At 36.3% G+C, this 121,896-nt stretch overlaps 1 protein-coding gene across 2 annotated transcripts; it reads right to left on the reverse strand.

Annotated features, from left to right (window-relative positions):
• Positions 1–55,422: 55,422 nt before the first annotated feature.
• Positions 55,423–99,963, reverse strand: ZBBX (zinc finger B-box domain containing). 2 transcript variants are annotated; one of them, XM_026705697.2, is made up of 20 exons: positions 99,886–99,963; positions 96,919–97,040; positions 96,347–96,460; positions 90,385–90,472; positions 89,202–89,250; positions 86,767–86,882; positions 85,450–85,545; positions 80,248–80,427; positions 78,851–79,031; positions 77,192–77,312; positions 75,555–75,727; positions 73,336–73,439; positions 70,685–70,764; positions 69,684–69,832; positions 67,533–67,804; positions 64,549–64,708; positions 62,368–62,520; positions 61,079–61,327; positions 59,182–59,302; positions 55,423–55,615 (listed from the first exon to the last, which is right to left on the reverse strand). In XM_026705697.2, the coding sequence occupies exons 2-20, from the start codon at positions 96,984–96,986 to the stop codon at positions 55,543–55,545; spliced, it is 2,547 nt and encodes an 848-aa protein (XP_026561482.2). In that variant the 5' UTR covers positions 96,987–97,040; positions 99,886–99,963; the 3' UTR covers positions 55,423–55,542. The 2 variants fall into 2 exon arrangements, with proteins under 2 accessions (XP_026561482.2, XP_087789521.1); XM_087933395.1 differs by lacking the exon at positions 99,886–99,963 and adding an exon at positions 99,308–99,433.
• Positions 99,964–121,896: the final 21,933 nt, after the last annotated feature.

Genomic DNA, 121,896 nt, shown 5'->3' on the forward strand with positions numbered 1-121,896 from the left:
TTCTCGCGGGTATTTGTATGTGGATCTTTGGTTGTTCGGGTTTTCTCCTGCGTAAGATTCAAAGTATCTAGGCAGCGTTTCGATGAAATCTCATTCATCATCATCAGGCCTCTGTCTTCGGCTCTTGCTTCTCAGAGAAGAACTCTGAGAAGCAAGAGCCGAAGACAGAGGCCTGATGATGATGAATGAGACTTCATTGAAACATTGCCTAGATACTTTGAATCTTACACGGGAGAAAACCCGAACAACCAAAGATCCATATATATAACTTATATTCTTAAGTTTTCGCGGGTACTTACATGTATGGCATTCGGCTTTGTTCAGAAGTCTGATGATGGCATATGAGATTCTGCTGAAACGTCGCTACAACTTTAAAAGCACAACTAAAATAACGTGGGAAAATACCCGAACAAAGCTGAATGCCATACATACATACATACATACATACATACATACATACATACATACATACATACATATATTCTTTTTCTTACTTTCTCTGTGGCAGCCATGAGGGGAAGGGTTTTGGGCTTGTCACATTTCTAAGGGGGGGGGGAGTGGAGATAAAGAGAGTGTTTTAGCTAGGTGATCTTTCTTCCCATGGGAAATGAGCTGTCCTTGCTTGGGCCCCTTGAGGTGGAGATTCATGACATCAAGCAACTTTGAATTACTTCTACTGGAGATTGTGACTTTTGGGGGTTTCTAACTTGTAATATTTTGAGGTAATTCTGGGTTGAGTCAGATCCGGAATTACCATGGACTTTGCCAATTTGATGCTTTCCTAAATAGAAGACATTTTTTTGAAGTTGGACTTTGTATTTTTCTTTCTAAATGCATTTCATCACTTGGAAACACATGGTCTCTTGATAAGCAGCCAATTTGTTTGATTGTTCTTTTCATTCAAGTTTGGGGTCATCTCTCAGTGGAAACAGATATGGAGATAAATGAGATGATCTAAACTTTTTTTTTCCCATTTTTGATTGACAGGGAGCTCGACTGCTTGTTAGTCATCCATTAATGTTCTTTGACCTGCAAATCATTTTGTATGCAGCCTGAGAGAAAGATAGGGAACAAAAAGGATAATAAAATTACTGAAAGCTGCTTCACCATATAGAAGCTCTTCAAAATATTGTGATCTTTTCTTTTCTTTACAAACTGATGCCCTTCAAGTCATTAACACAAAACTGAGCCCAAAATCACTGCAATTGTGAAATCAGTAACACGGTCCTTAAGTGAATCTGACCTCCCCACTTTGCTTGTCAGAAAGTAAAAAAATGGGAGTCTGGGCTACTGCAACCATCATAAATATGTGCCAATTTCCAAGCATCCAAATTGTGATCGGGATACTGCAACATTCATAAGTGTGAAAAATGGTCACAAACCACTTTTTCAGTGCTGTGTAACTTCAAATGGTCACTAAACAAATTATTGTGAGTTGAGGACAACATGTACCATTTTTTTCAGAATCTTTTTTAATCTCATAGCCAACAGGTCTATAAAGACATCTCTTTTAAGTACTTACAAGACCTAATGTTTTGATAGAAGTACATGGGGACAACAGCAACAAGTAAATTGGATATTTTGTAGTGTAGAGTAGTTTTGGCTGGCTGGGGAATTCTGGGAGTTGAGGTCCACAAGTCTTAAAGTTGCCAAGGTTGTACAACCTCACCCCTCTAGTCTAGAGTATCAATGTATTGGAAAACATAAGCTTTCTCATTAATTACTGCAAGTAGATGGAGAAGCATATATCGGCAGTGAAACCCGACATGAGGGTGGTAGTATTAACATCTCAAAGAATTGTTGGATATTACAAGGGAATGCATTGATAAGCCTCTCTGAGTTCAATTTCATATGCAAATTCATCACTTAAAATATATGTTCGATTTGCTTTAAATTTAGCATAAAAGCATACATTTACATGAAGGTGTTATGTACTTCTCTTTTGAATTTTCTGCTGTCTTGTCTGCTCATCCATCTTGCTGTCCTTTCTATCAAGTTGCCTTCTGAAATACTAATCCATCTCTAACCTCCTTTATTATTAGACTCTTGGTTTGCTTCTGATATGAAATTGTCATTTTCAATCTGCCTCGTTCAACATTGTTTAATAAATACAGAACATGCTTTGTGTTTAGGGGTTGATCCCTACAGTCAACTTTAATTTAGACAATATTTTGGTTCTATTTTTGACTTAGCCTTTTATTCCTTTTTTATTTTCTTAGCAACAAATATCCTTATGATATTTACAAGAGAAGTAATATTTGAATAGTTCACTTGCTTGGTATTTCCCCTGAAAATACCACAAGAGACAGGTTTCCATGCTATTTCTACTGACATTAATAACACAGCAGAGAGAAGATTTTAGGTCTTGTGAAATTCCAATTTTGAAATTCTAATTTTACTGGTTGATTTAGAAAGCCTGGAAAGAAAATGAAGGGAATATAAAAAAAACAAACTGCTATTCTTCTTGGAGTATGGCTTTAGAACCATCTCATAAAACATTATCATTACTATATTTCAATTTGGCTCTTAAAGTCAGAATTTGTAGCAATCTTCAATTCATTCTGCCTTCAGTTCAAAATCTTCCAAGGACATCTCACTTTGATACAAAGTTTGAAAGTTTAGCCAACTGGAATTTACAGTGCAATGCAATAACAAGGATTTTTTTATGGATCTTTTAGAATTTGTTTGCATAGCAGTAAAGCAAAAAGAGGATATATCAAACAGTTGTTAAGAATTTTGGGGGAGTCAGGTGGGAGGGAGGGAGGGAAGGAGAAGGGCAAAATTCACATTCTCCCCATTCCCATCTCTCACTTCTTTCACACCTTAATATATAATATTCCAATTTGTTCCAACATTGTTCATTCTTCAACCACATTGCTTTTTAGTCAGTCCTTCTTTCCAATGTATGTATTCTTTCCTTAAATCATTTATTAGTTTGTTTATACATTGCACTAATACAATTTAATATACCAATTTTGTTTTCTTTTCCCCATATAAATATTATGGGGCTCCATAAAATTGTATTGACGTAAGATTACTGAGACTTTATGTTGCAACATTGGTAAAAGCAAACACTTGCTACAATCAAATCATTATGGACTTTGAATTCTGTTGAACTTATTTCTATTAGCAATCTTCACTTCTTCTTACTAGTCTTAACTTTACTGCAAATGCTTTTCTTGATAAAGTTTCCAGAATCAGAACCAGATGGAATGACTATTATCTGGACTACCACAACAGCAATCTGAATAGATTCTTCAAAGACAGGACGAATCAAATGATTTGTCCTGTCTTTGAAGACCCTTTAATAATAAGACTTTAATTGGATTTCCCCCTATTGTACAAGGGCTTCACGGATGTCTAAAATAACTTTATCCAGTTTCACGGACATAGTTTAGTTACAAATAGTCAATAATGCAAAGAATATTCTTTGACTCCCTGTGATATATCAGATGCATAGCAGCTGGGGGAAAAGAGATATTGCATAAATGGCATTCTATGGATTCAGAACTTTTCTCCCAACTTAGAAGTTATTCTAAGTTATTTCTCCCAGCTGCCTCTACATTCAGAACATCATACAAATTTTGATTGATCTATTCTACAGCTGAATATTGTGGCCTGTCTAGATGAACAACAGCTGCCATATAAACAACCTAGATGCCAGATTGAATGATACAACGCAGATAATAAATGGGTTCATCAAGACCACACTGTCCTGGCCGAAAATGAGCCCCTTTGCCCCATCAGCTTTACAACAACAAGATTCTCAGAATGTACAAAAATACTGTCAGTGACCCACAACTGCCAATGCACTCCGATATTAACCCACAATGATATTTGTATAGCAGCTATATATAACTATAACTTTGATGTAAAATTCTAGTGAAAAATAATCTAGATATTGCACATTCAGATTCCAGAAAAAATATATCTAACCCGACACAAAAATGAGCAGGTTTTGATGCTACCTGCCAGTGCTGGAAATCCACACTTTGTATGGCATCTTTCAAGACTCTCTGTTTACATGAATGTGATGGTACTGCTCCTCATTGACACTGGATCATATAGTGACTAGCTGCCATTTAGGAGCTTATACAGGAAGAAAAAAAGATTTTTTTTCCCAACTAATACTAACAGACTAGGAAGGGAGAGAGGGAGGGAGGGAGGGAGGGAGGGAGGGAGGGAGGGAGGAAGGAAGGAAGGAAGGAAGGAAGGAAGGAAGGAAGGAAGGAAGGAAGGAAGGAAGGAAGGAAAGAAAGAAAGAAAGAAAGAAAGAAAGAAAGAAAGAAAGAAAGAAAGAAAGAAAGAAAGAAAGAAAGAAAGAAAGAAAGAAAGAAAGAAAATTAAAAAAGCTTGTTCAGAAGTCCGGTTGTTCCAGCACTGAAAGTTTTTAAGAAGAGATTTGACAAGCATTTGTCTAAATTGACTGCATACTTCCATCAAAAGTGTACCATAGTATTATTATGGTAGACTTTAAGGTGGTAGATTTTAGGAGAAACCCTCCCATACTGCCACCTCTTACAATACTAGACAACACAGTATCAACAGTAGACACCTTCAAATTTCTAGGTTTTATCATATCACAAGACCTAAAATGGACACCAAACATCACAAACGTCATCAAAAAAGCACAACAAAGAATGTTCTTTCTGTGCCAACTCAGAAAGCTCAAACTGCCCAAGGAACTGCTGATACAGTTCTACAGAGAAATTATTGAGTCTGTCATCTGCACCTCTATAACTGTCTGGTTTGGATCTGCAACCCAACAGGACAGACACAGACTTCAGAAGATAATTAAGACTGCAGAAAAAACAATTACTACCAACCTGCCTTCCACTGAGGACCTGTATACTGCACAAGTCAAAAAGAGGGCTGTGAAAATATTTACAGACCCCTCACATCCCAGACATAAACTATTTCAACTCCTTTCCTCAAAATTATGCTATAAAGCACTGCACACCATAACAACTAGACATTATTGGTTTAGCAGAGTGACTGCATTCAGGAAAAAACTGTAAAGGACAGTTTTTTCCTGAATGCAGTCACTCTGCTAAACCAATAATTCCCTCAAAACTGTCCAACTATTTACAAAGTCTGCTGTACTATTACTATTAATCTTCTCATCACTCCTTATCACCCATCCCCTCCCACTTGTGACTGTATGACTATAACTTTGTCACTCGTATCCTTACAACTTATATTGACTGTTTCCTAGTATGATTTGATTGCTTATTGTACCCTATGACTATTACCAAGCGTTGTACCTTATGATTCTTGATTCTTGATGAATGTATCTTTTCTTTTATGTACACTGAGAGCATTTTCACCAAAACAAATTCCTTGTGTGTCCAGTCACACTTGGCCAATAAAGAATTCTATGTCCTTCTTTTATATATATTTTACTACTGTTATCCATGTACTCTATGTCAGGGATCGGTTCTGAGGAGACTGGTTTTTCCATAGTATGGGGACGTGGTTTTGCATGCTGCCAGGATGGGATTTTGCTTGTTGTTGTGTGGCCCAGTTTCTGCATGCAGTGGACCGATGCCAGTCCACGGACCAGGGGTTGGCAACCTTTACTCTATGCCGTACACTAAATAAATAAATAAATACCAATTTATAGAGTTATTATATGTTTAAAAATGGTTTTATAGGACTGGAGACACACTGCCAGTAACTAATTAGAACAGAACATACGGGAGAAATCTCAACAACTGTGGCATTAAAAAGATTGTTGTTGCTTTTTCCTAGTCGTAGAAACATGTGAAAAACATCCTTGTGCCCTGATGATTTTCCCACTCTTCAATTCTCTGAGACTTACAGGCCAGTGTGGAAATTCTGCTCTCTTTCTGCACTCTTAATTTCAAAGGATTACACACAGAGACACTTTTTTCTTTTAATTTTTACATCCTTAGCTCAGAAAAAAAAAATGGGAGCAACAAAGCTGTTAAAGATTGTGTGGAATCATTATAAGCCTCTGGCAGCTAAGAAAGCCATATTATTAAACCCATTTGATATTCAGAACTGTATATCCTGTCGTTCATGCTTGTGTTCCAAACTTTAATTCTATAATAACATTCTCAATCACCTAATAATGAATTTTCATGGTGTCTCCTGAAATTTCAAGTGAGGGTTTTAGGTATTATATATTAGATTCTAAAGATTTTGCTCCTTTGCCAAACTCTTAGCCCAGATGCTGCATAAATAAAAGAAAAACACTGCATAACAGTATTAATTTAAGACTTTTGCTATGATTAATGGTGTGGAATATTTCCATGCATACCGAGAGTTCCTATGCCCTCTCAGCCCCCACTTCATACAATTAAAGCTCTCATGTTCCACAATTCTGCATGATAGATAATTTACATAAGCTACTTTTCGGTTCTGTCGGCCTTTATTAATTCTCTGCTAAAGGTTATTAGTATCTTTGTTTTCGCATAACTTGCATTTGGATCTTTCTCTAAAGGAATATTAATTATCATGATATGCTTGTTTAATAAACTCCACTATCAACTTCACCATTCTCACTCCATATAAAAGAAAGACTAAAATATTAAGTTCTACAGGAAACCTTTCTTAATTATAAATGTAACAGCATGCACAATTATTTTATTGTCTTCAATTTACGTTGTTTTGTTAAAAATTAGTATCTGTTGTGGGAGCTCTTTTTTTTAAAGAATTACACAGATATATTTGGAAACTCTATACTTAGTTTGCTAATCAGTGGGTCTTGTTCATTTGCTCAGAATTGATGTTCATTTGTTTTTTTAGCTCCTGTGAAATATTTGATAATTTCTCTACTTTTCATGGATATTTAAGGGGAAAAAATAGCAAAAATCAAGACATTTTCTTAAACATGTGTTCATGATATTCCAGCATACCTTCTAATAATAATTATGTACTTTCCCTGCCCAAAGGTAGCCATTCAATATATTAAGAGATAACAAGGCTGACTTCCAGTTGAACTTCCTTGAAGATGGACTGGGGACCGCAGTCATCCGTGGCTTCGGTCCATGCTTTTTTGTCAGAGAGCCTTGATTGTTCTGATCTGGGGCTGAAGCTGCCTTGTAGGGGTGGTGGAGAAAGGAGAGACTGCCCGCCAGGTTGAGGGGAGCCACATCTCCTCTCCACTTGCCTTGGTAAACACTCCCCTCTGAAGACAACTGTAGCGGTGGTCTAAAATGGCCACCCTGAAGAGGAAGAGTCAGCTGGGATAAGGTCATGCAGGAGTGGAGAAGGAGCGGACAGCAAGAGAACCGGGACAATTGGGTGCAATAACTAAATAAAAGGTACCCTGGGTCTAATTTTTAAGAAAGGAACTAAAGCGGCGGAGATACAGAGGAAAGAAAAAAAAAGGAAAAATGCTTTTGACAGCTGAGTGAGGCTTTGAACCATGAAAGGAAGAAGCCGGAATAAGATATTTAGTTAAACTTGATAAATATATTTTTGGCACTAAATAGACATAATTAAAGCTGGATTCAAGAGTGTCAAAGAAAAAATAAAAATACTAATTGGAGATTTGATTTATTTATTTTTTAATATTGAGGTTTGAAAAGCCCTGTATAGAGAAAAATGGAAAAAAGTGTGAAGATTTGACATAACAAAGAGTGCCATCTTGTGGCCAAAATTTTAATTTTCTTTCTTTAAAGGACCTTGTTTTTTTAAGAACTGGACTTGTTACAAGTAAATGAAATATTGATAGAATAAAACAAGAACCCTGGAAAGTGAAAGTAGAATTTGAAACATTGAAATGAAGAAAGAAGAGGGGGCAGAGCTGGCGTCGCGGCAGTTGGACAGGCAATCTTGATCTTCCAAGATCGCCGTCGATATCTCAGCTGCTGATCAGTCCCCACAGACCTAAACCATCCCGTAGAGATGGTGATTGACAAGGGCATGTCCTGGGATCAAGGTCCCTGGTTGATCCAGGGAAAGCCCTTTTTGCCAGTGGCGGAGAGGCAGCCTTCCAAGCTGCTGAAGCTGGGACAGCTCCAGAATGGAAGAGATTGGAAGAAAATGTGCCAGTTTGGTGAGATGAACTTTTACTTATTATTTCTTGCAGAGAACACCCTGAAAAAAATAAAGTGGACTAAAAGTGAAGAGAAAAGAGTTTAAGCGGCATGATTAATTGTCAAAGAGAAAGGTTTTTTTCTTTTTTCCCCCTTTTTATTGGAATTTTGAACTTGGCAAAGCTGTTTAACTTTAAGTTGGACTGGTACTTTTTAATCTTTTTATTTCTGTTTGTATTTCTTTCTCCTTTTTTTAACAATCCTTTTGAAAATTCTTTTTTGATCAAGACTCTTCTGCTTGATTTAAGATTTATTTTTCTCCCTTTAGAAAAAAGAGGGGGAGATTTTACTTTTTTTCTTTTAGTTTCTGGCTGTAGATTGAGGAGGGGGAAGTGAAAGTGAAGGAAAGTAAGCAGCACTGCTGCCCAGAGGCTTAGGTACATTGTTTCTTTTTTCTTTCACTAGTTTGTGTTACAATCAAGGACTCTGAGCTGTGTATTAGAAAAGATAGAGATGAGCATGGCAGTTTGTTTATTCAGGTGCTCATTTGTGAACAGATAGCTGGAGTCTGGAGTTGAAGTTGAAAGAAAGAAGATTGAAGTGACCTTGAAAAACTCTGAATTGATTTATCAAAGACCCTTGGATATTTGGCGGCAGAGGCTTGTTTTATATTAGAATTGCTTTTTACCTTTTGCCTCCCTTTCTAACTCCCCCCCCCCCCACTAGTTGGGCTTTTTTTCTCTTTAATTGGATTTTGATTTTTTAAACCAGGAACCAGAATGTAAAACTTTTCTTTTTGTTTTCTTTTTGTTTATTAAGAGGACTATATAGAATATTTCTCTTTCTCTTTTTTTCCCTTTTTTCTCGTTGATTTTTTTACTTTTTACATTTACCATTGTAACTAATTGGATTAAAGTATACAAGTGCCTGAAGACTTTCTTTTTCCTTTTTTTCTTTGGAGTGGCAACTGTTTGCCTTCATCTTTTTTTCCTTTTTTCCTCTTTTTTTCTTTTTTACCTCTCTCTCTTTCTTTACAGATAAGCATTATCAGATGAGTAGAAAGACAACAGCTCCAGCTTCTTCTAGCTTCAACCCCCTCACCATCTGGAGGACAACGATCTATATAGACAATATTACAACAGGAAAAAGAGAAAGAGAAGGAAGTGACATTACAGATGATTATGCAAGGAATCCAGAAGACTGAGCAAAAAATTGAAAAGATAGATGAGAAAGGGGAAATATTCAACAGATGATGAAATATGAAGACAGATTTTAAAAAATTGAACAAGATATACAAAGAGATAAGAAAATTGGAGACAATGATATTCGATTGAGCGATGTCGAGAAGGGCAGATGTGAATCATTAGGATGGGAAATAAATAAATCAGAATTTTATCTAAAATTTCAAAATATAGAAGAAAAAAAAGGTGAAAACCTTGCTAAAATAATGGCAGAAATATTCGCAGAAGCACTGGAAATAACCAAAGAAAAGATGATGGATGGAATGGATGAAGTGTTTCGCGTCTATACAAAATATGCAACAAGGAATAGACTACTAAGAGAAGTTCACATTAGATTTACTAAGAAGACATAGATTTACTTATTAAGACAATGATACTCCAGGTGGTGAGAGAGAAAACACTAAAATATAAAGGCAAAAAAATTGTGGTGCTGAAACAGATACCAAGAAGAGTAAGAGAGATGAGAAGAGAATATTTATTCTTGACTAAAGAGTTATTTAAAAGAGGAGTAAACTACAGATGGTTGATGCCAGAAGGCCTCTTGTTCACTTGGCAGGAACATAGACACAGAATTGACACAGTTGAAAAAACTGAGCTATTCTACTTAGAATACTTTAGAGGAAAGGAGGAAGAAGAACAAAAGAAAGAGTCACTGATTGAATTTCAAGAGGAGTGTATAGCAGTAATTGAAAAAGAAAAAGAAGAAGGTTCAGTAGGAGACCCAGAGAACAATGAGAATTGAGATCTACTAGAGCAATAAAACCCTCTTATAAAGCTTAACATGGATAAAAGAAAATTGATTTCGATTAACATAAATGGATTTAATTTGGCTACTAAAAGAAGGAAAGTATTTCACAAATTAGAAAAAATAAAATTTGACATAATCTGCTTACAAGAGGTACATATTAAAAAACAACATGAATATATACTAAAACAAGGTAAAGTAGGGAAATTATTTACATCGCTGGCACAATCCAAAAAAAGGAGGCGTGGTATATATTAAATAAACAATTTTGGCAGAACTAATCTACACAGATGATGATGGAAGGATTCTGATGGCGGAAATAATGGATAACAGTGTTAAAATACTTCTAATTGCAATTTATGTCCCGAATGATAAACAAGAAGAATTCTACAGAAAATTACATATGAAAATAATTGAATTGGACTATGTTAATATTTGTATGATGGAAGATTTTAATGGAATAATTAATGACCGGTTGGATTATAAAACACAGAAAACAACAAAGAAAGTTAGAAAGATGCTACCAAAATCCTTCCTTCAACTAATAGAAGAATTTAACTTAAAAGATGCTTGGAGAGAGAGAAATGAGGAAAGTAAGCAATATACTTCTTATTCAAACAGGGATACATCCTGGTCTAGAATAGATATGATATGGATGCCAGCAGAATTATTTACTAATGCATGACAGTTTGAAATAGAAACAAGCACTTGGGCAGATCATAATCCAGTGTCAGTTATTTGGAAGGATACAAGAGGAGATCTAGATGGACTCTAAATAATATGATATTAAAAGAAAAAGACTTTAAACAGAAAATAGAGAAAGAACTTGTTTTCTTCCTCAAAGAAAATAGAAAAGAGGATACATCTTTACAGAATCTCTGGGACACGATGAAGGCCTACATAAGAGGCTTGATAATAGATTATACTAGGAGAAGAAACAGAAAACAGAAAAAGACATTTAAGACATTAGAGGATGACTACAAAAGATTGGAAAAATATTTACAGAAGTCCCCACAAAAAAGATATTAAAAGTAAAATGGATATAATTAAACATAAAATGGGACTAATGGAAAAAGAGGAATTAGCACAAAAAATTAAAAATGCCAAACAGAATTACTTTGAAGATGCAAACAAACCAGGCAGATGGCTAGCTTATAAACTGAGAAAGGAAAGAGAAGCAAGAAAGATTAGTTAATTAATAAATAAAGGACAGGTTTTCTATGGAAATGAGGAGAAGAAAAAAATTATACAAGACTACTACAGAAAACTGTACTTTCAAGAGAATATTCAGGAAGAAAAAAATTAAGCAATATCTGGATGGTGGTGAGTTCAGTCATAAACTTCCTTTCACTTGATAGCTTACATCTCTCCCATATTTATTACTGAGTTCAAGCATTCCTGTTAGGAATGATAGTCATCTAACAGTTGGGTTGGCAATATATAAACCAGGATAGTTATTTAATACTGTTGTATCTTTAAGAGAGTTCTGTAATTGTGATTGGCTGAGGTTCCTCCGAAGGCCATAAGATGGAGCCAGAAACCTGGTTTGCTCTCTTACATTTCCTTTTTGCCTTTTGCCTGAACATCACTTGGATTGCTGTGAGTCTTGCAAACTGTTAGCAAACTCCATTTACTGAACTTTGCTTATGATACTGGACTTTGTTTTTGGATTATTCCTGGACTGATTGAATACTACCTGCTTTAACTATGTATGATTTGGACTGTTTGTTGGACTTTGTTTACCCATTTACAGGAAGTAAAAACTACATTTTACTGTTCAGTGTATCTGTATGCTGGTTGTGTGTTATTCAATACCACTCTCACTACGTTTCCCTGAGAATGACTCATTCTCCTAATGGGGAATACCTCAACAATTCCATATATAACCCCATCTGCTATTCCAATATTTTAAAGTCCAACTTCTTCAAAGTTTGCAATGTGCTGAGCATAGATATCAATAACATTGCCATATCATAGAGAATGAAACCAAACTTCTGAATGATATAGCTGTTTTTTTTGGGAGGGGGGGGATAAATGGAACAGGCTAAAGCATGTAGAAATAATAAGCCCATCCCTGGAACGTTGAATATCTTCTGGTCTCATTCCTCATATCCAGATATTGGATATTGACATATTTAGCAATAACAATAGCACTTAGATTTATATACCACTCTGCAATGCTTTACAGTACTCTTTGGGTGGTTTACAGTCAGCATATTTTCCCGATCAATCTAGATCCTCATTTTACCAATCTCTGAAGGATAGAAGGCTGAGTCAACCTTGACCCTGGCAGAATTGAAATGCAGGCTGTAGGCAGAGTTAGCTTGCAATACTACATTCTAACCAGTTCACCACCACAGTTCCATATTTTCCATATTTGGTATGGTAAAGAATCTATTTATTGAAATTGATGTGCCAGAATTTTCCTGTATTCTGAAAATTGTTCACTTTGTGTGATAGAAAGTAGAGAAAGTAGGTAACTATGTAAAGTGTTCCTTATCCCATAGAATAGGGACTAGATTGGGGGAAGATTTTATGAGAGCCCCAAGGACTCTCTTTCTTTCTTTCTTTCTTTCTTTCTTTCTTTCTTTCTTTCTTTCTTTCTTTCCTTCCTTCCTTCCTTCCTTCCTTCCTTCCTTCCTTCCTTCCTTCCTTCCTTTCCTTTCTTTTCTTTCTTTCCTTTCCTTTCTTTGTTTTATTTCTTTCTTTTCCTTTCCTTTCTTTTCTTTCTTTCTTTCTTTCTTTCTTTCTTTCTTTCTTTCTTTCTTTCTTTCTTTCTTTCTTTCTTTCTTTCTTTCTTCTTTCTTTCTTTCTTATTTCATTGTCAGCCTTATCGGGGTAAACCAGATAGTAATCACAACCAGATGAGCTTATTATAACAATAGCTACTTAGACTTATATACTACTCCATCATGCTTAAAACTGCAATGACAGAATCTTGCAAGTCTGAAATTACAATTCTTCACCCCCTCCAAGAAATAAGGGAGGCTGACTTTGGAGCCTTTTGCCTAAACTGTCTCATATCTGTTTCCTTCACAATGTCTCTTTATCCAGTTCCCCAAGGACTTTTTCTCATAACATTGCATTCATTCAGTCAAGTACCCTTGTATGTACCTTAATAGCTGCTTAACATCTTACACATCAAAATGATGTGTTAGTTCTACAAAGTATAATGTTATTTCCACCTTAAATATTGAGTATATATTTCAGCTTAAATTAACATCACTCAGTGTTCATCTCCTGTCCGGGGAGATGGAGCTCTTGTAACATGAACTCTTATTTTTAACACAGGGATGCTACAGGTCATGAACTTGAACTTGCTGCTTGCACGTGTCATCTAAAGCTATGACATTCCTATTTTAGGCAAGTTAAAGACTGCTGTCTCAGGTGCCAATACATAAGTTCATAGAATGGCAGATTAATTTAGTTCCTTTCAGTTCCCCAAGAAATCAAAAAGATTTAAGCTGTGACTCACTTGTCCAATAAATTTTCATGGGTTCTAAATGCAGTTGGATGCAATTTTAGGCTTTCAAGACTCAGTGCTGAGATGGGCAGCCTAAACTTTTCAATTATAAACAAACAAATAAATATACACATTGGATGTTCAAAACAGATGTATTTATGCAAGTAACCTAGTCTGAATTCAAAACGATGTATTTAAATACAAAGGAACAATCAACATCTTTTGTAATATGATTTCATTTTATCTGGCAGTGAAACATCAAGTCCATGCAGGACATGCAAGGAACACAGGAAAGTATGGAATATTGAGACATTCACAGTGTTTCTCTGATACTGAGAAGTCAAGTGAAATAATTCTGAATCCAGAAACAGTTGTCAAAACAGGCAGATATTAGACTATCTAGATTTTCTACTCTTGTCATTATGAGACATAACTCCATCAATCAAATGGTGCAAGGTTGTAGATGTTGAAATGCTTTTCCTCAGTTCCTAAATTAGCTTAACTGGGCTCATAATGCCTAGACTTGTGAAGACTATAATATCTAGACACCAAATTCTACGGTGACTTCAATTGTGGAGTTCCTGTGCCTTGATGAAGTTGGACACACCTGAAGGGCATTGGTTTGGGGTTGATTACTTTAGATATTGCTGTTTTAGATATTTCATTTGTCTCCAATCTATTTAAAGGATCCTGAATATGTTTTATATAAGGCAGAAAAAAATAATAAGCCATGTTCAAATTGGAGATCTAAGCTGAAATTAACACCAAACCAGGGAATTCTACAGAATATTTAGGGTTAGTCATTATATATCCCAGAATTGCATTGAGGATAAAATGAATATTCCTACCTTATTTGCCAAAGTAAGATGGCCATGGCATATTAAACATAAATATATATGCAATTACCTGTTCCAACAATACAATCATTATTTTTCCAGTTCTGAATGAGTTCTCCAACACATGTAAAACAGCCTTAAATACAGATATATAAACAAAGAGATAACACTCTTGGAGAACCAGAAGGAAAAAAAGGGAGAGGAACATGATTAATCTAGAACAAACCTTGAAGACCAAAATGATATACTGTAGATACCATATCTCAGCATTTACTGTCTCTCAACTGTGCCTGGGCTACATCAAATTACTGTAAATGCTTAACTGAGCAAACCAATATGCTGCAATATATTTAATGTAGCTTCTCAGAATGTGTGAATTAATAACCACCTGTCTTGTGTCATTTCCTTATCACTGAGCAATTGCATACTGGAACATTCCAAGGAACAGAACAAAAATCACCATAACACATTAATAAATTGCCCTCCATTTTGCATAACTTGATGAACATCCACAAAAGAGTCTTAAAAGAAGATGGATCTATGACATCAGCAAGTATTGTGGGCCCAATTGGCAGCACTGTATTGATTAGAAACATGTGGAAGAGGCCTTCATCCTGCAATGGATTGACAATGGTAAGAATGACATAATGAATGATGATGAATATTAGCTGTACAATCCTGACAATATAAATCCAAGCAATTATAATGCACTGAACAACAAAAAAGATGAAAACGTATGTTATATTAATATGCTTGATGTAAATGATAATTGAAGGAAATCTTTTGATGCACACTCATTCATAGTGTCTTGAGAAATTAGATGCCTAGATTAGAGAAGTGCTTTACAGTGTGAAATTTTTTAATTGTTTTCTTTGTAAACATACTGTATATTTGGGCTATGGAGCAGGGGTGGGATTCTACCAGTTCTATCCGGTTCTACAGAACTCCTTGTTAACTTTCTAAGCAGTTTGGAGAACTGGTAGTTAGAAGCAGTCTCCTTTTGTTTTTTCCACCCTTATTACGTTCTTGGCAGACAGCCTAGACTCCTGTCTCTGGGACTGTCTCTGTCTTGCTTAAAGGGGAAGGGTTGTTTTAAGATTTTTACACTGCTGTTGGGAGGGAATATTTCCCTGAACAATCAGCATTTTGAAGAAATAATTGAATAATAAAGCAAAGCTTTTAGTGACAGGGAACCAAGAAGAGTGACATTCAGCAAAGCTTCTTGGCTAGATAGAAAGATTGACATTCAAATGTGAGTTTACATAGTCTTTCTGAGTTTTGGTCTAAAACTGTTTTTTGGTGAAGGTTAATTCTGTGCTTGGTGAAGTTTAATCCTGTCTTTATTGATGGGATAATTTTCCCTATTCAGCTTTAACAAGCAACAGCTACTGTTGTGATTTAATCATTTGTATTGGGTTTGAATTTTTTCCTGCCTCATGGTTTCTTTTTCTATCTGGGGTCTTCCTCACTGCTTTAGTACTATCTGGCACTGTCCTTTTGGGGTATACTTCCAAGAGGCAGGAAGCAAGCTTGGCACTGATTTTTTTTATTGCCTTTCTGGGGGGCATGTGACCTTTCCTTAAATCTGGATGATTTCCTTAGGATATTTTGTGAGGTGAGTGAGTCCAGCTTTAAGTTGTGCAAATGGATCTAAAGATTGCTTTTCCTAGGTGTGCTTTTTCTGGAGAGCTTAAATGACCTCTCTGCTAAAGGGTTTCACTTTATGAGCAAGAGTTGTCTGCTTGATAGTTATCACTGCATTTTAACTATTTTCATTCCTCAAGGTGCCCTGGCACCCTGCCTGATTGTAACTCTGGCTTGCAGGAATTTTTAATCTAACGATTGGTACTTGGGGCAGCTTTTTGCAAGCAAAGAAGCTTTTTGTATTTTTGTACAGGTAATCCTTGACTTACAACAGTTCATTTGGTGACCATTCAAAGGTACAATGGCACTGAAAAAAATTACTTATTACCATTTTCATACTTATGACCATTGCAGCATCCCCACTGCCATGAGAAGCCAGGTGAGGAGGAGCGCCCCTTGACATGTGTGATGTTGAATTGGCCACGTCCACCCAGTCACATGTCCACCAAGCCACACCCACCAACTAAGCCATCCCCATAGAACCGTCTATTAAAAAAAACTGAACCCACCCCTGCTATGGAGACTTTGCAAACAATTCAGAAGAAATATTTTTCCTGTCATTCTGCTATTTAAGAAAACAATCATTTTTTTCAGGCATTTGAAATGGGTTGAAAAAAAATATACTGCTTTAATGAATCAATTCACTAAACTATCTTTAATACAAATCTGAAAGCAGTCATAACTTCAATTCAGGTTCACAAGTGCCTGAAAAAAAGATTTTATAAATGAAATGAATATTGGAGATGTGCTTTACTTGCTTTGGTAATGCCCAAAGTGCTTATTCCAAATCATTTTAAAGAATGCCAGGGCACCATGTATTTCTTCGCCTCCTGAATCTAAAATAAATATAGTAATAAAACAGCAGCAAAAAGCAGATATTTTGTATGTATCTTTTAAAAAATGGTACATTTGTTAACATTAAATTTTCTTTCATGTTAGCATTTAAATAAGATGAGTGGATCATGAGCCAAGCCTGTTAATTTTTTGGGTGGGTGGGTTTGCTACATTAAAAACATGCAAGTAAACATATAGAAAACAATAGCATAAATTAGCAGATCCAGGGAACTATGTTATCTTTCTTTGCAATCTGTACTTCATTTTCCCCTTGAATATGCTTTCATATATAATTTTGATTACATTTAGAAATAAAAGGTTTAATTTTTGAAACACTCTACATGTCATACTACTTCAGAATCATAGATAGAAACACTAGCTTTGCTAAATTCTGAAGAATGGGAAACGAATTCCCTTTCCTGGATTGTAGGCCTGATTTTCTTTCTGTACTGGGTCAGGATCCTGAAGAAAGCAGCAGACTGAAAAGGGCATAGGAAATGCTTTTGAAGGACAGGAAGAAGACCCACTACAGAGCAACAGTGAGATAAGAGATTCTGTGCCAAGAAAATAATTTAAGAAACTATCTCAAACAAGTTACTCCCTATTTCAAATGAAGATAAAGTGAGGGAGGAAAGAAGCACATTCAGATTTACAAGATTCTTCTACTATTACAATGAAAGTAGTCCAGACCTACTGGCAACTTGAAGCTTCTGAGTAAAATATGGCTTCCACCTACCTCTGACACCTACTATATTTGACATTGATTTCTTAATCTGCTCTACTTTTTTGGGCTGACAGAAACTCCTTTCAAAGAGGTTTGAAGTTAAGAGACACACTAAATTACTTCCCATTTAGCTTTTGTCTCTTAGATATCAATTGTTTTAATAAAATGTTCAAAATGTTCAAATGTTCAAAAAATCCTGAGTCATGACGAGAGAAACATGTTTATGAAGTTAACAGTTAACATCAGAGACACAACTAGCACACGGATAATCTTGTACTCTTTTCTATTTTTCATAACCAACCACCTCTGAAAAAAGATTGACTAGCAGGCCATGGCTTAGTTGCAAAATCTGCAGTTCTCTTCTTCAAATGATGTGTCAACTGCTGCTTAAAAAGCAGTTTATAAATATATATTTTAGTGTACTTGATAAATATTGTATATAAACTATAGGTTTATAACAGTTTATAATAGTATATATAGGTTTATATATACTATAGGTTTATAACAGTCCTCGATTTATAATAGTTCATTTAGTGACCATTGAAAGTTACAAAGGCACTGAAAAAAGTGACACATGATTGTTTTTCAGTTACAAATTTTGTAGCATCCCCAGAATCATGTGATCAAAATTCAGATGCTCAGCATCTGGTTCATACTTATGATCATTGCTGTGTCCCAAGGTCGCCTTTTGCGACCTAAATTCAATAGTCCAATAGCAAGTTGGTGATGGAAGAAGAGTCACTCAAGGCAAGGAAGAGACATGGCACACAAAGATCACTCTTGTTTAAAAAAAAAAAGGGTGGGGTGAGAACCAGGGAGAATGAAATCATAAAAAATTGCATTCAGACTGGATACAGAGATTAAAAGACATTACCCTTCAGGTCAGACACACAAAAACTAAACAGCAAAAAGCACTCTTAATTTGACCTATTTGTCAATATAAATAACTGAGTAGTTTTCAAATTGCTGTAAATTTGTTACTTGAGAATCATGGCTGATACATTACAGTATAATTTATAGAAAGGTACAAGCATGATAGTAATTAAATTTTCTTTAAAAGTTCTTGGAACTCTAAAAGTGGCGATCTTGACATACTGGTAAGGTATAAGTTGTGGAAGGCTATTTAAAGCATAGAAAAAAAATAGAGAAATACATTATATATTATTATGTTCTAGTTCTTCCACCCCTTCATATAAACAATGTTGGTTGTTATTTCTACCAATATTCTACTGGAATACTCAATATCTTACAACTTTTTTTGATGCAAAATTATATTGAAACATTTGAAGAAGTTCTTCCCTTTTTTCCCTTCTCCTATTCTATTAGGATCCAGGACAATGAATCGGAATCTAGCATTCCTACCCAAAGAAGCTGTTTTAAACCAGAAGAAAAAAAGTAAAAGCTAACTGAAAGCTCATCTTGTTTTCTTCTGATTCATTTAATAAAACAGGTGGTACATGAGCCAACTTCTATGCACTTTAAATGCATGATGCATTCTGTTTGGATTCAGTATTACCCTTCTCTGTAGGGCTACAATTAAACCTGCAGTAAAGTGGGTACCTAGTATTCTCTAATCAAATGTAGTTTATTCATGAATTTCTCTGACTACACTAATTCACATTTTGCAGTGCTTGTGAAGTTTGTCAAATCTATTTAATGCTTTACTTCATTTATGATAAATTGGTAATTTTTGTTCTTTGTGCATTGCTAAGATACATCCATATTTGAAAATCCCTAAGGAACTACATTCTACAACATTTTATTGATAGCTTGTTGCTTTTATGAACTCATATAATTAGGAGTTGATCTATAGCAGTAAGGTTTAAAAATACTTCATGTTTATCTTCATGAAATGGAGAGTGCAGATGTGTGAAAATTTCCCAAGAGATAGCATTAGCCTCACTGAATTTTGTTTGAGTTTCCTTGAAATTTCTCAGTTTTTTGTCTTTTGAGGGAAATACCTCAACTGTTACTTCACCAATATATTTCAGTTAAAATGTGCAGACCCAGTAGAAAAAACTCTCAGAGTTTTTTTCAGGGGTGTGGGGAGATAGCGGGGAGGGGGACTCAGGCATATACACAGAGAGAAATACAAGCAGGCCTGAAATTACAACAGTTCATTTAGTGACTGTTCAAAGCTAAAAAGGCACTGAAAAAAGGAACTTATGACTTTTGCAATATCCCCATAATCATGTGATCAAAATTCAGATGCTTGACAACTGGTTCATATTTATGACAGTTGCCATATCCTGGGGTCATGTGATCACCTTTTGCGACCGCAACCAAAATCAATGGAGAAAACAGATTCACTTAACAAGCAGGTTACTAATTGATCAACTGCAGTGATTCACTTAACAACTACAGCAAGAAAGGTCATAAACTGGGACACAACTCACTTAACAAATGTCTCACTTAACAACAGAAATTTTGAGCTCAATTCCAGTCATACATTGAGAACTACCTGTATACACACTTCAAATTTTCAGATATTATATCAAAAAATGTTTTAAACCAGAAACAAAATCTTAATAATACGTCATTCAATTCCATCCTACTTATCAAATGCACCCAGAATTGAGACACAGTTAAAGTTACAATTCAGTATTTGGAGGATTAGAAACTGCCTGTTCCAGTCTTTTAAAAAAGAAAAAAAGGTAGCTCTTTTACTTTGATAGTTGCTACTGAAAGGAAGAAGTTAGTTGCTTCATTTTGGTAGAATCTCATAGTACTTTTTAGTAGAAGAAAGCCCACTTCAGCAGTTACTCTCTTACAAGATAGCACACAAGGCAAAATAATTATAGATAAGGTCAAGCTCTATCTTCTCCCTGTTTACAAATTTCCATGCATGGGTCCCTCTGAAGGAAAAACCAGATTCCGCCTCATTAGTGTGAAGTGTGGGAATGCTAGCAGACAAGGAAAATCTCTTAGATAATGCAGGGAGATTTCAGATGAGCTGCTGAAATGTATAGAATGGCTAATTGACAGTATTTTTTTTTTTTTTGAAAGACTAATCCAGCCATGTCTGAATTAATGAGAAGACCACAAAGAGGGAAATCGCTTTTCTTGAAATTAGGACATAGAAAGAAGTCTGGGCAGGCACACAGGGTATGTGCTTAGTCTTCCTTATTATGACATAATAACATTTCTACATGAATACTTTGATATCTGTATCTATGGCTTATGCCATTTTAATTCAAATCAATAACTATATATTCGCTCCTCCATTAGAGGGGTACATAAATTGATAGTCAAGAAATACACGGATGAAGCAGAAAGACAGCATCTCACAAGTGGTGGTATGCTACAAATCAAAGAATTTCCTGGATTTTATTTCTGCTCAACAAAATGCTGATTATACCAACAGATGCTGATTATTTAAAGTCAGTTGAAATATGCATTGCTATAGCAATTGCCTATTAGTCATACTTTGATGCTTCAGTAAATATTCAAATTGTGTATTTCATGTGATTGAGAGATGGTTTTCATTTCCCCATTATCTTTAATATCTCATCCTTTGAGAAATTGCATGTTTTTTTAAAATTCTACTTTCTAAGATCTTTTCATTCAATCTGAACAGTTTAATGCTGGCTGGTATTCTGGTATTATTCTGGTAATGTTGGCTGGTATTATTTTGCTAGGTTTAGTATGTTTGATGCCATTATTTTATTTATTGTTTATGACTTAAAATGTTTAAAAACCTGTCCACTCCTAAAGATCTTGCAAGGAATTTTCTTGTTTACTAAGCTACCATTAAAAGGTTATCATAAGATACTGTGGAATAACAGTTATCTTCAGCTTTCAATATTTATGAAGTACTTTTTAATTTCCTGAATTACTATCTCTGAACTAAAACTCCTTAAATGTATGAAGTAAGGAGTCTAAATCAAATACATAAAGGGTTTATAGATGGAAATATGAAACATATTTTTAAAATCCTAAAAGACTGCCCAAATTCTATTCTCCTGAGAGAATAAAGAAAAGTCGGTTTCATTTAGTGACTCCAATTATGACCAGTAATTTAATCATTAAACAAAAGACTCACTAAATGAAACTTACTTCAGCTTTCCTTTGCTGCAAGGCCTGCAAAGATCATAAGTACAAGAACCAGTCACAAAATTACTTTTTCATCATTATTGTAATTGCAAATGGTCACTAAATAAGGCAGTTAATAAACAAGTACTAACATGTAGTCACTTAGCGGTTAAAAATCCCAAGTAACTGCCAGTGGATAAACCTGTGTGATTATTTGAAGAAGTATTTCCAACAGGTCAGTGCAGTGGGTGTAAGTCAAATGCCTTGCTTGCTACCAACCCTCCCACACTTATAGAATAACTGGATTGGAAGGGACCTTAGAGGTCTTCCAATCCAACCCCCTGCTTAGGCAGGAAATCCTATACCATTTCAGACAAATTGTTGTCCAATCTCTTCGTAAAAACTTCCAGTGTTGGATCATTCATGAGTTCTGGAAGCAAGTTGTTCCACTGATTAATTGTTCTGTCAGGAAATTTCTCCTTAGTTCTAGGTTGCTTCTTTCCTTGATTAGGTTCCACCACTGGTTCTCGTCTTGCCCTCAGGTGCTTTGGACAATAGCTTGACCCCCTCTTCTTTGTGGAAGCCCTGAGATATTGGAACACTGCTATCATGTTGTGCACCAGTTACGCCCTTTCCTGGACCAGCAGTCCCTACTCACAGACACTCATGCCCTAGTCGCTTCCCATCTTGATTATTGCAATGAAGTCTACATTGGGCTTCCCTTGAAGAATATCCGGAAGCTCCAGTTGGTGCAAAATGCAGTGGCCCGCATGGGTTTGTGCAGACCCCAGTGTGCACATGTATCACCTCTCCTGCAAGAGCTGCATTGGTTGCCAATTTGCTTCCAGGTGCAATTCAAGGTGCTGGTTGTCACCTTTAAAGCCCTTCATAGCTTGGGACTAGACTATCTGAAGGAACGCCTCTTGCCAGTCACTTCTACCCAACCCACTAGGCAGGGAAAGCTGTGGGTCCCATCCCTGAGGGAGATATACTTGGTGGGATCCAGAAGAAGGGCATTCTCTGTGGTGGCTCCCTCCATCTGGAACATCATTCCCCCAGAGATTAGAATGGACCCACGCTAATACTCTTCTAGAAGGCACTGAAGACCTGGTTCTGCCAGTGGACCCGGAGAACCCAGAGTGGGATGGAGCCCATCAAATGGCTTGTGTGATATGCTGTTATCAAGGCGGGGGGTGGGAGCTGGGGATGATTTTTTTATGTTTTTTTTCCAGATTTTGTTCTATTGTACTTTATTAATTGATTTGATTCTTTTTATTAGTTTTTATTGTTTTTTATTTAAAATATGGTTTTACATTGTGTAAGTCGCCTTGAGTCGCCATGGGCGAATAGGTGGCAATATAAATTAATTAATTAAATAAATAAATAAATAATGTCACCTCTAGATCAAGGATCATCATTATCAATCAAGGATGGGTTTGGAAAGAGCATTCTACAAGGGGAAAGTTCTATGAGATCTTCAATATGCAGCCAAATGTATGGAAGATAAACCTTGAGATACAAATATTTTTTAAGGTAAAGAACAGTAATTTTAACTGTGTTCAAATATGAAGTGGAAACATATTAGAATTGTGTAAGCAATACACACCAAGATACACAGATACACACACACATTTTTGTGCCTTCAAATCAACCTTGACTCCTGGAAACAGCTTGGACAAGCCCCTGCAGTTTTCTTGGCAGTTTTGGGAAGTGTCTATAGAGATTCTCAATCATCTGGGTCATGGTTGTCCCAAATATACTTTTTCCAAAAGGCAACTGAACTTTTTTTTTCTTTGAAAACATTTCGCTTCTCATTTAAGAAGCTTCTTTCATTCTTTTTAAGAAATGGTTTGCCATTTTGTTTTGATGTGAATCGTAGCTGATTCATGGCTAACTCACTTTCTGTTAAGTAAACAAGACCAGTCCTTCAAGTGTCTCTAGAGGTGGGAATGGAAAATTGCCCCAAAGGGCTTTTATTGGCACCTTGTTTACAGTATTCTGTAAAATAGCAATCTCCTGTTATGTTGAGAGACAGGAACTGAGGGAGTTGACATCTTTCCTCTCAACTGTGGTAAAGGTCACTAAGCCAGCAGAACTCAGTTTTTAATCAAATTTGGAAATGTTCAATAGAATTTAATATCCATAAAGTGGTTCAATTGAATTATGAACACCTTCCAAATGGTGACCTTAATTTGACACTTGGTGAGTTTTTCCTTTAGGTTTAAGAAGTTCTAAAAAGAAATAAATATTTAGTTTCTTACCTCATCTAAGTCAATGTCTCCATTTTAGGGTTCAAGCCAATATATTTTTTCAAACCAATCTTTTATTTCAATGCATAAATTCTATAAAAATTTTTAATGCCAGGCCAAAAACTGCTTTCTCATCTCTGAAGAGTTTTCTGCTGCTATGAAAATTGTTTCCTTTTCTTTCCCTGTTCTCACGTTACTTAAGAAGGTCTGTAATTATGTTTTGTGGCTTTTTTGTTATTATGATGGTGGATGTTATTGTGTGTAGTGGAGTTTTCTTGTGCAACACCTATTTTTATCATTCTGAAGGATCCTGGCTGTCTACTTTTCCCATATTCAAAAAACGCAGTGGGAGTTTTTCCTGTATTATGTATTCACATGGGATCCATCAGAAGCAAAGTATGCCAGGGATGTGACAAACCAGTGAAAAGATATAGTATTTTAATAATTGTTCCACCCCAAATTAAATATATGTTAGAATAATCTACATTCTTCATGTGAAAATTTCAGTCATGTTTACTTTTAAAGCAAATACTTAAAGCAAATACTTTTATCAACGAGAATACAACTTGTAGAAAGAATAATGCTGATAGTTGTCTTTTTCTAATATACAAGAATTTTTATTTATTTTCTTTTTAAAAAATGAAGCTTGTATAATTAGTCTGTTCATTATTTTATGAAAGCTGAAGTAATATCATTGTCCTACAAAGCAAATATTCTACCTTCATTTTTAAAATTCCCCCAGCTCTCTGCAAAGCTAACAAGACAAAATAATTAGCTGACTTACTTGTTTTGCCATCAAGTATGTATGTATGTATGTATGTATGTATGTATACAATATATATTGTATATATATTGAGAGAAGCACAAATGTGATTACTTTTTGCTCTTGCACATTTCAGGAAAATTACATTACTTTAATAAATTACTTCAACATAAGAACAGAACAGAGCTATTTTTAACCAGTTTCTTCTTTTAAATCTTCAGTTGAGTGCAACTGAAATTTTCAACTTTAGGATATCCCCAAAGAATCTATAAAAAGGAAGAACATTCCACATGAATTCTAATAATGGGCAAACTCTAGACAGTTTATTCAGGAAAAAAAAAGTATATTTGCCTTCATGTTTTGGGAGAATGTTTTCAAAACAACCTTGAGATTTTTTTAAAACATAAATTTTTGCCCTCAAAAACAAATATTTCCTAGACTGAAAAAGGTAGCAAGGGAAATAGCAGATGAAAACAGAAACAAAAGAGCAAGCTAAAGCATGAAGAAGCTCTTATGGTACTACTTGTACACATGCATACTTACTTTCATGGAACTCGTCTTTTCCCCCATTTTATAAATGTAAAAGGTTGACCTTTAAGCAGCTGATTTTCATCAGTCTTGGTTTTTACAATGTAGAAGTTTAGCATGACAGGGGCTTACTTATCCTTAGGCAATTCATGATCATGGATTTTTAGGTCCTGACTTTTGATACTTTTATCTGTAGTGTCCATCATGTAGCATCACTAAAAACATTTCATTATCTGATCTAATCCTTCAGAAATCACAGATTAAAAGATCTTTACATCTCACTGTTTGAGGAAGTTGCACAACATTCTCAGAGACTTTTCCAATCCTACTTACAATCTTTGTGAACTGTTGCCTTCTGGCAGAAGATACAGAACAATTAAAAAGTGGACAACACATTTTCTGAACAGTTTTTATCCCGGAGCTATAATTGCACTTAACAATGAACTTAAGGACCACCATCAGTCAGCTGTTGGACAGTATTACTTGGTCTGTTATGTGGATGCTTGTGTGTTTTTAGGGGACAGGGAATTTTGGCAGGTGGGGGGAGTGTTTGAGAATTGTCATTTGTGTGTGCATGTTGGATCTGATCTCTGGGTGTTATGTGAATTTTGTTGTATGTATATATACATAAAATGACAATAAAGAATTCAATTCAATTCACATTAAGGCTGTATCTAGTCTTCCCTTCCAAGATACGTTAGAAATATACAAAAACTAAAAAATCATTTCAGGCATCACGGATAGCTTTCATCAAAGCATTTGGCTTGGAAGCCAGTTGGGAAGATGCTGTCCAAACTCTTGAAAAAAAAGTATTGAGCTAATTTAGAAATGACAGGTAGTTATTAAATCGATAGCCCAATTTATTTATTTATTTATTTATTTTCCTAAAGCGGAATGTAATGTGGAATTGCAAAGATAAAAGTTAATGACATTCAATAAGAATGCCCTTTTCAGAAATGAAAGTAAAATAATTTTTCATCCAATCTTTTAAATTGGAACAGAATTGAGCAATGTAGCTAGGTTGCCTTCTCCTTGAAAAGAATTTCCCAGCAGCCCAAAGGATTAATAGACTCATATTACATTAGGATAACAGCCCCTATTAACATAAGCCAGAATAAGTCCCTCTGTTAAAAAAGAGAGCACTTGCATGCCCACAGTTTACAAATGGAAATAAAAATGAATCCAGTGTATGCTATCAGGATGATAGAACGTAATGCATAAGCTTAAATGCATGCTTTCAGAAACCCATTACAATTAATGCTACTTAAATTACTCATTTACATCCCACTGATTTCAATGGATGAATTCTAAGCATGATATAATTAAGGCCCATCCCTCTGTATATTATATCATTTATGATCATGAGCACAGAATCTATTTCTGTTCGCATATTAAACTCCAAGTAGGTAGATATCTTCTATTTTGGTGATTTCCATCCTAGTGACTTTTAGTGTCTTCAAAACATCACCCATCCACTGCTGAAGTAATTTAAAGCCTGTCTATATTATAGTTATGATGGCACAATGATGTTTGGATGACTCTAGAAGATGCTGTAAATCACTTGTGCAGAAATAACCTTTGTCGGGGATGAGCCTCTGCATACAATACAATTCTGTGTCATTGGCTATATAGGAAAATGGAGAATTTTTACATAGGCACCAATTTCTTTTTTAAAAAAATGTCACCTGGTACAGCTTTACATAATTTGAATGCCTTTAATATAATGATCTTCTATTAAAGTTTCTATGATGTATTCCTAGAACATGCCATATAATATTATATATATTTTTGGAATTGAGAGGGTTCAGAGAATTTGGGACCATTTGAGTGGGAAGAAAGGAGGAGAAAGTCTCCTTGTATAAAAACGTAATGTTTGTAAAGTAGGGATGATGTTGTACGGTTTTTAAGTAAATAGCATTGAAAAAGATAATAACTTTTATCTAAACATGGATGTAATGTTTTTATTTTGTCCCTTGTCAAAGTATCCCAATGATATGCATTGACACATAGACACCACCCATAATATTTTCAATGATTAGTTAAAACTCATATGGTGAGAAATAAAATTTTTTGTTACCTTGCATCTAAGCAAGGGTTTAAACTAGTTCCTCCAAAGGTCAACGAGATATCTAAAAACACTTGCAATTATGTATACATTGATTAGAACTAAGGAGTTAATTTGAAATTTCTCCAAGGACTTTTACTATTAATTATATTGTATGAAAAATATCCAAATCAAACTTCAGGTATTTTCGACTAAAAGGTAATCTGCTAGCAACTAAGATTACAAATATATTAAACTATGTATTCCTGAGATGTACTGTGGACATATTTAGGGTAGCTAAAACCACATAGTGAGTTCTTGAGATTTTAAAACATAGAACATAGAATAATAGAGTTGGAAGAAATCTAGGAGATCTTCTAGTCCAACTCAAGTAGGAGACCTTATACTGTTTCAGACAAATTTTCAGATATTACATTTTCAGGTATCTATTTTCAGATTGCTCAGAATGATAAAACTGGAAACCAAAGTTTAGAAGCTATTAAGTTCATGTCATACATCTTTTCTTCATAGTAACATTTAAAGGTCTAATATTGAGTACAGGAGTGGAAAGAAAGAGTCCAGGCATAAAAGTATATTTCTAATCTCTATTTTCTCTTTTATGCAAAGCAGAATAGGGGGGTTGTTTGCCCTTGAACTAAGTGAAGGATATTAGAGAGGTAAGGTATAGTACTTCTATCCCACAGAGCAATCTGTTCCCCTGTCTTTACTCCCAGGCTGCAAGTCATAAGAAACCCAGTCTTCCTTTCTCTGTTCATTGCTTCTCCTAATAAACAGGTAAGTAAAGTGGCAGGTGAGGAAAGAAAAGCAGGTGAGTCTTCTCTTACACCTACAAAGCCCACAATCCACAGAAGTTGGAAAAGTGCAGAAGTACGAGGGCTATCCACAAAATAGATTACATTTTCATCTGTAGCAAGAAGGGGCGGAGCTAGCGTGGCCATCTTTGGTCTGTGCATCCACTGCTCAGTCTGCATCTAGTCATGCTAGTGGGAGGTTCGTATCGCTGCCTGTTATTTCACAGCAAACATTTGAAATGTGTGCTGCAATTGAAAATCCCTCGAGTTGTGAGGTGCGATCAGTGATAAGGTTTTTGTTGGCAAAAAACCATAAACTGATTGAAATTTTTTGGCAACTGTGTGAAGTGTATGGGGACAACATCATCACTGAAAGTGGAATGCACCAAACGACTACCACTTGTTTCCGAGGATGAAGACCTGGCTTGGAACACAGCGCTTTGACGATGACGTGGAACTGCGGGTGGGCGTGACTGACTGACTCAAATCTCAGGTGTCAAAGCGCTGTGTTCCAAGCCAGGTCTTCATCCTCGGAAACAAGTGGTAATCACTTGGTGCAAGATCGGGGCTGTAGGGCGGATGAGGAAAAATCTCCCACTTAAAAGCATTCAGGACTTCTCGAGTGCCGTAGTTCGGCCATTTTTAAACTTAATGCACCATTGGCGCATTCCACCTTCAGTGATGATGTTGTCCCCATACACTTCACACAGTTGCCAAAAAATTTCAATCAGTTTGTGGTTTTTTGTCAACAAAAACCTTATCACTGATCGCACCTCACAACTCGAGGGATTTTTAATTGCAGCACACATTTCAAACGTTTGCTGTGAAATAACGGGCAATGATATGAACCTCCCACTAGCACGACTAGATGCAGACTGAGCGGCGGACGCACAGACCAAAGATGGCCACTTTAGCTCTGCCCCTTCTTGCTACAGATGAAAACGTAATCTATTTTGTGGATAGCCCTTGTAGTTCTTTAGCACCACTGTCTATTTGGTGTTGGAAAAACAGGCACAAAAATATCTTCTTCCCCTCCTTTTCTTCCCCACTTCACTAACTATCCATGCAGCGCAGAGAGGAAACAGAAGGAATTGGTTATCTTTGTATTACATAGCTCCATAGGAAGACAGTTTTAACACATGACAATTATGGAAAGTGGGGGGAGTATGAACAGGAGCATCTTAGGAAGAAATGGCACCTAGCCCACCTTGTCCTAATTCTCAGGGATGCCTGTTCTCCAATATCCCAGAGTGATAATTCTGCTGCATGAAATAATTGGCAGTAAAAGATCAGCTTTCCTTTCTTCTTACCCGAAAAGTAGTTCTTGTATCAATGGATTAGACCTTAATATTCAAGATTAAGACTGGTGGGCACTTGTTAAAATTTCTTAAACTACAGAGCATTGATGATTTGACACTGCTGTGCTGTTCTGCCAATTTTACCTTGGGGTGGGGGGGTAAAGAGCTATTTCAAGAGCTAGTCCACTTAACATATACAGCCATTCCTTTAAGACCTGTGGCAGCCTAAGCAACTGTTGCCAAATCTATAGGGTTAACAAAAGAAGAGAGAAAGACCGAGATTGTTCCCCTGCTCAGACAACTTTGGCCAAATTGAAAACAGTAGACATTTGTGTCTGTTTTATTCTCAGGTGGCCAAGAGGAACACAGCAAGTTCCCATCATTAATCTTACATGGATTTAAGATGTCAAAGACAATTTAATGTTTTGGAAGAAGCTAAGAAATACCCCTTTAAATGTGATCAGGACAGATATATTCACGCCACCTTGATGATGGGTAGAAATAAAAATACATAATAACAGCATTTGAGGCCTTCTAGTTCAACCTCCTAACCAAGCAGGAGACTCTATATCAGGGGTGTCAAACTCCTGGCCCATGGGCCAGATGTGTCATATGCTGGCCCTGCCCCCACCCAGTTTAGTGAAGGAGAAAAAAGTCCCAATATGTCACACGATGCTGCCATAATGCTGTAGAGTTTGACACCCCTACCCTATATCATTCCAGACAAATGACTATCTAATCTCTTCTTTAAAAGCTCCAGTACAACACCCACAATTTCTGAAGGCAATCTGAAGGTGACATTATCAATTCATGACCTCTAAATGTATTCACTGAAGTATCATTGTGGGCCATGCAAATGAGAAGCTTTTGAAGATTATTATAAGTTTCTAAAAAGCATACATATAATTCACTTTTTTTCACATGTACTTAGTCAATGAAAATCTATAAGCTATACAGGACAGGGTATGTATGAAATGCATAGAGTATTTCAAGTACCATCAAATATAAGTAACATCAGCTACAATGTCAGGTCTAAAACAGATTTACATTTATTAAAGCAAGGGCTCTTTTTTTAGTCAAACTTCTTAAGAATTGAAATATCAGGAAGTTGATGACTGAGCTATTTGTGACTAAGAAATCTGTGCTATTTCACAGTAGAACTTTATTTTTCTCTTTCTAAAGCTTTTAAGAAAATAAAAATGGGGCTGTATTTGATTTTTTTTAAATGATCATTTGCATGTGTTCTACTTTCATCTTGAGCAAGAAAATTGTAAAATTTCTATGACAGGCCATTTTAATGAGTTAAAGAGAAGTGTTTCCTTATAAATTATTCATCCTTTAGCCCATCTATTTTCAAATTTCTTCCTTTTGCTATTTGTCATGAATGCAATATTTCTTAAAGACAGAGACAGATAGAGATGGAAATAAAGAAATGGAGATTAAGCTGGAGTTGGAGGTAGAAGCCAAGGTAGAAAATATATGGGTCTAAATTATAAAAGGTAAATTCTGGTTAAACTATAAGAGAAACTTTTTAGAAAAGATCCAGATAAACAACTTAACCACCCAAAGCTAGGCTCACTCTGTAGTAAAGTAAATCTACTTACGTAAAAGAAATTATTGGGAAGCCAACCAGGTGTATTATTATCATGTCTCTTTAGTGAGGATAACAATGGAATATCTGTGCATGACAATGTTGATGATGTTATCCATTCACTCGTGTCTAACTCTTGACAATCTTGATTTTGGGGTACACAAGACATTAGTAAGAGCACTTACATGTGTATAACATTAATATTATTACTCCTTTAGGAAGATTTGTGATGACCCAGGGTGGGATACAAAACATACACAGTCACAGAAAACAGGTGAAGCCCCTTTTATTCCTTCACTTTGCTTCCAAGCTCTAAATATCCTTGACTGGAGACAAAAAACCCCACACAAGCAGTTACAAGAAGGAGGAAATGCCATTTAAATTATAAAGAGTAAAAAACAACACAAACCAGACAAGATAAGGGTTGGAAGACTTCCACAGATATCAGAACACATACTGGGAAGGACGCCAAACTCAGAGAGAAACAATAAACTAGAGATATTTCCACGCTTTGTTTCCAGCACTCACCTGTTTGCATGTTTGTCCTCTTATCCAGTTGTCACAGCTGCAGCCCATGAAAATGATCAAGGCCCTCTCCACCCGAGGAGACCGTGTTGCTCCCTTATCCTTTCCTCCCTGTGTGCCCTAGGATGGGTAGGGAATGGGCCTGGGTCCTCTGACTACTCAGCTGGCCTCTGCCCTTCCCCAGCCTCCTCCACAACCTCCAGAGCCACACTTCCACTCCCTGTGGGCTATTCCTCCTCTCCCTCAGAGTCAGTCTCCACCAGGGGCATGACAAGTTTTTCACAAAACCTTGTCAGAATCCGACAAACCCTACCCCTTAGAAAAGGAGGAACGGTCCCATTGAATTTCCATCTATACTACACTATCCAGGTTTTCTTTTATCCTGGGCAAACATCTACACATTCCAACACAATAGGATTGTCTCTTAAAATTAGTATTAAACTTAAACTGAAGAGCAAATTACCAACAATATATGAAATGTCTTTCATCTTTTTCTGTTATTGATTGACAATTAATAAAAAGTTATCTAGTGTGACAATTCAAACTTATTAAGATTTTTTCTTTCTACTTAACTCACTCAAAGTTTATTGCAAGGCAAAATTCAAAATGGGTATAAGCTTAATAATAAAGCTAAAATTCAAACAATTTGGGTTCAAAACATATTATCATCTTTTTTAAAGAATTCATTAATGGGGCTCTCCAAGGGATGGGATTCTACCATTTCACACCTATTCACTAGAACCAGTTGTTAACATTCTATGCAGTTCAGAGAACTGGTTGTTAAAAGAAATTACTGGCCTAATCCTATAAGGAAGGCAGGAAGGAAACATTCTGGTGTTGCTTACAGAAACTGCCTCTCCATTAACCCTTATTACATTCTTGACAGGACTAGACTTCCTGTCTCAGGAACTTCTCTGGAGTTATTTCCCCTCCTTTGCTGGTATTTTGCTTGTGTGGAGTGACCATTCAAAGTTACAATAGCACTGAAAAAAGTAAGTTATGACCATTTTTCACACTTACGACTATTGCAGCATCCCCTCAGTCATGAGAGGCCAGGCGAGGAGATGGTGCCTTGATGTGAGTGATGTTGAGTTGGTCACGCCCAGCCAATAACATGACCACCAAACCATGTCCACCCAGTCACATGAACACCATGCCATGCCCACCACCTAAGCCACCCCCACAGAACTTATTAAAATTTTGAATCCCACCCCTGGCTCTCCTAAGGGGGTTACATTTTAATCTGATGCAGAGAATATGTTAGAGGTGGAGGAGGGGGAGGAAGTATACTACACAAGGCAATGTTATTTCAGACATACTTACTTTGATTGGGGTAGTAGTAAAGTGTAATATATTGTAGTGTAGTTTAGTGTAGTTTAGTGTAACAAAGTGTAGCATAATACAATACAGTATAGGGGTCCTTGCTGCTCTCTGAGCTTGGTTGTTTCTTCCAGACATTTCATTACCCAAACTGGGTAACATTATCAATGCTATACAGTACAGTACAGTATAATATAGTACAGCCTAAGGAATAGGAAATGATACAAAAAATGTCAGAGATGAGGTTGGCCATATTTTAATTTATTTTTATGTCTGCATGGAAGGATTTGAAGAATAACACATTAAAATGCTGTTTATTCAGTCAATGACCAGCAAAATTTTATAATATGCAGCACAAAACTAACATCAAATGGATGAGATAAAATATTAGCATAACAAAGGTGCTCTATAATAAAAATACACTACTAAAATAGCATATTTATTACCTGTGGAGATGTACATCCAAAATATTACAATCTATAAAGTAAAAATACATATCATCTAAAACAAGATAGCTAACACATAATGGAGCGGTGAATAAAACACAATTGATAAATTTGGTGACTATGCTTTGCTCAAATGAGTTATCAGGCACTGAAAGAATTACTCAAGAGCCAATAATGCATTTAATTGTGCCAATTCATTCATTCATTCATTCATTCATTCATTCATTCATTCATTCATTCATTCCTTTTCCTCTATTTTTTCAGAGGAACCAAGGAATAGCCTAATCTAAACTACCTTGGAACACCCTATTAGACCCTCCCTCTCGATTATCTTATTTAACAATGCATCTTGTGTACATTATCTTTCAACAACATTGATCTTACCTACATGCCAGTTTTTAAACACAATGTCCACTAGCTTTAATGGAACTCTAAAAAACAAAAATAAAAGTTACCTATGGAGGAAGAAATTGATTTTATTAAACAGAGGGGAGTCAATTAGTTTTCTCCACATGCATTGTAATGTTAATCCAAATACTTACTTTAGAATATGACAAAGTTATCTGGGGTAGGAGAGATATTTACACCCAACTGTTTTAAAATGTAGGCTGGTCTGGCTCTGATAAGGCATTCCTAATAGCCACCCTCACTTTTCTAAAAAAAAAGAGGAGGAGGAGGAGGAGGAGGAGGGTAAAACACAGTGGCTAATTAATGGCTTATCAAGGATTTTGTGGTACTAAAACTAGTGTGATTATGTTTGGGGGGGACATTTAGAATTCTGGTACAGCATTCCAAAGATGGTGGAATGAATCTTTTTATATGGAAAAAAAACATTCAAAGCAACCCAGCTACTTCTTGCAAGCAAAACAGGATGCTATATTAATTAACAAAGATTATAATTAATTGGACAAATGGATTCTTTTAGCTGGAAAGAGTTTAACTCATAAAATTCATTTCTATCAGTAATGGTGAATAGAATCAAGTACAAGCAATCAAATCCACTCATGATTCAAGTCTGCTACTTTACTGCAATTTGCTATATTACAAGAATCTCCCCAGTCTGTTTGCTTTCCCTTGAGAACAAACAGATAAGGTCCCAGGGAACCTAAGGGATGTCAGATTTATGCCTCTTGCAGATGCACAAAAACACAAGGCTACTTCCCTATTTGATCCCTTCTCCTTTCCTAGCTAGGAATTTTCCAACCATTATTAGCTTAGCATATTACATAAACCAGGGGTGTCAAATGCTCCTGTTGTCACAGTGACATCACAAGACTTTTTGCCTTTCGCAAACTGGGCAAGCATGTGGCCAGTGCATGATGCATCTGGCCCACAGCCCATGAGTTTTGACAGCCCTGACATAGACTCTAGCTCTACCAATTTTAAGTGCTTTATTCTTCAATGAAATCTAGATGCACACTTGTGAATGTTAGGTACTAGCTAATGAAAGCAAGCCATTGCTTTCATACTATTTTTGTGCATTTTGATTGGCAGGCTGAAGGCAGAATACTGACTAAGCATTATAGATGGGCTAAGATTAACATGTTACTGCCTTATGTTCCAAATAAATATGACACTCTTTCTGCTTACAATATGATGTGACAAAACTGTTTTGGTGAAAAAAAGTGAGCTGATCTAAGAGGAAGTCAATCCACCCTAAGATCACGTGCCTGCTTTAGAACAACATAAAATGCAACAGAACTGACAATCTCATTTCTGAAAGCAGGCTAAGCAATGGAATAGTGCACAAGCTTCTTTTTCCTCTGATAACAATGATCTGAAATGCAAAATCCTTCAATTTTGTAGAGTATGCTAAATTGATGCACATGACAAGAGTCTATGCATATTTTTAACAAGTTTCCAAATAGTACCAAATTTCTTAAACCCTTGAAGAAAATCAGATAATCAACTATTTGATTACAATGATAATGAAATGTAGTGTATATATAACAGTAAAATGATGCGTAAATGAGCAATCCTGTTTTGCATTCACATTTTTTGCTTAACAGAGTATTGTTGTGCACTTGGAAGGTTTTGTGTTTTATCAATTTCTAATTTGACTATCTAACAAGACAAATCCAGAGGAAAAAATGGATAAAATTATATATTCAAGAGCCGGTTAGTAAGATTGGTCTTTTGGAATGAGGAGAAAAAGTATAATCTAAATCAGTGATGGCTAACCCACGACACGCGTGTCACTCGTGACACGCCGAGGCACTTTGACTGACATGCCTGTTGGTGTGGGGAAAACCTGCACATTTAGAGGCTGCCTGTGCTCTGCTCCAATCCCTGCTCCCTGCTTGTTGCGTGGAGGCTGCCGCGAGATCTTTGCAGCAGAGAACCAGTTTTAACTGCCATAAACTGAGGTTTGTCAGTTTCATTACCTCAGGAACGCTACAGGAGGAAAGGAGATCCATGAGGTTCACAGCCCTGTAAGGTGGCCTCCCGATCCCCACATCCTGCACCTGCAGCCCTGAGACCAGGGAGACGAGTTCCACAGCCCTGTGTGATCACCCCAGCCCAGTCTGTCATAAACATCGCAGGAGGACTGCACCACAACAACCAGACACAGTGCTCACGATAAGCAGCATCAGGTGGCTGTCCTGTAAGTGCAATTAATACTAAAATCTGCATTTCTGTCTTTGTGGCTCTCCCTTCTTCTCTCCCACTGTAAAACGCTTGGATGTCTAGTCTGCAGCATTCAGCCCCTCTCCAGCTCCTCTAAGCTTTAATTGCCTCCATAGCAGCTCTTGCAGTTCTTGCTTCTCACCATCCTCACAGAGCACCATGCAAACCCTCCAAAACAAATCTCCAAAACTTTTAGCTTTTTGAACTAATAAATATAATAAATATATTAAAAATATAACTCTTTCTTTATTAGGGCTGCAAATATTACCAAATTATTGATATTTCTTGAAGTGACACACGACCCGAGGAAGGCTACACTTTTTCCCAATTTTCGACACACCAAGCTGAAAAGGTTAGCCATCACTGATCTAAATCATGAAGTATACTGTACCTCCCATACGGGCAGAAACATTGGGAAGTAATATGATGGGCAACCACATTTGTGTGTAGCCACCTTCCACATCAAATACACACACACCATCTACAACAAATGGAATTCATTGAATGGAGTCAAACATCCAGCTTTCCAGAGGACAGGTTACAATCTGACTTGATGTTAGCCTTTATTTGAGGGATAAGCAATGTGGTAACCACTGTCACCACAGTGATCATAAATATTTTTGTTTGCCTGGTCAGTTACAAAGTAGCTTCCTAGAAGGCAGGCTAATGAGTTTTTTCTCTGAAATTGCAGAATGTTCTTCATCATCCAGTTACTCTTGTCTTTTTTCCTGAACTGATGGGCATACTTCCAAACAATGTGTTGGGTAGCAGCCAAACACTATTTTTTCCCCTAAGAATATCCATGGGACCTTGAGCTGCACATACTGTACCTGTGGAAATAATATGATACATTTTTTTCTTTTTAATAAAACCTTATTTTAGAAAAAGCAGGTCAGATGAAACAGATATCTTGAGATGTTAGCCTCAGTTGGTGGGAATCAAGAGAGAGATTCATGGGATCTGCAGCAATTTGCAAAGATGACACGTGCTAGCCCTGATTAACTAAACCTAACTAAATATTGGTCTCATCTGCAGGTCTTTTTGAGGTGAAAATCCAATGATCCAATTTTACCCATGGCCATGAAACTGCCATTACTTCAAGGATGCAAATTAGATCATTGTGGAAACTCAGTCAACAGTTTCAGATTTAAGATCAAAATAATTTCAAAATGGGCTTTGATACATTTAGCATCCCCTGTTCAGAAAATCCTGTTCCAGCCCTGAGTGAGAAATAGATTAAATTTAGTCATGGTGAAATTTGCATATATAATCCACTCAATGCAGTGCTGAAGGTTTATCCTGTCAAATAAACATACAGTAATAATTTATGTGCTCTGTATCTCCCTCTCTCAGCAATCAAGTTAACACTTTAGGAATATGTAAATCGTTGGGATATAAAATGGCAACACTTTGGAGTAAGTAGCAAATCTTAATTAATTCCATTGCCGTCAATTACACTAACAAAACTAATTTTGAATCATTAGTATTAACATAAAAATGGCAGTAGAAGCTGCTTTTAATTACTCTTTTAACCATATGGAGAAAAGAGTATTGATTTTCTGTAATGTCCATTTTTACAAATGATATGTAAATAAACCTTTAAAATAATTCCTTCCATCAGTTGCTGGGGAAACCTTATTGTTGATATGACAACCATGGCCAACTAAATCAGTTTGCTGCTTGCTTTCTGTTCACATAAATTGCACATTTTCATTCTGGCAACTATTTTCTATCAGCTGTACAAGAGTGACATCTAGAGAAAAGGAAGCTAGCAAGAAGATATAAAGAAGAAAAGGCTATAGCAAGAAAATCACATAAGAGCTAGTGTTATGCCTACATAACCTTGATCCATCAAGCCTGTGTCATGTTTTAATGATAGTATGGGTAGACTTCATTCAGGATGAAACTGGGCCCTTCAGATGTTCCAACATGGTACTCATCACTCATGTAACAGGCAGTAGTGGGATTCATTATTTTTTTTTACTACTGTGGGCGTGGCTTGGTGGGCATGACAGGGGAAGGGTACTGTAAAATCTCCAGTCAGTGGTGGTATTTGCTGGTTCTCTGAACTACTCAAAATTTCTGCTACAGGTTCTCCAGAACTTCTCAGAACCTGCTAAATACCATATCTGGGAACAGGTCTATCTACCTTACCTATGATCATCCTCTTTTCAACCTAGACATAATTAGATATGTCTAGTTTAATTAAAAGGGGGGCTGATAGCAGTGTTGTGGTATTTGAGAGTCTACCACAAAGAAGGGTCAACCTATTTTCCAAAGCACCTGAAGGCAGGACAAGGAGCAGGGCATAGGATTAGAAGATCTCCAAAGTACCTTCCAACTCTGCTATTCTGCCATACCACCATAAGTAACTTTTCAAGAGAGCTAAATATTTTCTTAAGCAAAAATTCTGGATTTATTTTGTTCTATGGACTTTTTGTTTTCTTGGCTATTTATGGAAGGAAACATTCTGGTGTTGCTTACAGAAACTCCCTCTCCGTTAACCCTTATTACATTCTTAGCAGGACTAGACTTCCTGTCTCTGAAACTTCTGTGGAGATTTTTTCTCCTCCTTTGCTGGTACTTTGCTTGTGTGGAGGGACCATTCAAAGTTACAATGGCACTGAAAAAAGTGACTTATGACCATTTTTTATACTTACGACTGTTGCAGAATCCCCACAGTCATGAGAGGCTAGGGGAGGAGATGTGTGCCTCGATGTGACTGATATTGAGTTGGCCACACCCAGCCAATAACATGACCACCAAGCCATGTCCACCCAGTCACATGACCACCAAGCCATGCCCACCACCTAAGCCACGCCCACAGGACTGGTTGTTAAAAATTTGAATCCCACCCCTGAGTCTGTCCTGTCTGCATCTCTAACTAAAGCACCATTTTTTTCTGAAATCTGTTCATACACCCTCACCATCTGAAGGGCATCCATCCCAAATTGTATAGCTAAACGTGTGTGGAGATTCTCAGTCATTCAGGTCATGGTTGTCCCAAAGATGCTTTTTCAAGAGGCAACTGGACTTCCAGAAAGACTCATCCCCAACCTTTGGGACTATCTTACCATTGATGTATCTAACTGACAAGAATCAAGATCAAAACTGATTTTATATTCCCACCTTGTCTTTGAGATCCTTCAATTGGAGATTTAAATGATTAAAACAGGGATCTTCTGTCTATAAAACATACTTGAGAAATTAAGATTTTTTGACAACTTTTGGTGAGTGCTACAGTGAGCTAGACATCCCTACTGAAGCAGGATGGCATTTACAGTGGAGATCAGTGGCTGGATCCTGGCTGAGATTGCCCATGATAAGCACACTGGATAGCCTCTCTTTGTGAACCAATATTTTGCACTAGCCTTATGAATTGAGTGGCTGTGTTAAATATGTTTTATATATAATGTTAATGAACATTATAGTTATTGTTAATGAACACAGAAAAAATATTTTTGGAATAAACAGCAAAAGGAGGTTTGGGAAGTTAAAAATGAAAATTAAAAGTCTAGATGGATTTGGAATAAAAATTTGAAATTATAAAAAACCCTTCCCAGGGGAAATTGTGTGTTAATATCACAGAATAAGAACCAGATAACTGGATAAGACTGAAAATGATATGACTGTAGATTTAAGTATGACAAGTTATAAGAACAATATAAGAACAGGATAATATACAAATGTCTTAACACTTGATGTAGATGTCTTTATTCTTAAAGAGGACATATAAGTACTGTATCAAACCAGAATAATGATTTGGATAATTTTTCTTACTGGATGTACAAAGCAGTACAGTAAAAGTCTTGAAACAATCTTCTGAGGAGGGACAAAAAATTGAGGGACCCTATTGCAAAAGAAAGAGATGGGAATTTTTCCAGACACATTAAAGGACGTATCTGATTGATTCATGCAATGGCAAGAGCACTTCCAGTAACTCTACTTGCCAGTCAAACTAGGAAATATTTAACAAATGCAGCAAAGGAAACTTTTGAATAATCCATTGTCTTCTACGATCTAATTTACAATCTACATTTGTTCTTCTCTCACTTTGTCTAATAATCCTGCTAATAGCACATTACCAGACAATGTTATTTATTCTAATTGTTGAATCTACCTTATTAAGAGTTCTTCAGAGGCACTAATGCTACAAATTTGAGATCAGCACTCTGGTTCCAATGTTACAATCAAAACCACAAAAGAGGCAATCATCCATAAAGTTTATATTCAGTGTGATTATGCCTGTGCTTATAAGAGAGAAAGAAGGGAAGAAACCACTTAAAGAGCATTCAGCTTTAGTCTTCTTTAATAGGCAGAAATTGTTATTAATTCTTCCACCTTTCTTCACAGTATCTAAATTTCCACTTAAATCCAAATTCATTAGATAACATCAGTTATTGAATAGATTAGAAACAAACAAACAATATTTTGGACAGTATCATTTCAAAAGTGAAATTATATATGCATTGCATGTATAAAGTATTTTGCCCTTTTTTGACATGTTACCTGCAATTGCCCAATGTAACTGAAAGATTCCTATATCAGCAGTCTGAATCAGTCTGTAGTAACCTGGGAATTTACTATAACATTATATCTTTTTTTGCGCCTGCAAATTCCCACAGGAGAATTTGTTTTCAAAAATTTGGCATTTCTAGAACTGGTTTGGATATCCAAAATTCCAAGATCGATCACCAAGGTCCTAATCCAGTAAAGATCCATTCAAAAGATTTTAGTTAGACACCTGAAACATCAAGGCTCATTCAAAGCATGGACTTAGCCTACAGAAGGTCCCGAATTCAATCCTTACTGTGTCTGGAGCAGTCAAATAGGGCCAGACCAACGATCAGCTTGAAACCTTAAACAGGAATCATGGTCAGTCAGAGTCAATTAAACTGAACTATATGGGTCAATGGGCCAACTGATAGATAATTGTTTCTGTTATTTCTGAAGATTTATTATCAGAACTTGGTACAAAATACTTTCCTAGAATAGCAACATCAAGCATTCCTCAGTTACATATAATTAGGACAAAGTTACTAGAGGAGGTTATGAAAGAAAGAAAGAAAAAGAAAGAGAGAGAGAGAGAGAGAGAGAGAGAAAGAGAGAGAGAGAGAGAGAGAAAGAAAGAAAGAAAGAAAGAAAGAAAGAAAGAAAGAAAGAAAGAAAGAAAGAAAGAAAGAAAGAAAGAAAGAAAAAAAAAAGAAAGAATTAATTAATTCTGTCAACCTCCCAGATCTTCTTCCTGACATCTTTTCCTGCTTTTCTCTTGTTGGCTACCATAATTGGGATAATTGGGGCTTTTGGGGAAAAGGTGCTGGAGGTTGAAGTTGTGTGAACTGTAAAAGTTGGGTTGCTTTCCTGCTTACTGCGCAAATGCAACTATTTACCTTCTGTAGGCCAAGGTCAACCATCTCGGCATACCAGATGTGTGAGATGCCACCTGAAGATGTACCCCACATGACATTATACACACCTCAGGTTGGATGTCCAGTTTAAATTGTTGGGGGTGGGGACGTGGGATAACTTTCTACAGTATATGTAATTTCTGCGCCTTTTGCCTCAGATCTTGTATTTCCTTTGTGGCTACCATTTCTTATCCGGTAAAAGTACTTTTCTCTATAAAAATGGGGTAAAGGTTTTCTTTCTTGGATTTTGAATGGAGGCACAGCTAACAAATTCATTAATTAATTATTTAGAAAGGAAATTGACCTTTCCTTCTGTATTAGCTGGTTAGCAGCAACGAAAGATCATGTAGAGCAGGGGTGTCAAACTCACGACATCACAGCGGCATCACGTGATGTATTGGGACTTTTTTCCCCTTTGCTAAACTGGGCATGGGTGTGGCCATCGCATGACACATCCAGCTATGGGCCAGGAGTTTGACAGCCCTGATGTAGAGTAACCAAGTGAACCTTACTTCAATGCTAACAAGAAGAGTCCTTCATAGATGAAGAATGTAGGCTACTTAGGAGTTACTTTCAGTAGTTTAGTGCAAAGGAGGAGTTCGTGACTGAAGGTTAGAGAAGAGAAATTATACGGTGTCTTGACAGAAGCATTTAGTTTTATGACAAATGCAAATTGCTGGTGTGAAAGCCTCTTTTCAGAACTTCCATTTTCTGTCCTATTCCATTCACAACCTTTCCCATCCCCGCTGGGATGCATTTACCTACTCATATGTTAATGGGCAGATTAAATAGCATGACTTCAAAGACTCCACATCTGTGAGAAAGAATCTGTCTTCCAAAGATTTGAAGTAGACCAAAAAAAAAACCCACAAAAAAACCCATATCTTCAGTGAAATGAATACAAGACGCATTTTGACCAGATAAATAGAGTGGCAGACTGATAAATAGGAAAAGGGTAAAAAGAGACTGGAAGCCAAACATGGCAGGTAAATCTAGAAATCCCTTTTTTACACAAATGCAAGGAATTAGGAATATTGAACAATCTAGACTTTCCCATGTCAAAAGGATCTGTTTGTACTCACATAAAAAAAAAACCTCTACCTCATAATAGTCAAAGATGACTATTAAATGACTATAATAGCTAAGAATTATGGGACTTTGCCTCATTTAAAATGAGATCAAACTATTAGATAATACACATAATTTGAGCTAACCTTGACTCATTATATATTATATAACATCCTGTGTCGATCTCTGACTTTGCAGATATATTGTTGGGGGAAAAGGAAGGTTATATCTGTTCTTTTCTGATGTTGACATTGTATTTTTTTTTCCTATTCTGTTCTCTATCAGTTTTTCACTTGCATTATTGAAAATTCTATTTCTGTATTTTTTCTGCTATGCTACTTATCTTTTCCCCATTCCCCCGTTTTTTTTTATTTCTATCATTAGTGTTGTGAAAAACCTAGAGCTGTATTTTACAAGATAGGTAACCATATATATCAAATAAATATATTCGTATTTTCTAGTTGGCCAATATGGGTGGAAGGAGTGTAGTAGCTTTTGAGTTGAAAATTAATGCTGGATTTTATGTGAAAAAGAATATGCCAGGAGTAAATAAACATTGTTTACTGAGACCATGGAACCAGAGATGGTTGCATAAGATTACTTTGGACTTTGGGCTTTAAAGTCTCTCATAGATCTGTGACCTTAGGATAAACAAGTCCAAATTATCCAAAATACAAAGTTCATTCAAATTGGAAGAAATTATTTACCAAAAAAATGCACATTTGCATCATATGCATTCTCATGCAGCATCTGATCATTAACAGTACAACTCTTTTCATGCATGTGTTTTTCATGCAAGGATTTTAAATCTCAGTCAAAGTCAGTCTCTTTTTAGACATAAATGTTTTCTGTCCCCTGGGCATATTGGTACATGTTCCTTCACCCAACCTTGGTGCCAGTGGTGGGATTCAAATATTTTTACCACCGGTTCAGTGGGTGTAGCTTGGTGGGCACGCTTTGCGTGCATGCACACACTTTGCATACATGCATGTGCCAAATGCACACTTTGCACAGGCATAGAGGTGTTTGCACAGGCGCAGAGGCATTCTAACTCACCTCCTGCAAGCCTGCACGATCCTGGTTGCTTCAGCAGCTGCCGCGTGGCATGCTTCTGTGCCATGCAAAGCAGTTGCGCTTCAAATTCAGAGGATAAAGGTGAGTATGGGAGCCAGATGGGCAGGTGGGCCCAACAGCAGAGTGGCGGAAAGAACCGATTCAATCTCTGCTGTTCATCGCTGCTACTGGCTTGGCTGAACCAGGCCAAACCAGTAATACCACCACTGCTTGTTGCCACTTTTTAAGTTATTCTCAAACTCTCAGCTGTTTTCCTTCTGTGCAGGGCTAACCTTGGTTGGCATGTTGTGAAGTTTTTCAGTTTCCTAATCATCTTCGATATCCAGCAGAAGTAATCTTGATAGTTTTTAAGTAATTCTGTTTGATCAGGATATAAAAGAGGAGGGAAAACACCTATTTCCTGCTAAGGATATTATCTCTTCTTTGCAAATTAAACTCACCTGGACTTTTAGCCTTTTGGCAAAATCCTGTCTTTGCTGCATAGTAAGCAAAAAGTTAAAGTCAATCTCCACTGAGTTGTATTCAATCCTACTATACAGTATGCAAACTGGTTTTCCCAGTTGCAATGTACGGCTGTGAAAGTTGGTCCATAAGAAAGGCTGAGTGGCAAAGAATTGAGACCTTTGAACTATGGTGTTGGAGAATACTCCTGCGAGCCCCTTGGACTGCAAGACGATCAAACAAGTCAGTCCTACAGGAGATCAACTCTGACAGCTCTTTAGAAGGCCAGATCCTGAAGATGAAACTCAAATACTCTGGCCACCTAATGAGAAGGAAGGACTCACTGGAGAAGAGCCTAATGTTCAGGAAGACCTGGAGGAACATTGTCCATGGGGTCGCGATGGGTTGGATATGACTTCGCAATTAACAACAAATACAGCATGCAAAAGTTAGACAGTTGCATTTTTGTGTTTAATTTTGGAATGTTTTTAATGTAGCAATCCCAGTATTGAACAGCTAAAAATACAAAGATTCCAAAAAACGGTTGTGCTAGTTTGCTACAAAAGAATAACAAAAAGCTTTGTAGAAACCATAGGAGATAAATCAAATCCTCCCTGCCATTCAATCATTCAAATCTTCTTGCTGTTTCCAAGGCTAGAAATTGACATTAACAAACTTGACAAAGAGGTTAAAATTGCCCAAAGATGGCAACTTATCCTGTCCTCCATGAGACTGCCACTTCTATCTATAATGCAGGAAATGAAGAGGGAGAGCTACAACTTTGCAGGATACCTGACCTTAGAATGCCCCCTTTTGGAGAACTGGTCAATTACACTTTCTAAGGATTCTTAAAGGACCACACCTTAGGGAATAAACAAAATTTTCCTAAAAATGCTTTTACAAAAGACAACTGGACTTTGTTTTTCCTTGAAGACGTTCTGCTTTTCATTCAAGAAGAACCTTGTTGGATGAGAAGTGAAACTTCTTCTGAAGAAAAAACAAAGAAAGTCCAATCGCCTCTTGTAAAAGCATCTTTGGGATAACCATGGATGACTGAGAATCTCCACAGACATAAGGTTTTTCTATATACTCGGCTTGCAGAGGAAGGCTAGGGTGGCCACCTCTGGTCAGTTTGTTTTGTGCTTTTCATCTCTGCTTGCAGTAACTTTTTCTTATCTTGGCTTGGGATGAACCATCTAACAAAATGTAAGAGTAAACTTAATTCTTGACAAGGTCTATTGACAGTCTGCAGCCTAGTAATTGAACTGTTGGTCTAAGACTTGAAAATCCTGGGTCCAAATCTATCCTCGATCAAGAAAGGTCACTGGGTAGCTTTGGATTAGTCATTCTCTCAGCCCAGCTGAGGAAGTTATTGTTATGAGAATAGAAAGAAGGGAGAGGCTGATCTAAGCCTAAGGTTCCTGGAAGAAAAATCAGGCTATAAATCTAGTATCTAAACTATACTTTAAAGACATTTCATAATAACGTTGTTAGTTTTTAACATGCCAAGAGGTTCCATTGCTTTTCGTTGTCGGAAATTACTGATTTGTTTTGCCTGAAGCTGACTTTCAAGGCTTCTGCAGGGACCTGAAGTACAAGATATATCACAATGTGAGGATATTATGTGTTCGAGGGGACACATGACTTCTCATGGGAAGTTTTAATTCTCAAATACCTCCATAGCTTGAAGCTTATTTACAAGGTCCTTTTTCACTATGTCATCCATACATGCTCTCTTGGCAGCCTTCTATTCTTCTAATCTTTTCTTTTGAAACTAGAGCAAAATCCCAGTGGAACCACCAATGTGAGATTATACATTTTTTACTTGTAAAGCTTGATCTGAAAACCCTAGCTAGGAGAGGCTTTCCTCTGAAGCATGCTTTCAGTTTTCCATTAATAATAAGGTATTAATCAAACAAACGACCAAGAGAGTGAATTAAAAGAAATCCCACGAAACTACTACTTACACATCCACTTGTGAGCCAAAATACTATACAAATACTGTTTGACTATATGAGTTTATGGTTGTGTTTATATTTGTGTGTGTGTACAGGTAATCCTTGACTTACAACCATTTGTTTAGCAATCATTCAAAGTTAAAAAAAGTGACATGACCAACACAATTGTTGCTGAATATTCATGTGATCAAAGGTTAAGTGGAACTGGCATGTATTTATGATGGTCACAGCATCCTGTGATCATCATTTGTGACCTTTTCAGCCAGTTTCCAATAAGGAAAGTCAATGGGGGAAAGTCTGATTTGCTTAATGACTATGTGATTCATTTAATAACTTCAGTGATTTGCTTAACAACTGTGGCAAAAATTTCATAAAATCAGCCAAGATTCACTTAACGATGACCTTAATTAGCAACATAAATTCTGGTCCTTATTGTGGTGGTAAGTCTAGGACTACCTATATCCATGTGGATGTGTGTGGATGTATATGCAGTATGTCTATGTGTTGTGTTGTATTGCCTTGTACTGTGTTGTATTATATTATATTATGTTACATTTCATACCAAGTCCTGCTACTGACACCTGTTTCATTACTACTTATCCTAAGACATAGCAACAATTTCCTCTAAGCTTCTTAAAACATGATGGAAATTTGCTTAGCTACTTTCATAAATGAGAGGATGGTAAGATAGAAATGAAGGCTCCATTCTGGAATCTTCCACCATGCAATCATGTGAGCAAAATTATTCTATTTCAGTGAATGGTGCCCTATTAGGTGAACCCAGATACTAGTTTCTCATCACTGTTGTATTAAACAGAAGGCCAAAAACAATATTGTTAATTGTGGAGAAATTTAAATGGGGATAACTCCAGATGGTCACCATATATAAGGTAAATATACCAACACAGTCAATGTTTCCACCAGGAAATCTGGAGGATTGCTAAATTTGTTTAAAAAATGGAGATGGAGAAGTTTTAGGTAGAAGAAAGTATTAATGAAATCATTTTGATATACTGAAACATGTGTCTGTTTCATAGGTATGTTATATAGAAGTTTTTCTAAACCTTAACAATTTTAAAATGCATTTAATGACTGGGGAACGCTGGGAGCTGAAGTCCACATATCTTAAAGTTGTTAAGAAACATTGGTATGTAGTATAAAATCACCATAAGCTATCAAAATAGTATTTCGAACGTTTTCAACAGGACCAAATTTTAGCATGCAAAATATGCTATGTGAAAATTATTTTGACTTGCAAAACAGACTCCATCTCTTCCAGCACATGAAATGTAAGTTGGTGATGCTTTATCTTAAGACAGTTAAGAAAATTTTAATTTGCACTGCAGAATGAATTGCATAAAGTTGGCTTTTAAATCTCTGCACTGCTACATTGTCAAAGGTATTGCACATCAATACAAATATAATATGTAATCATGACTTGTATATTTTGCTTTAATGAAGTGAATAAAATTTTATTATATTTTTTCTTTTGACAATAACCTTGTATTTTTTAGAAAAGTAGAAATTGTCCTATTACCCTATCTTAGTATTTAGACATGAAAGGAGTATTTTTTTAAAAAATGTACTAGCCTGAACAAAACCATTTTATAGTATTCTAAAGACTTTCTAAAGATGGACAGCATTAAGCATTCCTGTCCTGAGACATCCATTCTGATATTTGTGGTCAAAAGGAGGAAAAAAATTCTCATTCTATTCAATTCCTATCTATTGTAACAGATAGAAGTCCCTATTCATCCTACTCCATTGGCTTCTAGCATGATCCAAGAGGAAAAAAGATGTATTACTTTACTATGTAAGATAGTTATAGGATGAATTGTGGCAATTCCCACAGCACCGGGTAGGGTGACACTAAACAGAAGTTTTTTTTTTTCCTTTTGCTATGGTTGACCTGATTTAACCCTTCCAAATGAAAAAGATGAGACAAGGATAATTTCAACATTTCTAGAGGAAAGGAAGGTGTGCAAAGCCAATCAAAGTAATCAGCAGCTTACTTTACAGGAATGGCAGCATTCTTATTTTGAGTTTGGATCTCTCTCTATAAAGCCCCTACCTGTTGGCTGTTTTCTTATTCTCAGGTGAAATAATTTATTACATAGCCTTCTTCCTGTGTTGGAAGCTTGCTACCATGTTTTCTGTTATCCTTCTTTTATTGCCATTGGCCATCTTCTCTTCTCTGCACAGTATAGTGAGTGATTTTTCTAGTATAGTGACCAAAACTGGACACAAAATTCGAGGTACAATCTGATCTATGCAACCTACAGTGGAATTATCACTTATTATTTTCGCAGCACTGTTCCTGTGTTGAGGCAACCTAAGATCGCCCTTTCTTTTGGCAGCTGCAACATGCTGCTGGCTGATATTCAATCCGTGAATATCAGACACCCACTTAATCAGCTAATGTAGTCCCTGACAAAAGCAGCAATAAGATCTGTTTGGCTGACCTATTTCAAACAAACTTGTACAATTGATGATAGTACAAGTGTGCACCCCTATCAAAATGGCTGGCAACATTGAAGTAATCAAATCCTATCTTTTTAACATGCATGATACACTTTGCACACACGCAATAGGAGAAGGATTTCATCGACAACTGCCATTTAGATGCCTTTTTTTTTTTTTTTTGGTCTCCTGCAGATGCCAATTATAAGGCTACCGAGAGGCAGGAACTACATTCCACATTGTTTCAAGGACTGTTCTGATAGAGTAGCTCCCCTGAAATGGCTTTAAATAACCAAGGATAGCTGGGGCTGCATTCTATCATACTCAGTTGTAGCTGAAAATTAATACTCCAGACTTTGTGATCTTTCAGTTTTGCCTTGCAAATGATTTTTTTAAAACTTTGTTCATTTTTACTTATCCCTTACTGCCTCATGGATTCATAATTCTCTACACCAAGACTGGGTGTAGTAAGGCTACTTTTGTGTTTTCTTGTGTTTGGACTCACATCTGTCTATGGAGATCCCAAAAGTGCTTTTTTTCAAGGCAACTGGACTTCGTTTTTTTTCCTTGAAGACATTTTGCTTCTCATCCAAGAAGCTTCTTCAGTTCTGAACTGAACTGTTTGATTTCTGTTTGCTCATTTTCCAAGGAAGATGATGTAGCCAACTGGGCACTATCTTCATCAGTCAACATAACACACAAACTTATTACTTTCATTTTTGCAGAGAACTGTGCTCGATTTTTCTAAGTGATAGCCCTTTATAGATAGCCTTCATCCAGAACTGAATCTTTCTAAAAAATTTTTAGTATCACCCAGGTAGGACTGTGTTAAATATAACATTGAAATTAATTGATGGAAAGAATGGGCAGAAATCATTCATTTTTGTCATCATTTTAAATATTAGATGTTAGATGTTAATTTGTGTTTCTGTATATTGTAGATGGATTTCATTTTATTGGAATTTGTTACATTGCTACCTATCCTGGGATATGTTATGTAGTTTTAGTAGAGTTAGATTACTGTAATGATTCTAATGTGGTTATTTCCTTCTGAAAAAGTTGAAGAATTATAGCTAACATATAACATAATGACCAGATTATTATCTGATGCGCATTTTGCAAATGATTCCGCACCCATCTTGGCATAGATTATTTGGTTCTAGTTTGTTTCAAAATTCAATTCAGAATGCTGCTTATTATTAAACACCGGGAGAGCTTGAAGATATGTCTCAAGAATTGTTTCTTCCCTCCTGAGCATTTTGCATTCCTTGGCAAATTCTATTCAAGTAGTCCCTCTATGGGCCAACTTGCATGTTCATTGGCAGTGGAGCCTGATTATAGAATTCTTTCACTTGTTTTTTTTTAATACTTTTTAAAACAATCTTATTTCATGGAGCTTCTGGTACTTAATGCTGTGCTCAGTTTGATTGTAGCAAGATCCAATCTGAGTCAGTCACTGAGACTAGAGGTTTAGTCTTCTGAGCTTCAGACTCATGCTGGAGTCCATTTTCAGGAAACTTCTCTCTAGCAGAGTTCTAGAGAGAAGTTCTCTGAGGATGAGTTCCAGCACAAGTCCAAAAGCTAAGAAGAAGGCTAAACCTCTGGTCCCAGTGACTGACCCAAATTGGATCCTGCAAACATTATCCTGAAATACATATATTTGCCTTGATTTGTGAGTTTGATTGTAACTGAAGCTTTAATCTCTGCCTTGTGTTAACGTTTCCTTTTACTTTCGTTGCAAATCCCTGCAAGCATAGAGTAGAATGGCCATTTATAAAATGTCAAGTAAACAAATAAAATACCTTAAATAATAAATGAAAATAAATACGTGATGTAACATAAAACTTTTACTGAAAAACACCCCAGATTTTACAGATTTCTTCTATTATCAGCTTGGTTAGAAACTTTTATGTTATTAAGGAGTTAAGGGCTGGTGGAACATTAATTTAAGGAGCAAACATTCCTGTATACTGCTAGTGCTGTTATTAAATTATTTGCATCGACACACCTGTGATCATATTGTGTTTATTTTAACAAGCAAATGCCTCGTTATATGAAAGCCATTTTATTTCTATGGAAAGCTTTGTCTCACATGCCTCAGTGAATATAACTGAACTTTTTCTGGAAGGCAAGGCAAGAAGCACTTTAGTAATTAACATACTTAATCTCCACACATAGTTAATAGTTTTCTGCCATGTCTAATCAGAACAGAAAGTGGGTTTTATGATTACAAAGAAGTAAATGTCATTCTGTGTGTTTTCAAACACCAAACAAAAACAAATTGTAACTATCTAAACATTATCTAGAATTGTCTCATTCCTGTTCTTGGCAATAATAACAAAGCATGCTACTTCCAAAATTTGCTAATTCAGGTAAATTTCAAAATGCTCCTCTCTTATCTTCAGGAGAGGGGAAGATGGTCAATGGTTAACAAGAAAACCTGTAATATATATATACCCAACTCATTTGTTATTATTTCACATTAATATTGCACAGCGGGAAAAAAAACCCAAAGAATTAAACTGGTATTGGGGGGAGGGGGAAAACAGGAGTTACTAACACAGTGTTTTTCAACCTTGGCAACTTTAAAGTGTCTGGCTTTCAATTCCCAGAATTCCTCTGCCAGCATGCTGGAGAATTCTGGGAGTTGAAATCTACACTTTAAAGTTGTAAAGGTTGAGAAATATGCTAATGTCTTCCAAGATGTTTGTTTCAACCTCCATTTACAGCTCTTGAGACACCCATTGTCTTCCTACTCAAGCACTCATTAGATGCAGGATCAAGTACTCAGCTTTTTCAACAATAGCTAAAATCAACTTGAGAAATAGGAAAATGCCCAATTCAAGTCTCCTATCTCATGCAGTCACCAAGTAGGCTTAAGTATCCCCAGAGATTCCTCCTGCATTTAAAAAAAAAAAAATTGACCATGTAAGCCTTAACACATCTAAGATTGCAATCCTAACCTTGCTTTTCCAGAATTAACTCAGGTTTTTTTTATCTGAGCTGAGACACATGGAATTGTACTATGCTCAGCACAACCATTACCCAAGTTAATTTTGTTTTATAGTAAAATCCTGTAAACTAGATGTGCCGTGGTGGTTCAATGAATAGAATGCAGTATTGCAGGCTGCCCACTCTGCCCACTTCCTGGAGTTTGATCCTGACAAGTTGAAGGTTGATTCAGCTTTCCTTTCTTCCAAGGTCAGTAAAATGAGGACCCAGACTGTTGGACACAATATACTGCCTCTGTAAACTGCTTAGAGAGGGCTGTAAAGCACCATTAAGGTTGCTGCTATTGCTATTAGGATTGCTGCTTTCATTGCCCTTTTCAAAGGCAATGTTGAAATCAAGGAAACATTTGGAATTAGGTTATTATGTTCCAGATATTTTGGACTATAAATTCAAGAATTCCAGAACTACAAATTCAATATAAGAGCGGGGTTTGGAAAAAGATAGTCTAAACCTTCACCTTCACACCTTGTGTGATATGATAATTCTCATCAGGATCTAATAATCTGCTTATCCCTGATATTGTTCAAATGTTAATAATGTGCTATAACTGTGCGTAGGAAACTAACAATGTATGCCTGCTTATAAAACAAATGATGAATATTAAGCAAGACTAGGAAATATGGTATAATATAAGGCTGAAGTTACTGGAGAAACATTAGGTAACTTTTCAAAGAAAACAATTTAGTAGGCACTGAGGAACTGATTGCAACAAGCATTAAGACCAACAATAAAAAGTGTATCTTAAAATATATTTGAAACTGAAGCCAAGCAAGGAGGCTAGAGACATGATGTATAACTCAATGAAAGTAACAACCAGTGTGTTATAGCAGCAAAAAAAAGTGAATTTTATGTGAGGTGCCAATATAATAATGCAGTTATATAAATATGTGGTGTAAAATCAGATGCGGAATTATTTCACAAAGGCTACTGTAAAACTGAAAAACATGCTGCAAAAGGAGTAAACATAATTAGAAGACTGCAATGACCTAAAGATGATAATTATTTGAAAGGTTTAATATTTGGAACTTCTTGATTCGAAGCGAAGAAGGGAAAAAAAATCTCTTTATTGTCGTAAAAAAAGCCTTATTCTCCTCTTATGTTAGAATGTGAGGTTATTAAAGTAAAATATAGAAAAAATATGGGGCCAATATTTTTTCTCTCAGTATAACACATAGGTATTTTATTAAGTTCATTGCCATCCTGTATGATGATGGCCATGAATTTAAATAGCCATCAAGGGGGGCTTATCTATGAGATTAGACAAATTTAAGCAACATTTGACTATTAGTGTTTACTAAGTGGATATTTTGATGGCTGCATATAATTACTAGAATCAATGGCAGTATGGCTTACATACTCATTCTTATTGTGTATGTGGCTGAAGAGATTAATACGCTTACATCCCACTTAAACTTCTGGTATGCACTAAATGCTGCACTACATTGGTCTTTGGTCTGATCCACAAGAAATTGTTTTTCTGTTGCTTAAATTTCATTCTCAAAGTGTGCACAGGTCTGAGGGATGTTTGCATAAGGAGCAATAATGAATTTCCAATGAAGGTGGAAAAATACAGTAAAGCCAAGGAAAGTAATCTGAGAAAGGTTAACACTATAAAAAAAGGAGAACAGTTTTTTCCTGTACCCATTTCACAAAGTAGTTGAGAGTGTTATTTGTTCTCATTTAGGTTCTGTAAACATTCTAATTGTGATAATAAAAGTTGCTTTTTTATTGCAAGAGATAAACATTTGTCAATAGAAACTGCATGTCAGACTGTGTGACACCAATGATTAATTTCTTTAATGATCCATCTAAATGAAGTCAGCCTCTAATGAAAGGAATACAAGAAACCTGACAACAGTAAGATAGTTGAAGTTAGTCGTGATCTAAATAGTACAGCTAAACCACAAAAAGTAAAAATAGTGTTGGTTAAAAACATTAAGCAGTACCTAGTTCTGTAGTGGGTATATAAAATCCAACCAGCAATTAATTTTTCACCTTTTCATCCTAATGGCATTGTCAACAAAAGTGCAATTTAAGACACAGCTGCAGTTTTATTTAACTGATAGAGTGAAGGTCTTAAGATAACATACATTGCAAATTAGAGGTAAAAGAAAGAACAATACACTTTAAAAAGATTTGGAAGTTAAAAATGTGGGCGAGGCTCTTAGATTGGATAAAGGCAGCTTCTTAATAGGTCACATTTTTGTAGGGATTTTAATCCATGAATTTTTAAAGATGTAGAAGATGCAGCTTTTAAAATACACATGAATGTGTAGAACTGTGGAAATTTGTTAATCTCTCATTTCACTAGTGGGAATTCTCAGCAAACTCTAACTCCAGTAACTATAAAGATGCAGCAATTGAAACCACACAATGGTTGACTGCTTGCATACCAATAGCCTATATGTAGTGTGTAAAGACTAATTCCATCTGAAAATAAGAATCCACTTGCACACAGACTACAATCTCTCTGTAATTTATGACTTTTAAAATCCTATTGTATTGCTTCACAAATAGCAAAATGTAGTTGTCACAAATAAAATGCTTAATGAGCAATAATAAAAATGTGAGAAAAGAGTTATCTTAGATATATAGTTCTAACAGGTGGTCCTCGACTTACAACCACAACTGAAATTTCTGTTGCTAAGTGAGACAGTTGTTAAGTGAATTTTGCCCCATTTTTCAACATTTCTTGCCACAGTTGTTAAGTGAACCACTGCAATTGTTAAGTTAGTAACACAGCTGATAAGTAAACCTGGCTTCCCCATTGACATTACTTGTCCAAAGGTCACAAAAAGTGATTATATGACCCGGGGACATTGCAACATAAATATGAGTCAGTTGTCAAGTGTCTAAATTTTGATCACATGACTATGGGGCTGCTGCAACAGTTGTAAATATGAAAAATGGTCATTCAAGTGACACTGTAACTTTGAACAGTCACTAAATGGACCATTGTAAGTCGAGGACTACCTGTATTATTTTTGGAAATATGAACATAGAACAAAAATTGGTTGAACCCAGTGCATTTGCATATTCTCCACCCTTCAATTGTGTCAAATGTGAGAAGTTTGGCAAGATTCTAGAACATTTTAAAACAATCATAGTTACCGACTTAAGAGGGTGGAAGTTGTTGTGTAGTTACTATGATTTTACTTTAGCTAAATAACGATTTAAATTAGGATTTTCTCATGCAAGACAAATACACCATATTGGTTAGAATTATACCGATTTTTATATCAGCTCACTTCCATACCACTAATTGTTTTAAAAAAGCAAAATCAATCTTCCCAGCCACCAACCTTAAAATGTATAGAACACAATGAGAAAAATAATTCAGAAAGCAAGATGAAGTATTTCCATTAATGTGAGACAAAACTGCCCAGAATCGTTACAGAGGCTTCAGGAGAAGAGACTATTTTATTGTATTTTCACAATACATCAAAACTGGTAATAAATTAATTCAGTTCTTATATCAGTGATGGCAAACCTTTTGGGCTTAGTGTGTCAAAAATTTGGAAAATGCATAACATGACTAGCATGTTACACACACCTTTCTCCAGACAAAGAGAGAAAACATTTCTTTATATATTCATTTATTTTTTTAAAAACCCAGATCAATCATGTTTGTGATCCCCAGAATCTACTGCATGCCACTTACCTTCAGACAGTGTTCTCTCTGTTGACAGGCCTCTTCAGCCTATCAGAGATGGCCCTGAGTTACATGAGGCCTTCGTCCCTGGAGCAGAAAGTTCCTTTCTTATGTAATTTTTGAAAACTCCAGAGGCCATGTGAGAGCATACTCAATTTTTGCCTGACCTTTGTGATCTCCAAAAATCATGCGAGAACAGGCCGTGGTTTTGAGAATATCTGTTGGTGGACACTGGCATGTCACCCCAAATGTCATGATATGACACCGTTGACCCATGTGCCTTAGGTTCACCATCACTGTCCTAGATTCTGCCAGTCTCCAGAATAGGCAGAACTATGGCAAATCCTGAGTTTCCCTAAGAGAAGTATTCATAATGTCCTTTCCTTTGTGGATATCCAGGTAATCATTAGTCAAGATGTGCACTAGTTAATAGTTCTGTTTGGAGGACTAGGTCACTCACCCTTAAATTGAGTTTTGAAGAAAAAAAACATTTTATAAACAACATTTCTGAATGAAACTGACATAAGGCAAATGTAAATTAAATTCTTTTACAGAAAAAGACAGGAAGAAAACCCCAACTATATTGTTCTTCATTTATCTTTTAATATCAATGCAGCATTTAATTTATTTATTTACTTCCTTATGAGTTTAGTTGATCCACCATACCTGGGACAAGCATTTTGGATTGGTTAGAAGGCTGAACTAGATGATCGTATGAGGTTGGATTCTTTTCTTTTTTTTCATTGCAGTTCTACCACCTGCTGTCTGTCTATCTTGTCTTCCTCATCATCTGTATAATGTTCATCACAAAGGCTAAAAAATAAAAAAGAAATTACATTTTTTCTAAATAGGTGAATATCTTCTATTGGGCAGTTATGTAGGAACACTTATTTCTTACCAAGAAAACTTGAAATATTCCATATTGCCACGGGAAAAATATTTGGTCTACACTATGTATAAAGCTCAGAAGACAGTAGGTCTAGCAAATTATCTTTGTTTGCTCCCTCTTTGAATGGTAGCTCAGTTCCAACTATATTATATTACAATTCTATGAACTGTGAAACAGATAAAACTACAAATAGTCCTCCATGTACAAGCACAATTGAGTTCCAATTCCACTGCCAAGCAAGACAGTTGTTAAGTGAGCTTTGCTCCGTTTTTTTACCATTCTTGCCACAGTTTTTAAGTGACTCACTGAAGCAACATGGTTATTAAGTGAATCTAGCTTTCCATTGACTTTGCTTGTCAAAAGGTTGCAAAAGGTGATGACATGACCCACTAATGCAACCTTCACAAGTACATGTCAGTTGCATGTTCAGCATCTGAACATTGATCAAATGACCATGGGGATATGCTGCAACAATCTTAAATGTGAAACACAGTCATTAAGTCTTTCAGTGCCGCTGTTAACTTCAAACAGCCACTACATGAATGGTTGTAAATCAAGTAAATCTATTACTGTTTTTTTCTTAAAGTTCAAAATAGCAATAGCAGATGGGGATGGAATTATAAAGATGAGAGCCACAATGAACATGAGAGTCAAGTTACGGCTACCCCAATACTTAGGCATTCCTAATTAAATTGCCTGTTTCACTGAATCTCCAAGTGAACAGAAAATGGTATAAAGATAGTATATTTTTTGAAACTTTAAATATACTTTTACCATGCATGTGCTGTTGTGTACAGATTTACAATAAAGACATTGAATATTGCAGACATTTAGTCATCCTTCCAGTTATATTTATATACTGCAAATCTAAACATAAAGCCTGCAAAAGTGATTGACTCATTAGGCCTAGTGTACAATTAACCAGTTGAAGAAAATGCCACATGTTGTTCTGCCTCCTTTCAACAACCACAGATGATCCAAACTGCCATATTTGCATGTAGAAATGAAGACAATTTGCTTATAAAACAGAAGGCATAAAAAATATCCAAATGCTTTCAGCTAGCAAATTAAATCTTGAACAAATAAAATTATTACTTCAGAGAATTATATAATCAGAACTACTGAAGTCAAAACAAGATCTGGAACACCTAATATCTCCTAGAACTATTCAAAACCTTGGTTGGATTTAAAAAGAATACCCAGAAATCATCGCAAGTAACCAGCTGAAAGACTCAGCTGACATCAGAGAAGATGCCCAATATCTACAATACTGTGTACTTATGTATCAGTTGTCAGCCCTGGCTCCATCTTGATTCTGATCTAGGGCTGCCACAGCGGGGGATGGGCATGCTGTGGGAACGAGAGAATAGTGAGGAGGGAGAATAGCCACAACAGTAAGGTTGAGTTGCTGGAGTTTGGTGGGGAGTGACTGGACTTGGTGGGAATTCAGAATTAAGGTGGATTGAAGAATGCGACTAAAGAATCATCAATAGGAGTTGGGTGCGAGTTTTAGTGTAGTAGGGGGGAAATGCAGGAAATCAGATTCAGGTTTTCCCCAGATGTGCCAATATGACTTCTCTAATAAATTCTTACTTGGATGGACTTTGTCTCTGAGTGCTGAATTTGGGATGGAGAGTTTGGTTGGAATGCTGACATCAGTGGTGTGCCCAGTATAGTTTCCTTTGCATTTATTTCATCTGAAGTATGCAAAAGAAAACCTTGTAAAGCTTTAAATATTTTCGAACAGAGTTTTCTGTATTTATGAAATGACAACTGAGCTGTTCAGCCACAATTACACAAGATATGGAAAAAAGAGATTACAGCATTTGAACAAGAACAGCAAAAAAATCTTGACTGCCGTTAAGTGTAGCATGGGCGGCACGCTGCCATCACATGACATTTCACATTTTTCCCCATTCGCAGAATTGAGGTGGGAGTGGTCTGCGCGTGATGCATAAAGCCCACAGGCCACCAATTTAATACCCCTGAAGTATAGGTTAGCTGTGTTGTAATGGTCTGTGACAATTGTCATTAGGAGACAGGAGCAGTAGCAGAACAGCAACCACATTTGAAAAGCAGGTTAGGCAACAGTTAGATAAGAGGCAGTATAGGCCACAGAAGCAATGGAGGTTTAACCAACATCTCAGAAGGGACCCTCCTTAGTTTCTTGGACAGTAAAGGTGAAGAGGGACAGAAGGGACAGCAAAGGGAGTATTAGTACTCATAGTTGGTTTCTTGCCTGGACTACTTCTAAAGGCTTAGTTATGGTTTGGGTTTGTGTGGTAGCCAGTGGGACAGGAAATATTCCCATACACTATCACTCACCCTTCAAATAGTCCTATGCCTTATTTTAATCAGCATAAAATGTAATATGCCAACTTTGCTGTATTTGGGAATTTCTTCCAATTCTCTTGATTAGGTTCTGAACTTTTGTTCATAGATTTTGCCTCAATGGCCTGACTGTATATCATCATTGACCTCTCTACTATTTCCCATTAAAAAACCAAATAAATTGAACTTTAAATGGCATTTATAAAACCTGAAACAGTTTTCTGAAGGAATATTAAACAATACCATCCAGCCACAGAAAAATCAAATCCAAAGAAACAGAATTTATAAGGGTTTTTTTTAATTTTGAGGCAATGAACAAAGAAGTAATACGTTTAAGAGAGCTGATGGATGCGCTCAAAATGGTCAGACTGATGATGTTATTAAAGAACAAGGAAGAGAGAGAATATTACAAGATATGGGAAATTTGGTACGAATGGATAAAGAAAAGACGCAAAGGCGTCAAATGATAATGAATGAGAAATCACAAATCTGTAAATGCATATATATACATGTTTAGAACAAGGAAGAATTTAATATAGCTATGGATAACATACTTATGGATGTTACTAACCAATGTCAACACTGTTACAATATCGTTGCAAAATATGGACATCTGTTTTTAATTGTTGAAATGTTGAATCAATAAATTAATAAAAAAAAGAGAGAGCTTATATAATCTTCTGAAAGTTATGGGGCATTATTACTATGCAAATAGGCAGTAAAGAAAGCTTTGGGCTTTCATGCAGATGTAAGACTGAGCTTAAAATCTCTGATGAGATCCTATTAGAAGAGGCTAACATAGGTAGGGAATAGGAGGAAAAAATGAAAAAAAAAAACCTTGAAGACTTCTTACTTGAGGAAAGATGCCATTATTATTAGAAACAGAGAAAATCTAATGCTTTCAAAGCATGTATAATTAAACATTTTTTCAAATGAGCTAATAATTGGGAAGGAAATTATATTAGCAAATAATTAGGAAAAACATATTAAGCTACATGAAGGTCCCATTCTTCTAACAATCACGAAGACCTACATTGTTTACAGAAAATAATTCAAAGAACTGTAAGGAATATTTTATATAAGAAAATTGCTTTTGTTCAAAAAGCAAAGGATACTGAGATGTACAGAGAAAGCTTAATAAAAGTCAGGATTAACTAACCTTACAGCATCACCTTGACTACAGTCTTTTATTTCATAGTTATTATGCAAATCCCGACATATGATTTTTGAATGTCTGTTGAAGTCTCCACAGTTTAAATTGTTGAGATTTTCCCAGGAATCTGAAATGTTCGATATGTAAGTATATATTTAAATTACAGGCAATGGAAATTCTTAATATCTGAAATATTTACAAAGCATAAGGAAAAACAACCAGCTCTGACAATGTTTTTCTTACATACAAAATATACAGTATTACACATTTTGAAAAAAGAAAATACTCGTGTTCAAAATATTGCTGAAAAATCTTCAGTATAATCATCGATATGTACTTATTTAGTAAAATCTACCATAATCTTATAGAACTATCACACCGTGCCAGGTCAGGACTATTATGCTCTACTGGAAGCATTCTTAAGTCAAAAGAAAACATATCATATCACACATGATTTCTCCAAAGGATTCAACACATCTTACATTCTCTCAATATGCCATACTAATTAACAGGGAAGTTAATTAAATTGGAAAAGTTGCTGTGCTATTGTTAAGGATCGCATATTCTGAAGGCTGTTGGAGATGCACCCCCAACTTGATGCAAAAATAGTTTATTTCTTTTGATTTAGACATTGACGATGTCTTGGACAAATGAATTGCTCAAAACATCATGTCTTAGGTTTACAACTCTACTGAAAATTTATAATCTAAATTATGTGCTTGTAACATCTACTGTTACAGGACCTGCCACCTAACAGTTAAGATGCTGGGCTTGTCGACTAGAAGGTTGGCAGCTTGAAACCTAAATACTGTGTGATGGAGTGAGCTCACATTTTTTCCCAGCTCCTGTCAACTAGCAGTTCAAAAGCATGCCAATGCAAGTAGATAAAATGTACCAATTTGGTGGGAAGCTAACAGTGTTCCTTGAGCCTCAACATACAGTCATGCCAGCGACATGATCACAGAAGCATCTTCGGGCAAAGTTGGCTTCCTCTGCTAGCAAATAGAGATGAGCACCATTCCCTAGAGTCAGACATGACCGAACAGGGGAAACTTTCCCTTTTACTTCTTTAACATCTACTATAGTTTGACTTCCTAATAAATAAACACAAGTTCCGTTTGTTAAAAGCAATTCATACTGCAGACAGGAACCAAAAACTAGTATACTGAACAATGAATTATTTATTTATGCCTATTATGTAAATTGATCTCTTTGCTTGCTAATCCATCCTTCCTCAGTTCTTTGTACTCCAACTCATTTAATTAAACCCAAACTTTGCTTTCTGCTCTCTGCTCTTCTAAACCTTTGACAAGCAGTGTTCCCACAGATTATTTCTTCTGTTTTTCAGTATACTTATGGCTCTTCAGTATACTTATTCTAGTCAGATAGCTTGAGTTTCTCCTGTGTGGAAGGAAATGAGACTCACCATATGACCATCTGACCCATTAAAAAAATCTACTGTTTAGCCGATCCTTCTATACCCAAACGTCTATCAATGGGTTTCTAATCCAACCTTTCCCCTTTAAAATCGCTTCTCTTCTTTTCAAACAACAAAAAATAGAAAATGATCCCTAGGATAAATTCATTCAAGCTGAACTATAATTTGATCAATAACTCTTTGTATTTATAACCAAAGGAATATTACAAGTATTAGAAGCAGAAACTGCAGACGAATGCTACACTTTGACTACTTATTTACATCTTCTATTTTTTAGCCAATAGTAGGGCAGAATAAATAAAACCATGAATGTTTTCATTTTCTGGACATTTCATTGCGAGTAATCCAAAAATTTAGAACACTTAACACATAAATAGGTGCAAAAAATACATACTGCACAAGAATGCTTAAGCTATCAAAATTACATTGTTTTGCTAAGCAACTTTGATGAACTGGTACAATTACCTGAAATACTCTTTAATTCATGGCCTAAATCTGTTAGGGTTTGTTGACTGGTAGAATACTCTAAAGAAGGATCATCATTCTCAGTGATATCAATGCCTGAAATTTCTGAAATTTCAAAAGCAGCTTGAGATAAATGTTGTGTATTCAAATGTTTGGATGCTGTCTCAATGACTGAAGATGGTCGAGGATGGTATTTAACAGTTTTGCAAAGGGGAATATTTGCAGAAAAAGGTCTTGAGGAAGCCTTATCTGAAACAAAAAAAGAGGAATACATCTGTTTTGAGCACTAGATTTAGAGAACTGACATGTTTAAGAATAAAATATCATATTGTCGATCATGATTGCTTAAGTTTCCTAATCTTGGCAGCTTAAAGATGTGCAGAAGTTCAAGGAGACAAGGCTGAGAAATACTGGTTTAAACTAACAACACAGTGGAAAAGTATGATTTCTTATTGTATAATATTTTCCTTTCATGATAACATTTCAACTGTAATTGATATTAGAAAACGTACATGGGACATGATTGTTGTAATGTGGATTGTACGCCTTTTTCCCAGGATATGGTAGTTTATTCCCTTTTTTATTTTCCAGTCTCTCCTCCACAGTAGTCAATCTGATTTCTGTAATTATTAATCTATTCTTTGAGCAATTTTATTTATACTGTATTTCTGCAAACCTTTATGAGTCTGCTAATACTATCCCTCTTCTTTCTGAATAGGAGGTTCTGTCTTGCATGAAGATCAACACTTTGAGGATGGGTTTGCTATTAGTATACATTTCTTTTATCATTTTGTAAGTCCTGAATAACAAAGAATGAAAAATATTGCTGCTTCTCCCTGATTCACAAATGAACTACTTGTTTATATAGTAAGCCAGGCCAATAAAATATTTATTAAACCCTAGCTCTACACATGCTACATTAAGCAGAAGGCCAGAAGGGGGAATGAGTATGCAGAAATGTAATTATGGAGATTACTATTACAGGAATTTTTTTTATTATTTTTTTAAAAAAGACAATGCAGCAGCAGTTCTATTACCAACAAAATTGTTTTTGGGAAAATGACATAAGACTGTCCATCATAAATGCAGTACATAAAAAATCTCAACTGCCGACTTTAATTATTCACACTATATCTAACATCAGTCAATGAGTAAAACACATAATAACGTTCTATGAATTGGAAGTACTGCAACTGATTTTCATTTGCTGGTTACAGTATTGGAAAGGAATTATGCAGGGAGGTTAAATTATTGCTGTCAGTGCCCAATTAGTTTTGGAAAGCACTCACCAATGGATAAGTTTGGCTGAGGAAGTCTAGTATGTGGACTTTGCCTTCCCAGTCTACTTAACGGTCTACCAAGCTCATTGTTAATTATGTCTTGTACTACACATTCATCAGCACATTCCCCTAGACTCAAGTCCCTTGTCCACTGCTCAGGTGCTGAAAATGAAAAAAAATAGCTCCAATTAAGACAATCAGACATTTTACATTTTAAAAAAGTTATACTGGTCAACAGCCATTGCTTTAAATGCATGCACCATTAGGTAACTACTTAAATCTTCAACTACACTTTCTCAGAACTTGAGGAATATTCTAATAGAATTCTGTCTCTCTTTCTTCATCTTGCATTTTCAAAAGCAACTTGACCTGGAGAAATTAAGCAGGTGAACATTTTTCAGTTTCTTACTTCCTACTCAACTGCTGTTAAAAGCATGCAAGCAGTAAATCTGTAGTCTATTCTGTGAGAAAGCAAAGATGGAAACTTATGTACCAAACAACAGAAAAAAAAACTAGTTATAAGATCAAGCTTGCATTCATTAAATCATTCATCTAGATCTTCAAGTTGATTAATTGGTAGCAGCCAGTTTAAACTAGCAAGGACAAATTTTAATAAAACAAACTATTAAAGGCAATGTCTTGAATCAGGCTCATTTTATTTTTGTAAATAAACACTGAAAAAGGAAGAGCGGAAGGCGTTATAGGTTTATTAAATTAAATACAGACTTACATCCATCAATTTGTCTAAAAAACTATAATGAGCAGTTGCTAATATGGAGATCTAATTAAAAATAATCAATGTATAGATATATTACATAGTAAAAATAGCCAAATCAAATAAAAGTTCTCATCAGCTAATGGCTGCAAAATAAAGTGAATGCAAATATTTACATCATTACTTTCTTTGCCTATGTTTTATTTTCTCTGGCAACTATTGAACATTTAATTCTGAAGTTAGGTAGTTTTCTAGAACAATAGCCATTAGTACATGGAACTACAAGAAGAAAAAAGGTTTGACAGAGTTAAGGAAAAGCCTTTATGGATTCATATGCTATGCTATGCTACATTAGTTCTGTACCTCTTCTGTACAAAAAAAAGTGTTGGAAATAATGTCTAAATCGGACTCTATTTACTTTGGCCTGAAGTGGGGAATAAGTAACATAGATAAATAAGTGTCCCATATGAAAGGTAAATTTGTTTCTATTCAGACTTTCACATGTGCCACTAAAATATCCATTGTACACCCAATGGCAATCATGTTTATATTGTTACTAATTCTAATGGCAATTGCAACCAGGAGGCGGTCTTCTCTCTGATGGCCATTTTTCAGAAACCTCTAAAAAAATCTTATAGATTACTATAGATATTAGAAAATACCCGGATTCTCCATCGTGCTATTAAATGTTAGTTGCCAAAAGCTTTATGATTTTCTTGATTTAAAAACATATTTTTACACTTATATTACTATGTGACTACCTCTTACTGTGTTTCACCACTGAATTTCAGTGAAAGCTCTTGAGACTTGAACTGACACTGTCTTGCTGTCAAAATGTGTCACTAACTACAACCTTTGAAAGACCTTTAGTTCATAGCCTTTTCTCTGGACAGATTTGGTAGAAAGTAAGCTTGACCCCAGCTGCAACCCCTAGATGATAAACATTCCAAGGTTAAAACTTGAACGATTTGGGAAGATGAACTCAAAAACATTTGTTTTATAAGCTAACAAAAGTAAAATGGAAAACTGTTTTAAAACAATATGTGACTTTTTCATTAATGACTAGGTTGTTTATTAAGCAACTGAGTTATCTCTACATGATTAATGATTTCCCAAAGAACTATCTTGATAAAGAAGTAATCATGTTCCCTCAACTGTAGCTTGAAAAAATTTAAAAAGTTCTAATACTTACATAATTATATTTCCCACAATAAGTGTAATGTGACATTGCTTAGTAGTTAGGTATGACATTAGAGAATGCCATTTTTTAAAAAAATGTTGCAATGTTTCTGTATGTCTTTTAGGTATAACATTTATATCAATTAAAGCCAAAATTCACTTGTGCATAATGCTATGGTTTTGACACATAGAGATAAAAATTGTTTATTTGAAAAATGAAAACAAAACCACCATGCATTGAAAATGTTCTCAATAAGCAGAAACATCAATAGAAAAATGTTCTTATGCATGACTACCTGAAAATGAAATGATATTCTTTGGAGAATCTCGAGCCTTGTATGATGAAGGAATGGATTCCATCTTAAGTTGCAGACAATTTGTACCCATTGTAAAAAATTCTTCAAGTCCTTGATATGGGTTACAAACAGGTTTCTCTCTTAGGGCTACCTGCGACAACTAGAATGACAAAAAAAAAGACTAGTACGAAGTGTTGTCTTGAATTCCTCCACATGAGCTCATGTACAGAATAATCCATTTAAAACATCTAAAATCCAGAGTAACTTGACATAGGAAGAATAATTAGGACTATCATCAGTGGTGGGATTCAAAAACTTTTACCACTGGTTCAGTGGGCGTGGTTTGGTTGGCACGCGCCAAACACGCACTTTGCGCAGGTGGAGAGGCATCCCAATTCACCTCCTACAAGCCTGCACTCTCCCGGTCGCTTCAGCAGCTGCCACGTAGCACTCTGCTGTGCTGCGCAAAGCAGCTGCCTTTCAAAAGCACAGGATAAAGGTGAGTATGGGACCCTGGGCAGGCGGGTGGGCCCAACAGCAGAGCGGCGGAGAGAACCAGTTCAGTCTCCGCTGCTCATCGCCGCTACTGGCTCAGCAGAACTGGACCAAACTGGTAGAATATCACCATCGGCTATCACTATTCATTGTCTCTCCTTAAAGTTCCAGGTAAGCAATGAAATTATAGGTTGAATGTTGCTGCTGGTATTAGGTCTTTTTTTTGGGGGGGGGGAGCGTTTAATGGTGATGGTGGTGGTTGTTTTTTTTTTTTAATTAAGCTACGTCCTATACCTAGACATACCCAAAAGTACCAGGACGGCCTACTCATCACCTTGCCCAGAAGAGAAAGTAGAATATTAGGAAACCAATATAAGTATAATGAATTCAGTATGAATTTAGTAGTGACACTACTGTCCTGTCTTGCCTACTCAGTATTAGGTTTTTTATATGGAGTAGAACTTGTTTCTAGATTGTCAAGTATTTATCAAAACTTTTTGCAGTCAGTTCTTGTTTTACTAAACTTTTATTAATTTCCATCTCTATATAGAACCATTATGGTATGCAGTCATGACGATATTTAAAAATAAATACTATATTTATACTATATTTATAGTATTTATTTAATACTATAAACTGAATTAAAATGCTGAAGTTATCCATATGCATTATTTTAGATTTCTTCATGCAGCAGGGATTTGCATAAACTGAAATTTGCTTGGCTCCACAGGAATAAAATTATGTATAAAATAAAATACACATTTTTAAAGGCATACAGAAATGGGATGTACAGCTAGAAACAACAAATGTAGATGCTGCTGTCCAACAAACCAAATGGCCTCATTTTTCAGTCCAAATGCTGGAAGCAAATTTACACACACACACAAGATCAGCAGACAGCTCTACTAATATTTCTTTTTTAAGAAGTTATATTTAAAGGAGGAACATTAAGTAGATGCTTAAGGCTGGTGTTATATTAAATATTTGAAACAGCCAAGCAATACAAATCTTCTTTGAGGCTATTATAAAACAATTAAGGGATACAGCATAGGAAAATTAAGTTTGTAATATTAAAAACAGCCAGGTGAAATCTAATATTTTCTCACAATACCATGAGTTTCAAATGGGAATCATTAATGCATAAATATATGTAACTATTTAGAGTCAAGAAACACTGATCTATTCTCTACGCCCATACCCTACTCAGTACACTCTTATCATTTAAGCTTCTACTGATATTAAATATTATTAAAGAGGAAAAAAAGCAGAAATTGCTATGGAAAAGTGTAGCCCAATGAAGGATGGCAGTGTGGGAAGCGGAGTTCAAAAGGTAAGAAAAAATAAAGATAGTGAATTAAATAAATTGTATATAAGAGACAATATGTATGTTACATATTTGAGAGTTGTGCGACTTATGTGTGAGAAAAAAATAACTGTATGTGGTAAGGGTGTTCCAATTTTTCCTGATCCAAATAAGCCCATTTTACTCTCTACATAGGCAGTTCTGAATATTCTGAAGAGAAGGGATAATGAAATGGACTTAGGGTGAGTTTTTTGGAAGTGAAAAAAAGGTCATTTCAAGGTCAGAAAAGTCTGTTAAAGGTCAGATGTCCCTTAAGACAGACATCTAAAGTGTGGCCATGGGAAAGTGTAGTGATAGCTCTGCATTAACCTGTGTGACCTTAAGGAGGATTTTTTACAAGAAGAACACAATTGTCAATCCAGTAAAGATTCACACATCTGCGCCAGCTGCATCTTAATGTTCAAAGAATTATCCTAGACACAGCTATACACTTGCTGAATAAATCACCGAAAGAAAACCAACTGCAGGAACACCACAGATCCTTTCAAACTGTCACTGTGCAAACAAGTGGGACACAGGAGGAAATACAGCGGTGTCCCTCCCTCCCCAGTACCAACCAATAATAATGCAGAACCTTTGCTTCTCAGAATAATCAAAGAAAGGGAGATTGGAAGCATGAGTGGTAGCTCCATTACCATGACTGCTGAAGATTTCCTATTGTAAAATCTTCACAGAACAACCCTGGAATGTGATTTCTCTGCATGTCAGGTAAGCAGATTTGTTTATTTATTGTAGAGGCTTTGGGGACCTTTTGGAAAGACAATGTGTGATTGGAAACTATTTCCCCTGCTAAAGGAAGGGGATAAAGAGAGGGAAATGCTATCAATAATCATGAAGTTAGAGACACCATGTATCTTGGTAGCCTTGCTTCCCCTTGCAGATAAGATCTTTTCTGAAATTCAGGATTATTATTTTGTTCTCTGTATCCCCTCCTTCCTCCCTCTACTTCGTAGATCTCATGGATTCAATACTTCCGCCAACACATAAGGGATTTCAATTTGAAAGTACAGTGTACCATACAGCCATAAATGATTCTGACAGGCACTCTAAAAAATAATAAATAATGAGACAAATCCCTCCCAAACTAAAACAGCAGTAGTAATAATAATATGAACAGTAGTAATACCAAAGAATATTCTGGAATAACTGGTGAAGCATCATGTACGCCTTGAGACACTTTGTTTTCTTTAACTAATTCCATTGCTGGGAAAGATTTGCTGGCAGCCAGTTGAGGAGGACTTGGTGTCTGCTCATTTGATATGCAGAAGCTTTTCTTTTTGATTTTACCACTCTTGTCTTTTGTTATTGGTCTTTCAGATAAGGAATTGGGAGTCGTTTCTTCTCTACAGGAACAACTACTAGCAACGTCGGCTCTTTCAAACTGTGAAGATATTCTTGCTAAAGAATTGAGAGAAAAAAAGAACTTGTCAGTTTAAATTGCTGCACGTAGCCTCTCGAATAATTAGCCCTTGAGTTTTATCAGCTCACATGAAGCACCAAGGAGCTTTATTCAGAACTGTTCCTCAGACTGATATACCAAATGCAGGCTGAAACTGTTGTATTGGTAGCTTCCCGCAGATATTATTTCAGTATTTAAAATTCAAAAGCTTATTAATTAAGGTTAATCGAGGGGGAAAAGCCAAGGGTATTCCCTGCACAATTTTCCATGTTTTATTTATCCCTTCCCAGATTTTTCCTTGCCCTTGAGCTATTCTGAATACTAAATTATTAAATCCACATAAGTTTCTCGTCTATGTATCCAGTAGAAAGTATCCAGTATCCTTAAATGGAATAATCTGCCCCCATGGCAACAATCAGACAAGCCTATTAAATGAGTCCATTCCAACAAACCGATTTGAATTAACATTTCAGGTCTCTCGTGCAGGAGAGAGCATGACAGAACCTGGAGGGAGGGAGTGAAAAAAGGAATCAGTCTAGAATCCCTACATAGCCACAAGTGAAATAAGTCCAATCCTCCTTGTGTAATGTTGATCCTTATTTAACTCTAACTTTAATGCTGACCATTAACTGAGAAGATTCATATGCATAGACTGTTTAGCAACAAATCAGTTTAATTGAACTTTCATATGTGGACTGGTTTTTCGCACGTGACATATCCTTTATTCACACAAAGATGAAGTGAGGGAGGAAGGAACCACATACACATTTGAAAGATTCTGTTACTTCAGCTGTTCTAATGAAAATAGTTTTGGACCTATATGGCATTGTTTTTTTAATCTGGTCTACCCTATTAAGATAAGCAAGAGGAAAAAGTACTTATATTAAAAACGTATCTGCATTCCAGTGGTCTAGTGCGGGGGTCACCAATCTTTTGGACCTCAGAGACCACCAAACTCATAATTTTAGGTCCCAGGGACCACCAACTGGTTCTGTGGACGTGGCCTAATTTGTGGGTGTGGCTTGGTGGTCATGTGACTGACTGGGCATGGCTTGTATGTAAATATTATAAATATTTATATAAATATTGATTTCTTTTATAAAAAAAGAACAACTTTTACCCAAAATCAGGCAAAGCAGGCAGGCAGATTGAGTTGCTCACAGAATCACAGATTCATTCAGGGATCTATCTATCTGCCATTGGCAAGCTCAGTCTGTCACATAAAAATTGCTTGCAAGCAAACTCACAAAATTAACTCACAACACACCATGCATGTAAATATTGAATTTTTAATAAAAAAAGAGCAACTTTTACCCAAAATCAGGCAAAGCAGACAGATTGAGTTGCTCACAGAATCATTCAGTGATCTATCTATCTGCCATCGTCTAGCTCAGTGTCTCAAATTTGCTTGCCCTGGGTCTGCACTGAATTTGCTTGCAAGCAAACCTTCAGTCCTAAGGGAGGTTTGCCTGTGCTGAGCCGAACAGATGATGGTCAGAAAAAGGAAAAATTAGCAATTTAGCAGGCAAGTTTACCAGGTAAGGAGTGAATGGACAGGGAAGGTTCCCGCAGGCCATGTGGGCAGTGCAACCTTATGTTTCTGCACAGCCTGGATTAACTGCTTTTTTGGGGGGGGGGGTGCTCTGGGGGTGAGATTTCTCTGCAGCCCACCAAAATTTTCTCACGGCCCACCAGTGGGACATGGCCCACCAGTTGGCGACCATTGGTCTAGTGAGCACTTTAGCAGTTTTCTGAAGATATACCCTTGAGAAAAATACAGAAGCCGTTAGCAAGGCTGCCTCTGAAGTTTGTGAAAGAGGCTAGAGCAATGTTGGCACAAGTCTACTTTAACAGGAGAGGAAAACGTTATAAGCTTACTTTTAGGAGTTTCTTCATGTCTGTTACAAAGAAAAGTTAAGCCCTTTTCTCTGTCAACTACCGAAGAAAGAGGTGACCTTCTAGTCATGCTGATGGAGGGAGGGAGAAAAACATCTGGTTCAGTCTTCTGAGTTTTTGACATCGTACCACTTGAGATAAAAGGGAAAAAGCAGAATTTAAAATGATCAAAGTATCCAGTTAGGGCATCATCATATAAGTTTCTATGAGTTAAACGTACATTTTTTAAACAAATGCTGAAACTGCAACCTATAAATTGCAATTTCTTGATGATTTCATAGTGAAGGTATTTGAAAATTAATTGCTTGAAATTATCTGAATTGGAATAGATGATTATTTTGCACTGTCATTTTAGTAAGTTGTTTTATATTTTACAAAAAGTAGCATAGAAATACAAACAAAAATTATGTTTTTAGAAAACAAAATAATTATATTAATTATTCTGAAATCATTGGTTTGTTTTTATTTTTTATTAAATATGGTTATGGTTATTTAATATGAAGGGGATAAAGTGACTTGCTTATGTTTCATTTTAGAGCCTGAAACTGAGAGAATACTGAGGTTTTTACAAATGGGTGTCCCTTTCCTAAATAACTCATTAAAACAGATCCATGTATTGTATCAATAATAGAGCCATGCAAGGTTTTCTTTTACACTTACACCCATATAATTCAGGATATAAACTTAAGAATGAAAGCCTATACATATGAAGATTACCTAGAGTACTAGCTGGCCCATTTAATTTGTGAATTCTGCTAATCCGGTAGTAGTCTTTCCAACCTTTATTCAACCCATTAATGAAAAGGTAAGGTCATCTATTCTCCAGGATTTTGGTCACATCTTCAGCAGCTTCTTCAATATTATAGTATCTTGTTCTAGAGACTCATTCAAGATCTGTTGGTATTCTCAGAATATTTATCAAGCTTAAGGTGCAATCTGGCTCTTTAAAAATGCACAGTTCATAATTATGTTGAAATAATTACCCATGATATATCAGCTCCTCAGACCCAGCTTCCATTACTATAAAATTAGTGGACTCTTCTTCTGTCTCTTCTTTGCAAGCCTTATAAAAATAAATACATAGATTTTACATTTTATATTATTATATTTTATCTTACAAATTACATTACAAAATAATTGGACTCTGTATTAACTGGAAAATTGTGATGGGTAAATTATTAGTTTGCACTAAACATAGATTCTATTCATTGTAGTTTTAAAAAATATAGTTTGATGTTTATCAAACATTAGCAAACATTAAAACAGCTGACAATAATGAGAAAAAAGCAGACAAAAGCAACTGAACAATACATAAAGATGAAGACTATGAAGCGTTTAATAAAATGTTCTATGTTATCTATCTTGATAGATCACAAAACACAAAACATTCCAGATCCTCTGGAAAAAATACTGTAAGTAATTAGTATAGACAGCCTCAACAAGAATTGCCTTTAATTGTTCCAGCTTTAACCCTTTAATGTGTGGACTAGAAGTGGAAAATAAAATACTAGGTGATTCTGTCTTCTATTGTAGACCATGGAAGTAATAATTTGGTGTAACATTTGATGATGTATCCAAATGACTTTCTTAATTATGCTACATATTTTCATCCTTAAATCAATCCTCAAAGTTCCAGCTATCACAGCACCCCACTAGCTGATGAGGAAGAGGAGGAACAGCTGGGTCCAGTACCTAGTCACATGATTGTGATCTGGGTGCTGGGCAACCAGTCTCAATTTCCAACAATCTCAGCTTTCCTTGATTGCAATTTGAAATTTTCTTGTGGAAACCACAAGCAAAGTCAACCGGGAAGCTGACAGAAAGTCAAAAGTTGGGGTCACATGAGGTTGTTGCTTAATGACTCACAATGATTCACCTAATGATTTGGGGACTGCTGGAATGGCCATTGTTAAGAGACATGGTGATGTAATGTGTTTCACCACCACTGTCATGTCCCTGGTGGAGACTGACTCTGAGGGAGAGGAGGAAGAGCCAACAGGGAGTGAAAGTGTGGCTCCGGAGGTTGTGGAGGGGGCTGGGGAAGGGCAGAGGCCGGCTGGGCAGTCAGAGGAGGACCCAGGCCCATCACCTCTCCATCCTAGGGTACGCAGGGAGGAGAGGATAAGGGAGAGACATGGTGTACCCAGGAGGAAAGAGCCTGGATCCTCTTCATGGGCTGCAGCTGTGACAACTGGATAAGAGGACGAACATGCATACAGGCGAGTGCTGGAAACAAAGCGTGGAAATATCTCTGGTTTATTGTTTCTCGATGAGTTTGGAGTCCTTTTCAGTATGTGTTCTGATATCTGTGGACATCTTCCAGCCCTTATCTTGTCTAGTTTGTGTTTTTTTTTTTTACTGTTTATAATTTAAATGGCATTTCCTCCTTCTTGTAACTGCTTGTGTGGGAGTTTTTTGTCTCCGGTCAAGGATATTTAGCAAAGTGAAGGAAGCAAAGTGAAGGAATAAAGGGGGCTTCACTTGTTTTTTTGTGACTGTGTTTATTTTTGTATCCCACCCTGGGTCATCACAACCACACTGCTTAGCAATTGAAATTCAGGTCCTAATTGCTATCAACTAAACAAGGACTACCTGTGGTATAATTAACTTTATTAAATTGTGTTAGCTGCTGCTAGATTAATTTGGCTCTGCATAATCTTTTTCCTTCATTAAACAAAAAAGTTTGTGGACAAAGATTGTGGGCAAAGATTGAGGGCAAAAGGAGGTATTGTGGACTGTCATCCACCAGCCTCTCCAGTAGCTGAATCAGATGAGGAGGCAGTATGGGAGTCAGGGCCAACATCAAGGCACCTGAGAGCTCTGAATGGGAAGAGGGAATGGAGCTGTCAGAGATAGGGAAGCCTGGGCCATCCATCAGCCCTCAGATGGAGAGTCAACAGCTCCCAGGTCTGGAGGTAGCTGATGAGGAAGAAGAGGAACAGCTGGGTCCAGTGCCTAACACACGGATACGCAGAAAGTACAGAATAGGAGAGCAGTGGAAATCTATAAGTTGATCCTTGGGATGGAACAACCACCACTGCTAGTGAAACCCCACCCTAGCTCTGGGGATAAAAGGAAGGCGGGGCGGAGACGAATAGGTGTGGCAGACAATTATTCATCTCCCTGCTGGACAGACTTGTTAGCCTGCTGTGTGTGTGTGAGAGAGAGAGAGAGAGACTTTTTGCCAAGGCTGCTGGAGATTCTAATAAAGGAATAATTGATTTAATTACAGAGGGTTTGTCGTGTCTGGGAGCTGGGTCAGAACAGAAGGGGATAGGAAAGGATGAGGGGGTTAGATAGTGTCATGGATGCAACAAACATGAATTTGGAAAAATTTCAGTAGACCATGGAGAACAGGAGGGCTTGGCATGCTAGGGTTTATGATGTCCAGAAAAGCTGGACAGAAAAGTTAGCAACTGAACAACAACAACAACAACAACAACTTACTATACATGTCCTACTTGATATTGCTGTGGCCACAGCACACAGATGTGACTTAGTTAAATAGGTTGTTAAATAATTAACATAAAACTACATGCAAGAAGATATTATACACTTTTGTAATATCTAAATGACCCAATTAACATATAAGTGACCAAATTAAAAGAGAACTAACCAGGCATTATATACTCACATCATCAAGGATCTTGATTTTCAAAGAAGGCTCAGAGCTTTTAAAAACAGTAACAGGCTCTTCTTGTTCGGAAACATCTGCCCAATACTTTTTAATTTCTATAGCTGGAAATAAAAAATTAATTTTTGCAATCACCGTGAGTTATTTGTAAAAAATAATAAAGGCGGGTTATAAACAAATAAATAGAATTAAATAAATACTATGGATTAAATATGTATCTTGATATGAAAACAGCTGTGTTACTTAGCCACTTATTAGGAGACAAACCAATATTCCAATGCATGGAGCTTTTTAGTTTAGTTTAGTTTAGTTTATTGTCATTGCACCTCGTACAACAAAATCAAACACCATCTTCAGTGCACTTCATGACCATGAAAATAAACACAAACACACATCCTTCACACTCCACACATTGAACTGACAACCCACAACACTGCACCAACACTGCACTATACAGTAGAATTCAAAAGAGCTACTGCCCTGGGATAGAAGCTGTTTTTCAGCCTATTTGTGCTTGTTTTTAATATTCTGTACCGTCTGCCAAACGGTAATAGTTCAAAAAAAGGGTTCCCAGGATGAGATGGATCTTTGAGAATGTTTTGAACTTTCTTAAGGCAGCGGGAGCTATAAAGCTCTTCCAAAGAGGGCAGAGGGCAACCAATGATCTTCTGGGCAATGCCATTAACCTTCTGGAGTGCTTTTCTATCTGCCACTGTGCAATTGGCAAACTGTACAAAGGTACTTTTGAGTTCTGGTACACAAAAAAGGCAGGACATAATTTTAATGAAAACAACACTTTCTAGGTAAAATACCAACTGGTAATATTAAATTAATAACAAGGGTTTTTGTTTGTTTATTTTGGGGGGTTAAAATAGTAGGAATTGCATTAAACCGTGGCAGTATCTGAAGAACAATGTTTTGCTGGACATCCAAAATTCTGTCTCTCTTTTCCCTTTGGTGAGACGGATTCTCAGAAGACTCTGGCAGGCTTTTGATTATGTAAAAGGGGAAGAAAAGTATTTTCCTTCATTTTCTATCCTTACAAAGCATATAGGTAATGTGACTAGATCCCTAGCTCTCCATTCAGCAGAGGGCAGTAAAGTGCAGTCCTGCAGCTTTCTCTTAATTGAAAGGATTTGGGATGAAAAAAGAGATCAGCTAGTTTTTCTGCTGATTTTTTTCTTTAGCTAGGCTTCCAAATGAAGGCAGATTCTGCCTTTGTCTCTGCGTTGTTAAGGGGCAAAGAAAAACAAAGACTCTCATAAAATAATATAATACTGCTGGCCTTAAATGCAAGCTACTCAATGCAAGAAGCCTTGTGAATAAAATACCTGAATTTCTCCTCTTACTAAATATGGCTAAATTTGACATCGTATTTGTCTGTGAAACATAGCTCAACGAATCTCTCCCTGACTCCATTACCACATTAAGAGACTATCATGTTTACTGATCAGATCGTGAAATCCGTAGAGGAGGTGGTGTTGCTATCTTCTATAAAAAGTCCTTACATCTAAAAACTATCCAAGTTACCCAGGATCTTGCTCTTCCTGAGACCACCATCTGTGAACTATTTTTAAATATCACATTTCAGTTCTTACTATGTTACAGAGCCCCTGATTATGACATCGAACATGTAAACAAGCTAAATTCACTACTAACATGGGCAACATCCTGCCCACACGCTTGTATCTTTCTTGGTGACTTCAATCTACCTCATATTAACTGGACCCTAAACGAATGTACAACTGAACCCATACATGCAACCTTCTACAATGCTGTTACAAATCTGGGACTGGAACAACTAGTAACCAACAATACTAGACTTAACATCTGCCTCGATCTCATCTTCTGCAATAGTTTGAATTTAATTTACGGAATACAAACTAAAGAACCCTTTTCCAACAGTGACCACAATATGATTGACTTTTGTCTCAACATACTCCCGCACAAAAAATTCATCACAATGATGTAATCCCCAATTATAACTTCAAAAAAGGCAACTATGATCTTATAGACAACGATCTCTCATCCCTTGATTGGCAATTTAAAATGAAATTGAAGGGTTTGATATACAATATCTGGTTGTATTTAAACATTCCCTTGAGACATGCTGGAGTCAACTAATACCTCATTTCACTTCCTCCAAGGCTAATTTACTAATTGAATTCTTGAAATGGTTTTGACTTAGACGAACAGTGATGTATGAAAAGTCAACTAACCTATTTCACAAGCGTTCATTATGTCTTCTTCCTCCTCTTCTTCCTCTTTCTCTTTCTCCTCCTCTTCTTTTTCCTTATCTCTGTTCCAAGTATCAGGAATTTCATTTGACAATGATTCCTTCAGTTTTAGTTCATCCATTATAATGTTATATGACAACTGATCAACTAGACCTCTAGAAATGAAAACAAGGAAGATAGTGCTTTAAAAGTTTCATCTATTGCTCTTAATAGGATTGTAAAAAAACATGCACATAATCCTTTGGTGGACTCAGTGATAACTGCTGGAATACCGGTAGATGTTTTGGTCAAGATACTATAACTAATTTCAGTACCTGATCAAGCGGGTGTACATGGAGTTGACCTTGAAGTCACAGATTGCAGAGAATGCAGTTGCTTACCTTTCTGCTTTATTTGAATGGTTTTGTCCTCATCCTGATTGGCTGGGAGTCTAGGTCTGTTTTTATTGGTCTTCGGGGTGCTATGTTCTTGATTGGCTGGCAACATTGTGTTTTGTGCATTGGGGTTTCTTAGTGCAGCTTGGTTTCTTGTGAATGGCCGATAATTATTTATTAGGAAGCTAGATTTTATTTGGGTAGCTGGCTGGGGCATGTTTGGGGTGGGGGTATTGGGGGGATCTGTTTGTGTTTAGGTGTTTGCCTGGATTGTGGAAGTAATAGAACCATTCTATACTGCACTAGTAAGGCCACACCTGGCATACTACATCCAGTTCTGGTCACTATGATACCAAAAAAAGATTCTGAAAGCCCTAAGAAGAATACAGAGAAGAACAATAAAGATAATAAGGGGTCTGGAGGCTAAATGGTACAATGAATGGTTAAGGGAACAAGATATATTTAGCCTAGCAAAAAGAAGGGTTAGGGTGACATGATAGCCGTCTTCAAAAACCCAGAGGGCTGTCATAGAGAAGAGGGGTTGATTTATTATCCAAGCATCTGAAGGACAGGAAGCAATTGGTGAAAACTAGTCTGAGAAATATCCAATCTCTCAGGCTAAACTTCCTGACAGTGAGAACAATTAGACAGTGGGCATCTTGCATCCCAGAGTTGTGGGAGCTCCACTGCTAGTGGTATTCCAAGGTCCTTTACAGTCCTATGATTCTCTTCCATTAGCTTTTTGGGGAGGTGAACACTTTTTAAAGATTTAATGCTTCTTTGGGTATTTTAATATACTGTTGTAAGCCCATAGAATGTTTTGAGGAGGATACAAATAACTATAATAATAAACAATTTGTAGTAAAACAATATTTGGTTCTAAGCATCTACAGCTGAGATACACTGAAGTGTAGTCCACTGTTTTCCAGTTCTCATCAACATTTTATCACAAGTAACTGAATAATTCAAGTTCAATAGCAAACAATAACTGTTTATGATGCTAACATTCATTCCAATTATTTTATTCTGTTGATGAAGAATCTGAAATCTATTGCAATTGCTTGCTAACTGAATAACTGTTAATAAAAAAAGACCTTGGTGTTTATTACTGTAATTCATTTCTAATCAGCATTTAGAATAAACTATCCTTCTGCAAAGCAATACTTTAAATTATCATTATATAGTTTGATTCATTTGAAAATGCAGTTTCCCTCACATATTGCAGCAATCCAGTCAATACAATACCTTCTATGCTTCTTAATTAATAATCTTTCCATATAGTTCAAGCTATCTTCTTTGAATTCAATTTCAATGGACTTCTTCATAATTGGAGGGCTCGTCTGCACCTGACATGTATCTGAATTTTCTATAACAAGAGAAAATTCTTAGCTATTATTTTAGCATACGAAGGTACCAATTTTGCCTGCTTATAATTTTGTAAAAAAATATTAAAAGTTTTAAAGAGAAGATAAAAACTAACAAAAACTAGTATAAAGAAAGAAAAAAGTAAAGAAAAAAGAACAAGACAAAGGTCCTGGGAAAAAGAATAAAAAGAAATAGAAGTAGATCAAATTTTCTCTGAAGCAAATATGAGTTACAAGGTTATTTCTTACTCTACAGTGACAAAAACAAAAGGTCACTTTCTCCTATTATCTAGGGTTTTTTTTTAACCTTATCATCAAAATCATCATCAAGTGCATTTTTTCCTGGTATATGCAAAAAGTCTGTAAGGGGTTTCCAGTCAGTCATAAATATAGTTAATGTCTTTTCTCTAATCAAGGAAGTCAATTTATCCATGTCTGCAAGTTCTATCATCTTCACTAACCATTCCTCCATTATTGAGTAATGTTGAACCTTTTCAGTTTTGAGCATATAATGAATTTGCAGCAGTTGACCCATATGCGTGTATGTGTGTGTGTATGTGTGTGTGTGTGTGTGTGTACATGTGGACCTCAACTTATAACAGTTAATTTAGTGTTTGAAGTTACAACAGCACTGAAAAAAGTGACTGTTTTTCACATTTACGACTGTTCCAGCATCCCCATGGTCATGTGATCAAAATTCAGACACTTGGCAATTGATTCATATTTATGACAATGTCCCAGGGACATTTGATCACCTTTTGTAATCTTCTGACAAGCAAAATCAATGTAGAAGCCAAATTCTCTTCAAGAGCCATATTCCTAACTGAACAACTGCAGTGATTTACCTAACAACTGATATGTGAATGGGACAAAACTCATTTAACAACTGTTACACTAGCAACAAATGCTTCTTTCCTAGCTTGTCTGTCCATGAGATCCAAAAGAAAAGGCTCTGGTTTCAATTATACTTTATAGTCGTTAAAAATATTCTGAATTAGTGTATGCATTTCTATCCATTTTTTCCTGGTTTTATTACTTACCTACCAAACATAACAGAATGTTCATTTGTGTTTATCTGATTGTCAATATTCACTGTAGAATAATAACAGAATCTGTGGAATATTTAAATAAAATCCTTCAAAAGTAATCCGGAATATTAATATTCACTAGAATAACATGCAACTCATAAAATCAATACTGCCACGATCATAAGCTCTTTTCACAGAAATTCCATTAAGGCTTGGTAAACAAGCTCCCTGTGGCCCCAGGAAGAATAGCAGCACAGAGGTACTGATTTTTTTTTTAAAAGGTGAAACAGTAAAATGGCTGATTAAATATGTGAATGGTAATTTTGCATTGCATACAAAAAGAGAAAGACAGAAAAACAAGCATAGCACTTGAAGAACACGGGGCAATTTGTTACTGTTTTCATGTCCAGGAAAAGATGCAACCATCTCCTACTTTTAGATTAAAAATAATGTCGAACTTTTATGCTGGTTTTTCAAAAAGTTTTGCTGTACAAAACAAACACAGCCAATACCTGACCCAACCTGGCAGGAACGTTCTTCTTTACTTTTCTGGGAACAATTTCCACTTCTCCACTGATTGAGAGCTTCTTGAAAAGACTTTGCAGACTCTTTTTCATCAAAGGTGCCTTGCAGAAAAAATCCACCATTTTGAATCTCAGCCCAGTCCTCGGTAGAAGATACTGTAGAATGTTTCTGAATTAATTGAAAAATTAACTTGAATTAAATGAATTTAGTTGTTTTTGAGTACATCACCCAGGTATAAAACAGGTTCTGTGCAGCATTTAAAATCATGCTTCGCAGAGTACCCTGGCACAAGTAAAATTCCTGTTTTCAAAATACTGCAGCAATACATTCCTTTTGAATTTGGCACAGCTGCTTCAAGGAGTTTTCCAAATTATCTCTAACTACATACATGAACACAGCTGCTTTGCCAGGAAAATTGTTTTTGAATGCACAGATGACCAGAGATCTTTCAAGGAAGTTCTCACTTTTTTCTTTCAAAGGGCACAGCTACTGGGTTCAAAGAGGGAGGCATCACTAGTGCCAATGTATTTCATTAATGCTTGGCATAGCCATAATATTGGGCCACTTCTCTCATCCTTAACAACACACATGCAAATAATATGTAAGGTACCACAGGTAGTCCTTGACTTACTACTATAGTTGGAACTAGAACTTTTGCTGCTAAGCAAGGTGGTTGTTAAGTGAGTCATGCTCAATTTTATGATCTTTTTGCCATAGTTATTAAACAAATCTCTACAGTTAAGTGATTCATGTTATCATTAAGCAAATCTGGCATCCCTCACTCACTTTACTTATCAGAAGTTTGCTGGGAAAGTCAAAAATGACAATCACATAACCCTGAAATACTGCAACTGTTATAAATACTTGCCATTTGCCAAGCACCCAAAATTGTTGATATGACCCTAGGAATGCTGAGACAGACATAAGCGTGAGGACAAGTTGTAAGTCACTTTCTTTCCGTACTATCCAATCTTCAAATGTTCACTATGCAAATGATTGTAAATTGAGGACTACCTTTATTCACATGTTATAATGCAATGACAAAATTAACACAGGAAAGGAACCAAACATGTGAAACATTATATGCAATTTCCCAAATTTAACAGATAAAACTTTAGAGAAAAAAAATGGAATTTTTTTCCAGGATAACCCTGAAGCATGGATTTTAAAAAAATAGGAAAATATTACATATTAACTCAAATAGCTAATATTATTCAACAGTCCAACAACAAATAGAAAAGCAAGTTATTTTCTTTCAAGAATTTTCCCCAAGTTGCTTTGATTGGACTACATCCTGAATAAGTAAATTTTGGTTATGATTATGTCATAGAAGTGTCTCTACTTTTACGATCACAACTTTCTGGCTTCAAACATCATAGACTACCTCAGTATTATCTGCTGGTATTTTTGGTGAAGGTGGAGGAACAGCAACCATATCCTCTACTGCATTGGTCACTTTTTTTCCCTGTCCATTATTTATGAAGTCATTAGTCTCCAATGGATTGGTAGTTCTCAGGAACTGCTGTGCAGCTTCCAGTTTTCCAACTGGGATACGTGCTTTTCCCTATGGACAAAAAAATCATATATTAAACTCAAAACAAATACAAAAAAACTTTGTATCCCTGTATAATCAATGATGACTATAGACACCCTATTCTGAAGATATCAGGCAAAGAAGAAGTTTACAGATTAATATTTGGTTGTTCTCATTTCATTTGCCTGCATTGTTATCTACATGGTCATTTCTTCCTATCTCTGGATCCTTTCTAGATAATTGGCCTTGTCATTCAGTTATTGTCCAGGGTTTCAACCATTTCCTAACATTTCCATTTTTCCCCCTTCCTTAACACATTAAGATGGCTGCCTAATGCTCATTGACACAATTAACTAGGGTATATGAAAGTTATCTGTTAGCTCTCGCCTCGCATTCAGGAGGCTGCAATTATTTCTCTTTCTGGGTGCAGAGAGAAAATATCTGCTACAAACTCGGCATAGGCATCAGGAAGGGCATCCAGCCAGTAAATGTTCAGCTCCATTCAGTCGCCCTGATTTCACCCCGATGCTAAGTGGTGTGGTGTGGTGGCCTAGAGGCGGAGCTTTAACCTCATATTAAGGAGGTAGTGAGTTCAATCCTTTGCACATATGGGTGCAAAGAAAAAATATCTGCTGCAAACTGCATAGGCATCAGGAAGGGCATCCGGCCAGTAAATGCTCAGCTCCATTCAATTTCCCCTACTCCATACTGATGCAAAGGATTAAAGGTTGTTTTTTAAAAAAGTACAATATTGTTTAGCCTAGGCTGCTTAAATTCACAACATACAGCAAATAATTAAGATTAAGCAAGGCAAAATACAAATCTATCAATAAAAAGCAAGTAATTTAAATATTAAGAATTAAAAGGTACTATTCATTTTAATGTTACAGAGATTATTCTCTGTAATAGAAATAGATAGTATAAGTAAAATTATTATATAAAACAAACAGAAAGATTCAAGTTAATATTTACCCCAAAATACATCATTATAAATAAACATTCCTGTATTAAAGAACTACATATGTTGTGTATCAGCTCTGGCAATGTGGTTTTGAGCTTTTTATTCAAAGAAAACAATACAATTTGCTCTGCTTAACCAAGAAGTAACTAATTGAATCTAATAAGCAAGGGAAAGTGGGAGCATAAATGGCCTATACTCTATAAAACAGAAGGTCAGAAACATGAATACACAGAAAGCAGCTAGTAACACAAGCACCATTATTTTAAAGCATTAAACATTTTAGGGGGGGAAATCTAATTATAAAAATTGCTAATGTTTTATCCTAAAATTGGAGAATATTTAAGGTTATTCTAGTGACACTACACTAGAATAACCTTAGTTATTCTTACTAGTTTTTGCAGCATACCCCTTGCAAATTATATATCTGAACCACTAGAATTCTTAATTCCATGTTTTGAATAAATTCTTCAAATTACTAACAATTAGAACCAAGAGTCCAAATATCACAATATATAAATTCACTAAGACATCTGTAAGGGTTAATGAAGATGCTTTAATATTATAAACAACCAGTTTAATTCCACTGCTTTTTATATTCAATATTGGACTTTCTCTACTGGGTGGTGTTTGGATTCTGTCTCTGTACTGTATATACAATTTTCTCTCATTTTTTGCTAGTTGCAAGGAGGCACCTTTAACTGCTCTTTGAATATTTGGTTTTGCAATAAAGAGCAGGTGACTGCATGCCAATCCTAAATCATGCAACTGTGGCTTCTGGATAAACTTGTTCAAGTCAGAATTATTTCTGTAAAAAGAAAAATATCAGGAATAAGAAAGAATGGCCAACTTTATTGTGAAGCAAGTCAAAGGAAAAGGATCAGTTACAAAAATATATTTCATTTTGGAACAAAGCATGTTTAAAGCTGCCAGTTGGTAGATAGCAAAAGAAAGAAGTCTATGAAAAAAGGATTTGAGTTCCTAACTTCAGCATCCTATGGGCAAAAAGGGAAAAAATAAATTATTATAACAAAAACAATTCAAATGTACTGGTTTCAAAAATATTATATGTATCCTGATGTATACTTTTTTCATTATAAAAGACACAGCTAGTTTGAGATTATAACATTAAGCCATAATGTGGCTTGCTTTTAAGTTAGTGCCTTTTATAAATCTAATATGGCTTTGTATAATGGATAAACCAAGCCAATAGGTTCTGTTCATGTTTTTTTTTAAATTCTGCTGTAGCAATATATATGAACGAAGCGATATTAATTGCTTGCTCTAAGCTCACCTTTTTCATCCTTTCCTTGTTTATCCATAAACGTTAATTCTTTCTTACAAAAAACTAATCCCCAATTCATACTGTTCTAGCTTCCAAAACATCTTCATTAGAAGTAGAACAATTCAATTTGTTTACATTTTATTGAATTTTGTAGTATTGGTCCTACCTATTCTAACTCAAAAATAACCCTCCATATTTGACCAGTTATAGGTAAATTAAGAGAGGCCCAGTTTGTTTTCTTATTTCAAATGTCTTCTTTACTAATCCAATTTTACAAAATCGGGCCAATACTATAAAATACATAAGTCAACCATGAATTATGAGAAGAGGTATCGTTTTTTCTATTTATCCAGAAACTATCAGCAGGCATTTTGATTAATTTATCATGTAGCGCCAATTGTGTCAACTCTCAGTGACCACATATGTAGATTTTTCCCATTATTATCTGTTCCTAATCTGGTCTTTCAGATCTTCTAATAGTGCAACCACTGAGTCCATCAACCTTGCTGCTGGTTGTTCTCATCTTGTCTTCTCTTCTACCTTATTTCTGGCAGTGTAGTATCTTTTCACATTCTTTTCTATGAATTTCTTTTTAATTGATTCCACAGTTCTTCTTGTTCAGGACTTCAGAGCAATTTCTGATGTTCTCCTTGAAAATGATGGGTATACGCTCAAAATAATGTGGTGGAGGCTGGTTGGTTTTCTTCTTCTTTAGCTTAACTCAACCTTACACATGAAAAGTTCATGATCTGTTCCAGATGGCACTTAGCCATGTCTTTGATGCTATAATTGAGATTTTTCATCTTCTTTTAGCAAGAATATAGTCAATTTTATTTCTATATATTCCACCTGACAACATGCATAGGGCATCATTTTGGTTGTTTGAAGACAGTATTAGCTATGAAGAAACCCCTGGAGTGGGAGAATTGAAAAGTTTATCTCCTACTTCATTTTGGCTTCCTCAGCTATTCCGTTACATTTTCCTCTTTAATGTTTCCAACTTTGGCATTTCAATCTTGAATCACAAACACAACATCTTGCTTGCATTTTCTGTCAATTTCAAATTGAAGATAATCATAAAATTCATCAACCTCCTCTTCTTCAGAGCTATGCAGTGTGGATACAGCATAAACTTGAATGATTGTTATATTTAAAAAGTTGTTCATAAAGTCTGATATTATTGAGTCATTGGTTGCATTGTATTCAAGAACTGTTGTAGCTATATCGATTCTAGCTATAAAAACAATACTACTGCTTGTTTTTCATGTCCTGAGTAATAAGTGAAGCGACCTTCTGACTAAGTGTTCAATCCCAGTCTTTCTCAATTCGATGAAGCTTAAGATGTCAATTTGTGGCCATTTCATCTTTCATTGTGCTAAGCTTTCCTGTGCTTATGCTTCTTACATTCCATGTCCCTTTGCATTACATGTCCCTCAGAATTTTTTTTTCCTGTATGGCAACTAGACATTCCAACTAGCCACACCCTAAACACCATTATCCTCAGCTCGTCCTCAGAAGCATGCTGAGTGTTAAACAACCTGAAGGCATTATTATTGGAAGCCCTTTTATATTTATGTGATTTTCTTTGTAAAAATACAGGAGTGGTTGTCATTGCTTTCTCCCATGGAGTATGAATTGATGCCTTTATCACTAAAGTGATCATCTGCCTCTGACATCTTCCTGTATTGGTGCACCAATATATCTTTGCTTTAGCCTGGGCAATTGGAAAATATTTGTACCCTGGGTCACCTTACTGGGAAACTAAGTTTTTTGCATTCTCTGCCAATGTTCTTTGCTCCCAAGAACAGCCCTACCCACTGCAGTCATGATCAATCAGCACAGCAGGACTTGGGAGGGGCCACTTTTAAATGACTAGTTTTGATTAATACACAAAATATATCTCCACTCACTTTACATTACATATATTAAATCAACCGTACTAAAGACTACTTAGATGTGATAATATTTGGAATCATATGCGAACGGCTAACATGTATGTGCTTCCAAGCAGATAACCAATCCACTAGGATGAATGGTGGAGATAATTAAGTGAGAAGGACCCAAATGACTGGCTTTGTTCCCATAGCTCTATCTTCCAAATGGTACTGTGGGGAAAGCAATTTTCCCATGCCATTATGGCAGCAGGAATATATAAGGCAGCATAAGATATGGTGAAGGAAAACTCTGTAAAGATCAAGAGTGTTTTCTCTGAAGGCAAGGCCAGCTGCAACCAACCGAATAGTTCAGTTACACAAAATGAATGCTTTCATTAGACAAGAAAAGATACAAAAATGGGCGTGATCTCTACTTCTTTTATATATAAAGTGATATATTCCTAATGAGAATATGTTTATTGCTTTCAATCAGGCAGCCTCGAAGCTTCCAAGTAAAATATGGCTTCCAAGGCTGACAAAGGCTGCTTGCTGTGCCATAGTACTCATGTGACCAGATTACTGCATAAATGCACTTATCCTGTAAAAACGTCATAGCCATTACAAGCTATCAGCAGATAATGATAATTATTTGCATTATCCGAACAGAGTTATGGACTTTAAACACAATTCTCTACCCAGAATTTTAAGTATGTATTCTTACTCATTTCTTATTCATTTAGGGCTGTTTCTACATAATAACATTGGTAAGAGAAAATGGAGGGTAAGAACATCAACCTGCCAAAATGATTTCTACACATCACAGATAAAACTGCTCCTAAATTTGTCTTGATGGTTGTTTGTGCATGTATTTAGTGGTAATATGCCTTCTATGAAGAGTTTGCAATGATTACACAAGGCTTTCCAAAGAAATATACCTGCAAAGAAGTTGTTCTGTGGAGTTTCAGTGCTCCCTTCTGGTGTATTCTGGCAAAGCAACTAGGACAATAATCTTCTCCACATTCTAAACACACCTTGTAGGGAGAAAAAAAGGAAATTAAAATGCAAATATCTTCAACACATACCTTTGTGATCCTAAAATACTTTGCAGTTTACCTGATTGTACTTATAGTTCCCTAAATAAGAAAACATCTTCAAAGAAATATCCAGTAAAAAGCCAGGTGCTAGGTACTTGTGAAGCCACTGAGCTATTTGAAGTGAGGAAGGGGTTATACTGCGAGGGCACTAATCTTTCTTTTTTTCTACAAGAGAACTATATCCTTTTGCAGTCACCAGAATTGTTTTTAGCTTCAAAAACTGAGTAATAAAAAAAAATCACCCTTTGAGACAATGAAGCCCTCCAGTGGCTTATGAGATTTATGTACCATAAAGATGCTAATGAAGTATTTTTTTAAAAAATTTAAGTAACTCGAGGCAATAAAAATACATATTACTCCTTTAGCCTATTTTCCTCACAACCACAAACCTGTAAGGTGAGCTTGGGCTGAGAGCAGGTGGCCCAAAATCATCCAGCCCAGCATCATGCCTAAGGTGGATCTGATTTGATTTAATTGCCAGAGAATTATAAATATATTATTCTATCTAAGATTCTTTAAAAAATCATTGCATTTTAGCTTGTTGTGTATGAATTTTTCCAAATGGACCAACTATTCCATGTCACTAATGTCTGTGATTTAACCAAATAAATATTTGTTTGAAAAAAATAACAGCTTTATATTCTGAAAAAAAATGCTCACAGATACAGTATGAATTAGGTTTGTTTGTTTTAAATACATTTCACAGGCCATTTTCACAAATGAAAGGATGCAATGCACAACAATTTCAGCAGCAGTTTCATTCATAATACTTTGGCCCAATGTATCAGGTCCCCATAGTTATCAACTAGGTTACTCAATTTTAAGCATTCCAAAGCCATGCAAGTTGGCCATGCTGGGACATTACCATTTAGCTAAAGAATAGGCTGGAGGAGTAATTTAGGAAAATTTAGTATACTAGATCAGAGCATTTATTTATTTATTTTTTAAAAAGGTCAAATGTTCTTCAGGATGGCAAAACTTATATTAATTTCAAAAGTATTTTAATAAAGAGAATTTTTAGCTTGTAAGTTTATTCTGTTAACATATGCCATTATAAGACAATAGCAGGATTTTATCAAATACAAAATAAATTTGATACCTCTTACTTTTTTTATATGTATATTTATTGTCAATCAAATAGTGTTTCCACCTACTTACTAGCAATGCAACCTTCATCTCACATTGACCACATGCCTTGCCCTTCACTTTAGGTCTTTCAGTGGCTGCATCATTTGCTGTTTTATGTACAAATGGCTGCTTGGATGCATCTGGAACTGCAAAATGTAGATGTGTTTTTAAAGCAAGCAAGCAAGAAGCATATATAAATGAACGGCACTAATGAGTAACTTGGCAATAAAGAGGACAAACTTATCACCCCCTGGTGGTGCTGTAGTTGTTTTCACTATCATGAATTTGTTCTTCATGCTTTTGTTTTTGATCTAAGCTGCTCAATATTATTTAGAATTAAGTAGCATACATGTCACAGTGATAAATCAACAAACTATTAAACCCAAGTAATTAAAATTCTAATCTTGGCAACCTTATATTATAATAAATATTTTCAGACTATTTATCAAGACATATGTTACTTGGATTCCAAGTTCTCCTTTATGCAGAACTTTACACTGTCCACTGAACATCTGTGGATCACAACATACACTAAACCTGGCAATATGCTAGATCTGTGGCACAGGGCCACTCCCCCATAATAGCAGAACTCCAACATTAGATACAAGTGGCCTGTGAGTTATAAGCAGTTGTTAAATGAATGTTCATAGATGGCCTCAGAAGGGATGTTTTATGGCCTGTAAATTACTGCCAGCCATTATAAAATGTTGCACCATCACCCTCATCATATGCTTGCATTTCAGGTGCATGATAATCTGTTTGTATTTATAACCAGTTGCCAAGTGCCCTGCAATCATGTGATTGCTGTTAACAATCTTTTCTGTTGGCTCTCCCAGAAAGTCAGTGGGGAAGCTGGCAGGCATGTTGGATCTGAGGTCTGTTCCTCCATCAAGCTCAGGGACTTTTCCTCCTCCTGAAGAAAACAGAAATCCTCCCACAGTGAAAGAATGAACTTAAAATGTGGTGGAATGCAACCATTTAGAGCAGGGGTGTCAAACTCGTTTTAATTGAGAACCATATCAGGGTTGTATTTGATCTCAGGGGACCGGGGTGGGTGTGGCCAGAGTAGGCATAGCCAGCTCAACATCCCTCATCAGGGGCACTTCTAGTGGCCCAAGCACTCTGCCAGTGAAAAGGGAGATCATTTTCACTGGCAGGGGCACCATGGGCCAGTCCTTCACTGTTTCAGGGTGGCCCCACAGGACAGATTTAAGCACTTTGCAGGCCGGATTTGGCCCACAGGCCTTGAGTTTGACACCCCTGATTTAGAGCTTTTCAGAATGCTGCTATTTTCTAGAATTTAATAGATGCTACTGTTTCCGCCCTTCCATAGTGGAAAATACCAGTGAACATATCATTCAGAGCCTTTCCTTTAGAACAGAAAACATTAGCAAACATCAGCATTCTTCTTTGTCCAGAATGATAGTGTTTGCAATCATTTTCACCATATTTGAGAACTGTTCCTCTAGAACACCAAGCAATTTCAGCTCCATAGGGAAACTAATGAAATAGAGTCTAAATCTGCCAAAAATTCAAGCACACCAATTGTTCTTGCAGCCGTTTTCCCTGGCTCACCTTACCAGGAAAGAATGGGCCTTCTCCTCAGCTCTGATTAACAACTCACAAGATTGTTAAAGACTGCACCTAGGAGAGTTGGGATTGCAGTCACTGAATGAAGTGGTTACATGGCATCTTGTTTAATGACTACTGTGCTCATTGACCAAAATTCAAGGCTCAATTGTGTTCCTAAGTGGAGGGCCATCTGTAATTTATGCATCCTCAAAATTTACCATATAATTAAATGGATAGAACCCTGTTAAGGTATCAATTCTCACAAGATGTTAAAGTTATCACCTGAAATCTCATGAGATTTTGAGTAAGGACATTAAAACACTGTAAAAAAAAATGTTGTTATTATGACTGGTCATGTAGTCAGGGAGATGTTTATACCTGCATTTTATCCACCTTCCACATCCTTCCCAAGGAATTGAGATAGGCAGGTGTTGTTTGATGGTATTAAGTATTGTCAGAGGATATAAGTTATTCCAAATAAAGCTGCGTTTTGCAATTGACTGATAAATATTTTATCAATGCTCACACTGTTCAGGTGGTGTTCTAGTTGTTTTGGGATTGTACCCAAGGCGCCTATTACTACTGATACTATCTTTGTTTCTTTTGCCACAGCAATTGTACTTCTATTTGTAGGAATACAACCTGCACTGTTTTCATGGATTATTAGTGATTCATAGAATACAGATTAGAAACCATTGTGATAGATTGATTCTGCTGGGTGATATTTTTCTCATTTTGAAAATTAATCTGGTAGGGCAATGTCACCAGTTAATTCTTTTAACCTACTTAATCTTCTATAAGATTCCCAAAAGGCTGAAAAAATAACATTACTTGCAACCACATTTGAATTACTGCATTATTTTCAAATCTCAACATTGCTAATACCTTGTTACCTGGAATATGTTCTTTAAGTAGCCTCAATTTTACTTTGCCTGAAGGAACCTGATAAAAAAAGGGAGGGAGGGAGGGAGGGAGGGAGGGAGGGAGGGAGGAAGGAAGGAAGGATCAATTAAATTGTGATTTATCCAATTGTTCTCCAAACTTCCCCTTTGTTTCCTAACACTGTCCTTCATAGGGCTGTGCCATACTTCTAATTTGAAGACAAAAAGTATTTTAGATCATGTGGTTCATGTAGTTTTGTTAGCAAACTACTTAAATCAACTGCATCTTGTCTCAGAATCTAGTAGCTATCATCCTCAGGTACAATGTGCTTCCAAGAAAAATTGGTTTAAGCAATTGCAGACTAGAGCATTAAATTAATACAATGAATTGATTAAACTTGATTTATTTCAGTTACCTTATTTTTCTTCTTTTTAAAATGACAGTCATAAGGGTTTCTCAATTTAAAAAAATATTTGATACTCTGGTCTTTAAAACTTTGAACTGCTATACTAAAACATGAGAATCATCACAGATGAGAAAAACTATAAGACATCAAGAATAATAAGAAACAATGTCAAGGAACCTTTAGGAAATAATCAGTGATGATGAAATGATCAAATTCACACACAAATGAAAGTCATCACATCATATTTAAAGCAATGTTTCAAAAATCTGTAAACATGTCAATTTTGGGGGTGGACAACATGAGTTGTTAAAGGAAAAATCAATATTAAAATAAAATTCTTTTCTCTATCTCTCTGCCTAGCTAAAATCACACATTTTATCTGTGCCAGAATGTGTGTTTTCAAAAAACCTGGCAAACTCAACGGATCTCTAGGACTTTTTATATCGTCCATTTTCTGTTTCTAAATGAAATTAAACACATTAATGGAATCAATATTATCTATCTGGGTTCAATTTTCAAATGAAAATCTGCTGTGACTTAGATTTTGTGATAATTTCCTCCTAGATATCTGGAGGACCAGTTGGCATGCCACCTTCATCCAAAACAAGCCTTTCTATACAGACACAAAAAATCTGCCATTCAGGCCCACTTTGTAATAGTAGTGTCAAAAAGCCAGAGAAAAATTTCAATTGATCACTTTCAAAAATTTGACCAGTGCTATCCTACAAAAAGACTTCTTTACTGCAGACATTTAAATAAAATTTATGTAAACATCCTAACTGTCTTACCTTTATAGCATTTTCTTTATCTTGTAAGATTTGTGGTTGTGTATTTAGACTAGCATGACCTGATTTCCATCGATATCCATTTGTTCGCCTAAAGGGAGATCAAAAAATCTTTTTATGAGCATTCATAAACAAATATGAACAATATGGCAGCCTCTGCTCTCCATTTTCCACTTACTGAAAGGCTACACAGGCATACAAATTTATTTATTAAATTTATATTTCACCCAACTCACAGATACGATAATTCAAATGTTTTCATTTAGGTAAAATCTCACATACAAAACTCTCATAAGTACATGAAAATTTGGTAATTTTGACATATTTATTAAGACTGTACAGCATTTTTAATTCCCTCACTAAAAGGAGTTTTAGAGCATACAAGACCATGGATATAACATCTGTTCGCAACACATTAAATACAATGCCTTTCCCCATAATTAGAGGCAGCTATCAAGGGCATCTCTGCAAACCTAGAAATATAACAGAATAACAGTTGGAAGAAACCTTGGAGGTCTTATAATCCAGCCCCTACTTAAGCAGGAGACCTAATACAATTTCAGACAAATGGCTATCTAATCTCTTCTTAAAAACCTTTAGATGGAATATCCAGAACTTTTGAAGGCAAGATGTTCTACCTGTTAGGAAATTTCTCCTGTTTTCTATGTTGGTTCTCTCTTTGATTAGTTTCCCTTCATTGCTTCTTGTTCTGCTTTCAGGTGCACTGGAAAATAGTCTGACCCTTCTCTTCTTTGTGGCAGCCCTTTAGATATTGGAACACTGCTATCATATCAGCCCTAGTCCTTCATCTTATTAAACTGCTCTTCATGTTTTAGCTTCCAGTCCCCTAATCTCTCCCACAAAAAGTCATGGCTCTTTTAAGATGCTGCAAACAAGTAGAATAGAATAAAAGTATAAAAATATATAAACCCATGATAGAATAGAATAGAATAGAATAGAATAGAATAGAATAGAATAGAACAGAACAGAATAGAATATAATAGAATAAACAGAGTTGGAAGGGACCTTGGAGGTCTTCCAGTCCAACCCCCTGCTTAGGCAGGAAACCTTATGCCACTTCAGACAAAAGGTTATCCAATCTCTTTTAAAAACTTCCAATGTTGGAGCATTCCTCTGGTTCACTAATTTTGTCACTTTGTCAAAATTCCTGGCAACATGTCCTGAAACATTTTTTAGAACATCTGGAGGCTCTGAGCATGGACAGAAACTCTAGAAAGTGTGCAGAATAGAGCAGCAAAGATGATAAAAGATCTGTAGGCTAAATCATATATGATGGACAGTTGAGGGACTCAACTGGCTATGTCTAGCCTATTGAAGAGAAGGATTAGGGAGAACATGTGTCATGCCCCTGTCGGAATCTGATTCAGAGGGGGAGGCTGAGCAGCTGACAGGGAGTGGGAGTGTGGCTCCGTTGGCTGTGGAAGAAACTGGGGAAGGGCAAAGCTGGCTGGCAGAGCAGGGGATAGGTAGAGCAAGGGAGAGGGAATTCAGAGAAAGACCTAGGCCCAGCCCCTCTTCATCCTAGGGCACGCAGGGAGGATTGGAGAAGGAAGCAATGTGAGTTGTGTGGCTTACGGGAGAGGAAAGCGCCCTGATTCCCTTCATTAGCTGCAGCTGGGAACACAGTGTTTAAAAAGGAAGTTTGCACAAAAGCAAATTGTGAGTTACGTTTTATGGTTGGGGCTTAGTTGGGTTCCTGGCATCTTCCCAACTGTGTGTGTTTTGCTGGTCTTTGAAGTCTTTGAAATTCCTTATCCTGCCCTGTCCAGTTAATTCCTGCAGCATGGTTTGTGTGGATTTTTATTTACAGTTTGTATGTACTTTGTTTTCGGACTGAATTTCCTCCACTTAAAGACTGTTCTTGGGAGAGTTTTTTCTCCAGCCGAAGGTAACCTTTGGGGGCAAAGTTGGAGGTATTAAAGGGATACTTCTTGCTTATTTGACTGTGTTGCCTTTGTGCCACACCCTGGGTCATCACAACACGATAACTTCCAGTACTGAGGGCTATTACAGAGAAGAGGAGATTATTTTCCAAAGCACTACATTATTTTCAGGACGAGAAATAATGAGTGGAAGCTTGTTAAAGACAGATCCAACCTAGAAATAAGGAGACATTTTCTGAAGTGAGAACAATTAAATCAATGGAATAGCTTGCCTCCTGCAGCTCTGGATGCTCCATGACTGGAAGTTTTCAAAACTAGACTGGACAACCATTTGATTGGGATATTATAAATTCTCCTACCTTGAGCAGGAGGTTGGACTAAAAGACCTTTGAGGTTCATTCCAGCCCTATGATTTTGTATTCTATGGTCTAGAACAAGAATATCTGTAACTACCTATTTTGATACTTTTCTTCTTCTCACTTGTTTGGGAATCAGAAGAAATAAAGCCTACACTCTGCTTCAATCATGTTTAGTTTATGTAAAAATAATGGCCAATAGGCCACCTAGCTCTTGGGATGTTTTTATTTTAGAAAAAAACAGACTAAATGTTATCGACCAAATGTTAGATATACCAAACCCACAGCATCATCCACCAGGGACTTTCAGATGAGTAGTGGCAAAATGACCAAAATAAATAATTAACTGCTTCCAGTTCTAGTGCTACTTCGCTCTTTTGCAAGCAAACAGCAAAACAAATAATTACAAACTGACAAATTGAAGAGCCATCATTTACTGTAAAAAAAAGAGAGGGAGGGAGGGAGGGAGGGATCACAAACGTGTTGGAAAGTAGAATGTGGTATTAAAAACGGTGGGGAAAAGATACAAAAATTAATGACTATGGTCCAAGATAATTAGTAACATTTAAAATTCAAACAGAACTATATATCTTGTTAAGTACACAGGTTTACTAATTACCACATATCCTTAAAAAGCTGATCTTGGGAAAGAAAGTTAGCATTATTACTCACATCATTGAGAAAGGGAAACAAATACATAGAGGTTAATAAAGTAGTTTTCAAATTTATACCCAAAAAAGTTACAGATAAAAGGGTTGTGCTTTGTCTGCAGAATATTTTCGACATCTGAAATATGTCAAAATTATCTCAAATAAAGAATGATTAAAAATTGTGTTTTTTTAATAATGTAGCCAAAATGCACTTAAAGCTCATAAGGACTGAATTTCTAGGACAATATAAGAATTTAATAATAAAGTCCTCTCAACAAATAGAAAGTGAAGTTGTGGAGCTGACAGTAATTGAAACTGAATTCTGATAACAAAAGTCCAATGGAAGAAAACAAAACAAACAAATAAAAAAGGCTCCAATGCTATAGAGAAAGTTTTGGCCTAGAGCAGGGGTATCTAACTTACATCGTCATGGTAGTGTCACATGATGTATTGGGACCTTTTTCCCGTTCGCTAAACCAGAGGAGGGCAGGGCCAGCATGTGACGCATCTGCCCATGCGCCGCAAGTTTGACACCCCTGGCCTATAGTGTAAATGAAGATTCAATCATCCAGACCAAAAGTATCTAAACAATTTACATCATGGCAACTAGACCAAAGTTTACTGAGACATTTCTTAAACTTTGGTCCAGTTGCCATGATTTAACCTTTTTTAGATGTTTTGGCCTGGATGATTGAATCATTTACATTTGCAATACATTTTGGGGAGAAACCCCTACAATTGGTATGACAAGAGTTGGTGCATTCCAACGATTCTCTGCCTAATTTAATTTTTTTTTTCATTTTGACTGAAGAAGTTACTTGTAAATGTATTGAAATATCTCAGTTTAATGAACTTTGATCCAGTTCCCATGATTTAATCTTTTTATATACTTTGGCCTAGTGCAAAGACACAGTATATAGTAAGCTAGAAATGTATTGAAGCTTCTGCTGAAGTTACTGACATAAAAACCCAGATACAGTAGTTTCCCAGCTTGGATTGAGAGGCACAACAGTTTCTATCAAGATAGCAATTGGTAGAAACAGGCTGAATTGGGGTGGGGTGGTAAAGTGAGATAAGGGAGGGGAGAGACAGGTGGCTTATACATTGTAGCTTTCCACTAATTTAAATAGAAGGAGTAGAGAGGGAAAAACAATTTTAAAAAGTATCTGTTTTTGACAAGAATGAAAATATACAATCTTAGACCATTATCCAACATTACACAGAGCTATTGCTATTAACTTAATTATGGAACATGAAGATTATTCTAAATGAAGGTTTTCACAAAAATAATGCTACAAACTTTTATTATTCTCACTGGAGAAAAATGTCACTTTCTTACAACTAGTTATTTTAAATAGTTTCATTATTACTATTTTATGGTTAACTAAAACAAACTGGCAAGTACTTCAGAAATCATCAAATTCATTGTTTTTAATGAAAAGCTAAATTTGCTACAATACAGCAAAATTTCACTTTTACAGTAATGGTAAAAAAGTTGTCTGTTATTTGCAAATATTCAATAAATTCACAAGTAAAAAACTGCAGTGATTCATATCATTTGTATTAATTGACATCACTGGTGAAACATCATTAAGCAAATGACATAAAAGACATTATGCAAATGAGAATTACATAACTCTACATCAATTTTTGTCATTATTTGCAAAACAAGTTAAAAATGAAAGTGATACAAATTGTGTGTCGTTCCTGTCACTTGACATGAAGCAGCATAATTTGTCTCATTTGTATAATGATTACAAATTATATAAATCATTGAAGAAATGTTATCCTTTGCATTCGAAGTCCATTACATCAAGTCCAATCATATGAGATTTCCTTGTGCTGCCAGCCTTAAAATATTCAAACCTTTCCTGCTTTTAAGGCAAAAATGTTCTCAGAATTTTCTACCCATTTATATTCCTGTCCATGCATATCATTTATTAATTTCATGTATCTTTACACCCACTTCGGACAATTTGTCACAAATAAAAGATATTCCCTTTCTGTAGTAGCAGGTTTATCATACATGACTTCTGCCCCCCTGGCTAACAGATAAGAACTCTTACAACGGATGATAGAAGCCATGATATGGTCCCCTTCAGGTCTCTAGTCACAAAGCCAGACAGAACATCAGAAATCACAATCCTACTATTGCAGTTCACTGAAACATTATAATCACAGGCCAGCTGCTAAATACCCAAATTACAATCACATCACAGGGACATTGTAATGGGTAAAACTCTGAGCAGAGTCATAAATTCCCATATGTACCACCATATCTTTCATTTATTTTAAAAAAATATTATGCAAGTTTCAGTATGACAGTGATTGTATTTTTCTATCCATATTTACTGCATATTGCTCTTAGCTGTTATGGCTGCAGATGAGGGAGGGACAATAAATGTGCGTTACTTTAAGTATGTTGAATATGTATGTATGTATGTATGTATGTATATTCTAAATTCAATTGCAGAAAATACGACTTCCGCAACAGAGTGGTTAATGCCTGGAATTCACTACCCGACTCTGTTGTTACATCCTCAAACCCCCAAAACTTTAACCTTAAACTGTATACCATGGAGCTAACTTCATTCCTAAGGAGTCTGTAAGGGGGCGTGCATAAGCGCACCAGTGTGCTACTGTCCCTGTCCTACTGTTCCCATTTATCCATTTATTCGTACTCATTTATTATGTATATACTTATACCAGTTTATACTTATATGTTTATATGTTGTTCATACTTATACTTGTTTTCTCATACATGCTTGACAAACAAAATAAATGAATAGATGTATTTTGAGAAAGTATGCTAGAGAATATGAGAAAGGATGCTTGAATATTGAGAAAGTATGCTAGAGATATGATGAGATATACGTTTATACATTGTGTGTGTGCATGTGTGTTTATGTATATACATAAAACTATATATAGAATTATATAAACAAATAGTACACTGAACACTGAAAGAATACTACTTTTCTATGGTTGGGTAACCTCCAAAGATTTGCTCTTCTATTCTCCAAATCATAACTAGAGTCATTAAAGTTCTACCTACCCTCTGTCTTGTTTCTCTCGGCTCATGTTTGATTGTAGTTGCTTCAGTTTCTTCTCCATTTCTTTATTGTCAAATTCCAGCTGAACCTTTTCTAATTGCAGCTCTCGTACACTTCTAGAGAGATTAAATTCAACTCTAAAACTGGCACCAAACTGCACTTACTTTCTCTATTTAAAGTATATGCAATGTAGCAGCAAATGGCAGATTGGTATTTTGATAGAAGTTTTTTTTTAATGGACTATACATTTACAGCTTGGCTTTTTAATTTTAAAAAATGACATTCTGTTTGTGCCATTGCAGATAAAGGAATTATTTAAGAATAGGCCACCAATTCAGGACAAAGAAAAAGAAACAGAAAAAGCACATCAGAAAGCACCATTATAAATGTGGGAAGCACTCCAATTCTAAACACATTTACATGGTGGCAGCTCTCATTTGTTTCAATAAAATTAACTTCAAGTAAGTGATTTTAGGATTGAAGCTTTAGTGTTTAGAAATAGTTTACATTTAATGATGCATATAAAAAGGCCAGATTATCCAAGCACTTCAGTCAGTTAGAGAAAGAAACTTACTTTTCCTTTAGTTTTACAGAAATTCCAGTTTTTGAACCAGGGAGTACCACAAAATCATTGATGTTCATGATTGCAAATACAGAAAAGCTTAAAGATGTGTTCAAATCATACAGTTTTAAAACCTGTTTACAAGAGAAAAAGACTTATATTAAAATAGTTTAACAATTCCATCTATATTTATAAATGGAAGAGAAAATAAGTAGTGAAGGATAGCTAAAGGTACTATTAAGTTTCACCAATTAATTAATTAGACACTGGATCTAACAATACTGAATAATAAGCTTTACACAAGGATATTATTATGTGTAAAAGGCTTGGAAATAAAGGCTTGGGCTTAGGTTCCATATACCTAATCAGTAAGGTTTAAGTAGATCTTGGCTAACTTCTTTTAATTTCAAGTAGCTTTATTTTAAGCATAACAAAGTCTAGATGCAAGCAATGTGTTGGAAAAGAGCAGATTGTTGATGTTTACAGAATGATGTAATCATCTATTTGTATTCAGATGGAAAGCATTATGATGGTCACTATAATCATAATAGCAACTTGGAAATTAAAAGCCAGATCCTTAAATTCAATGGAAATACTATGCTTATGGGTTAGAATCAATTAGAGTTCTTTTGTTTAATAGCAATTTTGGCTTAGATTTCATCTGGAATTCAAGTTTGAAATGACTCTTAACTGTTAGCATTTGTATTGGACTTTTAGGAAACTTAGGGCTCAGGTTATAGTTTTTTAATGCTTATGGTAAAACTTTCCCCTGTGGATTGGATTCAGGAGGAATATAAAATGTTTGATAGTAATCATGGGTGCAGATTAAAGTTTAAATTTAACAGTGTAATCAGTGAATACCAACTTCGCCAACCTTCTGATAAATTCACAGTAGGCTTCAGTAGACTCTATTTTAACTCTGAAAGAAAGTCAAAACAATTACTGTACCTAAAATCTGACCATGATTCTAATCCACACACTAAATATTACCATCAACATTTGAGGTTTCTTGTAAACATTATTCTGAGAACAAGCACTATGGTAAATTTTCATTTTTACATTAGTTTAAAATTGAGTGTGAAGACTAGGCTAGATGTTTGCATTGCAATTAGAGTAAAATTAGTACAAGAGGCTTCTCCGAGGTTTCTAATAAAATCAGTTTGAGAACATTGCACTGAATTTTATATGTTGCTGTGTTACGTCTACATTGCAGTTGGACTTGGGGGAAGTAAAAGCTTTAATTAAGTATTCATCTTGACATTTTGGAAAAGTTAGGATTTTGGATTATGTTTCATTAACTTCTTATGTAAAATTAAAGGTGTCAAGAGTTTTTTTCTGTTTAGTGTTATTTGTAGGTTTCTATTCATTATTTCAAGTTTGGCTTTCCCTCTATAAAGCTTCCACACATTTTCCTGCCCTCAGGCATTTTAAAGAATAAATCCAAACCTTCTTCCAGCCCTATGATTCCATTCCATTCCATTCCACTTCACTCATTCCAGTGGTAGGGAGTTCTTAACATATTGTCTTCCACATAGCTCTACCGTTAATATAATTGTCCAGTAAACAGTAACTTTAAGTACGTTACTACTTGCTGGGTGATACAAAACAGGTCTTTTCACAGGTGAATTTAAAAACATACGGATGGCAATAGGATAAACATAAACCAATGACTTGACCTAACACAACATTTATATTTAGTCTATGAATAAGGTTATGTAAATATATTATGCTCCAAGCATAGTTGAATGAATATATTTGTTTTTCCCCAAGGAGAGGTTTACAATATTCAGCCTCAGTGCACCAAGCACTCATTAAATATTTAGAAATTACGCAGAGGAATATTTCCTGGAGTCCATTTTTCACACAGGTGTTTTATCATAGAATAATTCTATAAAGATGAAACATTCTATTTGCTAGATATTATTTTATATATGAATAGGGCCACAGTTTTAACCATATCAATACAAATTTACTGACATTATTTTGGATTTCTTATTAAACTGGATTTTTCAGTAAAGGAGGAAATGAAGGTAGAGGAATAAGAAGAATTCATTTGGAAAATGTATCCTTTGCAATTGGAAGATCAGCAGCTCAGCTTAATATTTTTGCCATAAAAGGGTCAGCAAACAGATTAGAAAAATTCTCTGCTTAGGCGATTATTGGGATAGATTCCCACATCTGGTTCATGTTTAACTGACACAATTAATTATATTTTAGCCAAGCTTGTTTAGGGTTAATCTATTATTCAAACAAGAAAATTGGGTTGACTACATTGTACTTAACCAAAAGAAGTGTATTGTGTGGACCCTGCTCTGAAAAGCCATATCTTATCTACTTTGCAATTGGCAAATTATGACCCCCAACAGCACACTTCTAGTCAAGATATTAACAAATACTTTACCCCCAAATCCATCCAACTGATACTAGAAGTTAAACAAACTTGGCTGTTTCCACCAGTCAAATCTAGTTAGCAGTGGGATAGACCACCCATATGTTCCAGGACTTTATGCCAAAGTAGAAAAAACAACCTTTTATGAAAGGCAATGCCCAACCCAGTCCTGCCTCAGTTTCCCCAAAACTAGAACTCCCTGTATATATTTATAAAATGATGCAAAGGTACAAAAAAAGTGAGATGGAAAAATCCAACGCCTGGATTTGTGCTTGGTTGGCAGCCCCTGCATACAAAAACACCGAAGCTACTGAGACACCCTCCTTCCCCCCGCTCTGCATTATGCCCCCCTGTAATTGTACTGGAAATAACCCAGGACCCGATCCTAACCTAGGCGTCAAACCCCACGTTGAAGTTTTATTACAGATCCAGCAGCCAGTCTGTGCAGGAGAGCGACTGTAGGTAAACGGGGGTCTTCCTCCTCTATCTAAAAACCCTTTGAATTAACCCTTCGCCGCCCGGTCCCCGAGCAGCTGCTGCTACGCTTCCTCTTCCCCCACCCGCTCAATTATCCCGAGAACTGCGAGAACCTGGCGGTCAGAGAAAGGCGCAGCCCACTCCAGGCTTCCCAAGCCGGCTCCCTTCTGCCTCCCGAAGCCGCGCTCCCGCCGAAACAAGGTAGCCGTTCCCACGGCAACCGGTCGCTTGGGCCTGTTCCATCTTTAAAATCGAAAGGGGTGGGCGGCGCCAGCAACGTTCCATCTCGGAACGTTCCATTCTAGGAGACTGAAGGGGGGGGGAACAGGCTGGGTCTAAATGCGGTTGTTGTTGTTGTTTCCCCACTCTCGGGGCTTGCTTTAAAAAAAAAAAAATAGAGCATTTGCTCGTTTTTCGACCTCAGCGGGAATTGATTTCCAGCAGGCGCGGATCTGTTTCAGGACCTGGTCGCAACAATGCGTGCCATATATCCAAAAGATCACTAGATGGCAGCTAAGAATAGAGAACTTCTCGAAGTTGGAAAACTGGCTGGCCGGGGAATTCTGGGAGTTGAAGTCCCCAGGTCTTTAAGTTGCCAAGGGTTGGATACCCTTACTTTATTTTAGAGCAGAAGTCTCCAGACTTGACTACTTTAAGACTTGTGGACTTCAACTCCCAGAATTCATAGCTGGCTGGAGAATTATGGGAATTGAAGTCCACAAGTCTTAAAGTTGCCAAGTTTTGGGGACCCCTGGTTTAGAGTGTACTAGAATGGTAGAGCTCAGCTGGACGGAATCTGATTGAGGAAATGGGGGAAATGTATAGATGTTTTTGCATCTGATTAAATAGCTATGTTTTTCAGGAACTCTATCCCTTAAAGTGAAATAAATTACAGCTCAAAAAATTGTTTTTCCATTAGTAGTTTAACAAAGAAAGCAGTAAAGAGGTATGGAGGATAAAGGTTTTTCTTTATAAGAATAACAAATAATTAAAGAGTTCAAAACTCAGGATACTGGCAGAGTTTACATTTATGTTTCTACTCAGCCTTCAGTTGGGAATAACAAGAGTTGGAAGGGACCTTGTAGGTCATCTAGTCCAACTCCACCACCCAAGCATGAGACCTTACTCCATTTCTGACAGTCCAGTCTCTTGAAAGATTTCAGTGATGAAATTCTCAGACTTCTGAAAGCAAGATGATCCATTGGTTGATTTCACAAATACCAGCCACAAACTAAGAGCTCTGAATCTGAATTAGTCACGAGGAGTCAATACTGACTTAAAGATACATATATAAATATAGTTCATCTCTAATAATTTCCTACCAAATGCTAGAAAACCCCAGACAGAGAATGAACTGTGTAGTGGCTACTTTTCTCTCAATGTAAGCATGGGTATAAAGGCAACATTCATATCCACCAAGTGTTTTGGCTGGGATAGTCATACTTCAGGGGGGGAAAAACAACCTCTTGAGTCTTAGAACCATTTTCTTGAGATTAAATCAAGAGTAACTACTCTTAAGTGATACAGTGGGATTTTCAAAGTCGTATTAAGAGTGGGGCAAGTCTTTGTGAGAGGATGTGTTTTATAGGAGTGCTGGTCATAAGGAAGGTGAGCTGTGGAATTTGATAGTGGATGCAGAGATGAAACCATAAGGTTAAGGGCTTCCTATCAATGTTATTTCATTTTCTGAAGCTGATGACTGATCTGTTATGTAAGCTCTTGATATAAAAGGGAGTTGGTAGCTGTTTATTGCTCCAGTAGCTGTTTATTGCTCCAGTAGCTGTTTAGTGCAGAGGTTCTTTGTAAGAGAAGATTTTTTTTTAATTTCAAAGGCTGTTGATTGTTCTAGACAAATGCAGTTCTGATACAGAGTTTTATTTTCTTATCAATAAATATGATTGCTACACTGTATTCAAATAAGGATCCAAACAAAAACACAATGCAACTAATTTTTGTTTTCTTATATTGTGCAGAAGCCAGGGGCTTGTAAAAGCCACTCAGAAAAGGAACAGAATGTACTTTTCACAGTTTCATTATAATATCCATTTACACTTACACATGAGCGACAATCTTTGCAAGAAATATATCCGCAATTGGGAGACCTAGTTCTTTGGAGAAGAATCTTCAAATAGTTCAGAACACCACTTGAGTACCTATCAATCACTATATTTTGTTCTAAGAGGTCTTATGTTTTTATACTGAGAAAATTCCAGATGCAGCAACTGAATTCCCAAAATTTCCAACCGCATAGTTATTGCTGAAAATTCTGAAGTTGGTCAAAATATCTAAATGTTCAGTTGAGAAATTCTGTGTTTATATTTCACATAAGAAGGCCTGCCAATACATGCATGGGTAGAAGAATAAAAATCAATAAAAATTATGTGTAAGATAAATCATGCTCCTATTTCTAATCTTAACACAATGTCAGCTTTCATACTATCCAAACTCTCCTGTAATGAAACAGGAATTGCCCTACCAAGGGAGGGAAAAGGGGGAAGGCAACTCTTCTCCCATCCTCAATTTTGTTATAAAGTACATGTACATTTATTTATTTCATGGTGTTTATAATTCATCTCTGCATATTATACTATAGAAAGTCAGCACCCACCTTCCTAGAAGAATGACATATTTTGAGGAATGTTTTTTTTAAAAAGGCAGAATATTATATTTCTCAAAAGGAGAAATGGAGAAACATGAGGTTTTTTTAGAGGCAGGAAGAAGATTCAGTCTTTCTTAATAGCCACAGCAGATACTGAAGAAGCTTTTAGAAATGCAGATTTGGTAATCCATTCAAGACAGGATATTTTGAAGCAAAGGCAGAATGGTAGGATTAGAAGCAGCCATCACCCAAGATCCAACACAGGAAAAAGCCATTAAGCCACAATAGGAATTGTCCAACACCCTTTCAGAAGACAAGCCCTTCATTGCATTACCCCCAAACTTCAACCTAACTTAACTCAGACAAACATCTAGGATTTGTACTTTGCCTATAGAGCCAGCTATGACCCCTACATAACCCCTGACAATAGCCAATGCTCTTGCGCAGGAGCAGGAAACTCAAATACAAAGCCCAGAAAAGGTATAAACCACCCCCACTCTCAACTCCATGTAGTCAGCTCCCCAGAAGCCATGTGATTCTGCTTCTGCTTCATCAATAAGCCATCTTTCCAACCAGCCATCATGTTTCCAGTGTCTTTCTCCCAGCTTGAAATTGAACCAGATGGATTTCTTTCTGACAGCATTAAGATACAATGTGGTTTATTTTTGATTTAACATATGAACCCATCCACTATAGCTGAGCAATTTGTGTGAATCAGCCCCCTACGCTTGTTCAGAAAACCACACTTTAATAAATGGCTATAGTGTGTGAATGCATCAATATATTCACTTACCTTTCAGCTGCCTTTTTCCCCAGAGGAAAAGTTATCACTTCAAAAACTTTTATTTGCTTTTTAATATAATCTCAGAATATCTTTAAGATGTTGGCTGTAAGGAAGACTATTGGTGAAAAGGATTTTCCCTGCAGCCCTCATTCTTTCTAAATCAAGGTAAATAACATTCAAGATAACTTTCATTTTATTTTAAAATAAGAAATAGACTTTGTATCACTGAAAAGTCCATGGTTCACTCTTAACATAAGGCCGTTCATTTTGTACGATCTTGTTTCCTCTGCTTTCTGCAATATTCCCCATGAAGGGACGTCTCTTAAGAAGACTAAAACTTGACAGTGCTAGCTGCATATATTTGTTTTCATGAACAGATTCTGGTCTGAACAAAGGTCTACTTGATTCATTTATTTTGTGTCTGGTAATTACTTGGCTGGATGCATGGAAGCAGCTGGATACTTTTTCACTCAGCAATAATGTGTCCACTATATGCAAAAATAATCAATATAGGCTTAAGCATGAGAATTGCATTCTTGGGTAATCTGGAACAAGCCGCAGTAGAAGACATCTGGATAATATTTCGACAATAGGCCAAAGCAAAGCTTTAGAGTCTGCTTCACATCAAATCTGTACATATAAAATGTACAAATAAATGTATTTCCTTTGACTGAAATTTGTAGTTCACATTTTATATTATAATGAACATTGTCCTGGGCTTATGACTTTTCCCCTCTAGTTTCAGCTTCCTTCCCGTGCTCTGTATCACATTTTAGACTATTAATTCTTTGGGACAACATGATAGTTCTTGTTTTAATCATAATCTTTATCAGCATCATTGTGTCACTGTAATTGTCAGGATGGGGGAATCTCTTTTGAGATGGGAAAGCTTGGCAACTTTGTATGTAGGGTTGTCCCCTTTAGCTTCTGAAGATGTCTTGCAAAAAATAGCAATGTATCTCATATGATGTACAGGTTTTGTTGAAAGAAAAGGTTTTGCTTAAAGCTCTCTGTTTATATCTTTGCTAAACACCTTGAGCTTGAGAATGAAAGGTGTGAATAAAAACCCTATGAATTGTAGCAGCAGTAACTACATTCTTTCATACCAAACAATACAATTGGATAGCTTTCCCAAAATATTTCTGCAGTCAAAAGACACCCAGAGAGATTTACACTGCAGTTCTCTGCCCAGGTGCTGAGATGTCCAATCATATTAAATGAGACACGTTTTAGTTGATATATGAGTAAGAGTTCACTAATAAACTTCTATGGTATCCTTTTTTCCCCACAAGAACCTAGACCTGTGAAATTCAAAATATGAAATTTTAACTGCATATACTTAATATTTCAATTCAATTATAACTGAGGTTCAGGCTGGTTGCTAGATTGTGTTCCAGACTCCATATATTCTACTTCCCCATTCATCTTCTTTGTACCCAGCAGTGCCTGTACTCTTCTTACTATATCAGGAAGAAGATTTCTAGATGTTCCACTACTCCATCCAACAAGAAGGTAAAATGATGTAACCAAAGAAAAACAAGCCTACTCATTCATTGGCAAGCACAGATATTGTCTCATCTTAAAATCTAAGCAGTGGGAGAAGAGTATCCATCTGGATCATCTATGACTCTAGACTAGATTGTGCAGTTGAAAGAGAATTCCAAAATAAAGTAATGGCAAACCACTTTCATATTATACTTAAGAAAATCTCAGCAATGGTGCCTTTCAGGGGAAAAAAGTAATCTTAACATGAGATTAACCATGAATCATTTAGGAGAATGTTTTAAACATTTTTTGTAGTGATTTCTTTTCATAGGATCTTATTCCAAGGTAAGCGGTAAAAACTGGGTTTGAGCACACACAGAAACATCTAAAGGTATACATTTCCGGGTAAGGCAAACTGATACCCTGATTTCCCTATCATTTTGCATATGCATCTTTTATTCATAATCCAACAGGAACATTCTTCTGCAGCTTTAGTTGATGTGGCCTTAAAAATCATTTAACATGTTGGTGCAACCCAACCTTGGAATCTCCCAGTGCTTAATGTTATTTTTATTGTTAACAAACTTTCTAGATGACCTCAACACATTCAAGTATTTTCCTAGTAGGAAGGAAAATATGTAGGATTATTTATCACCATGTATCAATTATTAAATGACACAGTCAGTTTTGATTGTTGATGAACAATAGTTTATGTATTTTCAACTTGGATTTTTAAGTCTTTCCATGGTACGTTCATTGCTTTTGTATTCAAATTGATCCATTTTGCTTCTGATTAGCTTGTTCTCTTTCCTGCCAATTTCCCCAACATTATGGGGAAAGTACTCTATAAAACTATAAAAAACTATAGGTTCAGGCACAGGCATGGAGTTTGATTGTTTGATATCCCATTTCCCATTCAGTTTGAATATCAGTAATCAGTTCTAATAAAATCTCTGAATCCTTTATAAGGTTACTTCACATCTTTCTTTCCTTTCGATTCCTTGGTAACAATCTCTGATCTAAGTTGTGAAGGTAGGTTGTTTTGGAAACTGAATTGTATTCATGGCTCCTCTATGTGAATGACAGTAACATAAATTTGTTGCAAAAAAGAAGTTTTTACGGTCAAAACAATAACTTTGTAACTTTATTAATGTAAATTTGTACATTCACAGTTAATTATTCCCTGGTTCTGATAAGGATCCTGCAGAATAGCCATAATCAGAGATGGTATTCATCAGGTTCTGACCAGTTCTGGAGAACCGGTAGCGGAAATTTTGAGTAGTTTGGATAACTGGCAATTACCACCTCTGAGTGGTCCTGCCCCCATCTATTCTCTGCCTCCTGAGTCCCAGCTGATCGGCTGGGTATTTTTTTGTTTCCCTGCACAGAGAAAGCAGGTTAGTGGGTGGTGTGGGAATGGAGATTTTACAATATCCTTCCCCTGTCATGCCCACCAAGCAACAGCCACCAAGCCATGACCACAGAACCAGTAGTAAAAGTGTCTGAATCTCACCACTGGTCATAATGGACCACAAAATATATGTCAAGCTATAATTTGATACTCGGGCTGTTTGCTATTCTTCTACTGTTTCATGGATAGTAGGACTCTGGATTTGTGCTTTAAGATCCAGGCCCCAACCCCCCACTCCATGCACCATTTTGTATATAATTGCAATCATATTTTATTACAGTATTTGTATTACTGAAAACTTTGCATGCTGTTTCCATTTTTTTTTCCATAAGTGCATTTAGCAAAATAAGGAAGACTTGAAATTCAGCTGAAATCCATTCGGTGGAGTTGTGCCATAACGTATAAGTATTTTACCCTTTCTAGGACTTGAAGCTGGCAAAATCCATTTTTTTCCCCAATATGTTCAAAATTCCTGTGCGGTTTCAGAGCTATTTCTTACTAAGCTTACAATAGACAAGCTATGTTAACCAATCATGTACACAACACAGAGAAGAGCAACAAAGATGATTAACGGGGTGGAGGCTAAAATATATGAAGAATGGTTGCAGGAATTGGTTATGTCTAATTTAATGAAAAGAAGGAGTAGGGGTGACATGATAGCAGTGTTCCAATATCTAAGGGGCTGCCCCAAAGAACAGGGGCTCAACCTATTCTCCAAATAGTCAGAACTAATTTTATTCAAAGAGGAAAATATATCTAAGTACATTTTTCAGTTGGATGTCACTTCTGGATTTTGTGCTTGTGATGAAAAAAAAATGAAATTTTGACTGTGGTTTTGTCAATTACAGTTGATAGATTTGTCATTATAGAAATGGATAGCAAAAAAGTTGAGGATGGGATGTTTTTATTTTGTACTGTACTAAAAAGAGTCAGAAGTCAACATCTTTTTCACCCCCCTTTGTACCTCACGTTTTTCCCCCTTTCTTTTTCCTTCCCCTAATTTCTTTTTTCTATTTTTCTTTGCATTTATATATTAAATAAATAAAATTTTAAAAAGGAACTAATCAAGAAGAGAAGTAACCTAGAAATAAGGAGACATTTCCTGACAGTTAGAAAAATTAATCAGTGGAACAACTTGCCTCCAGAAGTTGTGGGTGCTCCAACACTGGTGGTTTTAAAGAAGATATTAGACAACCACTTGCCTGGAATGGTCAAGCAGGAAACCTCCAAGGTCCCTTCTCAACCCTGTTATTCTGTTATCTAGTAGTAAAGGAGATGGATCTATGCACATGGCTAACCTTATTTGAATTGAAAAGCACATTAACATTGTTAATACTTTATGGAAGGCCATCAGCAAAAATCAGGATTTAAGTCAGAAAATGTCTTGGAAGAAGATAATAGTATAATTAATCACTTGCCTGCTGTAAGCAGAATAGGGTTAGAAGAGATGTTGAGAATAGAATAGGGTTAGAAGAGATGTTGGAGGTTTTCTAGTCCAACCACCTGCCTAGGCAGGAAACCCTACACCAATTCAGAGAAATGGTTATCCAACATCTTTTTAAAAACTCCCAGTGTTGGAGCATTCACAACTTCTGGATGCAAGTTGTTCCACTGATCAATTGTTCTAACTGTCAGGAAAATTCTCCTTAGTTCTAGGTTGCTTCTCTCCTTGACTAGTTTCCACTCATTGTTTCTCGTCCTGCCCTCCGGTGCTTTGGAGAATAGCTTGACTCTCTCTTCTTTGTGGCAGTCCTTGAGATATTGGAACACTGCTATCATGTCTCCCCTAGTCCTTCTTTTCATTAGATTAGAAATACCCAGTTCCTGCAACTGTTCTTCATATGTTTTAGCTTCCAGTCCCCTAATCATCTTTGTTGCTCTTCTCTGCACTCTTTCTAGAATCTCAACATCTTTTTTACATCGTGGCGTCCAAAACTGAATGCAGTATTCCAGAAGTATGGCCTTACCAAGGCATTATAAAGTGGTATTAACACTTCACGTGAACTTGAGTCGATCCGTCTGTTTGTGCAGCCTAGAACTGTGTTGGCTTTTTTGGCTGCTGCTTCACATTGCTGGCTCATATTTAAATGGCTGTCCACTAGGATTCTGAAATCCAGGGCCCATATCACAGATTTTTTTCATTTTAGCTTAGGAAGATGAAGAGTTGGTTGTTATATAAAACTAGATAATATTTGTGTAGGAGACCATGAGAAAATACAAAGGTTGCAAATTGGGTTTGTTTGCTTTTTCAGTTTTCCCAATCTTCCTGTCAACAGTCTTCAATCTTTTAAGATTTCTTTAAATTAAATAACTTAGGTGTCCTTGAAGCCTATCAAAGGTTTTGATAACTATGATTGTCTTTTAATGATCCCAGAAGGGAACCAATGCAACAGGACAGTAATGTGTTTATAATAGGAGCTGGATTGGTTTGAATGAGGATTTTCATCCTCAGGGGAACTGATTAGGGTAGACTGATTACTTTAGTTAGATTGTGCTGTAAGAAGAGGTAATGCTTCTGTTCTCTTCAAGAAAACCCATGAGGGTGAAAATTAGGAGATGAGATGGGAACAGGACACCATAATCCTGCAAATTTCTCATTCAATGCACACTATGCATTTCGGCATACTGTGTAACGGTGTGGTATGCTGGATGCTCTGCAATGGATTAGAAGATGCTCCAGAGAGTTATAAACACAGCACAAAAAAATCATCGGTTGCTCTCTTTCTTCTCTGGAAGAGATTGAGAAGACCAGGCTCCTCTCTAGAGCACTAAAAATCTCCACAGACTGTTCTTATCCTGAACGTTCATATTTTGAACTGTTACCATCAGGGAGGCATTATAGGTTTCTTAAAATGAGGACTTATAGATTGAGAAACTGTTTCTTTTCCAAGGCAGTAATTGTCTTGAATCAAACAGTGCATTTGTGATTTAGTTATATCATTATTATTATTATTAGTAGTAGTAGTAGTAGTAGTAGTAGTAGTAGTAGTAGTAGCAGCAGCAGCAGTATTTTAAATACTCTGTGGTGTGATTGTGATGTGGTGTTTGGGAGTAGCTTTCAAATTTCATTGTATTCGTGGAATGCAATGACAATAAAGGTATTCCATTCTATTCTATTCTCAGCTGTGCCACGCAAAGCAGCTGAAGTCGAAAAAGCAGGAATTAAAGGTCAGGTAAGAGTCCCCGCAGGCGTGTGGGCCAAACATCAGCAGATACAGAACCAGTTCTTTGTCTGCTGCTCTTCAGAGCTACCGGTTCTATAGAGCCAGCCAGAACCAGTGGCATCCCACCCCTGAGTTACTGTCCGGTCTCATCTTAAAAACCTCCATTGATGAAGCATCCACAACTTCTGATGGTGATACCCTTCTGATACCCTTTTCCATTTAACCTTGGTTTTGCTTAATTAAATCATTTAAACTAAAATTAATTAAATCACTTAAATAATTAATCAGTGGAACAACTTGCCTCCAGAAGTTGTGAATGCTCCAACACTGGAAGTTTTTAAGAAGAGATTGGACAACCATTTGTCTGAAATGGTATAGGTTACCTGTCTGAGCAGGGGGTTGGACTAGAAGATCTCAAAGTCCCTTCCAACTCTGTTATTCTATTCTACTTTCTACCTCACAGAAAACCCTGCTTTGTGCTTCTCATACTTAGTGCTATGGGATAAGGTATTTATTTACATTTTTGGCATTTCTATTCTGGGAGATACTAGCTCCCAACATCTTTCTCACAGCCTTTTCAGACATCACTGGTATAAGCATAAACAAGCACAGCATCTGAGTTTATTCATAACCCAAAGTCAAATAAATGATATCATGGTTTAGTATAAGATAAAAACCTGTCACAGCTGTTTGTAAATCATGCTTGAGGAACCCAACCTATTATGTTTTATTCAATTTGCTGAAATCAATGCGTTGAAAGAAGGCAATTTACCATCATTGTTCTCAAGGATACAGAATAATTATTGGGTCCTTCATTTTCCCAGTTACTTCATTAGGATGTTTCCCCCCTACATATGGTTACAGGCTTTGCAATGAAATGAATCACATTTTATTGTAGTCAGGAAAGGAAAATGTGCAGCTACTGAAATAATGGAGAGCTATGGTCATGAATGCTGGCAGACAGCTATTTGGAAAATTATATGTTCAAGCACTGATGGATGTCAGGCTTTGAAAGCTGTTCTGGCAAAGAGTAGTTAAGTCATCAAGCTTGCAAACGGAAGTATCACTGTACCTCATACTTACTGACCGGCTTGCAACCAGAAAACAGATGGATGGCTCGTATAACCATTTCATGCTGTTTGAAGTCAACACAAATGATCTTTATAAAAGAGATCTGCATCCTATATTGAACCAACATGATGAAAAGCCATTTTGTTGTTGTTGTTTTTCAGTCAGTGGCAAGCCTCTTACAAGGGCATTCTCTCCTAAGTTGCCCTTGAAACTTCCTGCCTGACAGTTTATCTACACGTGGGCTGTAATGCTTCATATTTGCTTTCTGCTGACTTGTCAATTAGGAACACTATGGTGGGAGATTTTTGTTCATTGTAGCAGCAAGACCTGCAGCAATATCCCTTCTGTGCAGCCATATATGCATATCTGCATTCCGTGATATGGAACACCAAGTCCTATATAACAAACAAAGAACCATTTCAGAGATGATATATTAGCATGAAAAATACTTTAGCATTGATTGATTAGTAATGTGCCATCAACTTGGTGTCAACTTTTAGCAACCACATAGATTTTGTTTGGGATAATCTTTTACCAAGATGGTCCTTCAGATCTTTTCTATCCTACCTATGAACATTAATGAGTACACATCCAAAGAACAGAAAGATAGAAGATGATAAGCCACATAAAAGAATGGTCATCTACTGGAAGTAATGGTCTGTTTTTGAGTAGCTTTGTATTCTCAAGTTTATAGTCAAGTTTCTGTAGATACCGTGTTTCTCCAACAATACGGCCTCCACCAATAGGAAGGCCCAGCATGATTTCTAGGCATGAGGTGAAATTAAGCCCCACCCCCCAAATTTAAACCTATTTAAACCATGTGTTTCCCCATCATTTCTCACATCGTTCATTAGAACTACACGAGGTGAAGAGAAATGGGGGGGAAGGGCGGGGAGATGGGGAGAAAACTTGCCTTTAGGAGTGCCCTGCAGGTAGCCTAGGCTAGAATACCCCGATAGCCGATAGAAGCTCCCTGAAGGCGGAGTCCCCAGCTGCTTCAGGGAGTGGTGTGGCTGCCCGTGTCCCCTCACCTTTAGGCAGTCTCTTTTGGGCGATGGAAGCTTTCCAAGTGCAGTCACCAGCCACTTCAATCGGCCAGTAGAAGCGGCCTCGCAGTGAGCACACACACACACACTCCCCTCGCCATGAGGCCACTTCCATCGCCCGAAAGACACTGCCTAATGGCGAGGGGACGCGGGCAGCCATGCCTCACCCTGAAGCATCTGGGGACTCTGCCTTTGGGGAGCTTTCGTTGGCTGATAGAAGCAGCCTTGTGGTGAGGGGAGTGTGTACATGCGCTTGCCCCGAGGCCGCTTCTACCAGCCGATCGAAGTGGCTGGTGACTGCACTTGGGGAGCTTCCATCACCTGAAAGAGACTGCCTAATGGTGAGGGAACACAGGCAGCCATGCCATGCCCTGAAGCAGCTGGGGACTCTGCCTTCAGAGAGCTTTCGTTGGCCGATAGAAGCGGCCTCGTGGTGAGGGACGTGCGTATGGGCTGCTCTAGGTGGGGGAGGAAATTACATCACCCCCGAAAAGATGGCCTAGCTGTTTTTTCGGGTGTTAAAAAAAAATAAGGCCTGGCCTTATTTTGTGAGAAACACGATAGTTGTGATCAACATTACTTGTATTTAGGCAGAGGTAAAAATTTCCAGCACATAAGCTTCTTCCTCTTAGCATTTATATGCTGATGCAATTTTTAAGTTAATTTGGGTTTCATCTAACAACTTGTGCACCAGTCATTCTTTTTATCTTCTCTTGTTTGATTCTAAGCCTTGTCTGACCTCCTGGAATCTATGACCTCTGATTGGATCTGACAACATCTTACTCTTCTAGCTTTGAACCTCAACTGTCAGTAAGGAAAGGCCTTGGGGTCTGTGCCAGATAATTACAACACATGTGCATAACAATTTTTCCATGAGGGTCTTGTAATGTTGACTATTTTTACTTCAAAATATCTTACAATAGTTCCTTCTCCCCCTATATAATTAAAATTTGGTTTCAGGTTTAAGTTTTGCTGCCTTACAAGGACATAACTTTGCATTTTTAAAAAAATTACAGATATGGTTTGCCATTGTCTTTTTTTAATATTTTCCTCCCAGTGTATACCACAAGCCCAGATTTTTCTAAAGGTCTCTTATCCATAGAGAGACCAAGGCTAACCCTGCCTAATGTTTTAGATTAGCCAAGATTATCCACATTTTTAAATATATGGTTCTTTTTTATTGTTTCAATGTTTTATATGTTATTTTAATTGCATAACTCTAAACCATCTAGTTGCCTCAACAATGTGAGTGGCATAGAAATCTAATAAATAAGGTTAGTGAGAGGCTGTCACTTAGCAAAGTACAATAAAAGTAAAACTAGAAAAACTACTTTTTTTTTCATTACAACCCACATCTAATGCTTGAGTCACATGCTTCATACTCCCTGGTAGGTCTTACTTTGCCTTATCTTCCATTGGCCATTTATATAGAATATTAACGTTACTTATTTACAAAAGTCTTAAAATATTTTCTTAGACCATCTCTGTTTGGCTTTCAACAACCCAGATGACCCTAAATGGCAGCAAAGTGGTAAAGAAAAATGTAGTGCTTAACTGATGTTTAGTGGTTGTCTGAATATTACTTAAATCACTCATACATATAAGTTAAGAGTCAAAGGTGGTATTCAGCAGGTTCTGACCAGTTCTGGAGAACTGGTAGCGGAAATTTTGAGTAGTTAGGGGAACCGGCAAATGGAGACCTGTGAGTGGAGATATTATAGTATCCTTCCCCTGCCACACCCACCAAGCCACGCCCACAGAACCGGTAATAAAAAAAATTGAATCCCACCACTGCTAAGAGTATGTGTCATCAGCCAAAAAAGCTAATGCAATCCTAGGCTACATTAATAGAGGGATAGAATCAAGATCATGTGAAATTCTAGTACTGCTTTACAAAGCCTTAGTAAGACCACACTTGGAATACTACAACCATTTATAGTCACCCTGATATAAAAAAAGATGTTTAGCCTCTGGAAAGAGTGCAGAGAAGAGCAACAAGAATGATTAGGGGGCTGGAGGATAAAACATACAAAGAACAGTTACAAGAATTTGGTATGTCTAGTCTAATAAAAAGAAGGACTTGGGGAGACATAATAGTAGTATTCCAATATTTGAGGGGCTCCTACAAAGACAAGGAGGTCAAACTATTTTTCAAAGCACTAAAAAGGAAGACGTGAAACAAGGAATAGAAATTAACCAAGGAAAGAAGCAATTTAGAAGTAAGAAGATTTTACTTAAATTTCCTAAAGGTGAGAGCAATCCACCAATGGAACAGCTTGCCTTCAGAAATTATGGGTGCTTTTTTATGCTTTTATGTCTTATGTTTTGTTTGTCTTTAACAAATTAATAAAATTTGTTTAAAAAAAAAAGAAATTATGGGTGCTCCATCACTGAATTCTTTAAAAAAAAAAGACTGGATAACCATTTATCTGAAATTGTATAGGGTCTCCTGCTCCAACTAGAAGACCTCCAAGGTCCCTTCCAACTCTATATTTTGAAATCATTCACATTAAGTTTGCATTATGTAATTGTGTCAGAAAGCTATGGAAAATGCTTAACAAGGTATTTTATATCATGACATTGGAGAAAGGAAAGAAATGTATGGCTTTTTAGACAGGATTCTGGGGTTCCTAAATATGCTTTTAAGATTTTCCAGCTTAGTTTGCAAACACAGATTTGAAAGAGCAAAATGATTACCCAAAGCAAAATTATAATTCAAACACCCTGAAAGAGCTGCATTCACAGCAGTTGGTCATAAAATATTTCCTGTGCTGCAAGAGCTAAGATATTATATCTGCTCCTAAACATATCTTCTTTCTTTAAGAGTTATTCCTTCTTGACATATTACATGTGATAACTATATTTTTGTACACTTCTGTGTTATCTGGAAGAATTAAACATAAGGCTATCTGGAAATCAATTGGAGAAGAGGTGGCCTAATCAACATACAATGTTAAGTAACATTTTCTTTATGGCTTCCTATAAATCTCCCCTGCTGGGGTAGTTTAATTGGGTTTCATGATAAAGATTATAAAGTGTAGAAGTAAAGAATTTGCTCAAAGCATTCACTTTTAACTTAGATCCTTTATTTTAAAAAAAATCCTCCTGCATTAAAAACAATGCTTAAAAAAATCCTACCACCTTCTTTTAATCTTCCTCATTCATTATAAATAAACCTGTAAGTTACCTGGTGTTCCTTTATTGAAAAAATAAGGCAACCAAAAATATTAAAGGGTGGAGAATCATGTGTCAAATTCAACCAGGAAGATTAAGAACTGAACTTTTATTGTACATTCAGCTTTAAGTACCAAAGGCAAAACTTCTTAGTTTAGATCTTAGATCTTTAGATCTTAGATCTAGAAGCTTGTTGACTTCAATAATGTGTCCATGTAGTTTTTATAGCAACAATATGGAGTTACGTTTTCTTGACCTCTTTCAAAGTGTTTTTTTTTATTTCCAAGTGAAGCTCTCAATCTGATGCATCCCTGCTAAAGATAAGTCTATTCCTGCCAAACTTTTGAAAATCAATCAAGGTTAATTAGGTGCTGCCCAGGGGTGGGATTCTACCAGTTCACACCTATTCGCTAGAACCAGTTGTTAACATTCTAAGCAGTTTGGAGAACCGGTTGTTAGAAGAAATTACTGGCCCAATCCTGTAAGGAAAGCAGGAAGGAAACATTCTGGTGTTGCTTACAGAAATTGCCTCTCCATTAACCCTTATTACATTCTTGGCAGGTCTAGACTTCCTGTCTCAGGAACTCCTCTGGAGTTTTTTTTTCCCTCCTTTGCTGGTACTTTGCTTGTGTGGAGTGACCATTCAAAGTTACAATGGCACTGAAAAAGTGACTTATGACCATTTTTCACCTTTACGACTGTTGTAGCATCCCCATAGTCATGAGAGGCCAGGCGAAGAGATGCGTGCCTCAATGTGAGTGATATTGAGTTGGCCATGCCCAGCCAGTCACATGACCACCAAGCCACACCCAAAGAACCAGTTGTTAAAAAAATTGAATCCCACCCCTGGTACTGCCATCAATTTGATTCTGGTAAAAGAGAATATTTGTAGCCCAGACTTGAACTGTGGTGCTCTGTGAGCCTGGTGGTTTTCTTGTAGATGTTTCATTAAACTAGGTAACATCATAAGTGAATCACTTAGCACTGATGATGTTACCATGTATAGTAATGAAATGTCTGCAGGAAAGCCACCGAGCTCAGAGATCACCAAGGACCCCACACCAACTTGATTGTTAAAGATTTATTAAACTCTATAAAGAAAGGTGAATGTAATATTTTTTAAAAAACCAAATCTTCCACAATATGCAAGTGGGCTCTGCACTGTTATAACCCGCATCTATATTTCACTTCTATTGCTTTTGCAGTTATTTTTATCCTGTGGAAATTATATCCTGGAATCCATATTACTGTCAGCTTTGAAATTAGCTGCCACATTTTTTTAAGAGAGCTGGAGGAGTTGAAAAGTTCAAGGTTATTCTGTATGGAGTATTAGGAAATTCCAGTGGCATTTAATTGGTTCTCATGATTTATGAAGTGTAGAAGTGGGAGGAGAGAAGGTGGATTCTGTGTAATGCGTGAAAAATTTTCACTTTGGGAAATTGCCTTTGACATGCTAGATCTGTTTCTAAATAAATCAATTGGAGAGAAAATGTCTCGGAGTGATTGATATCATGGATACTTTCTGGATGCCTTACATTTACAGGAATTCAGGAGAAAAATACCTGAGTATTGTGTTTAGGAATTACCCATTGTTTCTCACTCGCAAACTTAGCTGCTTGTTGCTTGGATTTTCATTTAATTGCTTAGTTATGATTTGTTGAAAAAAATCACAATAACTGAATTCACACAAGCCAAATTAAAAGCAAGCTAATCACCGTATAAATGTCTATGACACAAACACTTAGCCAATGCTATTTCAAGCCATGCCAAACCCTTTGCACAACCCAGTGTTCTTCCTTCTTGTACCAAACCCATGGTGGTAAACAATTGGGGTGCTAAATATCTGGATGGCTCCAGACTGGGAAAGGCCAAATTAATTTAGAGAAATTTGTTGTTGATCTAATGTAGATGTATAAATAGGCTATTTATAGTAGGCTCTGTCCAGTGGTAGGATTCAAGTTTTTTTTTTACCACCAGTTCTGTGGGTATCAGTTGGGTGCACTTTGTGTGCACGCAGAGGGTTTGCTACTGACTTTCTCCTGCAATCCTGCACTCTCCCTGTGTCTTTTAAAGCTGATATGTGGCAATCCACTGTGCCACGTGAAACAGCTGAGCTTCAAAACCAGCAAATAAAGCTGGGGTGGGTGGGCAAGCGGGCCCAGCAGCCGATCCTCAGAGCTATTGGTTCGGCCAAACCAGGCCCAACTGGTAAAATACTACCCCTGGCTTTGTCATAAGACAAGTGAAACCAGAGAAACAATAATTCAAAGACAAAAAGAACAATTGATAGTAGAAAACAACTGTGTTCTTTACTGTCCCACAAAGTTAGATGAATGATATAACTTTCTTCACTGCTATAATTCCTCATGGCCTCATGGTGCATGGTGCAGCAGTAGACTAATTTCTTCACCTTTCTCTAGACAAAACTAGTGTTTCATTCATCACAATGTCCAGAATAACAGTAGTGTATTACACTCTCCTTTTTAAATATGCCAATTTTCTAATGTTTAGACTTTGTTCATGTTTTCAAGCCTTGCCAAAAGCAGCAAAGGAGACTAGGACATCATGTTGTCATGATATGGCTAGGGAAAAGAAGAATTAAGAAACTATTCCTTTTTTTAATGGATGGTGTAGTTTTGAGGAGAGAACATGCTTTGATTGTCTTGCACAATTTTTTTGTTTTATTTTTTATTTTTTTAAAAATTTAAATTGCACTAAAGGCAATGATTAGTGTTGACACAGATCTTCTAATCAGTGGAACACGTACAAGCAATCTTTTTTGCTCTCTTCCTTTTGAAAGGAATCAATTCTTACAGTGGTGAGATTCAATTTTTCTTTTTACTACCGGTTCTGTGGGCGTGGCTTGGTGAGTGTGGCATGGGAAGGATACTGAAAAATCTCCAGCCAGAGGTGGCATTTGCCTGTTCAAAATTTCCACTACCGGTTCTCCAGAACTGGTCAAAACCTGCTAAATACCACCTCTGAATTCTCACCTCCAGCTCAGGTAAGAAGTAAGTGATGAATGCTGTCATGGAAAATAAAAAAGGAACTGTTTATTTTTTCAATATCTGAAGAAATCACTTGATGTGGCTTACATGTAACAAGCAGAAAGGCAAATAGATATCATCCCATGGTCTTACGTTGCTAAGCTCTATCCAATGGGGATTCATTAGATCCACACACGGCTTTGAGTGGGTTTTCAAAGATTGCTTTTGGAAATGGAGACAAATGTGTCCAAGGTTATGAAGATAATCAGTGCAGTGAGCTATTAAGGAACAGAGTGTGCTTGATAAAAGCACTTGCGTAATGTGCATCACATTATAGCACTGTAAAATCAAAGACGGGGGAGATTCTAAGGAGATGAGTTAATCTTGAAAATGAAATATAAATATTATTTGGACTTAGGAAAGATGAAGCATATGAATATCCATTTGTCAAGTAGCTTTCAGCACTGTAGTCCTTTTTTTCCCTAATGGATAGAGCTCCTTCTCTGGGAGCAACCCTCATCAGCCCTGAGATGAAATAGATGCAAAAATGGACAACCATGCTGATCAGAAGGATAAGCACTCCCCCATGAAGAAAGACTACAAATAATGATGGAAACAAAATGACACGATGGTGGTATATAAGATAATAATGAACAATAAATGATCAAATAGAAAGAATCTCTCTCTCTCTCTCTCTCTCTCTCTCTCACACACACACACACACACACATACACACACACAGGGAGAGAGGAGAGAGAGAGAGAGAATATTAGAACTCAGGGATATTCGTTGAAATTAATGAGGGAAAATTCAGAGCCAATAAAAGGAAGTACTTAGTTTTACAATGCAGAATTAAAACGATCACGTTTAAATGTAGACATCATATATTAGATGTCAGATTTTGGAAAGCAACAACAGAAGAAAGCTATTGATGTCCTGTCCTTGTTTATGATCTTTCTGAATGGTTCTGGTTTATCATTGTAGAACACAGAATCCTAAGCTGAAGTATCATTAGATAGATCCAGCAGGGCTATCTTAATCTTCTTATCCCACCTCCTAGCCTTCTATGTTTCTTTTTTGGTTGGTGCTCAGCTGTTCATGGATAATAAAAGTTATTAATCCTTTCAAATTTCAGAGGGAGTATTCTTAGGGATTCCTCTCCAATATCATTTTGTTACTTATATCTGAGTAGAATTGCACCTCATTCTTATCACTCAGTAGACTACTTCTGGATCCATTGTACTTCTTGTGGTTTCCTTTTGAGTTTCCTAGTGCATGTAAAGAAAGACATATTTGGAGAATATTTCTTGGAATAGTGACTGAAATATCTCTTTAATTGCAAACCCACAGGAATTCATCCAGTCACATATGCTGTATGTTCTGAATGTGCGTACACATTTGACAATAAACATTTTTTAATATATGGGTATTAATCAAACATAAGTTCTTTTATCCTCTCTCAACTCAGTCCACTGAAATAACTAAAAACTGCTAAAAGCACGTAGAGAAATAAAAATAAATCATAATTAAAATAGTGCCAGACTAAAAGCAACATTGGGAGCCAAAAAACAGAATTCAAAATCTACAGAATCAAAATCTAAAAATAAATGAGATAAATTAAGCAATAACAGAACTAAAAGCACATTATAAAAATATATGCTTCTGTCCCTGTCAGAATACAAATATAGGACAAAGTAATATAATTTCTTCAAAATTTCATATTTGTGTATATTTTCATGCGTTCTCTGTGTCTATGGATATTCTCGTGGTTTTCCTAAAGGTGCTTTTTCAGGAAGCAATTGGATTTAGTTGTTGTTGTTTTTTTGCAGATGTTTTTGCAACATCCAAGAAGCTTTGTCAGTCTCTAAGCTTCCTTTCCTTTCCTTTGCTTCTTTCGGCTGCCATAGTAACGGGGGAAGGGGGGAAATAATTGGGCTTTGTGGGTGTGGGAAATGTGCTGGAGGTTTAGAGAATGAATTGTATAAGTTGGGGGAAAACTTTCTTGTTTATGCTTACTTGCTGTACTATGCGCAGGCACAACTCTTTATCAAAATAGGCCAAGGTCAATGGACAGGTGCCTGCATCACCACCAGATTCAGAATTCTTTTGATGCTACCACTTGATTTCCAGTAAAAGATGTTTTTCCTATTTATTTATTTATTTATTTGTCAATCGCTTACAAAATACAGGTAAAATAATATTTTAATGGAATCTAAGCATTTCTTTCTTGGATTTTGAATGGAGCACTACCTGACAAGCTTCTTCAGCTCTGTCTGGATGGTGTGGAATGGGAAGATTTATATTCCTTTCCAACAGCTGGTTATTTGCATTCTTTTTAGAGTCATTGAGACCATTGGAGATTTATCTCTGTTCTCAGGGTCACCTGAGTAATGTAAATGTGTATCGAGCCTTCTTGGTTGCAGGATGTTTTCTGCCCTATGTTCCTTCGTTGATGAAGTCGGGTGCAGACTGTTGAGCATGAGGCTGTGTTGTCTACATCTCACACTGAAACGCTAATGGTTCCTGTAGTCTGATTTTTTTTTTCTGAAAATCCATTCATGCTCCCACACCATTCAAAGGGTATCCACCGTAGCTAAATATCTATGGAGATTCTCAGTCATCCAAGTCATGGTTGTCCCAAAGGTGCTTTTTCAGGAGGCAACTGGACTTTCTTGATTTTTTAAACAAAAGAAAGTCTAGTTGCTTCCTAATAAAAGCATCTTTGGGTCATTGTTCTCTACCAAGTTTTGAACACTGCCCAAATGGTGCCTCTAAAATTGTATTCCAAGTTGTGATTTTGTATGACAGAATGAAAATTAATTAAATAAATAGTGTAAACCCTCAGTTGTACTTAATGAATGATGGAATTAAGGTAAAATTAATGAAATATAAGTTTCTCTTAAATGAAGTAAATGCGGTTTTTAATCCAACAACATCAATGAAAAGCCAAATATGTAGCAAATGTAAGAATCTGTAGATTTTATGGGATGTTGTGGTGCTGGTCATGGGTTTCGCTGGTTTTATTTATTTTGTTTTTACTGATTATTGTTGAGTGTTATGTATTAGACAGGCAGTCATTATACACCTTTGATGAAGTCAATGAATAATCTTCACTTTTAAAAAAAGTTGTCAATCCTTTGTACTGAATGAATGAATAATACCACTGCCTACCCCATCTGCTAAGAGTCATATAAATGACTGAAAGAACAAGTACTATATATAGGTCAATATTAGGGTCCTAAGTTAGTGTATTTTCTGTGTCTTGGTGCTGTATCATTTGAACTCTTCTTCGATTTGGATTCACACTGTAACTTTCCTGAAAGCTCTTTGGATGTCACTAGTAAATAGATTATTTTGTGTGTGTTTTTTCCCAACTAACAGAATTATTGAACTGAACTGGAAGAATCATTGACTCTGTCAAGTTTAATCCTGCTGAGTGCAGGGATCCAGTTTAAAGCATTCCTAAAACTGTCCTCCCAACCTATATATCAATATATCTTTTGAATTTATTCAATTCCCTTGATGGTATAATTATTGTCAAACTGTCATTACCATTAAGAAAAGTATTCTGATGTTCAACTGATAATTGCATTTCTGAAATTGAAGGCTACTATTTTGTATTTCACACTATTCAGTTATTGGTAAAAATTGCCTCTTCTACATGACAACCATTAACATTGAGGAAACCTACCTTGCCCGACTTACACTAATTTTCTCAAAGCTAAACATGTGTAATTTTTTAAATGCTTATTGAAGGTCCTAATTGTACCAGACAGAGACTGACTAGTCCAGAATAGTATAGCATTTGATAATCATGTGATTTGGAAAATGTAGTCCTATTGATATATCTAAAAAATTACATTTATCATTTTTTTCCAGTCCAAATGTATACTCCTTATCAGTACTGAGATACTTTTCTGTTGAACTGTTGAAAATTATTTATACTGCTGCCAATTATATTTCAGTTCCTTTCCAAAAATATTTGCCATAAAACTTTCTTTTGTTATTCTCTCTTCTGAATGTATCAAGATGATTCTTAATTTTGTTTCTTGCAACTAAAGTGTTATCTACTTTGTCAAATCTTATGACAACTTTAAAGTTAAAAATTCACTTCCAAAACAACAACCTTGAGTGTTGTTGACCCAACCTTGCAAGAAGGAAGGAAGAAGTGCCAATAATGCCATATTGATAATAAATATACAGAGAAAATGGGTAAACAAAAATGCATTGCAAATTCTTAGATGGCTCCTAACATATGCCGCCAGTCCATTTTTCATGAAGTATCTTTTAATATGTGAATCCAGAAATAGGATAAAGCATTTACAAGCAGCAGATTATGAAGAAATATGTATAAATAGAAAGGTAATACATTACTTAATGGTAATGATTATCTGGCAGATTAA

The sequence above is a fragment of the Pseudonaja textilis genome, chromosome 4 (genome assembly GCF_049901715.1).
Source record: "Pseudonaja textilis isolate UNSWEBS1 chromosome 4, rPseTex1.2, whole genome shotgun sequence".
NCBI lineage: Eukaryota > Metazoa > Chordata > Lepidosauria > Squamata > Elapidae > Pseudonaja > Pseudonaja textilis.

Excerpts from the sequence above, each read along its gene's own strand:
- ZBBX (XM_087933395.1), bottom strand. Across the intron at positions 75,728-77,191 it reads TTAATTAAGAAGCATAGAAG|AGGTCTAGTTGATCAGTTGT; the intron begins GTATTGTATTGA and ends TTTCATTTCTAG. Across the intron at positions 64,709-67,532 it reads TTATTCCAGAATATTCTTTG|TTGTCGCAGGTAGCCCTAAG; the intron begins GTATTACTACTG and ends TTGTCATTCTAG.